The following is a 143,710-nucleotide window of genomic DNA, read 5'->3' on the forward strand; positions in this document are numbered from 1 at the left end:
TTTTTTATATTTTCCTTTAAGCCTAAATAGCTGGAGATATGTTAATAGCTGAGGAGACTCTGAGGACTCTTAAAGAGTCATATCAACCAGGATAACTTTCTAAATTTTAGCACAAATAAAATGCCACCTGCTTGACTATCTTGGCTCATTACAATGCCCAGCAGACAGTCTTTCTTTTTCAAGAAGCTTTTTCCTCTGTAGAATTTTCAGCTTTGGTGGTTCTCTTTCCACAGCTCCTGCATCAGTGTTCACATGACCTGGCTCTGTCATATCCGAATTGCCCAGGAAAATGTGCACATTATCCTTCAAGGGAGCTGCCAAGGCTAATTCTCCGTTGAAGCTTTTCCCAATATCTTCCACATCCTCAACTTGTTGCTGGAATACAGTTGAGGTACTAGGAAAATGGGAAAGTGTTTCATTGAGTGCTTCAAATTCAAAAGAACTCAAAGGTTTGACTCCTGCTGTATATCTTAAAGGCCTTGTCACAGGAGAAAAGGCTTTGGAGAAGTATAAACAGATTCAAGTAAGAGATGGGTGAGGGGCTGAAGAAGTAATTTCTATAGAAGCTGAGGGAAGTAAAACCGTAAGTGAGAGTTTGGAAAAAGATGCAGGAAGTTTGTCTCCAACAGAAAACATCCACAGTAGGAGAATGTCTGTAAATAATTTTCTTCATAAACAGCCAATTTCATTTTAGAAACATAGAGCCCTTTCAGTGTGAAAGTTGGAAGCAGCAGCAACACTCCAGATTCTTGCTGCAAAGAAAGGAATGTGATTAACAGATAAATAAACCACTACCTAGATACAGAGCAAACACCTCGCAGAGGAACTCAGATATCTAGAAATGTGGGCTTGTGAGGCACAAAAGGCACAGTTCATCTGATCAGAAACTAGATATTAAGTGTTGCTCTAAGTGTCTTAGTGCATGGCAATATGCATCTTGATTGCCTGCTCCGTTTCTGGAATCTACGTGATAGCTGTACTTTCTGTTGGTTGTGTTCAGACATCCAGATGTTAATAAACTTTCACGTTACCATGAAGCCACACCACAAAAGGAATGTTAGTATGCTGGGCCTGTTACTTTGTGCTTCTTGACAGCTTTCTTCTTATTCTGCCATCTTCATGCTTCTAACAGGAGCTTGCTCATCTGATGGAAATCCATGTAGGCTTATAAGCTGGTGAAAATATTCCTGGGGACCACAGCAAATGCACAAATAGACTGCAAGTCTCTCTCACTTCCTCAAACCTTTATGGCTCCAAAAAGACAAATATATCATGTGAAATGACTGTAGCTCTCATTTCATTGTTTACTTCTATAAAGACTGTATACAAAATTTTCACTTTGAAACTCTGCAGGGATGTGCAATGAATTTTTCTTCTTCAAAAGGATTCAGCAATGCAACACTGATGGTGCTATTTTCCCAGCTCCTGCTTACTGACCACAGGCTGACATTTTCCCTTTCCTTATATCACGTTGCTTTCCAGTCTGTGCAGAATGCATCAGTGTCTCACCACATTGTGATGAATAATGCAAATCAGTCAGTATGATTCTTCCTAAAATGTCAACATATTTGTAGAAAGACAACTATTTCCACATATTGCTGCTAAAACCAAGCCTTCAATGTGGTAAAAATTAAGATACAGTAGAGCAGATAAGTTTTCTTTAATTGATAAATCTGATCTGATCAAGAAGGTAGAAGACAAAAATGAACTCTGTAAGCTAACACTATTTAATCTAGATTTTACAGCTCAATTTTCATATTCAGTAAAGGTATTTGGGTCCCAGTTACTGCTGTTCATACCATCATGCAAATTTGTTGGTGAGGCATTAAATGCTGTTACAAACAGGGTATCTTTATGATGTCCCCTTATAGTTCCCATTTTGTTTATACATTAACTTTCAAGACTATCTGACATTACCTTTAGTTCTGAGTATCCCTGTATGCACACACACACACACATACAGCTACATTAGGTAATCCTTAGCTAAGTCTATCAAATGGTGCTTCGAGTGCTTGTGGTGTTGAGTTTTTGTCCCTACCAGTTACAGTAGTACACAGCTATGTGCATACAGCAAAGCCATAGAAAAATGATGGAATCTACTGCCCTCATGTGGAGACTGGCGTAGTAAACATGCAAAGATCACAAAACGTTCTTAAACGTGGAGACTCAATTAGGAAATCACTTTCTGGACGAGCTGGAATTCCAGCTGAAATAAACGAAAATATTCCCTGCATTTTATCTTCTTTTTTTTTTTTCTGCCTTTGCAGCATTGTCTTTCCAGTAATCACTACACTGTACAAGCAGAAGAGAAGGAAGACCTAAGAGAAACAACCTATTTGTTTTTCATACTTAGACAAATGTAGATTTGTATGTGATGTAATATTTGTGTATGTTTTACATAAACACACAAACATATATAGTGTGCATTTTTTGCATATAGTACAGACATAATGTACACATACATTTTCTGAAAACATTTTATTAGCTTGTTTGTATGTCTTTTTGAATATAAGCAATGAAGACAAAATGGGCTTCACAATCTGATAGAGTATTTATTTTTCTCTGGAGCTTATGTAAGCATTAATAAGAATGAGACAGGGGCAGCACTGAGATTAGGTGTGGAACCACAATTGCAGCACAAGCAGGCCATGTGCTTTAAGAGAGACCCAGGAATTGGAAATAGCCCACTGCCCTACAAACATACAAAGAACTAGCAGTGTTGTCAGCAAACTCTTACCCCTCTGTCGCAGTGTCTGTAGGGTTATTCAGCACTGTCCTGTCTCCTCCCCTGAGGCCATTTGTTGGCCCCAAGAGAGAAAGTAAGCTGCAGTTCAGAGAAGTTGCTCTCAGTGGCAGATGCAGGGCTGTGGCAACAGCTGGGAAACAGCACCTCTTCTGTATCGTGTAAACTGGCACATGTTGTTGTCAGGTGGAAATGAGATGGAGGGAAATACTCCTTTCATATTTCTGCCCTGTGCTGCTGCTGTGGATCTGGTAGCTCATCCTCTTGGACATCAAAGGGACACAACTTACCATTCACTGGGGTGTAGCTGTGTTCTCAGTGGGATTTTTCCAAGACTAGATTTTTCTGCCTTGCAACACTTCCCCTGTGGCAGAAGGACAGAAGTTAGTTTGAAGCACTGGCGTCTGTTTTTTAATTCTTGGAAGGAGCTTCCTTACACTATTTAAGTATGCTGGTGTTTCACCAAAGCTTGGATGATAATTTCTGTGTTAAAACGTGCTACGTTCATGTTTGATTTGGTTAATTCTACTTGTCCCATCAAATGGGCATAAAGCTGCCAGAGAGATGGGCTGATATGTCTTTGGTATGAGATATGTTGCACTCTCTCAGATGTGAAGTTTCTTCATAGGCAAGGTATAATATTATTTGATAACTACGTGGGATAAACACCATCAAATGAAGTATATATAAAAACATGTATAGGGACATTATATAATACACAGACTCTGTATTTAACTGGAAAATAATCCTTAATGACTTCCTGTGGTTTCCCTAAATTCTCCCTATGCTCTTGTTTAAGATAAGAAGGGAATTATGTGAAGCGACCATGTATGCACACTGAGCTATTCCAGGCCTTCAAAGTTTTATAGAAGAGAACAAAGTTTTTAGACTTGAGCTGAAGAAAACTTATTTGAAATTATAATTAGGTTCTTAAAATTGAGCTATGAGAGCACAGAGCTATCAATTTCGTGAAAGAGATCTAGGGTACCCATTCTGAAAGCACTCCCTCAGTCTGGAAAAACAGCTCTTGAAAGTCTTAGGATTTTCCAAAAATCCACAAGCCTAGCTGAACATGTAAACCAACCATAATAGATTGAGGATATATATGATTAGATGAGGTGGGAAAATCACTGCAACTGTACAGTTCAGAAGAAATGGCTAGATAAATATATTTGTATGTAAAAAGATAAAAAAAAATAATGCAGATAATGTTGAACAATACAATTATGTCAATTTTAAGCAGAGGAGTCCCTGGAGCTGATCACTGTTTGGTGAAACGGAATCCATCTTTAAATCACAGATGTTCTCCCTACAGTAACAATGAACAGATACCTCTTCATGAATTGTGTAGACACACTGGACTACAACAAGAATTTCAGTGCCAGAAAGAGGCTTCTTAAAAACGTACATGTGAATGAATGAATCTGAAGTTGTCTTAGAAAAGTCAAACTGTCTTGTGAAAGATGAAATATTTCATTTCCTTCATAGCTACGCTTGTAGGATTCTCTACCTTCTTTGCAATGGAAATGTAGCAAGACAAGGGGAAACAGTTTTAAGTTGAGGGAGGGAAGATTTAGGTTGGATTCAGGGGGAAGTTCTGTACAGAGAGAGTGGTGAGGTGCTGGAACAGGCTGCCCAGAGAGGTTGCGGATGCCCCATCCCTGGAGGTGTTCAAGGCCAGGTTGGATGGGGCCCTGGGCAGTCTGGTCTACTATTAAATGTGGAGGTTGGTGGTCCTGCCTGTGGCAGAGGGGTTGGAACTTCATGATCCTTGATTCTTCCAACCTGTGCCATTCTGTGATACTGTGTATTGTTCCCCACAAAATTTGATCTTGTGCTGGTATATGTGACTCAGCTGAATAATACATTCAGGTTGAAATACAAACTCTTACTGAGATATATAAAAATGCTGGCACGAGAGTTTGATTAGTATAGTGTTCTTTAGTTCTATACATGCAGCAAGTTATTGCTGTGATGGCCATAGTATAAATGCATAGGCAAAGAAGCAGAGAAATTCACAAAAAAATTGTCGAGGAAAGGTCTTTACAGTTCCGTTACTTTGCTTTTGTTCAAAATACACCAGGTATTTGAAAAAGTCAACAGTTTCATAACCAACCTTGGACAAGCTAATCTTTGACTAGCACTGTCAGCCACGGCAGAAACTTTTCTGATAACTGTTGGTGTCACCAGCTTTCACCTCGGTCACCTCACTGCAGCCTCACACTTGCTTTGCTCAGCTCTTGCAAGGCTACAATAGAGAAATTAGAAATAATTACTTATAAAATCTCTTTAAACTGTGATAGCTTACTTGATGATGTTTAGTGTGCTCAAAATGGGTTTTTTGAACTTTCCTGCACAAGTAACATACATGGGAATAAATGCAGGCATTTTAAGAGCTCCTTGCTTTTTGCCTTTTAAGCAAACTAATGCACTCCTTCTCATGTAAGGTTGCAAAAATTCCTGTATCAGTCTCCATTTTTAGACACTGTACAGACTTTCTTGGAAAGGGCTCTATGGAAATTTCTCACGTTTCCCGTTTATTTATTTATTTCAACTGTTGTCAATTTCTTTGCGCAGGTCAGAGAAGCAGTCTGTAAGTAGAATTCAGCCAGAAGAGGCAAGCCGTGGTTGTGTAACACTTGACTTCCTGGGTCTCCACAAGTAGGAGAGATCATAGGACGGCTGGGATTAGAAAGGACCTCAACTCCCACCCAGCCCCAACCCCCAGCCGTTGGCAGGGCTGCCCCCCACCCCCCATACAATCGGCTGCCCGAGCCCGCCGCGGCCTGCTGGCCGTGCCCGGCTCCGGCCCCGCCCCGCCGCTCTTATAAGGCCGCCCCGCCGCCCGCTCCTGAGGTGCGCGGAGCGGGACGTCGGGTCGTTGTTTCCGCGGCCATGGTGCTGAGCCCGGTGCTGGGGAAGCTGGTCAGTAAGCGGGTGGTGCTGGCCAGCGCCTCGCCGCGCCGTCAGGAGATCCTTACTAATGTGGTGAGTGCTGCCGAGCCGCTCTCCTTCCCTCCCCTCGGCGCGGGAGGAGGCCCGGCCCGGCTGTCGGTAGCGCGGGGCGGGCGGAGGCCGGCGCTCCTGCGGTTGCTGTATGTCTTCTGTCCCTGGGGCGAGCGCTGTGGGCGGCCGCCTGCTTATGTGTGCGGCCCCGGGAGGTGCGCTGCGGCTGCGTCGGCCTGCTCGGCGTGCTTCTACTCTCAGAGCTCTCAGCTCGTTACACGTGCGTGCGTGAGTTAACGTGACCTTCTAGGTTTCGATTCTATTCCATCTTAGCACTTCTCTAGTTCAGCGTGTTTAAGTGCTCTCAGGTGATGAACAGATTAAAGTACTCTGCTAAAAGGCAGCACTGTTACTTCTGGTTAGTTAAAGAAAAGTTTAGAAGACCTTGATGCTACCTGGAGTAATTAAAAGGGTCAATCTGTTGCCCTAAATTTGTGAGATGAGTTATTACTGTTGGGGGGGGGGGGGGTAAAGTAGTTACCCTTCTTCTTGCAAAGCAGTTCTGAAGTATAAAGGAAGCTTTAACCCTTCCAGAGCATTTGGTCTCTGGAGGCATGTGCAAGCTGGGACAGTAGGCTGGCAGTAATATGAATATTATACCTTACCAATGAGGTTGTACCTCAAGTATTGTGTTTGTTTTGGGGCCCTTTGCAACAAGAAATCCTGGATTTGGGACCCTGGAGTGTGCCCAGAGAAGGGCAGTGTATCTGTGATGGTCTGGAGCACAAGTCTTATGGGGAGTGGCTGAGGGAACTGAGATTCCCTGGAGAAGAGGAGGCTCAGGGGAGACCTTATTGCTCTCTCCATCTACCTGAAGGGACGTTTTAGTGAGGTTGGGATCGATCTCTTCTCCTGTGTAACTAGTGATAGGGTGAGATGGAATGGCCTCAAGCTGCACCAGTGGAGATTCAGGTTGGGTGTTACGAACATTCCTTTTCCAAAAGAATGGTGAGGTGCTGGAATGGGCTGCTCAGGGAGGTAGCTGAGTCACCATCTGTAGAGGTGTCTAAGAAATGTGTGGATATGTCACTGAGGGACACGATTAGTGGGCATGGTGGTGAGGGGTTGATGGTTGAACTAGGTGGTATTGGAGGTCTTTTCCAACATTTATGATTCCATGGTTACGAAATGTGTAATGTAATTACGTAGGGTTCTTCATAGTAAAAGTCAGAACTTAAATGTAAAGAAAGTATATGGAGATTAAGAGAAGCATAGAGGTTCACATGTTCCAAGTTGTTAGCAATGCACTGACAGCTGGGCATAGTAAATTTGCGTGTGTCATCTGGAGATGGGAAGTAAGTACAGTGTTTTTTATAAAACCTTCTACTTATTTTCTACTTATTACATTTTTAATAGTGTATAACTACGGGTGGTAAAGCTCACGTAAGAACATGCAGTACTGCTGTGCAACTACTGTGAGTGGATTCAGTAAAAACTCTACTTATAGGAATAGACTAGCCCCAGGGTACATAAATTTGATACTGAAAAGAGCCCTATAATATTAGAAGCATAATTTTTCCCTCTTGTAAGTGTAAAGGTAGGATGTTTTAAAGTGGGTAGAGCAGAAACTGAATTCATCACTTACCTGATGTGTCTTGGAGCAACTTTTAATGTGATTATGCTTTCCGTATTGCTTTTCTTTCTGTGTTACAGGGCCTACGCTTTGAGGTAGTTCCATCCTGGTTTAAAGAGACACTTGAAAAGTCATCTTTTGCAGCCCCTTATGAATATGCCATTGAAACAGCAAAACAGAAAGCTCTTGAAGTAGCAAACAGAATGCATGTGGTAAGTGTGGAATGCGTGTGGTAAAGGGGGGGGGGGGGTAATAAGAAAGGACAGACTCTTTAGTAGGGTCTGTTGGGATAGGACAAAGGGAAATAGTTTCAAACTAAAAGAGGGGAGATTTAGTCTGGATCTCAGTAAGAACTGAGATAAAGGTGGTAAAGCACTGGAACAGGTTGCCCAGAGAGGTGGTAGATGCCTCATCTATGGAGAGGTTCAAAGTCAGGCTGGACCAGGCTCTGAGCAGCCTGAAGTAATGTAGGTTTTCCTGTTTATTGCGGAAGAGTTGGATGGATGACCTTTGAGGATCCCTTCCTACTCAAATGATTCTGTGATTCTAAGTTGCCTATTTCAGCAATGAGATTTTTTGTCTTCAAGTTTTGTGTTACAGTAACTTAATTTGCATGTACTTCTTAGGTAGTCTGTGAGTGCATCTTCCCCATTAAAAGGAAAATGGATGTTTTGTCACTTGTGATAGATAGCATACTGAAATTTACTCACCTAAGCACAAGAAGGCCTAATACCTTCAAATAAAGGTTTTGTCAGGTGGATATGTTTTGCATCTTTTGTCAGCAGTGCACCTGTTCTGTCTTGGGATGAATAATTGGTAGTTCCTTACAGCGTCAGGTTTGTGACCAGCTCTTATCCAGACAGTTGCTCACTCCAGGAATTTGTTGACTGTGAATCCCATGGCTTTGATGTAGCTAAAAAAAAAAATAATTCAATTGAACAGTTGTGACAAGAGAACTCAGAATTCATAGGAATGAAGATGCTTGGAAAGCAGAAAAAGGAGACAATCTGCTGTGATTCTGTAGAACACTGCAGAAGAAGGCTGACATGCTCTAAAAAGAGTGAGAATCTAACAGTTTCATGTCTGTTATTCTTAAATATTATAAAATCTGTTACCAAATATGCAGTGTTGATTGGATTTCTGCCCTTGTCTGCAACTGCTGTGTTTGAGCACATCAAGCTGTTCTTTACCAGAATCTTTTCAGGAGTCTGGCTGATGAGTTCCTGTGAAGTATATTGTAATAATGTTTTATTACAACTCTGCAAGAGGAGTGTACTCGTTCAGCCTATACTGATGTCAGAAAACACTGTAAACCAACAGTGTTGCCAGATGTTACCATTATTTAAAGCAAATATTGCATGATCTTCAGTGTAAATTGTTATCCAGGTTTCTATCAACTTTTTTTCAGAGAATGATGTGAAATTAGAAGAGTGTGTATCAAACCCATGTTTGCAAACTGCCCTACGCTGGCCTTTCCTGGGGCTCCCAGTACAGGAAGGACATGGAGCTCTTGGATTGGGTCCAAAGGAAGGCCACAAAGATGATCAGAGGGCTGGAGCACCTCTCCTATGAAGAAATAAGGGAACTGGGCTTGTTTAGCTTGGAAAGGAGAAGGCTCCAGGGAGACCTCATTGTGGCTTTCCAATACTTGAAGGGAGCATATAAACAGGAGGGGGAACAGCTGTTTACCAGGTTGTGTAGTGATATGACAAGGGGGAATGGTTTTAAGTTGAGACAGAGGAGCTTTAGGTCATACATTAGGAGGAGGTTTATCTCTCAGAGGGTGGTGATGCACTGAACAGGTTGCCCAAGGAGGCTGTGGATGCCCCATCCCTGGAAGCATTCATGGCCAGGCTGGATGTGGCTCTGGGCAGCATGGTCTGGTGGTTGGCAACCCTGCACATAGCAGGGGGGTTGGAATGAGATGATCATTGTGGTCCTTTTCAGCCCAGGCCATTCTATAATTCATTTCAAAGCAGTATGCTGGTGATAGTGTTCATTCAGATTGCTAAATGCGTTTTGAAAAAGGAGGTTTTTTTATGGAGAACAATCTCCTCCCTATAAACTTTTTTGTTTAAGAGTCAGAGTGGAGGCAAATTTCCTCTCTTGTGTTAAATAGTAGCTATTTACCTCATTAACATGCAAGTATCTGTAAGGACAGGTTACGTACAGCTTGAAGCTGAGAAATTAAGGGCTGTAAGGATTCTCTGTATGCCTATACAGCACAGTTCAAGAAACTGAGAAGTATGTGTTCCCCTGAGGAAAAAGAATTGTAGCTAAAGAGAAATCATTCAGAGATCTTGACTATAAAAGCTGGTTCTAGAGGGCTTCAGGTCTACATACCTGTCCCCACTGCGTAGGGTGCTTGCTGTAAAGGAAATCTAAATGTCCTTTCAAGATCAAATTAGCCTCTGGGAGTGCAGGCAGTCTTCTCCTGGATGTATTTGTTCATCAGTAATGTATTTGGGTGAAGTTGTAACCTGAGATTAGTCTGCTCAACTCTACTGTTTTATTCACTGTTGCGGTGTTACAGATGATTACTATTTTGTAAACAGTGCAAAAAGAGAGAGAGAGTCATGTTTTTCAGTTCCCTGTAAAGCCCTGCCTGTAAGTCTACCTGGTGAACTAATATTTTCTTGCCTTTTTTTTTTTTTTTTGAAGTATTTTATCCTTTCTACTTTTTTTTTGAAACATACATTCTTTCTTTATGCCTTTTCAGAAACACCTGAGAACGCCTGATATTGTTATAGGAGCAGACACTATTGTGGTAAGAGGTCTTCCAAGCTTTAGCAATGTTTTAAACCATGACGTGTGTAGAAAACACAAGCGTATTTAGGCTTAAAGTTGGAGTTGGAAAATGATTTTTCACTAACCAGTTGCACCTGAGGTGAGATGTGTTTTGATGTTTTGTACATGTATTACAAAGTCATTTCTTCCTAACAAGTCAATTTTTGCTGTCTTGAGTGCTCAAAGCCTCAGTACTATTCTTCCAGAGACAATAGTATCTGTTTCTTGCTCTGCTCAGTAGTCTCATTTTGAAGATGTGGCTGAAAACTTATTTTAAGTCATTATTTTGAATCCTCAGTTTCAGACAACTAAGAACACAGCACAGTATCTCCATCTTTCTGTTTCAGACTGTGGATGAGCAGATCTTGGAGAAACCAGTTGATAAGCAAGATGCGTATAGGATGTTATCAAGGTTTGTAATTCTACATAAAATTCAAAATGTGTACATTTGAGTTTTTTTTAATGGGAGCTGTATAAATGTATATTGAGAAATCTCTGGCTGTTTTTTTTTTTTCTGATATTTTAAATACCATAAGCCCATTTTTGTCTCTGAAAATTGGGTGTGTTTTTCTTTTAGTCAAAGCTGCTTGTTCTTGCTCTTTCACTGCAGGGTGATGGGGGACTTAACAAACCATTTTGTTTTCTTTTTAGTTTCTGGAGTGAATTATTGCAGGACTTTCTGTATGCTTCAGTTAATACTGGAGGGGAAGACAGGGAGAGAATTATGATGGGGCAAAGAACAGAAGTAGTTTGAGGCTTGAATTTTAAAGAAGATAATTGCATGTATGAGAGAGTGATGTATGCTCATTGACACCTACTTTGAACTCCTACTACTGTGTTTCCTTTCAAGAGAAATGAACAATGTCTTCAGTTTAAGTTTACTATTGGATAAGCATTTGTCTAATTTGCTTCTCAGTAAGTAAGATCTAATACAGTCAGTAGTGAAATTGACTGGCTGAATGATAGGTTGTCAGGCTTTTAAGCTTCTGCTTTTTTTTTTTTTTTCTCCTGAAGGATATTTTTCTTTTCAAATTTAATGGTTTTTTTTCTTCATTGTTTTTAAAGAAGCACTAACTGAATAACATAAATAAAACTAATAACATTATTTTTGAAGGATGAGATGTGATGAGTCTGCTAGTCAGACAGTCTTGTGTTGTATGGGAAGGGAAAAAGAGGGTGCAGTACTTGATTCAGCAGTTTATAATGCAACTGAGGAGTCTGCTAGACAAAATACAAGGAGTTTGCCTGGGTCTGCAGTTTAGATGAAGGTCTAACCTTGAGTCTGTTGGGTTTCTTTAAGTCTGTTTTAGATTACTTTTTTGCACTGGTGAGTTAAACTGAATTTTTAATCCTTTGGGGCATGTTGCTAATTTAATAGTAGTAGGGCTTTTTGTTTTGGTTCTTTACTGCATAACAGTGGCATATGTTGCTAGTAGGAGATTCTTGGAAAAGTCTGCCCAGAGACTTCTTACTACTGTTTTTGCTTAAAATAATACCAAGTTTTTCTTATTAAAAAAAAAGTCCCATTACATACTGATGTTAATTGTGTTCTGAATGAATTGGAAAACGTTTGGGCAAGATATGTCCTCATATCTGAAGTATCAGATTAAAAATTTTTCATTCGAGGTTTCATTCTGCAATTAATCACACTGACTTCAGTGTGCAGTGTTAAGGGTGAGATGCTTCTGGTCACATCACATGGTAGCCTGGCTAATCTCTTCAAAAATCTAACTTTCATGATACTTGGGATAGTTTAATTGCTTCTGTATTCCACAAACTTGATGCCTTTACAATTATTCAGCCACAGTGTGGCACTCTGGAGCCACTAGAAGAGTGGCTACCACTTCAGGCTTTCAGTGCTAGAGGCCTGCTCAGTGACCTAACTGCTTATTGGTGGTTTTACAGTGAAGGTACCTGTAATGCTAGTGTAAATGTTGACTGGCTTTTTCTTATGCATTTGAAATAGTTGCTTCTTCTGTATGGTGAATAGTCTGGCACCGCTAATTGCTTTCTCAAATTGTGGATGTTGGTGTCAGTGGGATTTTAGAGCCTTGCCATAAATCTTAATTTTTTTTTTTTGGTTTTGTTAATATCTTTTCACCTATATTGAACTAAGAATGTATTTGCTTATGGCACTTACATCATGTTGGTGTTTTTATATGATCTGTTTCGGGGTGTGGCAATATAATCATGAAGAATGCTTTTGCTTGTGACAGGTTTTATAACTGTTGCTTAATACATGATTTTCCCTGACAGGTTGAGTGGGAAGGAGCACAGCGTTTTCACAGGAGTGGTTATTATACACTGCAGCAGTAAAGGTACCTCAGTTTAGTTTTTCTTTTCACTCAGTGTTTTTATGAGCAATTATTTGCATAAAGACTTTTGACTTTCTCTTATATAGTCTGAATTGGTGTCTAACTCAGTGTGAGAATTACCTAATGTTTAAACTAAAAACTCGTCACAAAAGCTACCCATCTTACTGCATTCAGTTGTCATTGTCCTCTATGACAAAATACAAGCCTATAAAAATGTTCTGAGATCTATGGGACAAACTAAAAGATCAGTGTAAACTGGAGGAAATACTGTAACTGAAATTCAGACACAGCAACTGTAGGGGGCCATATATCTGTATTTATCACATAACTTTTTCAGTGAATTATTGTTTTTTGAGCACTCTAATGTCAAAATTTGAGTGTTTAAAGGATTTCCTCTGATAGTTAATGTCAGTACTTCATTAGAGGAACTTGTATCAAAATCCTTTCTCTGAAATTTCAATGAATATGGTTTTATGTAGGTAAATTCATTATAGCTTTGTTTTTATTGGAGTGGTTGTTCTAAAGTCTTGTAGCAGAAATAAGGTCAGTGATCCAATAATCTTATTGATGTTTGTACAGTAGAAACAGTAACAGCTGAAAAAGAAAATGTTTTCAAGTGGCCTGTGAGCAATCTAGGAAGGATAGTGCCTTGTCTTGTTTAAGAGAAAAATCAAGTTGCATATACTGTCAGTAGCGATGCTGATGACAGCTTGTCTCATCTGGAGTTTAGAAGTTGAAGCCATGGTATATTCAGATGAATATAAACATCTGAAGTCAGCGTATTCATCAAGTGATTCAGTAGAAGAGGTGTTCAGGTTTGTTGTTTTTTTTTTAAGAATTCATTTTTGTTTTAGTTGATAATTATGTGTTGCTAAGTTTTGCATTTAAGTTCCAGACAGAATTTTCATCAACACGTAGCACAGGAGGACTGGTTACTAACATTTTTCTTTAATTTCACCTGAATCGTGATGTTCTTTCAATGCTAACACCACTCGCAATTAGTGTACTGCGGATCTTCCTTTCACCTCCTGGCGAATTTCAACTGCTGCCAGAATACAGACTAATGTGCACAGCAGTAGGAGGAGATGTGTTCGTTAGTCTTGTAGGAAAGAGTCAATGTGCTAGTGCATGCTCATTCTTAGAAGGCTGCTTTCTTTTGAATATATTTTGGTGCAGCCTTGCTCTGTAATCTTACTAGGTTCAGTGTACCCATGCATTATACTGTTGGAGCCCACACCCAGATATGCAGTGCTTCATAGCACACTTCACAGCACCTTTGTCTTGTAATTACTTTTAGAAAAAGAAGGCTGAAATATCTCTTATTTATTGAGAGAGATGAAAGATGGCACTGCTGGATGTCTGCAGTACAGATGCAGCTGCACGCTCAGGCATATATATAATATCTATAATTTTAACCATGTTGTGTTACGGGTTGTTTGTCGACACTCCTAAGTTAGAAGGATGTTTGCAACCTTTGTATTTGTTGCTGGATGTATATACTAGCAATTAGTTTTGCTAACGAGTATATTGTACACAGGGAGAGCAAGCTGTTAGCTTATGGAGGGGAACACAGTGGTAGAAGCTCTCCCAGCTTTCAGCTTTTACTGATGTGATGAGTATGTGCAAGGGGGAATAACAAAAGAGATCACTGTCCCTCAAAACTTTTATTAGCTACTTCATGATTTATATAACTTTTTCTAAGCAAAATTCATATTCATAGGAGGTGTAAATAAACTGTTGCTCTCTAAACTGTCATTTTGATGTTACAATTTCTGTTTCTAATGAGATTTCCTCTCTGTAGATAATCAGCTAGAAACAGAAATCACTGATTTCTATGAAGAGACTAAAGTAAAATTTTCAGACCTTTCAGAAGAGCTCTTATGGGAGTACATTCATAGTGGAGAGCCCATGTAAGTAAGACTCTAAGGCTATCTAACAGTACTTCAGAATAGATCTTGGGTTATATTACTAGCATGCAGCATAAAATATTTTGCCCTAGAAATTTTGTAATAAGTAAGAAGTCTTTTGGTATTTGTTTTCTGTTGTTCCACCATTGCCACCTACACAGATATTTTTAAACTATTACAATTCAAGTAATTGTTGTTTTTTTTTTTTTAATGAAGACTTTGTCTTGTGTAATTTCTTAGAATTAAATAATTGCATGAGAAACTAAGAAATTGACTAATTTTTCTGCTGTTGTGCATCCTTCTTATCAAGAAAATAAGCAGCATGTAGTATTTTAAAGTTTGGTCACTGGGGACACAGACTAATTCTAAAACTATATAGCTGAGTTAAAATATGGACAAGGAAGGAGGGAAGAGCACTGTCTCAGAGTGGACTGTGTGCCCAACATCTTTCTGATGGCTGCAGAAACATGGCTGTTCACTTTGAATTTTTTTTTTTTTTTTTTTTTTTCCCCCCCTCTCCTTTCTTCAACCAAGGATTTTTATTTTCTGACTGGAAGATATCTTCCTATTACTTCTGTAGAAATAAGGCTGGTCTACATTAATTCTAACTAGGTTGTGATCCTCTAATGAGTTGATTTGGTTTCTGTTAGACTCTTTGAGCCAGTATTTTATTCTGTATGTTCCAAAAATTTAGAACTTGCTTTCATCAAATCTGCACTAAACTGTCAGCTGTCTTGTAGCCGTGTTCTTTTGAAAGCAGTTTGTAATTCTGTACAGTCTGGAGTTAATAGATCTGAGACTGACTGACCTTTGGTTACAAAGGTTGCTTACTTAGGCTTTCAGGTTCAGATGTTAGTCAGTGTACCTCTACCTACCTTGTTCTGTAGGCATGAGCAGTGAAAATGTTGGTTTACTGCACTTTATCTGACTGCATACATAACATTACGCAATGGAATTTACATAATTAACTTAAAGGCAGATTAAATTCCCAAGGTTACTTGCTGTGAAATACATGTGTGTACTAGTGCCATGATGTTAGAGCACCTTGTTGCATACAGCTCTACTTACATTTCCAAAAACCTGCGTAGAAATTAGGTAGGACTGAGTGAGATAGCACTGGATTTTGTAATTGAATAGGACTTTGAAAAAGAGCAACTTCTTTTCCCCGATCTTCCTTTTAGATATTATTCTGACTGAGAGCTGCAAGACACATGCTATGGTTGTTTGAGACCTCCCCTTAAGTTTGAGCTCCTTTTCAAGCTGATGTATGCCTAAAGACCCTTCAGCCCCTAGTGGAATAGGGGTAGGGGTCAAAATGTGACTGGGTGAGTGGCAGTGTTGGTCTCAGGAATGCTTGCTGTTACTATCCTTGCCAGACAGGCCATGGAGGAAGCTGGGTGACCTATGGCAGTGCAGTTTGGATGCAGTCAGGTGATATACTTCCACGTAGGTGACTGTGTCACTTGGACTGGCAGAAACTTAATGATCTTAGGCTTAATCCTTATACTTAGTTATGACTTATAAACTGCAGCTTTGTGCTTAACTAGAATCCATCTCCAACTTGAGTAGACTAGTCTTTATCCCAGTCTCTGCAGTACTAGTGATTACATGTTTTGTGCAACCTTTACTGTCAAACACATTTTCAACCTTAATTGATAGGTCTCAGCTTTCATTTTCTCTCCCCCAGGGACAAGGCTGGTGGATATGGAATCCAGGCCCTTGGTGGAATGTTAGTGGAGTATGTCCATGGAGACTTCTTGAATGTGGTGGGATTTCCTCTGAATCACTTCTGCAAAAAGCTAGCAGAGTTGTACTATCCACCCCTTAAACATACCATACAGCATACAAAGCATGACTCTATCCCTTCTGTGGACACTTTTGAGAGCCTAAGTGATGGAGAAAGTGAATCCTCAAGTTTCAAGGAACATAAACGTGCTAGCAAGTTGGACAGTCCCTCAGGAGTTATTTGTAACTCTGAAATCAGCTCTGGTGTCAAAACTGGTTCTGGGGTACCTTTGGAAAATCAGAATGGAGTATCAGACAGTGCAGCAAAAGTTCCATCTAAAATTCTAGACCTGATGGATGGTTTTAGAGCTTCAAAGGTAAGGAGGGGAGAAAAGTAAAACTAATTACTTTGACTGACACAATTGCTTTGTTGGAGGTAATTTGAAATGCTTGAGATGGAATAATAGTACAAAAGAACCACTGTGCAGAGAATCTAAGATAGCTGAAACTTCTGACACAATACAGATGTATTTTTTTCGTATTAATTCTATCTACTCTATGAAACTTTAACAGCAGAGATAGTTAAAAAAAATCTTCCTTTTAATTTGAAAGTGAAGAAGTCCACAAGACTGTTTTATTTTTTCCTTTTGCCCTTGCATGTGGGGTCTTGGGTATAAATGGTTAAACTGTGCTTCTAGGATGTCTGGAAACAGTACCTATCTGCTTTCTTCCCATATGTTCCTTTTGTCATGTTGTCTAATTAAATGCAACTTATGGAAGATTGATTTATCTTTCATTAGCTACATCAATGATTCTGTCTCTGGTGCGTGTTGTAATTAGAATGCTCCAAAATAACAGTAATTTCAGAAATGTATCACACAAAAATGCATTCCATAGTGAAAGTAGAATGTTGTTGGGAAACTTCAAAAGGCTTTTAAATAAAATGTATCACTGAGGTTTTTTGTACTGAGTGCAATCAAATAGGAAAATAATCTTTTATCAACACTACTATGAAGGCTTTTTATGTGGTTTAATTACCAAGCCTATTTCAAATATGTGCATGCTTGTCATAGTTTTTTTTTTTTGGTTTTTTTTTCCCTTTTGAACTTGTAATGCTTAGTTTTAGAATTCTGGGGGAGATCTTAAATTTTATTTCCTGTTAAGGAAGTCGTTTTTTTTATACCCTTTCAATGTTCCAATTATTTATCGTATATTGCCTGGAGATTATCAGCTGGAGATGCATCTATGTAACACGGGCTACAAACTGAAGGTCACATGCTGTGAGGGGCATGTGTGGAGCAGCCAAGTGTAATGGGAAATGAATAACTGGGTGTTTTAAGTGCTACCAAGTTTTCTACTCAGAGCTCCACTGTAGTGAAGAAGGTGAAGGAGAAATTGAACACTAGTCATTCTGAATAGATTACTGGTATTGAGTTGGTGATGTTTCAGGAAGAGATGAAAAAACTGCTCAAGTGACAGTGAAATGACAAACCTAAATGCAATTAAAAATAGCAGAGGAGGATACACAAGACAGTGAACAGTGGTTCAAACAGCAGAAGGTCACAGTTAAGCCTGTGAATTGGTGGCTACTCTTATTGTAGTTCTGGGCAATGCAGTTAAGTTATGATAATTAATAAAATCAGATGTTCTTATATAGCTGGACAGTAGCAGTAGGTTGTTTCAACAGTATAGCAAAGGCTGAGGGTAGGCTTGTCAAGTAAGATGTATCCACAGAGAGCAAGTTTGAAGTACTTGAATGGATGAGATAATGCTTAGCACACCTTCAAGTGCAAGATGTGGAAAATTACCAGCATTCTGTAATGGCACATCATGTTTGCTGATTGTTCTGATCTGATGGCAAATTCAGTTCTGTGCAATGAAAGTTGATGGCCACTGTAAATAGAAGCAGGAGCTTTCATTTTCTAATAATCAGTGTAAAATCAGCACGGAATGCTGAAGTTTCGTGTTGAGCTATTGGGGATTTCTTTTCCTGAGGCCTGAAGATATTTGTATAATGCATGACTCATTGTGGATTACTTCTGTGGATTGACAAGTTTTACCACCTCTCTTTGCACTTCAAGAATATGGATAAGAGCACAAAAGCATTTAGCTTCATAAAAGCTTCCAAGATCTGTTTCATTTTGTTTCTTGAGTGTTGTTGCTTCATAAAGCAGGCTGAAATCTCCTGCAGAGGAAGGAGGCATTGCCACCTACTTTACTATGAACAGCTGCTGTTGCAGAACAGGAGATCAGGTTTGACCCTAATGCTAATCCAGTTCTCCAACATGTTCTGAAATTGTGTATTCTGATCTTTACTTGCTGTTAGGATATTTGTTTGCATTGTTTGTGAGCTTGGCATTACAGAATTGTAGAATGATTTATATTCTTAATTTTTTTGAATCTCTTCATTTCTGTAACTTCCAGGTCACATTTATTAGTTCAAAAGTTGGGCAGATCTTGAAAGTCAAATGGTTGTAGTATAGGTGCACTTGGATCGATACTGTGGAAGCTTGGATTCTAATAAATCCCAACTGTATGTTCTTATTAGAACAATAGAGGAAATGATAGAAAGGATGAAGATAATAAAACGTTTACACACTAACATACCTTTCTCTAAGTTTTTTTTATTAAATAGAATGTGTACCCTTTCTTCTTGGCTGACTGATTTTTATTTATTTTTTTTTTTTTTCAAGTATATCACAGTTGGTTGCAGTTGCAGTGAAGTGTCTCTGATTGCTGTGTGTTCTTCCACTGTGCTCTACATGAATACCATTGTTTTAGGAATTTTAACATGCTTCTGAGCACTGAAACTGCAGTGTTTTATTTTCTTTGTGTTCCATGTGTGTCTTACTAAAGTGTGCATGTGGTAGAGTTGTACTTTGAAGTCTTATTCCTTTTTTTGGCCGTAGTTTTTACTTCATGAAGACCAATCTTCCTAGAACTGAAGCTGCTACATTGCCTTAGTGGAACTTTACAGTTCCTTGCATTTTACGTTTTAAATTGATCTCTTAGGCATTGGTTCACATGTTTAAATATATTTGGCTTAATGGAACATGCATATTGCTAGGTATATGCTAAATATCTGAATAAAGAGGTGCTCTTAATACAAACTCTGTAGGCTGCATGCCAGTATATTTTGAGCTCCCTTCTCTCTCATACACCTCTGTCCCAATTAATGTTACTTAGCAAAGCTATTGGAACACTTAGAGGGGGAAAAAAACCTGTTATAACAATTCTTAGGAGTTGTTATTATGTTGCACTTAAATAACAGTAATTATGTAGACTAATACTTTTGGAATGTCTGTGGCAAAAGTGTAGGTCCTTTGTTTCTTGACTGCAGTCTTTCAAATGCAAGTTTTGTGGTCTTTTTTTTTTTTTTTTTTCCCTACATGTAGGCTCTGTTTGTAGCCTCTAAGCTGAAGGTGTTTGATTGTCTGAAAAAGAAAAGTCCTCTAAAGGCTGCAGATATTGCAGATGAGGTTGGAACTTCTGTGCATGGAACTGAAAGACTCCTTGATGCCTGTGCTGCTCTTGGGTTGCTGGAGAAAACACCACAAGGTGACTTTTTCTCATCCCTCCCATATTGTCAGTAACTTGGATTTGAGGTGGGGAGATTGTTGGTTTTTTTTTTTTTGTATTCATCATTAATAGCTGGAATTGTTCTGTTTGGGAGCAGGAATTATTTAATGAACGCACTAGGTCTCCTTTGAGGAAACCTTAGATTGATGTTGTGTTCAGAGAGCAAAAGCAATCATCTCCAAATTCTAGTAACTTTCATGGGCAGGTCCCAGGGAGCAGCATAAAAGCTCAGATATACCATCTAAATATGGACCAAGCCCATTCTCCTCTGCAGCTGTGCATAGTCACAAACTTGAGTGGAGAATTGCAGATATTACGAAGAGGGCTCTGGAATTTAAGCACCAGCTTAAATGCTAGTACACCTAACTTGCACAGTACTTGGAAGTGTATGTAGGTGGCAGTCAGCAATAGGATTAAATTTTCCAATCCGCACTATATAAATTTTCATATGTATCATTTACTTTGTAATACTTAAGAAGCTTAAATGCCAAGAAAAAGAAATAAAGGATGCTTTCAACACTGTTAAAGGACAATGTGAAGGAGAAAGCACTGAAGTGGAATGTACTGGAGAATGCTTGAATTTAAGGGAAGAAGAGGCATCATTTAAAACAGAAAAAATGCAGTCAAGAATGACAAACTTCTAATGGTCTTCCTTGAATATCAGATGCATAGTTAAAATTCTCTGGATTATAAATAAACAATGAAAATGTTCTTTGCATCCTTCAGCACCTACATTCATTTTAAAAAGAACGTCCTAAAGTGATTTTCATTCTCGAAGAATAAGGAGGCCTTTAGAAGTATTTCATAGAAATCTTTTTACAGTAAAACACCTTGTGATGCCCAAATCAGGATTTGGTGGCTCTTAAACGCATTACAAGGTAATATGCCTTCAAATGTTAGCTGATGTCTATAAAGTGGTGGAACAAAACTGGTTACAATTGTGCTCTTCCCTTAAGGTTATAGTAATACAGATTCAGCAAATACTTATCTGGCATCTGATGGTGAATACTCGCTTCATGGCTACATCATCCACTCTAATGACCATCTTTGGCCTCTCTTTACACACCTGGAGTCTGCTGTTAAAGAGGGAAGCAGGCAGAACCATCGAGCCTTTGGAAAGAAAACGGAGGATTTATTTAATGTAATGTAATTTTTTTTTTTTCTTTTTTCAAGACTCGTTAGCCCAGAACTTATCTAGAGGGAAGTAGAAACCGAGCTGTTGAAGAATGTTCACAAATCTCAAATGCTAGAAACGCAGTATAACTTGGTAGTCGTAGATTTCTGTTCCCTTCAATTTTAACAGTGTAGTCTTAAGGCTCTAGAAACTGTGGAGCAATCACAGAATAGTCTAGAAAACTTCAGTGCTGATAAAACTCAAATGGAAGTTCTGCCCATCCAGTTAACATGCCCTAGAACGACCTCTCAGTGTGTTTAATTAACTACTGTGTGGCCTTTCTATTATGCCAGGCATACATTAAATATGTATTTCTTCAATTCCACTCAATTTGGCTTGTTACTGATGTGCATCCAGTGCAACCTGTTGTGCCTGTACATTTGAAGTTGTTTTTGAAGTATCATTCTGTTAATATAGGGGATGAATGATCCAGTCTACACAGGTCACTCTGAAAGTAATGCCTCCTATTTATTTCTGTGGAAACCACAACAGATACAAAGGGCACAATAACACTGTTTGATAGAGCAAATTCTCAGCTAAAAAACACTGTTTTTAAACAGTCACCACCTTTAGCTATAAACTTTTGCTGGTGATGAACATAAGCCTGTATGCTGCACTCATAAGTCTGTGTGGCCATCTAGAATGCTGCTTGTCTTTCACATTAATTTTACCACTGCTGAAATGCACCACCCACTGCCTCACTATGCTCAAATCCACAGTTTGGTCTCCATAAACATTCAGCAAGTGTCCATGTTGCCATGGGTGTCAAGATGCCATTTTGTCAGACTGCCCATCTGCTGACATCTGTCATGTGGCAACAACTGTTAACAGAATATTGGCAGAAAAGTTCAACCTCTGCTACCATACTACTATCATCCACCTCTGATGTTATAGGCCAACCAAATAAAATAAGGGGTGTTACTTTTGGTGCAGCCTTTGTTCTATCTAAGTTTGTAGTTTTATGTATACTTCAAGCTGGCAAATGTTGCTATCAATAATTATAATCCTTGCCTTAATCTGTTTCCATCTCTGCAGCATTCCTTTCCTAATACTAGCCCAGGTGAGTCTCTTCAAGCTGGGGTATCGCTTAAGGTGATTCCTAACTCAGTAGTTCTAAACCTTGTAAAGCAGACTGGAGGCATAAAAATTTGTGCCTATTTAAGAAGAGCGTGGAGGAGATTTATATAAGGATTTCGTCTTTAAATGCAGTACTTCAGGCTACATCTTGAGGTTCTTGATTTGTATTTAACTTCTGAGTGTTGAGGAAGCCAGTTTTCTAAAGAAAAATGTCTATACTCTTCCTGTGTAGTTAATGAATGAAGTAACAGCCTTTAAAGATTCTACGAAGTCCTTTTAGCCTAACATTGTGTCTAAATTACTGATGGACAGAAGCTCCTTTAGGAATCCTTTAGAGACTGCCTTAAAGGGAGCTTGGATTCTTTAAAATAACTGCTGTAGAAGTAATTCACACAGATTTAACCTACTTTAGTGTAGGTGAACTACTTTGTGTTAATCCGAATTACTGACATGAGTTTTACTAGATGATGCTGGGCAGTAGTCACTACTAGTTCAGACCTGCACTTTCTACAGTACAGTACGTGTCCAAGCAGGATAGGCACTTTGTGGTACTATATATACCATAGCCTGTAGATATTCTACTTAATGGTAGCTTTAAAGCAGTGTATAACCAGTGAGGTTAGTATGGAAGTGAGATGTGCTTTATGCATCACTTAGAAGCCTGAGGCACAAGGTTCTAGTTCTTCATAATTTCTTAACTAATCTAAGACAAGCAGTATGATCTTTAACATTGCTGTTTTAAAATTATAGCCCAGTATTCTCATGGCATAGGAAAACAATTAAAATAAATGCCAGAATTGCATGAAATCAGTTTGAGTATATCAAGAGGAAGGATCATAGATGAAAATGGAGTCTGTTTGTCTGCTTTAAAGACATACTGCTGTGGAGCAAATTCCTTATTGTATATCTAAGGCATAGAATTGCATTAAAAACACTCCAGATTACCTCTTCTTCCTGCTATGCTACCTCAGTAGCAATCATGTAGACAGATACAATTTAATAACCCTTAGGCTAACCAAGACCAAGCTAAGTGTGTGTTCTTTGAGACATACTACAAAAGATGTCTAGATGACAGTTAAAGGGTGCAAAAATGTGTTCATCACTACACTAAAGCAATTGTAACCAGCAAAGAGCTTGGATGAGCAACCAGGCAAGGATAGTTTGATCTATTTTTAATTTCAGAATTCTCATTAATATATTAGTGCACCAACTGCCTTGATTGAATGTAACTTTAGTTACAGTAATAAAATCTGTTTACATTACTTGGTTTTTTTTTCTAAATTTCTTTTTCATTTTTAGGACTATTATCAGAGCCAGGAAGTGAAGCAGCGTTTTATGGCTGCCATGCACAGCATTGCCCACCTTACAGCAAGAGACGTGGCTACAGCATTTGATCTTTCAGAGTTTAAGACTGCTTGTGATTTAGGAGGTATGGTCTGTAGTTGAGCCTGTGTGCAAATTTAAGGGAAAAAGCTTGCTTTCAGATTGATATTTTACCACTTACGTGGGAAAATGTGTATGTTTTCAGTTGGGTAAAATTGGCTACTGTTAATTTTTTGGTATTGTAATGTCAGAATGAAAGGACTTAATGCAGTTAACTAAAAGCAAAGTTATTTAAATGGTAGTTGAGTGACTTCATGGTACTTGAACAATTTGAAGTGAATATGTGAGTTATGTAGTGATGCACAGCTCAACACAGAAAACGAAGTTTGTGGCTTTGCTGGTAGAATCTTCCAGTGCTGGTATGTCAGCCTTGAAACCACTGCTACAAAAAACATTTTGGACTCTCTTAGAATGGGCTGAGTACTCCTGTGGTTATGGTGTTTTTACCAATTAATATCTCAGATGACCACCAAAATGTTGAAGGCCAGTGATGGATGTGAAGAAACTCAGTGTTTTTTTGTTTGCTTTTGTTTTTTATTTTACCATGTGCTTAGTGTGGCAAAAATAAAATATTTAGGGAGAGTGTCTTGTGCAAGAAGAAAGCATCACTTAAGGTCTGAGGTATTGTATAGCATTTCAGAGTAATTAATAAAATACTGATGGCTACCTTTCTCACTTGTGCAGAGACTTCAAGAGCTCATCCATATTCTTCACTGTCCTGGAGACTATCTGTCAAATTTCTGCTCTTGGTGCTCTATGTATAGTAAATAATTTGTGGATAAAGAACACAAACAAGTCCATTAATGTTCCAGAAACAAACAAACAAAAAAATCCCAAGCAAGAATAAGACAGCAAAAAAAAACCAAAAAAAAAAAAACCTGAAGTAGTGCTATCAAAGGCCATACTAACAAATCTATGATAGAGTAGGGAATAATAACTATACTGGCCAAACTTTGAGGCATTGTTCTATCCATTGGAAGGTGCTCTTGATCAAATTAACTGTGGATATTAGTACTGACATATTAACTATTGGCTGCCTCTACTTCTGACTTGATGTTTATCTCCTCTTAATGTTACATACAGACTTATCCTTAAAAATTTATGCACTTGGTGGGAGAGAAGATTTTTAGTTTCTCTAAACTTCCAACAGGTTGTACTGGAGCTCTGGCTCATGAATTAATACAAATATATCCAAATATGAAGGTCACAGTGTTTGACCTTCCAGAAGTCATTGCAAACAGCTCTTGCTTCCAACCGTCAGAACGGTGCACAGCTCCAGTGACATTTGTATCAGGTAAGCGTAACATTGCCATTTATTTTGTATCTATTATCCTCCAGCAGAGGGCGGTCTCTTTTGCTGCAGAAAATGGTGTGCTGCCTTGCTCCAACCCCAAATCTGACCTGGTACAATGCAGCATTGGCTCACCCATGCTAAACAGAGGCACTGTACTTCTCAAGCCTGTAGGAACAGAACCAAACAGTAGTTGAAGAGTGGCAGTAAATGAAGTGTGAATGGAAGTAGAGGCTTCTTGTATGTCTGTGTCTTAGGCTTTTCTTATCTAGGTAAGATCAATATGGTTATTACAAAAGACTTCAATCTCTTCTTGCTTTAGGCTTTCTCTCCATTTCTACATATAACAGAATTCTTACTTTTGATCTGCTCTGCTCTTACACTGATTTCTAGCTAAGGGAAGAATAGTGTATCAGTACTCCTCTTCAGGCTTCTTACTTTACCTCTGCTGAAACTTCTAGTTTCGTCTTAATATTTTTATTTCCTGCTGTAGAACTATACTAACTAAAATGAAAAATACTAACTCTGCCTTTCAACAGGTGACTTTTTCACTGATGACCTTCCAGAAGCAGATCTTTACATACTTTCACGTGTTCTTCATGACTGGCCTGATGAAAAGATTCATGTACTGTTAAACAAAATATCAACTGTTTGCAGACCAGGTAGGTTTTTAATCTCTTATGATTACAGGTGCATATTAATGCACAGTCATAATCATAAGTTCATCTTACAAAATGCATATTCTTGTCCAATCATAGCAGCCTTTGCTTATATGCTTATGCTTGCATTATAGTAATGCCTCAAAAAAAAAATCCAAATCTACTCATAGAATGACTTGAAATAAATCCTTACTGTAGTTGCAGATTTTACAAGGAACTTCATCTCCTTTATCTCTACTACATTCAACCTTTTTTGAAAAGACTATCATCAAATTACTGAAGCATGCTCTTCTACCTGTACATACAAGCAAGCGAATTAAAGATGCTGCAAGTTAATCAAGGACAGGCAGTTGTTGCATGTCACTAGTGTCTAGAGTAGTGGAGTTCAGAACTACTATATGATGGGATTGCTTGAAAAATATGTAGTGTTGCGTTTTCAACTATGTTTTGATAGTATAAAAGATCAAAGGGGAAGCCCTTTAAACAAAAAGCGAGGGAAAAGCCTTCCTGCTTTACTCAACTGATTCCTTAATCCAAGAGGATTAACAGTAGCTATGAAGTTTGTTTCATAGGAGAGCATTCAAAACAAGATCTAGGCTTGATCTTGTTGCACAGAATCGTATGGGTAGGAAGGGACATCTGGATATCGAGTCTAGTCCCATTGCTAAAGAAGGTTCCCTACATGTAGGTCACACAGAGGTGTCCAGATGGGTTTTGAATATCTTTAGAGAGAGAGGCTCTAGAACCTCTCTGGGCAGCTTGTTTATAAACTACAAAAGAAAACTGGATGGCTGTCTTTCCTTATTTGAAGACAGGGATATGACAGGAAAGAGTTGCTTGGTTCAAGTGGTAACAAGACAGTTTAAAAATCATGTTCAGGAAGTGGTCTAAACTTCACTGAAGTAGAAACAGTACTCAAAGCTCCACCTTTCCCCTAACAACTAATAGTTTTTTCCAGGAAGAGATGATTGAAAGTAAACTTTAGTTACTGATTACCCCTGAAGCCCATTAAAACACTGTTTTGATGGGGGACCTATATGTAAATGTCTCTGAACAAAACACTAAAAATGTGAAGCTAGAAATACTACTGAAGTGCTTCTGGTTGTTCTGGAAATGCAGGAAGTGCCTTGCTAGTGGCAGAAACTGTGCTTGATGAGCAGAAGACACACCCTCCTAGAGTTGTACTGCAGTCTCTGAGTATGACTGAAGGCAAACAGAGAAGTGGCTCAGAATATAAGCAGCTGCTGGAGAAATATGGATTCACAAATACACAAATTAAGATCACAGGCAACTTACTAGATACTGTTTTGTGCTTCAAGAAGAGTCAGTCATCTCGGCATGCACAGAAATAGCATGAGATGCTAAATTGTTTTAATGTGTGCAATGTACCTATAATCACCCAACATTTTCAGTTTAGGACCATTTTGACCCTTTATATGAAACATGGATGTTGTAAGCGTTGAATAAAAGGTTGAACTCAATCCTGTACAAGCTGTAGTCTTTGGGATTGTAGTCGTTGTCTTTGCTTTTCTATGGGACTTTACTGGGAAGCACTTCAAGGATGCCATTTTATGCTTTTTAAATTTGCTCCAAAGAAAGGCAACCAAGTTCTAATTGAGTTCCTGTAGTAGTTGTAATGTCATAGGAACTTCAGTAGCTTCTAATTTCCAGGCACAGTATATACTCACACAGACTCCGCTTGAGTTGTTTCTATTGGTTCCTGTCAATTTGTTCTTTTTTGAATATTTTTTTTAGTATTGTTAAATGGCTATTTATACTTTGCCTCATTTGAGATGAATTTTTGGTTTTATACAGCTTTTCAAAGGTCTATGAGTAAAAATTTCTTTGTTCCAGCTTTTAATTAAAGAAATACGTTCTCCACCCTCTCAAGTACTTTGTCTCTAATGTCACAACTTTTAATTGTTTTCTTTCTGATACTATAGTCATATTTACTATTTCTATTTCAAATGTCCTTTGTAGTAGAAGCATTCCTAGAGATTAAAGTTGTACTTTCAAACTAGCTTTCTCTTCTATCAGTTATTACTTTCTTGCCTGTCACATTTCTGAAGCAATAATCCTGATGAGCCAACCTCAGCAAATAGTTTGAGCAAGGTCAGGAGTTGTATCTGCCTGCTAGACTCAGTCTTGTTATTTAATCAGAAGTTACTTTGCTCTTTGAACTCTTGAGTAAAGCAAATGTACTACAGTGATTCATTCAGCTCATCTAAGAGACATATAGTACAGAGTATTTCTGCTGTAGAAAACTAGGGGAATGCCAGATTTCTTCCAGACAGGGGTATGTAAATCTTAGCAGATGCTTTTTATACATTAAATTTTGCTGATTTCATCTGTATAGATGTTTGGAGTATTTTCTGTATTGATACAAAGTTTGCCATTATGCTTAAAGGGTTTATATTTTAAAAGACTTATTCCAGCAATGCATTTTTTTTTCAGTTATTCATCAAGTTTATGCTATACATCAGGCTGTTAGAAGATGTTTGAGTCAGAGCACAGCACTCTTAAAGCTGGCACATTTATTACTGTCAGACTTAAATTTGTACCTCTAAGCACTGTGTACTTAATGGCTATAAAACTTGACTAGTACATGTGGCTACCACATCATCTCAGTGTACACTCTGTTATTTAAGTGCATTTTATACAGAATGAGACTTAGTTCCTTGTGTGTGGTGACTGTGGTAATATACTAACACAGCTCTATGTTTCTTTTTTGTGAAATCAGTTTTAAGATACGAATGTGAAATAACCATTTATTTAAAAACAAAACAAAATCAAAAACAACTTGTAATAAATTACTGCAGTGCGATGTGGCTAGAGGGTTCAGGATCATTTTGCTAGCTACCCTTGTCTGCCTTACAAAGGAGGCTAATACAAGCTCTACAGGAATCTGCTTCACTGAACAGTGGGTGTCCCCAGTCTATGCTCCTGGATGATCCCAAACAGAATAGGCTGCTCTGTTTTAGAAACTGCGTTTTTCTTCCTCTCAAAGAGCAAGCTGCATTTTTACATTCCCAAGTGGCTTGCATTATTCAAACACTCAAATTTGACTGAAGTTGTGAGATTGTGGAGAGATTGACCAAAATCATGAATCTAGACAGAGAGAGAATTCAGGAGTAGCAGTTCTAAAAGTATTTAGGAGGAGGTGCCTGTGAAACTGTAATAAACTTGGGCAAGTCCAGTGGAAGCAACCAGAATGGCCCAGGTGCCACAGTATGTGGCTTGCAGCTTTGATAGAAATGTGCTTCAGTCTGGTGGTTTTAGGAGAATCCTGCCTGATTCCAGGCATTCCTTCATTCCACTGAAAAGATTTCCTGAGCAGTGGGGTTAACAGGGGAATTCGGGCATAAGAATGAAGACACAAAGAATGTAGGGATGAGTTTTAGAATGCAAGTGATTTTCTGCCAATAAACCTTATAGGTTTTTTTGCTTCTCTTTGGGAAGTGACATTCAGCTATGCCTTCTTGAGGGTGCTGTCTTATCCACATTCTGTGTTAACAAATAGTTCAGATGAAATCTGGTACACAGTAATTTTTTTTAAGTGGAGCATCATGGGGATTTAAAGAATAATAGATGAATGAGGAGAAATTCAGAATTTGCTCACTGAACAGTGAGGTGAGCAAGAATCCTTGAGGAGGATAGAAGGTGTAAGTTTGTAAAAGGAAAACAGAAAAAACTTGATTGACTGTCATAGTTCAGTCACTGTTATATTAAAATATTGACCACTTTACAGCTGTTAACCAGTATTTGTGGCTGGAAAATAAATGGGACAGTGTTGTAACTGAGCCACCCAGCATAAAATCTTTGGAAGAGGTATTGAGTGGCTGAGCCCCTTTGTGTAAGCGCTCAGTTAAATTCTGAATGTGTTAGCTGTCTACAGGATAGTGAAATTATTTCATGTGTTTAAAAAATAATTTAACAAAATTGGGGGACTGGCAATTTTTCTGCATCTTTTGGCTGGAAGTTATGTGTTTGCTAAACACTTATAATACGGATTAATGATGTTCTAATTTAGAAGAACCTATTCTGAACCATCACTTTCTATCTAGAAAATCATGCCAAATTTCCTTCATCAAAACATATTTCTTGAAATGGCTGGAAGTCAACACTGTTTCTATTCCTCGTGAAGAAATTTCAATTATGTTAGTAAATTTCCATCAATTTAGAGGTATGTTTCCCATGTGGTAATTTAGTTTACTGTGTCTAATGTTTGAAGGTGTTGTTCCCAGATTGGTTGTGCTTTCCAGGTATGTTTTTTCAGATTATCCTGACGCTGTCTGTGAAAGAAAACTGCCTTTTTTTCTTTTTTTGGCTTGTTTTGTTTGCTTTTTACAAAAGTTGTAATGGATATGTTTGATAGCTAGCTGAAATACATCTGTATTAAAGCATTCGGAAATTAGGAAGATGATATGGGTGAGAGAGAATGTAGGTTCAGGTTCACCTCAGACATACCTGGCAAATCCTTTTTCTTTGTGTAGCACTTGTTCATCACAGGATACATGGCTTGAGGCTGCATTTACTGAGGTTAATAATGATATGGTGATGAAGCAGGGTATTTATTAATAAGCTTTCAGAAGGACTTTTATGACACCTGATAGTAACGTAGAGGTCTCAGCTAGCAATATTATCCTCAAGTCTTAATCTTTTCTCTAAGAAGCTGCAGTCTTGTCGTAGAATCACTGAATATTCTGAGTTGGAAGTGAGCTATGAAGCTCTTCAAGTCCAACTTCTGGCTATGCACAGGACCACCCAACATTCAATCCCTGTGTTTGAGAGTGGTGTCCAGACACTCCCTGAGCTCCAGCACTGGGGCCGTGCCCACAGCCCTGTGGTGCAGCCCCTTTCCCTGACCCCCAGCTGCCCTCCCCTGACAGCTCCATGCCGTTCCCTCGGGCCCTGTCGCTGTCACACAGAGCAGAGCTCAGCGCTGCCCCTCAGCTCCCTATGAGGAGCTGCAGCCGCCATCAGGCCTCCCCTCAGCTCCTCTGCTCTGTGCTGAGCACAACGAGGGGCTTCAGCTGCTCCTCTGATGCCTTGCCCTCCACATCCCTTACTGTCTTTGTAGCCCTCCTTTGGATGCCTTCTGATAGTTTTATGTCCTTGTATTGTGATGCTCACTACCTGCGTGGAGGTGTGGTTATGTTTAATTGTGTTCTTCATTGTTTGCTAAGTGTCTGAGATGTACTGGTTGGAATGACAAAGGGGTTGTCTTCAGGGTCAGAACAAAACACTAATCTTGTGCAGCACTTAATAGTAAGATCGCTGCAGCCATTTTGATCCGAGTTGGTGGTCCTTACCTCTACTGTGCAAAGAGAAACTACTACCACATAAAATGCCAGTGTCAGAGACAGTGAGTAAAATAGTGCATGTTTTGTCAGCAGAGCCCTCATTCATGTCTTCCCTGTCCCATTCACGGGTCTGAAGATGGAAGAAGAGGATGTGTGTGAACAAATTATTAGAGTTCTGCCCTCAACCCTTGATCGCTCCCACCAGAAATATCATATAAAAACAAACAAACAAAAAACCTGGCTGCTTTGTGGCTTCTGTAATGCTTGCCATCCACTGTTTGTCCCCTTGGTACAATTTAGCAGAAATTGTCTGGTTGATAGTGGGTTAGTACTGCTGTATGCATTTGTTTTTGAATTAGGCTGTGGGATTTTGCTGGCTGAAATGGTATTGGATGATGAGAAGAAGAACAGGAGCACAGCTTTGCTTCAGTCTTTGAACATGCTTGTGCAGACAGAGGGAAAGGAAAGAAGTGGCTCTGAATATCGAGGCTTACTGGAACAGCATGGATTCTCTAAAGTCAAAATCAAACTGACAGGAAACCTGTTAGATGTCATTCTCTGCATTAAGTTATAGGAAAAAAACATTTAGTCATAGAATCTGGATTATATTTGATGTTTTGTAATTATACAAATATATTCTGTTTCCCACTAATGTAAACAATAAATGCTTTGTTTTTTGAAGTTGCATTTAAAAAGGGGAAGCAGTTGATTGCATTTATTTTGAACCTGAGAAGCTTTCAATGTTCAAAATAACAGTTCTTCTGGCATGATTTGATGGCACTGATATTGTAGTCACACAACACAATACAAATCAGAAATGTGCTGTTAGCAGCTCCACACACTGATATTGCTGAGAAATCAGTTTTTCCATAGTGGATGCAAATTGAGTCTAACTTTTAGATGAACGCTCATCACTTCGTCCCTTCATTTCATAAGGTTAATGCAGGTACAGTTTCAATACTCCAATCACAGCCTTTTTAATACTATTTTTATTTTACACTTTCTACTGTAAAAAAAAAAAAAAAAAAAAAGGCCATTGCCTTTTTCTACCTCGCCTATAGCTTTGCATTTTGCTTCCTTTCTTTTATATTCTTCATACACTTTGCATTTTTTTTTTTTTTCCAGTATATATCTTCTGCTATTCACTGTCTCCTATTTCACAGCCTACTGTTTGACTAAAAGGAAATGTTCCAAATAAGTCTGGAGTAGTTTCTCCCTTTTTGCTCACCTCTTTTCCTTGTTCCACAGCTGTCTCTGATACTTATACAGTTAGAAACTATCAGGGCACAGCAGGATTTCAAACAGCTGGGCTTATTGCATATATAGAGACAAAGTTTAGCTTGAGATGCTAGAGCTGCCACCCATCCCTACTGTAACTCTTCTGCCCTTTTACACATCCAGAACTATTTCCCAGACTGCCTTCTCTTGTCCTTTCTCCTTGATTACAGTGCTCCTTGACTGTAGGGCCTGTCTTCTTAGTAACTCAGTCAGAATGGTCACATTGCTGTAGTTGTTAGCTACAGGCTCATGTTTTCTCCGCTGAGCTACTTGCATCATGTTGGGAGCTATGGAAATAATTTGCCTAAGGAAAGAAATATACAGTTCTTCTGGCTACATTCATTTACAAAGATGTGTTGGAAGGGACATGATACCAAGTATTCATTAATATACAAATGTTTCATCATTCATTGTATGTGGAAATCTGTGATAGAACATAAAATTGCCTTGGTGAAACTGAATTTATCACTAGTGGGTTACCCTCTCTTCCCACTCCTAAACTTGCCTGTTGTGGCACAGTCTTCTACCTGTGAGAGCAAATCAGTAAAGCTTGCCATTAACAAAAGATCAAGGAGAACTACTTTCTAATTAAAAAACACTTTCAATCAATGAGATAACTTAAAAGACAATTCCAAAACCTGAGTGGAAAAAAAAAATAAATAAAACCTCTGCAAGAATACATCATATCTACTTGTGCTGAGGAGTATTCAGAATGACCAGAAGAATGTTTCTGCTTTAGTGCAGCCAGTCTTCCTCCGTTTTCACTTGCTTAGGTATCTCTGCTAAAGGGGACAAAGAAGCCCTCTTGCTTTCAGTGACTTCCCTTGGCTTTTTGCTTTTGGGGACCATGGATTATGTACTGATAATTTGTAGGCATAATGGACAAGGATATTTGGAATTCACTCAAAACATTTGTGCTAGGAGTTGGGATCTTGCTCTAGTCTTGTCAGTTGCTACGTAACCAAACACTCAGAAGCTTCTGCACCAGATGATTCGTGCAACGCTGTAAGTCACAGATAAGTAAAGGTGTTTGACGTTACCTGGGATGCATGTGACTGCTGCTTATCTCGCTGCTATTTTATAGAACTCATTAGGCATGCACCTTGTTAGCAGGTAAGCATTAACTATGTAACAAAGTCAGGAAACAGCACTGTCGTGATGGTGAAGTCAAGCTTGGAAGAACTAAAGCAGAAGCTTCTCAGGAGCATTAGAAAAGACTCCTCAGCATTCTGTGGGGTTTCTGGGAAAGGTGTTTACATAAAAGTTTCACCTTTTGTTTGTTTGTTTTGGGGGGGGTTCATCTAATTTGTAATTGGAGGTTGGAGGTGAGGTATGGGGGTGCTTTGTTTAGTTTAAGAACATCTTCCTTCATTTTAGCCCTACTTAATTAGTGAGCTCTTAAAAAAAGTGGATAGAATATGACATTAGATAAAGAACAGAAAAAAAAACAACAACAAAGCAGTACAGAGGCAGCGGGAAATGAATGGTGATAAAGAAAAAAATGAGATCTGCCCCAGTCAGATGCATCTGAGGTCCCAAGGTGAACAGAACAGCATAGGACAACTACTGACTGAATGGTTACGTATCAGATGCATTTTACTTTCATTTTGCAAACCAACACCACCTAAAGCACAAAGTTCTCTATTAATCAATAGAAAACTTCGTAGAGAAAAAAGTGCCAGCCTAGAGAATTACACACAAGGTATTGCGCTATGAGAGAATGAATATTTACTTATGAGGCTTTTTTTCCTTCAAAGAAGAACAGCTTTTTAAGCCACATGTGCCTGAGAACACGCACCATGGCCTTTCATTACGCATATCCAGACTGCGGTCCTGTCACACAGCTTGTGTGTGACCTTCTGACAGTCAGCAGGGGAGTCTTTTCACTACCTCCCTATCCTGGATCAGGATATAACACAGCGTACAATTATTTCATCTTTCTACATGCAATAAAATGTGCAATGACATGTGACAGTCCATGAAGTGGAAGTATGCCAAGCACGTTCTGTTCTCACAACACCTGGCCTGAGTTGCTCTTTTTGACCTCCTGCACAAAATGTGTGCATGTGAGCTGGTTTTGGACACATGCATTGCTGCTCTCTCTGGTTTAGTAATTGAGTAGTCATCTGTTTAGAAGAAAGCCTGACTTTATTTACGTTTGCAGGAAGCATCCATTAAAAGTGAAAACAATTACAAGAGACGCAAGGGAACTCATGCCCGGCAGCTAGCACAATTTCAGGCACTAGTTCGGCTATGAAATGTACAATTTCGCTTTCAGCACACGTAACACTGCCAGAAATTGCCGACGGACGGTGCGTCCGTAGGGCCGAAGCCACGCTGACAGCTGTCAGCCTGCGGAAGGGCTTCGCACATCACCGGAGGTCGAGCACTGAGCGGAGGACTTCACGTTCCCATTCTCCCTGCCAGAAGCCAAGGTTTAAGCTCTTTGACGCCGATGGCGTCCCGCAGCGCCCCTCCCGAGTACGGCACGGTGCCGCTCCCCGGGCCGGGAGGAGGCGCGGCCTCTCGCCCTTCACAAAGGCTCCGACGGCGCCTTCCGGCCGAGGCTGCCGCGCGACACGGGCGCTGCGACGCGGCGCCGTAACACTGGCGCCGGAGGGGGAACGGCAACGACCGCAACCACCGCCCCGACGCAACTCGGCCCCGCCCACCCACCGCCGAGGCCCCGCCCCCGATGCGGCGCGACCAATCAGGAGCTGGGGGGTGGGGCCGGCGGGGCCCGGCATTTAGCTGTTGCGCGGCAGTGAGCCCGCCCTTTCTGCCCGAGCAGTGGCGGCGTCTCTTCCCCGGCGGTTGCGGAGTGAACATGGCGGACCAGGCCATCTCCTTCCTCAAGGACTTCCTGGCCGGCGGCGTCGCCGCCGCCATCAGCAAGACGGCGGTAGCGCCCATCGAGCGGGTTAAGCTCCTGCTGCAGGTGAGCGGAGCGGCCGGGCCCGGGAGGAGCGAGGGCGGCCGTGACCTTCTCCGGCGGCGGCCGCCCTGAGGGCCTGAGGAGAAGCGGAGGGTACGAGTTGGGGGACAGCGGGCGGCAGCCGCGCGCGCGGAACAAAGGCCGCGCGCGCGAGGGGGCGGTTGGTGAGGTCACGTGGGCGGGGGGCGCGCGGCGCGGCGGGGAAGCCGGTTCCGCTATGCGGGGCGCGGCGGGGGCGGGGCGCGGCCGGGGGGGCGGTTCTCGGTGTCACTTCCTCGCGCGGGACGGGAGCGCGCATGCGCGCCGCCATCTTGGTGACCTTCACGTGGAGCCGGCGGTAGGGCGGGGCCTATGAGAGCGGCCCGGGCTGACCCCGCGCCCCAAGGTGACCTTCGTAACGGGCCTGGTCCTGAGCTGCGGGAGAGCTGGAGAAACGTTTTGGACTTTTCGCTGGTTCTTAGGGTTGTGCAGAGCTTCGCTAGTTCTTAGGGTTTTTTGAGCTAGATAATCTTCTGTGTGCAGTTCAATCTTATCTGGAGGCTCTGTATGCAACCCCTTTTGTCTGTGTGTAAGATAAGGTTTTAATTTCTGAGTTTGTTCAGCGTTTTGTCTATACCAAGTTACAAACAAACAACAAGTCGTAGTCTTAAGGCTCAGAGTGACCCAGAGCATTGAGTTTTTTCTATTACAGCAGGCTTACTGCTGTGATGGCCTTATCTCTGTAGGCCGTCAGGCCACCAGCTCTCTGCGTAATGCTGAGAGCAGACTCAGGCCCAGTTGCAGTGAGGGCTGGCTGAGGCATAGAGCCAAAAGCATATTGGAGAGCAGTGCTGCCCATTGCTGAGGGGTTGGAGCCAGAGGGTCTTTAGGATCATTTCCAACATGAGCCATTCTGTGATTCTATGAAATGCATGTTCTTATTCACAGGTGCAACATGCAAGTAAGCAAATTGCTGCTGATAAGCAGTACAAGGGTATCATCGATTGTGTAGTGCGCATCCCGAAGGAACAAGGAGTGCTGTCCTTCTGGCGAGGAAATTTGGCAAATGTCATCAGATACTTCCCGACCCAAGCTCTCAACTTTGCCTTCAAGGATAAGTATAAGCAGGTGTTCCTAGGAGGAGTAGACAAGCACACTCAGTTCTGGAGATATTTTGCTGGCAACCTGGCTTCTGGTGGTGCAGCTGGAGCCACTTCCCTCTGCTTTGTCTACCCCTTGGATTTTGCAAGAACCCGTTTGGCAGCTGATGTCGGCAAAGCTGGTGCAGACAGAGAATTCTCTGGTCTCGGGGACTGTTTAGTCAAAATTACCAAGTCTGATGGTCTGCGTGGCTTGTATCAAGGGTTCAATGTCTCTGTCCAGGGCATCATCATCTATAGAGCTGCCTACTTTGGAATCTATGATACAGCAAAAGGTAAAATTTCAGGAGGGTATTGATAAACTTGTTTGTAGAACTGTGTTGCCTGCTTCTGCCGGTTTTTCTGCGCTGTTTTCTGTTTTTGGCTTATATACTTATGTAAGCGTGGTGGAAAAGGGGTGACATTGCACGGAGAGCAACACTTCAAAGGCAAAGCTTTAGCATGCATTGATGGATCAGGCTGCTTTAGAATTTTCCTGTTATGCTTGCCTTTAGAACACAGCACTTTTTCCTAATGGAAGTAATGTGTTTTGGTGACAGTATGCAAGTACTCAAAGTTTGTGATTTCTTGCTGAGTATTTGTAGTTCTGTTAGAACAATTCAAATGTATTTATCAGAATTTGAACTGTTCTTCTGTAAAGCATTTGTTTGTTAAGCTTGGCTTCTGGATGTAGAGTTAATTGATCTCTGAACTATAGGTACTGGTTTATTTGATGATGTTTACTTATACAAATAAGTAGAGAATAATTAGAACACTTCCCATGCCTGTCTGAAAGGATCTTGGTACCTAAATGTTATGCATTTTGATTACTGATAAGGAAATGCTACGTGTTTCCTTATTTATTTCTCTGTTGCTTCAGTATGCTTAATGTGTTTTAAGTGTCTTGTTGCAGCTTAAAGCATTGCTTTACATTGCTTCATGGTAGTTTTTTGTGGTAAAGTAGCTGTTATGCTGTAAACCAAAGGAGCATTTGCAAGCTAAAAAGCTAATGAGCTGCTTTTTTGCAGGCATGCTGCCAGATCCCAGAAATACTCACATTGTTATCAGCTGGATGATTGCACAGACAGTGACTGCTGTGGCTGGTGTGGTTTCCTATCCTTTTGACACAGTGCGGCGTAGGATGATGATGCAGTCGGGACGCAAAGGAGGTAGGCTGTTACCATATCAATATTTAAGTGCTGCTAATGGTGATCCCTTAGTGCTTATGATTTCTTACCATGTAAATCTGATTCAACTGTTCATATGTTCTAGTAGTAGGAGGCAATTCAAGTAGTATAAGGCTTCTGACCTGTGTTTGTGAAGAATTATGATGAGGTTGTTCATTCATTTGTTTGTTCTTTAATAAATTGGGTAAATGGATTGGTTGTTTGTGTTGACAAACTAAGTGTAAGCAAGTAGTTGACAGTGTAATTGTCATAAGAGCAATTAACACTCTTATTTTACGACATAACTTTTAATAACTAGGTAAGCAACCAGAAAGATTTTTTTTCTGTTGCCTGAACTGGTAGTGCGTTAAAGCGAGATATGGGGCATACTGGGGGAAGCAGAACAGCAATTTTTAGAGTCACCTGAAATACAGAAGTTAAAAAACCCCTCTTTGCTCTTTCTCTACAGCTGATATCATGTACTCTGGAACGATTGACTGCTGGCGGAAGATTGCAAGGGATGAGGGAGGAAAGGCGTTCTTCAAGGGTGCATGGTCTAATGTTCTCAGAGGCATGGGGGGTGCTTTCGTGCTCGTGCTGTACGATGAATTCAAGAAAGTCATTTAAACAGCCTAACTAAAATTGGAAATCAAGTTGAGCAGATCATGTAGAATAACTACCATTATGGACCATTGACCTTCAAGAAATTCCTGTGAGTTTTATTTATCGGAGCCAGCTGATACTTGTAGATAGGGCTGGAAACTGACATAGAGGACTGATCCATTTCACGGTAACCTGCATGAAGACACTGAATCTGGCAGTTCAGTGTGATGATTTTTTCAGTGATGAAAAATCAGTGACAGTGGTTCTGGGTCCAAAGTGGCTGGGTCCAATTTAGGCAGAAAGAAAAGTATGCCTGTGGATCAGTCCTCAGTTTCAAGTCCTATCTTTTAGGACCATAAAATTGTATTTGAAAATACTTGCTAACAAATCATGTTCTTTTCCACTTGTACTGAAGCACTATGTACCATTTTGCACAGCTGAACATCTAGCAATTATGTTCTTAAATTGGGGCATTCTGCTGTAAAACAATAAACATACTTATTCTGTCTGTGTTGAAATTATTACATCAAAGCTTTGGGAAAGCGTCGTTTCTTTGAAAACTTGTTTCAGATAATGGTTCCTCTGATACACTTACGCTGCACTGTAACAGGATGTTTGATTTTTGTTTTAGGAAAACCTGAATGTGAGAACTTTGAGGGGAAAAAAGCATGGGTTGTACTCATAGAAACCACTCCCCTTCTTTGTGCCTAATAGTGTATGATGGGCTGCTGCAAGTGGCTTTCAGCATGATTGTTAGAAATTGATTTGCAGCTTTGCATATGATGTAAAATGAGGGTTTTTCTGTTGTAGTACTTCAATTACCCAAAGTTCCAAGCGCAATCAAAAAGTAATGAATGCTTTTTGCTCCTGGCAAAAGTCTTAAAGTGGAATCTATTTTTTTAAATCAATATAGGAAGCAACACATGATGTTCATGCAAAAAACCAGGAACCTGGTTAAATGCTTTTAACCTTTGAATGAGTATTGTTGCTGCTATTTGGAAGTGTTGATTACGCCACTTAAGCTTTTATCTCTAGAAGTGGCTAGAAGTAGCTTTGAAAAGAAGAATTTAATCTGAAATTCATTCTGAAAGGTGAAGTCGATATGGGTATGTAACAGGGAATATGCGTGGTTCTGTGTGGCTGTAAAATAAAGGTAAAAGTAAGTCAGCCTTCAATATTGACAATGTCTAATTTTAAGGGTCGCTTGAAGACTAAAAACATCTCAAAAAGCAGAAACGAGAAACTAAATCTGTGCTCTTTGTATGTACATAATCTTACTTTTGTACTTTGTAATCTGCAAAGATGTGATGGGGGACCAGTAAATGAGAACAAGGTGTTCATCTTTCAGCACATTCTTACAACTCGCCCTGTATTAGTGAAAATGTCATTGTAATGAGTCATTGAAGGCTGACTGAGCTATCAGGTTTTTTTGTGTGCCTTCTGAGGTTGCTATTCAAGATGAGATATTTAAATTTGCAACATGGCTTTGGCTGGTAATTTGTACCAATGTGATGTTCCATGGCACAAGCACTGCTTTTAGCATCTTCCTATGAATGTAAGTACATTACACAGCTACTTTGTACACAGGCTAATGGCAAATTTTATGTACCTACTGCAAGTGGTTTTTTTTTGTTTGTTTGTTTTTAACCCTGTTTGGTAATGGTAGCTCTCTCATGGTGTGGACAGGTCACTTGATGCTGAACTTTCCAATTAAGCTGCTGTTTCAGTTGTAATTCTATTGATCTGAAGGGACAGAGGAAGAATCTGCCTGTATAGATATATTTCACAGGTTTATTTTCTACATCAGTGGCTTAAAAGGTAGGTATATAACGATAGAGTCCCTCACATAACCTTACTGTGAGTGCATGGTGGCTGAACTTTGTGAGGAAGAAGCAAGCATGACAGTTAACTAGCAGCCCTTGAAAAGGGCAGATTTCTTTTTTTGTCCACCGCCCCTCCTCCAACAAAATTAGGTGTTAATCAGGAGAAGCAAGCAAATAAATCAATGCAAGCGTGGGTTGTTATTTAAGTGGAAATGCAACTTACCTCTGCTGTGCATTACAGCATGTACTGCTTGGTGTTTATTTTTCTAGTATGTTGCTTCCCTTAGTCATCCAGCAGCATTTTGCAATGTGATTATGCAGTGTGGGAACATAAGAGGCAAACAATAAATGAGACTTTTAAAAAAAGCATTTGTTTTCTGCCTTATTGAAGCACTTAACTGGTGAAATGTGGATCTTTTGGAAAATACTTTCAGCAGGAAAAGATTTTGAATTTGTTTAACAGAAAATACTGTATTTTCAATAGATCTGGAAACAAGATCTGCACACTTGGAAGGACGTAGACTGGTGTGATGAACTACTTAAAACCTAGTTTTACAGATTTGATTCCAAATCTTGTGATTGTTACGCTGGATTTATTGAAGTCTGTAGCTGTGCCACTGAAGTTCTTATTGGTATTGCAGAGATTCACATTGCTGTTGGAGATGCTGAACTCATTACACGACTGACTGGCAGCCCATCTTAGTTATTTTTAGCAAGATTTTATTTTATTTTATTTTGCCATAAGGTTCACTGAATATTTTAAGAGTTTGGTATCAGGGTTACAAGGTAGAAGGGCAACTTTTAGCTACTTTCTGCTCCAGAAAATTCTTGGGAGTATATATATAAAATGTTAAGTTGGGGAAATAGCATTTTGATTTCCTGTAGCACTACTCTTAATTCAGGAAATAATTGCTCCAGCAATGAACGGAAGAAATTATACCACATTTCTGCTATGTTGTTGATGAAAGGCTTTGTCTTAGATGGTGAAGAGAACCTCAGCAACTTTTAAGCAAATCTTCATAGCACGTGTTTTTGGAGGAGCTTGGTTGCCAGGCATTGCTTCTGAACAAAGGGAAAAGAAACATTTTTGTGGGTTTTGTTTTGTTTTGTTTTTAGTGTGGGGAAATGGTTTCATAGGTGATACTCATTTCTAGTCCATGCTGTGAAGAACACCATAAATAATTGGAAATTATTAGGAGGTTGTGTGATTTTTGTGTTGCATCCAAATCTGTTTTCTTTCTGGAAGATTAGGTCATCTCCTCAATCACAGTTATTTCCTCAGTACAACTTATTTGAGATAGAAGCGCATTCTCTGTCTAAGAAGAGGGGAGAAAGAATAGCCATTAACATATGATAAACTACAGGTTAATTGTTGGTGTTCACAGAAAGCATTAAAAAATATTACATGTACAGTTCCAAAGGCACCCTGGTCTTGCTATTTTGATACGTAAGAAATGTTTGTAAAGAAAGGGATGGGCAAGATGACCAAAAATTAAAGGAAGAACACTGAAATAAAGTGGGATGATTGTAGGAATACAAATTCTCTAATGAACTGAGTTGGTTGGTAGGATCTGACCCAAATCTGAAAAGGAAAGCAGGTGGTACATTTAACATAAGCTTTAAACAAGCAACTGTGAACTCAGTACAGTGCATTTAGGGTTATAAATCATGAGATCTTTCAGCGATCAGGAATAAGTTCTTGAGAAATGGGACAAACAGCAAATGTGAAAGGTTGTGAGAGCAAGTGGGGACAAGATGATGAAATGTAAACTTCAGAAAGCAGAATCAGCAAAGGGATGTGTATAGTTCAAAATAGTTCATGAATGTGCTGGATTTAAGTAGTAGGAAGAGATAGCCCTGTTATTCAGTGAAGAAGCTCCTTGGATAACACATTCAAACTTGATCCATTTTGAAGAATTACAGTAGTCAAGTATAAATTGTGTCTGAGAAAGCAGATAAAATTCATTTTTGAGATTAAATTAGACAAAGGAGAGTCAGACAGGTAAGAGACCTGAAAATGATCTTCACAGCCTCGGTGTTTGTGAAATTGAAGTTCTCTTGAACTCTGGCAGATGCTGCCTGCAACTGTGCCCATGCAACAGTTCAAGAACCACATCCACCTGCTTTGTGCATCATAGAATCATAGAATCACAGAATGGCCTGGGTTGAAAAGGACCACAATGATCATCTGGTTTCAACCCCCTGCTATGTGCAGGGTCGCCAACCACCAGACCAGGCTGCCCAGAGCCACATCCAGCCTGGCCTTGAATGCCTCCAGGGATGGGGCATCCACAGCCTCCTTGGGCAACCTGTTCCAGTGTGTCATTAATCTCTGTGAAAAACCTCCTCCTAATGCCTAACCTAAACCTCCCCTGTCTCAATTTAAAGGCATTTCCCCTTGTCCTATCGCTATCCACCCAAGTAGACAGTCATTCCCCCTGCTGTTCATTGTCTCCTTTCAAGTATTGGAAAGCCACAATGAGGTCTCCCCAGAGCATTCTCTTCTCTAAAAATTACCAGTCTCAATCATTTTTAACTGTAAAATATGGCTGTGAATACACAGAAGGTAAGTGCTATATTCAGCAGTCACGTAGGACACAAACTTTGCAAAGGGCCAAATCAGTTTTTAATGGACCTGATATGAGTCTCGTATTTACATAGCATTTCTTCATGCCTGCAGCTTATGGTAGGTTACAGTTAGCCAGTATGATTGAACAGATGTACATACCTGGATATCTTCCTCAGCTGGCATATCAAATTTGCCTCTTGGTTGTGGGATGGGAGGAAATATTCTTTTTGAACTGCAATACCTTTGGATAGAAAATGGGATGGTAAATAAAATGCTAGTGGCGCAACAGTAAATTTTGTGTTGAACCTTAAGAGTGCAGTTTATTGCCTAATAGATCGCTAAGTGAGAAGAAGGAAAAGGCTCTGAACGTTGACTGAGGATTAACTGTTTTTACACTGCTCCATTGGGTAACTCAGCTTACTTTGTGACTGAAGCTACAGTAAATGATTTATTAAACAAGACTTAAAATAACCCACTTGACACAAATATGCTCTACCACTAAAGAAGTTCGATCAAAGTAAGGAGGCATTCATCTGTCTCAATTCCCTGTTGTCTGGTGCTGTGTGAAGTCAGTGATCTTAAAATAATGTGAAATGCTTTGAAATAAAGACAAAAAAATGTCTTTCTTTAGGATCTGGTGGAACGATTCACTAAGTCTAACAATTTGTCCCCCCATAGTGTGCCATACTGCCATCCAAAACCATACTGCTGGTAATCCTGAATTACATTGATCAGATAGATAGATGAGATTCTTCAAGGTTGCGCAGGTAGGAGGGATGTTTCATCAGAATTCCTATGTTAAGAAGGTTGGTTTACCTCTTGCAAAGGCAGTAATGGAGCAGGGTCACTAGGATTGTTCCGAGCACTATCAGAACTAAAATCACATAAATAAAATAATCTTTCTCTTCACCTGAAACATATCAGAGAGAAACGTCAGTGGTCCGCCAGAAAGTGTTAGCTCCGATTACACCTGAACTTCTTGAGTCATCCAAAGGATTTCCACTTGGTATCTTACAGATCTTTGTTCAAAAGTTCAGGTGCATTAAATGTACCTTGGAACATTCTGAATATTTGAAATGCAGAGAAAAATAAAAAATCCCGACTGTGAGGAGAACCAGAATGAAAAGTTGGGATAGAGGTGGGACTGTTAAAGGAACATCACAGAAGCAGGGAATAGGAAGATTCAGAAGGAAGAAGAGGAATTTGAGCGTGCACTGAAGCACTGAACAGGTTGCCCAAAGGGGCTGTGGATGCCCCATCCCTGGAGGCATTCAAGACCAGGCTGGATGTGGCTCTGGGCAGCCTGGTCTGGTGGTTGGCGACCCTGCACATAGCATGAGGTTGAAACTAGATGATCATTGTGGTTCTTTTCAACTCAGACCATTCTATGATTCTATGAATTTGAAGATTTAAGGGGACTTTCAGAACTTTTGAAGGAAAACAGTTTGGGTGCACCTCAGCTGCTTTCTGTGCTCCTGCTGTCTCAGTCACAGCTGCCATCACAAGCACAGTTACTCATGGGCTTCCAGCATCTGTTGCCATAGGATTTGAGCACTTCATCTACATTAATAATTTCTATCCTGCTCTTTCCATGTCACTGAATGAGAATTAAGGTTTTATTCTTATCCATGAGTGTGAGAGAGAAGAGTTTGCAAACACATTAATAAAGAAAAAATCCCCAAACCCATCCTAGATTACAGGAATATTTCAGTCTTACCGAACTCTATAGGGTTACTCCATTCCCCCCACTTTCTGTTTACAGAACATCTTCTTTTTCCACGTGCTCTGATTTTCAGAATGCTTTTTTTTCCTGCGTTGTAACTTTTGAATTCATATTTGTTTTCAGTTACCTGCGATCAGAGTTAGAAGCTGTATTTCACTCCATCGGCAACTATTAATAAAATTTGAGTTATAATTTCCTGATACAGGTTCTGTAAATGCAACTTATTTTTATGACTTTGCAGGTAAAGGGTTAGATTATTTTTCCTCCAAATTTCAAACCCTGGTACCCATTAGTTCATCCTACCATTGACTGTTTTGGAATTTAAAGATGTTTTTTGGAATTTGTTGGTGCTTAAATTTATTCTGTTAAGGATATCTTGTTTTCTTTGTCACGCATATATCCTAAAAAATATAAAATAGGACAGAAAGCTGAAACTGGAGAAGCAAATCATGCAAAGACTTCTCCGAATAGAGTCTCTTCTTGTCAAATGGAATTGATGCCTTTGAGACAATCCAACACCAAGTATGGATTGCCAGGCCTTGTGGTGCTTAATGCAAAGCCTGGAGGCAGTTGAGGATGCTTGCAAGGCCGAGAACTGCCCCTTTGCAAGGGTTTCACTCGTTTTGAAGATCTCGAAGCTTACACATGATGCTGCCATGGGAAAATATACTCCTAATTTCTTATGTTGATGAAAAAGCTAGAGTTCCAGGGACATCTATATTCTATATTACAGTGTTTACATGATAAACAGGGCAAAAGTACAAATTTGTTGGGATAAGAATACTTACAATTACAGGAGGATCCTTTTTCTCTTCTGGGATCTTGTACTGCAAAACAAAGACAAACTCAATTTTTTTTTGTTGTTGTTTTCTTGCCAAATAATCATATATTTCTCCCTCTATTCTTCCCTGTATTTCGCTTATAATTTCAAAGTGAAATTCAAATGGAGATTCAACCCCAGTAACATCCCAAAATATAGCATTTTATTCAGAGTTTTGTCTTCCTCTGTTTCATTTTGGTGAAGATCTGGAACAGGCTGCCCAGAGAGGTTGTGGATGCCCCATCCCTGGAGGTGTTCAAGGCCAGATTGGAGGGGGCTCTGGGCAGCCTGGTCTAGTATTAAATGGGGAGGTTGGTGGCTCTGCATGTGGCAAAGGAGCTGGCTATTCATGATCCTTGAAGTCCCTTCCAACCCTGGCCATTCTGTGATTCTGTGATTTTAGGAAAGGAAAAAAATAAATGATGTCAGTGGCTGTGAGCTGTATGTGCTTCTATACAATGCACACTCCCATCCAGCCAGTGTATATCTGAATTATCTAAGAAAAAAAAAAAATCCTCTAAAGAAGCAGTTCTGGAGGTTATAACTTCGCAATTGGTTGATAACACAGAGCACAAAACTGATAGGAACCACAAATTTATTTTCCTTCCAATTGAACTCTGATGGACATAGAATATTAAGGTTGGAAAAGACCTCAGAGATCATCCACTCCAACCATCCATCTACGACCAATATTTCCCCACTAAACCATGTCCTTTAGTACAACATAGAAGGCACATGAGGGATAAGCAGGTGATCCAAGACAGCCAGCACGGCTTTACCTAGGGAAGGTGATGCCTGCCCAATCTGGTGGCCTTCTATGATGGAATGATGGCCTTGGTGGACAAAGGGAAGGTGGCCAATGTCATTTACATGAAGTTATGCAAGGCCTTTGACATGGTCCTACACCACATACTTATCTATAAATTGGAGAGATACGGATTTGAGGGGTAGACTTTTTTGTGGATATGGAATAGGATGGATGGTCACAACCAAAAGGTTGTGGTGAATGGCACTATGTCCAGGTGGAGGCGAGTGACAAATAGTGTCCCCCAGGGGTCTGTCTTGGGACTGGTGCTCTTCAACATCTTCATCAATGACATCAGTAATGAGCTTAAGTGCACCCTCCACAAGTTTGCCAATGGAACCAAGCTGAGTGGTTTGATAGACATGTTATAAGGAAGGGATATCATTCAGAGGGACCTCGACAAACTTGAAAGGTGGGTCTGTGTGAACCTAATGAGGTTCAACTTAGCGAAGTGCAAGGTTTTGCACTTGGTCAGAGTAATCCCAGACATGCACATGGACTGGGAGAAGAACTTGAGAGTAGTCCTGCAGAGAAGGACCTGGGGGTTCTGGTGGATGAAAAACTGAACATGAGCCAGCAGTGTGCTCTTGCAGCTAGGGAGGCCAGTGGTATCTGGGGCTCCATCAGAAGAGGAGTGGCCAACAGGGAGGTGATTGTCCTTCTCTATTCTGCCCTCATGAGGCCGCATCTGGAGTACTGCATCCAGGTCTGGGGCTCCTACTACAGGAAAGATGTGGAGCTGTTGGAGAGGGTCCAGAGGGCTGGAGCACCTCCCCTATGAAGACAGGCTGAGGAATCTGGGCTTGTTCAGCCTGGAGAAGAGAAGGCTATGATAAGACCTCATTGCTGCCTTCCAGTATTTAAAAGAAGCTTGTATAAAGGAGTGGAATCAACCTTTTTTTACTAGGGTAGATAGTGAAAGGACAAGGGGGAATGGTTTTAAGCTTAAGGAGGGAAGGCTTAGATTGGATGTCAGGGGGAAGTCCTTTACAGAGAGAGGATGAGGTCCTAGAACAGGCTGCCCAGAGAGGTTGTGGATGCTCTATCCACAGAGGTGTTCATGACCAGGTTGGATGGAGCCCTGAGCAACCTGGTCTAGTATTAGACATGGAAGATAGTGGCCTTGCCTATGGCAGGGGGGTTGGAAATTGATGATCTTTGGGGTCCCTTCCAACCCAAAGCCATTCTGTGATTCTATGATTTTTTTATCTAAACATTCCTTGAACACCTCCAGTGACACAACCACCTCCCTGGACAGCCTATTCCAGCAGCTGACCACTCTTTTGGAGAAGAAATTTTCCCTAATATCCAAAGTGAACGTCCCCTGGCACAACTTCATGCTATGCCCTCTTGTCCTATCGCTAGTCAACTGGGAGAAGAGTCCAGCCCCCACCTTGACATCAGTGTGATTCATATTCAAAATCACTGTGAATATTTACTTACACATTCAATGCAATCAAAATTTAATTAACAAGAAAAAAAAAAGTATTAATGTGGACTGAAGAACCCTAACATTTTGAAATATTTAATATGAAATGCATAGGTGTAAAAATTAGCAAGCACTATCACCAGCAGTGGTTGCGGTAAGGATTCCAGAAAAGATGGTATCCAGGAAACATTTACATGTAATGTCAGTGGGACAGCTGGCATTATGAAAAAGGAAAATGTTATTGGAAGGAATGTCTCATTTCAGAAAATAAACCTGTTGTGTATAATGCATTATAAAGATTAGTATTTCCCCATTATTCATTGTCAGATGAGCTTTCTCGATCTAGGACATGGATGGAAATCATCAGTCTGCTGTAGACAAGGAGGGTGTTACTGAGCTGCCTTCACTTAGCCTTGTAGTGCCCCTTACAGCTGCTGCATAGTATTTTGCCTGGCCTCAGATGGCCCCTCCAGAATGTGTCTTACCTTCTGTCACCATGTGGGTATCCCTGGTACCTCCACTCACCCAGTGCCTGATTTAGTAACTAGCAGCCCACAGAAGGGAGGTTGGAACTATGTCATTTTAGAGGTCCGTTCCAACCCAAAGCATTCTATGAATCTGTGATTCTCTTATTCTATGATATATTAGTTTGAAAAAAAGTCAGAAGCAGTGTAAGCTAGAACAGCAAGACTGGAGCAGTAGAACATGCCACAGCTTATCAGATAGAAGTCAATAAACCGAGAACAGAAATTTGCATGTTCTTTAGCTAGATATGGTGCCAAATGCAAGCCAGTACATTGTTTTTACCTTAGTTTGTATGTTTATTTCATACTCAAAACAGTCTGCGTTTTCCACATGACTTAGAAGGGGTTGTTGCCATGTAATTATGCAACCTCCTGGATTGCTAGTACAGTTGGCAGTGATGTTCAGTGGAGGAGGGAGTCTTTCTGGAATGAAATGAAATTCACGATCAATAATTAGCTACAACTCACGTGTTCCTAGCAAAATGTACATGAAGCTGAGGCAACTAGTTCAGCTGTATGCTGATGGTAGAAAGAAATGTTATCTATCTGCTAAATACAGTAGGTAAAACACAGTATGAAAACTAGAGACTAAGATGCTACAACTATTGAACATCTGACCTACATCTACAAAACTTCTAGACGTCTGAAGGTGTCTCAAATGGCAATAGAGGCAAGGTTTTAGGCAACTAGATCCTGCCCGAAATCTCTATCAGAACTTAAACTTGTGGGTACTCACTTAGTTAATACAGTCTTAATTTTCCAGTTGAATCCTCCCTCTGGTTTAAGGCACAATGTCCTTGTGGTTCTCATAGAGATGTGGAATTGCTGAGGTGGAGAAATAAGCCCACAGGAAAGCTGCCCTCAGAACATTTTTCACAATTATTTCTCACCTCTTCAGTTCTGAGGAGTTGTTTACACTGTTCCCCAAGCTGTTACTTCAGACACTCTGCCTTTGTTCATTTTAGTCAATTTCAGGAATGCTATCTTTTCAGCTAACTGAAATCAAGTTTGTACTACTGTATAGAGTCCTATAACAGCTGCACTCAGTTGTTTTATTCTCTTTCTTTTTTTTCCCTCAGAGAAAAATTCCTGGCTTTTTTTGTTTGTTTGTTTGTTTGTTTGTTTGTTTTCCTTTTGGGTCAGCAATAATAAAAGTGCCTACTTACCAATTGTGTATAGTTTTGTATAATTATCATAAAACTGGATCAGGAAGGCTTTGTGGGATCCATTTACCAGGAAATAAGTAGTTTTATCTTTAATTGTCACATTTTGGAATTTACATCCCACGTTTCGGTCATTTTCATCTTTAATGTAAAGTTCACATTCTGTCTGGTCATCATCTCTATAGGAAACATAATGGATATATAACAAGGAGTTTTAGTTAAATGTAGGCATAGTGATGTGTTGAGAATTCGGACTACCCAAAACTCAAGAAGACCTACTCACCTCGAGTTCTGCCAGTAGAGAAAATATTGAGTATCTCCTGGAGCATTCCTGCCTGCCTGCCAAGTGCAGTTCATGAGGGAAATGTCATAAATCACACAGGAGAAGTTCTCAATGGCTGACCCATTAATGCCTGCAAACACAGCAATGTCCATTATGAGGAAAAAATGTGTGGACTGCTCCGTGCTGGAGAATCATGGCAGCAGACAACTTTTCTGGGTTTCGGTAAGGCTTTTGGTACTGTCCCTCATGACATCATTCTGAACTAGTTGTCCAACCCTGAGGCAAACAAGTTCATACTAAACTGGGAGTTGTACTGGATCAACAGCAGAGTTCAAATGGTTGTAGTGAATGGACTATCTCTGGCTGACGGCCATTCATTGGCAGTGGTCCCTCAATTCTAGGGACAGTTCTGTTCAACTTTTATATCAGTGTTCTGGAAGTTGGAGTGGAAAGTCTCCTCAGCAGATTTGCTCACAATACTGAACTGTGAGGCGCTGCTGACTCCCTGGAGGACAAAAGGCCATGCAGGGGGGTCTGGACACATTGGAGTGTTGGCCAATCATCACTGGCATGAAGTTCAGTAAAGGCAAATGCTGTGTGCTGCATCTGATACAGAGCAATGCCAGACACAGGCGCAGACTGGGAGAGGAGTGGCTGGAGGGCAGCTCAGCAGGGAGGGACTTGTGGGCTCTGGTACAGCATCTCAGCATGAGCCAGCAGCATGCTCTGGCAGCCAAGAGGGCAAACTGCACTGTGAGGTACATTAAACACAGCATGGCCAGCTGGTCAAAAGAGGTGATTATCCCCCTCTATTTAGCACTGGTGTGGCCTCATCTCAAACTCTGCATGCATTTCTGGGCTCCACAACATAACATGGACTTTCAGAAACTTGGAAGTGCCCAGAGGAGGGCACCAAAGCTAAGAAGGCTAACGGCATGTCCTATGAGGAGAGGCTGAGAGTTAGACGTAAAGTAGTCAGGGAGTGGAACTTGATTTTTGTGGGTCCTTTCCAAAGTATCTTCTCCTCTCCTCTCCTCTCCTCTCCTCTCCTCTCCTCTCCTCTCCTCTCCTCTCCTCTCCTCTCCTCTCCTCTCCTCTCCTCTCCTCTCCTCTCCTCTCCTCTCCTCTCCTCTCCTCTCCTCTCCTCTCCTCTCCTCTCCTCTCCTCTCCTCTCCTCTCCTCTCCTCCCCTCTCCTCCCTTCCTTTCCCTTCCCTCAGGTGAAGGCACCTGAGAAACATGGGAGTCCCCTTGGAAAACCTGCGTGCCTGGACCTGAGATCCAGATGGGGAGGAGTATTTGAAGGGCAGTGCCCTGGGTTGTATTTTTTAGGACACTGTGAAAAAGTCTCCTTTGTGGAATCCCTAAGAAAAGATAAACTACTTAATCTTATCATTTTTTCCAAGTCTGAAATAATCCAGCTACATGCGGCTGCAGAAGCACTAGTGTCTTTGGTGTTCAAACAGCCAGAACAATTACTTGAATCACCCTGAAACCACTGTAAGTTAACAGCATTTTGGAGCCCTAGCAAGAAAAGGAATAACACAGTTATTGATACATTTTTTGTAACACCTCTATTGCAGAACTGCAGAATGGTCAGTTAGAGAACAAATGGCTTCAACGGACTTAAAAAGACAAATATTTCAAATAGAAAAATAATATTTAACTACTGTTTAAGGAACTGTTTCCTATGGTATTATTTACCTTCAAAAGATTGTAAAAGGAGAAAACCACAAGCATTACCTTCAGGGAAAAATGGACAAATTTTTGAGATGTTTGTCTTTGGTACTGTAATGGTGAAAGCTGCTCCTCTGTACAGAGGCACGCTATCTTCTACTTCAAACCTGCATGATTTGTTCTTCACCTAAAAAATAACATGTACATATTTTGCTTCTCTGATTTTCCTCTGCCATTTTAGATAGTGCTGGATCTGAAAGGACCAGTCAGCAATAACTCCAATGGCCAAAATTTAGTGTGTTTATGTAGAATCATAGAATGATCAAGTTTGGAACGACTCCTTACATCATCAAACCCAACCCCAACCCATCCCCACCATGCTCACTGACCACATCCCTCAGTGCCACATCCACACAGTTCTTCAACACCTCCAGGGACGGTGACTCCGCCACCTCCCTGGGCAGCCTGTTCCAATGCCTCAAATGCCTGTGGCTGTTTTATGCTCTTCTTTACAAATTGAGGATAATCTAGAATGAAACTGAGTAATTGAAAGCACAACTACACAAAGAGATTTCTACACCATCACATGACAATTAAGGAAGGCTAATATTAACCCAAAGACGTAAGAGAAGACGCTGAATCAACAGGAGAACCAAAATGAAATTAAATCAGAGGATCCCAGTTAAACAAAAATCTTCATCTGATCTCCACGACGTTAAGAAAGATATCTATGGCATTAAATTTAAAATCTTCAGTGACAGCATGGTGTATTATTGTAGTACATATTTCCAATTAAGCTTCTGCTTTGCTGTTCTAAATAAGCTGTCTCTCTGTCTCCTCCTCTCTGCAACAATCTCCTCAACTTTTCTGTTAGGATAGCATAAGCTTATAACAAAATGTGTCCTAGAGGCTTGTTCACCGAGAAATAGGTGAAGAACTTGAGACATTGAAAATCCATTACATCATTTGGAATATTCACTTTTCAGCTGAAGGATCTGTGTCCATCTAAATTCTCCAGGTATCTCTCTTTGTCTCACACCTGAGACATGCTTCAGCACAGCTGCAGTTCAGGCTATCACCTCCCTTTCTCTTGGGTGACTGAACCTCACTTCTGTGCTTCTTTTGGGAAGCTTCTTTCACATCAAATACACCCTAGCATCAGCAATAGCTTTTCATAGATCAAGATGTAGACTGCAAACAGTCACAGATTTTAAAGCCAACTGATGCAATTTTTTTTCAAGGTAAATGAAATCTGTAAGAGGTAAACAGAAAATGTGCAGTAAATTGTCTCAATGAACAGAATGTTTACCTTCATTTCTCTGAGTTTGAAGTTTGCAGCCATGGTACACTTGTAACTGGAGAAGTTCTTGCTGCTCTGCCAGGACAGCTCCATTCTTCTCCGATTCAATGTCAAGTTTGAGATAGGCAATTCTTGTGTCCCTGCTGAAATGGTTACAGGATAAGTTCAAATTAGAATATGGTGCTGCTACTGTTAAATAGAGAGTATAGTATATTTCAGGCCTAAATTCACTATTACCAGCTTAATTTCAAATAACTCTAATAATGAGGAATTAAACACCATTCCTCGGACTACATAAAAATGTACTTACACCCCATACACTGAAGGTCAGCATGCAAAGGACAAAATAGCATCATGCACCAACAAATCATGCATGTGAGTCCAAGAGTGCGAAACATCTTTTCTTCTCTGTAAAGATACAATGAAGCCTTCAGGGGCAAAAAGAAAATAAAAAATTTAAACAAAAGAAAATCACATCAAAGTGCATTTTTTTTGCTCCGAATCTTCATTTTCTCATGACAAGAGCAAAAAAAGCTGTTTAATTCACCCCTGGAACATATTCTTCAGAAAAACTGAGCTGTGCTTCCGGATTTCTGGTGAGCACCTATTCTTTAAAAGATCTGAGGTAAGCTCACTATTATACTATTATCTCCTGCAAGACAGCAGTTTGAGATGGAGAGGCCACTAACTCTCGTTACTATACATCCATTCGTTGACAGTGCAGGGACCATGACTTAGGATTACTGTTCTTTATATCCTTTCAGATATTTGTCCTAACCATCAAAAAGCTAAGTGTTCTTGCTTTCTGATCCTGTGAACAGCCCTGCCAATTTTACAAGAGAATCAAAGAGTCACAGAATTGTTAAGATTGAAAAAGACCTCTAAGATCATCTCAATCCATTGCCCCATTCCCACGATGCTTACTAACCACACCCCTCAGTGCCACATCTATACATTTCCTGAACATCTCCAGGATAGTATAGAATGAAGGATTAAGGTTGGAAAGACTTCTCAGATCATCAAGTCCAACCCCAATCCGCCCCCACCATGCCCAGTGATCATGTCCCTCAGTGCCACATCCACGTGGTTCTTGAACACCTACAGGTGCAGTGACTCTACTACCTCCCTTAACAGTCTGTGCCACTGCCATGTTATGTGGTGCTCCAGTTTCTGCTGCAGAATGACCATGTAGTTTGGCTTTCAATTCTTTGGTGAAGGCATCTTTTCGGAAGTGGGCAGTTTGGTTTTTGGCTCTGTCAGGCTGTGGGTGACTCACTTCTCTAGGAGTGCCCTGTTAAACCAAGCATCAGCACCAAGTTCAAAGCTTGTTTCTCTTCCTGTTAGTATCTTAGCTGTGCATGGAAAACACCATGAGCTCTGACTTGTTCATGCAAAGCAGGAGGAAAAAAATCTCAGTATCTGCAAGGTCTTAGCAGGAATTAAATACTGACCTACTTTTCTTAGCACTGGCAAGTGTACAGTTTTGCTTAAAAAGAATTTGAGGCTGACTTCAAATGTTCATATAGCAAAACATTCACAGTGTTTGAAGCAGACTTGTCCACCCCACAGCCCATGGGCCACACGCAGCCCTGGGCAGCTACTAGCGTGGTCCCACAAAATTATAAATTTTATTATTATTGTGTGATTTTTAATAACATTTTTCATGAATTCATTGAGCTTAGCTCAAGTGCCAACTGTGTAGGCAACAATGGAATGCTGTGGAGAGACGTGCAGTGCAGTGCTAGTTACACCTCATGTGCCCTCCACACACATTAAGCTGAATTGATGTCTCGTGCATTACACTGTACACGTGTTTGTGTTGCTTGGTGAGTAAGATGCAATGATTGTCAACAATATTTCAACCCACCTACACATATGTATGTCTGTGGAGATATATGGGGTTTTTTTTGTTATTAAGTGCCTATGTAAATTTTCTTATTTCTTATTAAACTTGGACTTGTGTTACTTCATAACATCACTCATTCACTGAGGAAGAAATATCCAACTTCTCAAAAAGCTCACAAAAATATAAAATAATTTTAGATAGATTCCTAATGAGTTTTGTGATATGTATTTGATTTGTGTTTCACAAAATCAAGGTCAATTATCACACTAGTTGTATTTTTTTTGTTGCCCTCCTTTTTATGTTTTAATTATATATACATATATATATATATATATATATATATGAAGTTTTGTTACACATATACATTAACTATATTATATATTGTATATGTGAACAAAGGTAAACCTAAAGGTTGACAACCATGGCTTAAAAGCATTTCCCTAAGTTACTTCTCATTCTTTTTTTAGAGGCAAAGTGATTGTTACCTTCCCTCAAAGTGTTCAAGAAATGTTTAGGTGTTGTACTAAGGGACACGGTTTAATGTAGAAAAATTGTTGTTAGGTGAACAGATGGAATGGATGATCTTCAAAAACTTTTACAACCTTAATGATTCTAAGATTCTATGACTCTGTCACTTCCAGCATTATTTACTATCACCTTTTCTTCTTTCCTTTTCTGACCACATACCAGCTTAGGAAAGTTTTCCATTCAGAAAAGTGCCCTAGATACTGGAATTCTGATGAGCCTTACCACATTCCATTTGACAATGGATAACCTTAGATACAGCTGCTTTTCTATTCTCCTGAGCATGCCAAATAGAAGCATTCATCATAAACTTTATATTTCTATCAGTTTCTGACTAACCTGAATTAAATTCATTTATTTATTTTTTTAATGTGGTTCCTCGCTTTTCACCCCTTTTGATGGAGAGCTGAGTGTAGTAAACAATCCCATTTCTTAGGTGTAGTTTCCTGCATCCCACTATTAAACATGATGCATTTTTTCCTGTGCTTTCTTTGTTCCTTATTTCTTTTGGATCCAGAACTTGTTGAACTTTACTGTGGACATAAAGCATGAGTATGTATTCTTCATAATCAAAATTTGACGCTTCCTTACAGGACCACGTCTGTAACAATTTTGAACTAACAAATAAATTGATCCACAATTGAACTTTGACTAAAAATTACACTTAAGAAGTTGGGAAAGTGCTAAATCTGCTTCACTGATACCTAATCCAAAATTAGCAGACAGATATTTGCCTGAGTTAAAGACTCACACTTTTGAGATATGACCATAACATCAAGCTTTTTGTAAGTCATATGTTTTAAGTGATTTTCCCAACTTTTGTTTCTATCTTTAACGGATATACTTACAAATTTCTCATAAATGACAGAGAAAGGTGACTCCTGATTTGAGAATGCCTTTATTTTTCAATCAGACTTGTTTATCAATGTAATTATATTCTAATTTTTGTAATAATTTCATGCAGTGTTCCTGTGTTGAATCCAGCTGCTTATTACCCCTTTGCTTATTCTCCCCTTAGGGCTATTTTTGACACTATGACTCTATGTCTTAAGGAACAATTTAATAATAAACAGTACACAGCCTTTCTGGTCCTCTGAACCTATGAATTTCGTTCCATAAGCTGTAAACATCTTCCAGAACCTTATTCAGTCTTTGTGTGGTATTCGGACTAATTTTCCCCGAAGAAACAGTATTACCTTAATGATCCTTTTCAAAGAATTCCTCAAAGGACATGAGATATCCTTTTTCTAGGGCTAATTGTAGGACTATTTGGTAAACACAGGAATGTGGGGGGGGGGAGGAGGGGGAAGGGGAAGAGGGAGGACACTTGCTAATAGTCTGTTAATTGCCTGTTTTTCTCCATTAACCGTTTTGGACATTTCAGAAGAACAGATTAAGATTGGTTCCATTTGTGGTTTAAGCAAAAATCCAGTCTGATCCAAGCAAGCTGGAGTTTTGAATGTGTTTGAAGGACTTCTCACACTTCCTGGAAATGGCTCAACATGGCCAATCTGTTAGAATCTCCAGAAGTAGAGACAGGATAGGACACTGTGCTGGTGCATCAGCAGATATAGTCTTCATGGTAGCGTGACACTTTCCTGCTTATCTCTTCAGCATCAGACTTTTCTTTCTAAGTTGTTCTGCAACAGTGAGGATGTGGCCACAGCTGCTGGGAAGTGATACTGAAGAATCTTAAATACAAGCATACAGAGGACTGGTACTGAAATGTTCTATGTGATATTGGACTCAACAGTTATTTCACTTTCCCATGTTCTCAGTAATCTCCACAGGAATGTACACAGGAGTGTCAAGACCTCCTGTTATTCTCTACTCTTTTCCTATAACCATATTTTTCTGCATTTTACGTCCTTAGTTCAGTCACTTAGTCTTTTCTTGCTCTTTTCTTCATTCTACCCTGACTTTTGGGTGTTTGTTTTCCTATTCTCTCTAAAATGTCTGCTCACCTTTCCTTTATTGTCTTTGCTTCATTCTTGTCATCTCCTTCTGTTTGCTCTCATGACTACCAGGCTTTCCATAGGTCCATATTACTAATTCTCTGTGTTTTCTAGTGGAAATGCTAATCTGGAGCACTGCCAAATGAGTCATCTACTGCTTAGAGTAGAGATTGCTGGCATTGTTGTGTCCAGGCTCTGGGCATGTCATTGGGCTTGCAGTAGGAATAGCAGGAACTGCAAGTGTTCTTCTTCAGAAAAAATGATCTTTTTCATTGACCAGAGCACTGAAGGATTTTGCTTCCCAATGCATTTATGTTTCACTTTTAAAGAAATTACACAAGAAATCACTGTTGTGTACTTTTTTTTTTTCCATTGCCCTAACTGAATGCACCAACAAATAGCTAGGTCTCCTGAATTTCCTTTGGGCTGCATTCAGAGCAAGGGATAGAGGAGCTGCAGAAAGACCTAATCCCTTTGCTTTATTCTTTCATTCCTTCTGCCTGGAAGTCAAGCCAGCATCACATCTCAAGGAGCCTTGTACCTCTAGGACCACTACCCTTTCCCAGACTGATCTTTTGCGGACGGTTAAACTCTCTGCTCTGAACAGATCTCACTAGTGAAGGTGTCAGAAGGAAGGTGTAGTTATGCCAAAACAACTAGGAGTGTTATCTGAAGGATCACACAAACAGAAACAAAAATATGCTTGTGTAAGTAGCGTTTCCTCATGTTTTTCCTTTTTCTTTTCTTTTTTTCTCTTTTCCTGGCCATCTTCGCAAGTGTCTTGGCCTCTCAGCATGTAGTTATGCTGCTACATGGAGGAGAGATACAGAGGGAACTCAAGAACACGATGCCTACACTCTCACTTTTTAGTTTAGCTCTCTCCAAGGCAGATCTGCTCTTAAGCTAATCTGTCCACCTGAGCTAAGTGGACATAAACTAGCTGGTGCTACTTGACCTTGGAGTCATGAAGAGTCCTAGCTTTCTTTTATTTAGTGGCATGCACATAGAATCTATATTTAATTTTTCACTAGGAAAATTTTGTCAAGCTTATTATCTAATGTTACCAGATGTATGACGTGTATTACTCAGCAACAGTGATCATATCCCTTGAAGACAGACAGTTTTACTGTGTGACAGTGAATGTGAGTATGTTTGATCTTTTGTAGCAAGGTGTGGGCAAACAGTAAGCTCTGGAATGACTTCTGTATTGGTGTTCCAGAAGAAAAATATGGTCACATTTAGAAATTATAGCATATCTACAGTAGTTTTTACAGAGGCATCAATTAAATACTGACTTAAACACTTTATTTTCTTATCCTCTTTTTTTGGCATGTTCTTTTCTCTCAAGCTGTGAGTGTAGGATATTACCAGTAAAAGCCACCTGTAACCAAGCTTTCTTGATTCTAACTCCTAGCTTTGCCAGTGGTTTTCTTTTCTTGAGTGGCTGTGGGAAAGTTACTGCTGCCCATGACCCCCTTCAGTAAATGAAAATGTGAATTTTACTCATAGGGTGATGTGAACATAAAATGATGTTTTTACACTGCAGTCAAACCAAAGCTTATATTTCACAGGCAAATGGAGATCACCATTAAGTGTACCAGGAGGCATATAAATAAGCATAGGAAAAATCCAGCAATGTCTAACAGGCAATTAAGTATTTAGCTCATATTGATGCCTAAATGTTGCCTTCCAAGAATCAATTCAACCTCTAGATAGTTTTTTTCATTTTTGTACATGATATAAAACTGGGAGAAATTGTTGCTGTAGCACTATACTGTTTTGCTTCAGAGGGACCTGGATGGGCTGATAAAGATCTCATGAAGTCAAAGGGAAACGTGCACCTGCTGTTCTTGTTCCTCATGGGGAGGAATAATTCCAAGCACAACTGGAATGCAGCCATGCAAAGAGAGTCCTTGGAGTCCTGGTAGAAATGAAGCTGAACATGAGTCAGCTATGTTCCCTTGCCACAAAGAAGGTTAATTGTAAACTGAGATGCATTAGGCAAAGTATTGCCAGCACACTGAGAAAGGTGATCATTCCCCTCCACTCAGCACTAGTGAGGCCACCCCTGAAGTCCTGTGTACAGCTGTGGGATTTCCGGTACAAGAGAGACACAGATACACTGAAGTGAGTCAAGCAAACAATCACAAAAACAGTTAAAGGAGTAGAATAGCTTTCATAAAAAGGAGAGGTGGAGAGAATTGGAACTGCTCAGTTAGGAGAGAGGAAGTCTCAAGGGAACCTTATTCATTTGCATAAGGTAACTTGGGGGGAATAAGGAAGATGGAGCCAGACTTTTCTCAGTGGTGCCCGGTGACCAGACAAAAGGCAATGGGCACAAACTGAAAGAAAGGACATTCCATTAAAAGATAAGAAAACATTTTTTTCTTCAAAGGTAGATACACACTGTCACTACTAAGAAAGGTTGTGGAATCTTCAGTCTTGGAGATACTCCAAACTTGACAGGACACAGCCCTGTGCAACCTGCCTGTAGCTGACAGTTCTGGACAGGGAGTGGGATTCACCAGCTTCCATAGATGCCTTCCATCTATGCATGATCTTATGATTAACTTTTTTTACAACAAATAGAAATTCGAATATCCCCAAGGATGCAGAAAATGTATATATATATTTTCAGTTATTGCAAAGTAAATGTCAGATAATGAAAGTCAAATAGAGCAACAGACATCATAGGTATTTCATAAACTTTGAATCCTGGAGAAAGTACAAGTATTTTGCCTGGACTTTCTAAAGCAGGAAGCTAATCCAGATTTCATAGATGTTCTAGTATAAGTGGATCTAGCTTAATCCTTGGCAAATGTTTATATTCTCACATTTTTTATATTGTGGCAAAAGAAAAAAGCAATAGATGACACAAAGACACATACCTCCTCCTGGAAAAACCCTCCTCCTCTATTTTGTTTGATTTTGGATCAGAGCAGCAAAGGCACTTAAGCTTGCAAGTGTTTAGATCTGTCAGGTTTTTTTTTTACAGTACACCACTACTTAATAGCAAATTCTGCAAACCAGAAAGTTACTCAGATTATCATTTCCCCTACAGCTTTTCAACTTCCTTAAATTTCCTAATTTGCAGATGCTAATGATTTCACATGAACTGATCACACAACTAACTCTTCCTTCCTGCTATACTGTATAAACTAAACAGTCACAGTATGCAGAATCATTATAAAGTAATGCATAAACACACAGTGGTCATGAACATATTCATAGAGGTACCCCTCTTACAAATAAAGGCATTTTCATAAATAATATGTTTTGGAAATGAATAATTGCAGTTATGTTACACTGATTTCAGTTTTATACAACTAATCAATGCTTGAAGCTCTTACAACATGACCATTTAATTTTATCAAGACCCAAATGGCTTTATGGAATGTTGAGTTTCTAAAAGGCTTTGCAGTCATAAAAATATGAAAAGCTAAATCATAATGTTTGCTTTAGTTGTCAGCAACTTCAGCTGTGGCTTTAGGTCACACTGAGTATTAGCCACTTCCTACTTTGTTTTACATGATATGTGATATACATAGAAGTAGCTTGCTGTTCTTCAGCAAGACTTTTTATTTCTTGTTTTCAAGTATTCACAGACAGAATGATTTGAATTACTCTTTACCTTTCACCCCTAATATAGGCACAAGAACAGAAAAGAGAATTCCCTGAGCTTCTTAGGAGTGGGGAAGGGTCCTTAGCAGTTAGTCTGTTAGAGGAAAAATTATTTCTAACCCTGCTTTACTTGAACCAAATCTCTCACTTTATTATTATTTTCTTGTGTATGTGTTGAGGTCCACCGATATTGAATTACTTCACAGATATTTCAAATTCTAAATGCCTTTGTTTTTCAATCCACACTGCTCTGTCTTGCTCAACATCAGCCAAGGATACTTCTCAAAAGGGTATATTAATATTTTCTTAAAATCTTGATTTTATGACTGAAAGAAAACTATGTAAAGATAAAGTGAGGAATACTGAGAGAAGAGTGTATGTGTTTCAGCTAAATATTCTGGTCTCTCAAGCAACATTCCTAGTGTTGACTCAGTCCTTGTCACGTTCTCAGCACCTTGGGAAGAGGATTGGCATGTTCCATTTTCCATCCTCTCTGGACTTGCTTCTCATCCTGTCTGTTTCTGGGTTTATTCTGACAGTGGGAGCTAAAATAGCTCAATGCTGTTCAATTTCTTTCTTCCCAAGATATGTTCAGGACAAGTATATCAGTACTGTTTTCTGCTGGTTGAGAACCAGCCCTGTGAGAGACTCTGGGGAGGGTTTGGGCCTGAGCATGCTCTCAATAGATGGCTTTCACCTAGGAACAGGAGAGGAGGAACAAGCACTGGAAAGGGTTGAGGAAGAGGAAGGTCTGAAGGACAGAACCTAAGAGAAGTAAGACAAGTAATTTCAGGTGAAGAAAATACGTAAATGACCAATTAAGAATTCAGAGATAATTTTAAATACTTTTAAACTTGTAAGCTTTTCTGGAAAGATAATTAATTATGTTAAAAGGATTTGCATCCTGTAGTGGTGGCATGTTTGTGAATAAACTGAGGGTTTTCTAACAGTCTCATCTGATTAGTACTTTCAGACTATTCAAAGAGTAGCTACATTAGTCTTGACTAATGTGTTTCAAATCTCCAGTCTGGATGAATTCACTGGGGCTCTGTGTGCACTATTCTTCCCTCTCCTTAGGATATGGCTGTCTGTGCTCGCTCACTGGCTGCTCTAGGATAGTTCTGGCCAGAGAGATCATGGCCTGATGGCTCCATGGCTGTCCTCAGGTTCTGTGTACCTCCCAGGAGGACACATGGCCCTCACAGTGTCCTGGTTTATCTGTGTGGACAAGACCATGACTCTGACTCCATTGATAACCAGTTTCCTTTAAGGACATCTGATCTCTTTTATGTATCCCTTCAACATGCCCCACCTTCTCCTGGGAACCATCAGATCAACTGTTTCTGAACTGACAAACTGCTTATCTTTGTGTTTATAATAAACCAGAAATGGTTTTGGTATTGTGCAATGTGCTATTCTGTGCTTTGTCAACGTGAGCAGTTGAGACTCAGGAGCACTGAGGCATGGACCATGACCTCTCCGGCTCCCCCAGGACAATCTCTTCCAGAACCAGTACTCTTGGTCCACAAGTGCTCTTCTGGACTCTTGCAGGTGGTGTTCCACAGTGTTGGTGTAGCTATTAGTAGCCAATTCATGAGTAGCTTATCATAAATCAGAGAGAGAAATTCACTCTACATGGTCTGGATGATCAATTACAATAATATCTTGGTTTAGCATTAGCATTTGCTGAGAAAAACAAACAAACAAACAAAAAACAAACACTAGGCTGATAAAAGTTTCAGAAATTTCACCAGCCTTTCATTAAAAAAAGGTTAGATCACAGTTGGATAATTCAACAAGTTGCCCAATGCTGTATGAAACTCTTTTGTAACAGACTAACAGTGACTAGTGTAATTCATAGAGTTTTAAGAAAAGCACAGGAAATTTTTTCACAACACTTATTTTGAAAAAGATAATATTACCTTAAAAAAAAAAAAAAAGAAAAAAAAAAAAGAGACCACACACACTAATTTTCCTTTTCCGGGCAACTTAAATTAAAAGTCATTAATGGATGAATTCAGGCTTTGTTTGGTTTTTCACCTGTTCTTCAGTCTGTGTGGCCTCTGTTTTGAGCAAATGAATTGGTCACCCAATCTGGTGTTATCTACAAACATGATCTCCCCAACAAAGATGTCAAACAGGATAGACTTAAGGACAGAACCTTCTGGTACCCCAATTGTCATGGGTATTTACTCTTTTAAAAACCATACTGATTACTCCCAGTAACCTCCTTATCGTGCTCAGAAATGTGCTCTAATAGGACTCCCATCATGACGTTCCAAGCTGCCAGGCCCTGGGATAATCTTAAGAACTTTTTCTAAAGATGGGAGCAATACTTGCCTTTCTCTAGTCAACAAAGACCTCCTTGGTCTCCACAACCTTTTGAAGATGATACAGAATGGACTGGCCAGGTCTTATCACCCTTAAGTTGGATTCTTGTGAGAACTGCATAGATTTGAGTTTCCACATGTAATTCCTTCTTTGGACATCCACTGTTATCTGTTCCTTTCCTCCTTGCGCCCTTTTGATTTGGGAAGCTGGTCTCCTAATATGTCTGCTTGTTTCCCTAAGTGTTACAATGTCTCACTGTTCTGCATAGAGAATGTAGTTCTAAATGACCTGCCAGCTTTTCCTGAGCTCCTTCCCTGAATAAACTAAAGTATATTATTCCTTATCAAAAGAAAACAGGAAATAAGGATTTTTTTTTTTTTTTTTTTTTTTTTTTTTTTTTTTTTTGTATCTACCAGACTGTAATGCAATCTCCTAAGAGGTACTGTCTTTATTATACTTTCCTATTCAATTCCCTACAGCGAGCCATTAATGTTTCCTAGTTCATGGTTATGCTATGGTGGATTACAGTCAAACTATGCTTCTCCCTGGCATTTTTGCCCAACAGGAATGATATCATCAAAAGCTGTATAAATTAGTGTAGCCTAGCACAATGTCGTCACTCTTTTAGCTTGTGACTGTGGGCATTTCTATTCTGGCTATTGGTGCGTATTGGGAGAAGTATGTGCAAATGCTATTTGTACATATGTTCAGCTCCTTCTCCTTGAGAAATTGGTCCTGTTCTTGTAATCTGAAGGAAAAATCTTCCCAGGTGAGTCTTTGACCCAGTGGCAATCATTAATTTTTTCAAATGCAGTAGTTCTACCAAGAGCTGTTTGCACCTATCTAGAGTAGAAGTTAGACAGTGTGGGAAACAGCTCCTGCCAGTGCTGGTGGTTGGACAACTCCTCAGCACTGGAAAGAGTCCAGAAACAACTGTTCTCAGCACTGACTTGGCCAGGACTTGCAAACAATGTCAATGTCCTGAACAAATCCTGGGCATAGTCCAGGGATTATCTCAGACTGGGGCTAGTATGTAATGGCAGTTGGCCCTGGTGCAAGAAAACTGTCCTGGGAATATTTAATCTGATAATCAAACATATAGCATTGTAAAAAAAAAATAGTCTAATAATCAAATAACTATATTTGGATGCCTGATACTGTAGTCCAAGTTTCTGTCTCAAAATAAAAAGCAGTTTTACACTAAAGCATAAGTTTGTTCTAGCCATGGTTCCTCACTTACTTATGAAGAACACTATGACATCCTTAAAACCTGAATCTCCAAGGCCAAAAGAAGCAGAAAGATATGTGAGCTGTCAAAATCAATGAGACTACCTCAGAGGATAAAGTTCTTTTTATTGTGAATGAAAGTACTCAAAGGTTAATTCTGCTAAGGGGTGAAACGCTTGACCATTTTTTGTTTGAATATTAACATCAACTTAGAAGTCATGGTGAGCTTCCAGCATAACATCCTCAGGTAGGAACAGGTGGATGGCTTACTTTCCAACCATCCAAACCAGGGAGTCAGATGACAGGACTATTCTGATATAACTCCAGCTCCAGAATGAACTTTGTATGGAATTAGGTTTTAACTGAAAGGGGGATCTTTGTGCTCTCCTGTCACCTGACCATACATAAGGACACATTGGTTATTTTTGTCTACCCTGTCCACCAGGACCAAAGCCTTGTCTACAAACCTGTCTGTCACCCACTCACTAGGATACATGGATTTAGTTTGTCCCAGGTACAGGTCTTTGCATTTGCACTTGTTGAACTTTGTAAGGTTTCCATCAACCCATTTCTTCAGCATGTCAAGGTCCCTCTAAATAGCTGGCCTGCCCTCTCAGTATGTTGGCTCTTAGTATTTTTAATATGATTAAAAACAACAACAACAACAACAACAACAAAACTATTATTTTTCTTTAACAAGTTGTAACTGAAACTTCTTGACTGAAATATTTAAATCATATTCACAGAATGGAAGATACCCAGTAAGGACAGTTACCCAGACAGCTAAAGTAAGATGAAATTAAAAGAAAAGACAAAGGCATTTCAAAAACTTACACATAAATAATCTTATCTCTTGGCTATACTACCTATGCATTTTAGTCCCTGACTTTCTGCAGAGCTGAACTGCCTGAACTAAAAAGTACACTTTCAGGTTCCTCATTTGTTTTTACTATTTTACTACTTCAGCAACTAATATAATTTGTTCAGTTTCAGAAGTTACTGACTGCATTTTGCACTCCATCGTCTGAAAGGAAAATTAAAATTTCTGTTAGTTTTATACATGTGACTAACTTATGTTTGTGTAATTCTGAGAATATTTCAACTTTTTTGCATATTTTAAGGAAATATTTCACTTTTTTTTTTTTTTTTTCCCTTATCAGATAAGCTTTCCTTAGAAAGACAAAATACTGAAATTTCAACACCTCTGTAGTGCTCAAACATGATTTTCAGCCTGGCTTGAAAATGACTAGGGGGAAAGTGTGCTTTTCTCTGACACACCATTCACAGATAATTTTAAAAGAATTAGAACAAAAGGATTAACTTTATTAAGGTACATAACCAGGTGAGTACACTTTGGCCTGAAGCTTAGTTAACTGAACAGGCCTTGAGTACAGATGTGTGCATGTCCCACTGGCAAAGTTCATCCTGCCCAGCTGGAGAGAAGCAGCCAGACTGGGCTGTTTGTGGCTCTGCTTATGGCACATTGTGTTATTTACGTTTATAATTATGTTGGTGACAGTGTGATGCTGGTAAGGCATCCATAGGTATAAGACCTACCAGTGAAAGCATTAACCCCTGTGCCCATCAAACTGGAACAGCAGAAACCCCCTGGGGGGAGAAGAGTACTGCATTTGACTTCCCTTAACAAATTCCCTGCTGATTTTCTTTCATAGTTCCTCAGTATATGGCAAAGGAAAGAGTTATTCTTTCCTTTAAGTTCCTTATCATTTAAACATTACCTTTAAACCTGCAGTATAGTCTTATTTTGCATTTCATGCATTTAATATAAAATAGAAAGAAAGCCTACCTGTGGATTTATATCAGGCTGTCCATGAAATGGATTTTTTGGCTTTGGAACTTGTGGAAATACTGCTTTCCAATAACCAGTCCTGGAATTCAAATGGGATAGAGCAAAACAGAAAAATAAAGTATCTAGCGAGTGTCAAAACCACTGCACCCTTGAACAAGCTCTTATCTTCCCCTTCCAGGGGAAGAAATCTTCCTCAGAAAAGAAATGAAAATTGTACATCATCATGGCACAGGTTGAATACATATGAGGGAGACACTAAGAATTTAGATGGTAGTAATTTTCTTTTTGGTTAGATTCAAAATATTTATTTTCTTCTTTGAAATAAGAAGGAACTTACTACTGTGATCACACTTGAGCCACTGCAACCAGTATAAAGTGAACATAAACTTTTAAACAAGTAGGAAGAACAGTCTTCTCTGAATTACTGCATATTTCTATACAAAGCACATGATAAGGTAGACGATTCTTTTTCTTTCCATTTCTCTTGCATAGTTTATTTCAGGAAGAAATGCAAATTTCTTATGCATTCTCAGATTAATTTAGCTTGCTAGGACAATTCTAATGTTAGAATGTTAGAAGATCTGTACTGATAAGTACAATCAGCCCGTGTGTTTGCAATAACTACATTTCAAGAAATCACATCTTTTGGCAGACAGTCTACATGTTGGTAAGAATGGCTTTAAAAAGCTGGTATCATGAGAGGATGTTGAAACTTAGGTTTTTTTGCAGGGAAGGCTAAGAGGTGACCTTGCTGTTCTGCGCAGCACCCTGAGGAGAGGAGGCAGAAGGAGGTACCATGCTCTGCTCCTGGGAACCGATTGTTATAGAACAGATCATCTTGAGTGAGATCACAGGACATGTACAAGACAACTAGGAGATCAGGCCCAGCCAGCATAGGCTCATGAGAGGCAGGTCCTGCTTGACCAACCTGATTTTTTTCTATGACTGAGTGACCTGCCTGGTGGATGAAGGAAAGGCTGTTGACATAGTCTACCTAGACTTCAGCAAGCCTTTGACACTGGCTTGGACAGATACAAAATTCACTGGATGAAGAACCAACTGGAGGGCTGGGCCCAGAGAGTGATGCTGGATGGAGTTGAATCCACCTGGCAGCTAGTAATTAATGGTGTTCCCTGGGTGTTGGCATTGGCGCCTGTCCTGTTTAGTATCTTTATTGATGACTTGGATGAGGAGATTAAGCATACCCTCAGTAAGTTTGCAGATGACACTAAGTTGGCAGGAAGTGTTGATGTGCTCTTCAGAGGGATCTGGACAGACTGGATAGCTGGGCTGAGGCCAAGGGATGAAGCTCAACAAGACCAAGTGCTGGGTCCTGCATGTCGGCCACAACAACCCCAAGCAATTCTGCAGGCTTGGGGCTGAGTGGCTGGAAGATGTGTGGATGAAAAAGACCTGGGGGCATTTGATGACAGTCAGCTGAACATGAGCCAACAGTGTGCCCAGGTGGCCAAGAAGGCCAATGGCATCCTGGCTGCCATCAGAAATAGTGCAGACGGCAGGAGCAGGGAAGCAATGATCCTTCTGTACTCAGCCACACCTTGAGTGCTGTGTTTAGTTTTGGGCCTCTCACTACAGGAAAGACATTGAAACCCTGAAGCATGTGCAGAGAAGAGCAACAATGCTGTTGAGGGATCTGGAGATCAAGTCTTGGCAGGAACAGCTGAGGGAGCTGGGATTGTTCAGTCTGGAGAAGAGGAAGCTCAGGGGAGACCTTACTGCTCTCTAAAACTTCCTGAAAGGAGGTTGTGGTGGGGTGGGGGGTCGACCTCTTCTGCCATGTAACCAGCAACAGGATGAGAAGAAATGGCTTCAAGTTGAGTGAGGGGATGTTGAGTTAGAATTAGGTTTCTTTTCCAAAAGAGTGTTGAGGTGCTGAAACAGGCTGCCCAGGGAGGTGGTTAAGTCACAGACCTTGGAGATGTTCAAGAAACATGTCGATGTGGTACTAAGGGACTTGGTTTAGTGGAGAAATATTGATGGTAGATGGACAGCTGGACTAGATGATCTTGGAGATCTTTTCTCAACCTTAATAATTCTATGATTCTGTGGTAAGTGATGAAACATAATTAACCTTCTTGCCATGTTAACAGTAGAGACTCTTAAAAAAATGTATGTGAGTCATCCAGAGACTTTAGGTATCACAATCATAATGTCTGCCTTGAGAACACCTTTTTAATTTGGCTTCTATTAGATTGTGAGTGAAAATGTGTTCAGAGGCACCTCTGCATAATTTATTTGTTTAAGAACTGCAGATGTTTCAAACATTCACACAAAATAAAATAGAAGTATAAATTCCATATACCTTTTGCAGAAGAAAATTGTAAAGATAGCTATTGAGAGTGTTGCAACTGCCACTACAGGTAAAATCCATACTGAAGAAGAAATTTCTTCATTTCCTGAAAGAGCAACAGTCATGAATCATTATTGTTAACAAAAAGCAATAAATGCACAGTCAAGCACGTATTCCGACTAATGAATGTCAGTCCAAAAGGTGGAACAAAATGCAACTCTTTTTTTCTTTTAGCATTTTAGCTGTACATTTTTCCAGGAGAGATTAACACCAAACCTGTTTGTTAATCCTCAGCGCTAAGCAGGCATGATGGACTACAGTTTCAAATATACAACTTTTTTATTGATTTCCAAAGTTAGAATGTTAAGAGATAAACTAATCATCCCTCTCCTTCCCAGTAATGTGCAATGAAACACAATGCTTATGTATACTTTATATTTTTCTTTGTAAGTGCACATCCATGTGTGAGGTAGTTAGGTCACAACAGGGAGAAAGATAAGTCAGGGTAAAGATTTTTTATTCTTACCAAACTCAACAGCTGCGCTCCACTCCCCCCAGTCTTTGCTCACTCTACACGTATGGCCAGCTGCTCTTATTTTCACCAGGTTCTTCTTTCTCATGTTGGGATTTTGAACTATGTGGCTTGTAATAATTTCCTAAGCAAACAGACAAAACCACATCTAGACTGAGTTTTTCGTTGCTGAATTCCTAGATGTTGACAGTGTAGAAGCTGCGTTTACCAGTGAGAGTTTTCGAGGTATGGAGGAATTGCTTGTTAGATCAGACTGCTGCTTTGGAGCAAAAAATATATGCTTGCTTTTAAAGTATGTAGCATATATGTACCTATGTGTGTATCCTTTCAAGTATAGTCTATCACTCCATAAATTTTGCTGTCTAGAACTTTCAACTTTTCAACTTCTATTCGTTAACCTGTAATTTCTTATGAAATTACATCATCAGTAATTATGATTTATTTATGATTTTCCTTGCTACATTTACAGAAGCAGAAAAGCATCTTGAATCATCTCATATTAGTGCTGCTAAAATTCTATAATGCAAAGAATAAACCATCTGCATGTAGCTCATGTTTCTGTCTTTGCAATAGAGCTCCTTAGGACAAATAAAAGTTGTAAAATATTGTCAATTATGAAGACTGCAGTACTTAGCTGTACCAGAACTTCCCAAAACATACTCTTTCTTTGGATACTTTCAGAATAGCAGTGGGAAGTGTAGGCTGCACTGAGTAGAAGAAGGTGCAGCATACCTGCAGAACTATTCCAAAGGGCTTTTTTGGTCTTTGGGTATACATAAGTTGAATTAAATTCCTAGGAGGAGTTTTCTCGATGACTTCTTTCCCTTCTGTCACTAATGTGTATTTTCAAATTCTGACCCAAACATTTGAGAGGAAGAAATATTTATGTTAAAAATAGTTATGGAACAGTAACTTTTCTGTTTTTTTTCCACATTTCTTTGATTGTATGACAAGTGACACAAATATCATGATTATTTAGCAGCTAGACATGTTTCAGAAGCCCATAAATAAGAATATCATAAAGTGTAGAACTAATGCTAGATGCAATTGTGTGCTATTTGCTTTTCACAATTGACTATGAAACGAACATACACTGCTGATAAATATAAAAAGCAAACTTACTTTTGTATAACTTTGATTGGTCCACTCTGCAGAGTTACCCTGTATATTGAGAGAAAAGTTTTATTTTTATGATTGCTTTTTTTATTTTGTTAAGATAGTCATTTTAATCAACTGTCTATCACCTTTCTCTGCATTACTGTCTAATCTACTTCACAGTTTGTTTTGATGAACAATTTACCTAATTTACCTAGTAATTTACCCAATACTTTATTTCTGATATGTGATTCAACTGCAATGCCAAGTTTATAGTAACTATTTCTTCTATGGAAAAGTATTTGTGTTCCTTACCATTAGAGCTGAGAAATAAATTGTATTTCAGATTGATGCTTGAACTGAAACACAACCAAAAAAACCAAACACCCTGGTCTGAATGCAAACAGTAACTCTATTCTTACACACATCAGAAAAAGCCTTTAAGATCACAGAATCAAAGAATGGTTCCAGTTGGAAGGGACCCTTAAGATTAACTATTTCCAAACTGCCACTATAGGCAGGGACACCTGCCACTAGGCCAAGTTGCTCAAAGCCCCATGCAGCCTGGCCTTGAATGTTTCCAAGGAGGGGGCATCCATAACCTCACTGGGCAACCCATTCCAGTGTGTCACCATTTTCACAGAAAATAATTTCTTCTTAATAACTAGTCTAAATCTACCCTCTTCCAGTTTAAAGCCATTTCCCCTATTGCTACATGCTCTTAAAAAAAGTCCCTCCCCAGCTTTCCTGCAGGTCCCCTTCTAGTACCGGAAGGCTTCTTTAAGTTTTCCTGGAATCTTCTCCATGCTGAAAAGCCCCAGCTCTCTCAGCCTCTCCCCATAAGGGCTCCAGCCCTCATCTTTGCGGCTCTCCTCTGGACCTGCTCCAACAGCTCCATGTCCTCTTTGTTTTGGGGGCCCCCGAACTGGATGCAGTCTCCAGGTGGGGTCTCAAAATAGCAGAGTAGAGGGGCAGAATCACCTCCTTGACCTGCTGGTCACACTACTCCTGATGCAACCCAGGATAAAATTGGCTTTCTGGGCTGCAAGCGCACATTGGCAGTTCATATTAAATCTTTCATAAACTGACACTGCCAAATCCTTCTCCACAAGCCTCAAGCCATTCTCCACTCAGCCTGTATCTGTGTTTGGGATTGCCCTAACTCAGTTGCAGGACTTTGCACTTCACCTTGTTGAACTTCATGAGATAAGCTTTTCTTTTTAAATCTATTATTTATATCTTATAAAAACACAAAACACTATGCTGAATTGTAAATGCCACGCAAATGATGTTTCTTTTCCCTCAGATGAAATCATTCAGAAGTGATTTGGATTCATAAATATTTCATCTACATTTCTGATAGAAAATAAAATCCCATATCTCTTCTGTGTAGGTATAATGACTAATATATAGCATATTGACCACACACAACTAACGATTGGCAGGCTAATAATCAACATCTCCACTATCCTGTGGGTTTGGGGTTTTTTGTTTGTTTTTAATTACTTTCAGTCTTGTTTTTTTTTCCTACTGTAAAACAAGAAGAAATCAGATCAAATATTTCTTCAGAAAATAATAGTGCCCATGTGGCACCTGAGCATGTGTTGCAAAGCATGCTGCTGTACAAGAGAGCAGGTCCTTGAATCCCTAAAGCAGCTACCTTGAGCAGAGGGGGAAAATGGAATCATGTAATCTCCCTTTAGGGTTTTTACTGATGTCACATACGAGAAAGAAAGATGATAACAGAATTAAAGAACCATAGGGATTAGAAGAGACCTTTGGAGTCAATCCAGTCCAACCTCTCTGCTAAGCAGGTTCCCTACATCAGGTCACACAGGCAGGCATCCAGGTGGGTTCTGACTATCTCCAGAGAAGGAGACTCCACAACTCCTGAGGGCAGCCTGTTCATGGTCATTGTGTTATCCTTTTTGTTTTCTCTCAATGCAAGTAATATCCAGTTGTAAAATAAAGTTTAAAAGTTGATTGTAGCACAAATATATTTTGGTTGCAGTATATTAGCAATGCAATATTTCTCTATAAAACGATATAAGCAAAATCTTGCTCTCACTTTTTCCTTTGCAATTGGAAAGCAATACATTTTGCAATGCAGTATTTGGTGGACTTTGATGAAATTAGTAACATGAAAACTGCTGATAATTTCTTATGGAAATACGAGGCAGTTTGGACACCATATGAATTGAATATTCTTTGTAACCTGGTATTAATCATGTTAAAAAATAAAGAATTCTGTATTGCTTTACTGTGATTTCTCTTTATGTCAAAATCACACAGAGCTCAGTATAAGAACTTAATTGCTACAAAGGCAAAGGGATTGGAAGAAGCCGTAAGGTTTTATAGCAGCAGTCATCTGGGATCATCCGTGAATTAGCAAACCGCCTCCAGACTCAGCTTGGAACAGTAACTCCAGAGAAGGACGGCGCCAGCCGCCCAGTGGCCGCGGGGCTGCAGTACAGGCAGGCTGTTCCTCCCCAGTTGCCATCAGCCACCTCTTGGTCGCTTGCCGAAGTTCTGCCAGAGCTGTAGTGCACATAGTCTCCTTCCAGCTGGACCCCTCAGTCTGTCACTCCATCCTCACTCCTTTTTGCTCCCAAAGACTTGTCAAGTCTTTCTGCTTTCCCTCTCACTTGTTTTCTTTTACTTAACATTATACATCTCCAGCTGCTATGGTGTCTGGTAAGCTAGTTACATTTTGAATTAGAAATTTCAGCCTCTTCCATACATTCATACTGCTTAACCAAATCACCATTTATTCATCCCGTACCTGCAGCCCAGATGCAGTCACCACTGGAAAGAAGTGAACCTCAGCAAAAGAAAGTACTTTTTCTAGTTTTGTCACTGCCAAATCTGTAATATGTTCAAGTTGTGATTAGCCATAAAGTGGGATAAAATGGTTCAGTACAGTTTCACAAGGTGCAAGAAAGGCACGACAATGAAAAATAACGCTGCATATGAGGAAGTCTACATGATACGAGAGGTTTTCCTTTTACCCATGCATATTAGAAAATGTAAAAATTTGCATCGATGTTTAATGTAGGTCTAGACATTCCTCTTACCTTGGATGTTATTTCAACTTCATATTTAAAACATCTGTCTTTTTTAGAGTGATTTATTTGGGGTTGTTGCCATCGAATAGTGCAAGAATGTGAGTTTTCGTCACAACTGACAGTGACATTTGATGGAGGCATGAGTTTTTCTGAAATGATAAATTCAAGAATTCAAATATTTAAAATCACTTAATAGTTTTTGATTTGATTTTAAAAAATGAAGAATTGTGAGTAACATTTCTGTGAATAAATATATTTATTTACATTTATTTTTCTTGAGCACTATGTTAGAAGACCAGAGTTCTCTATATCCTGTCTCCAGGAAAAGAAGTAGGAATGTGGTTCAGGGAGAGCAATCTGATGTTAATCCTAATGTAAGAATTCTGAAGGTTATTTCATTCTTTAAGCTTTCTCATTTAACTCTTCTGTGACATGACCATATCGTTTGCTTGGTGTTATGAACCAAGCAGCTTATTTCTCCTCCAAAAATAACCATATGGGTTTAAGAATGGCACTTCAGTTTTAAGAATTTAGAACTTCAGAGATCTCCCCTTCTTTCACAAACGCGGGCAAAAGTAAGGATACTTTTGTATTTTGATCATACCCAAGGACTTAATATCTATTGCAACAGCAAAAGACAAGCAGACACTGATGACTAAAGGAGTGATAAAACAATAATAGGGGGAATGGTTTCAGTTAGACTATCTTGCATCAGTCTTTACAGACAAGACTGGTCTGTTTGTGATGGGCTGTTTGGTCAAGAAGCAGTATTATTTAATCTCTCTGAGTAATAGTACAGCTTACTTCCTTTTCTTTATAGAATGAAACTATGCTTCTTGGTGGCACTATCTGTTGGCGCTTTAGTAGAAATGTCTTTGGCCATCACTGAAAAAGGTAGTGGTGTGAAATGCCATCTCCAAAATTCCATCGATGTTTATGTAATTCAAGTAGATTGCTGAAAAAAGCTGAGAAGGGCTACAGCTGTGAAGAATCCTAAACTGAAGCTAAATTCTGCAGCCAGACACTAAACGCAGAAATAAGATAATTAAGATAAATATAAAAAAAATAAGATAACAGCTTTAAACATAATTAAAAATAGTGTGAAAGCAATTATAAAGTCAGTGTTCACCATCTTTAGGATGATAATCAGCTAAATTTGTTGACAGACTGGGCAACACATTTCACCTTAGCTGCACAAGTGAAGATAGAACTAGAGATTTCAGTGAGAATTTAGGAACTCTGGTATTAACATCCAATGGATTTGAATGCCTGCACGGTTTTTAGATAAATGACACTCAAGCCAGAAAATCCTCACTCTCATCGTAAGAATTGTTGTTAGGATGGTCAGACTTCTCTTAACAGTTATTTCAGAATGTTACTACTTCCTCTTGTGGTCCGTTTCTGAACTGTATTTTTGCCAGCATCAATGATAAGACCAAATATTTTCAGAAAACAGGAAAAACTGTCATGTGGGGAGACAATTCTGTCTGACTGCAGGCTCTGTCTCGGGGATAAATGCTCTATTACCCTCATGCAATAGTAGAAATAAAACAAAATAAATAATTTACTCACCAATTGTATATAGGTCAATATCTGTGTCGTAGAACTGGATCAGGGAGTTTTTGCTAGACCCATTCACCAAAAAATAGGATTTCTCTATCTTCACATTTTTGAATCTACATCCCACATGTCTACCATTTTCGTCTTCAATGTAAAGCCCACATTCCATTACGTCATCATCTCTATAGATAATATAACACACACACACACATATATATATATATATCAAGGAGTTTTAGTTAAACACGGGTACTGTGATGTGTTAAGTGGGAATTCAAGACTCAAGAAGACCTACTCACCTCGAGTTCTGCCAATAGAGAAAATATTGGGTATCTCCTGGAGCATTCCTGCCTGCCTGCCAAGTGCAGTTCATGAGGGAAATGTCATAAATCACACAGGAGAAGTTCTCAATGGCTGACCCATTAATGCCTGCAAACACAGCAATGTCCATTACGAGGAAAAAATGTGTGGGCTGCTCCATGCTGGAGGATCCTGGCACATGCTTAGATACAGCAAATACCTGCAACTCTAGACAATTATTGTTTTGATTGGTAAACAACATTTTACATAGCTGCATTGGAAGTTATTTAGACTGACAGATCTTATGAAGAATCTGATGTAGCTATGTCCTCCAAAGATATGATTGAAGTTGCATATGACAGGATTAGGTTCCATGAAGACTAGGTTGCCATAATGCAGGCTGACACCTAAAGTGGCCACCTCTGTTGCTTGAATTATTCTGATTTCTGAGATTAACATCACCAGATCACAAACACTACAAATTACTCTTTAACTCCTAACCCCAACTGAGGCTAATAAGGAGAATAAACATGTATTTTTAAAAGAAAGGATGACTTAGCCTCCTTGTATAAGGAAACAATAATTTCTTTGAGCTTGGTGAGACAGGAAGTAGTGTCATTGTGTATATTCCAATTATATGTTACTTAAATCAGCAAATATTGTACCTCATTATCTTAACACTCATATCTGTTATCCGTCTCATATAAAAAAGGGCAGATTCTGTCAGACTTTTTGTTATTATAGATTGGACACTACAAAGTGACACCATGAGAATTCGAGGTATCACACAGTTCTTGAGGAAAAATTTAAAAACCACAGCCACAAACCTATTTCAACTTGATTTTGAATAATACAGGAAAATGAAGCTAATAAAACATTCAGAAGAGAATTTGCAATTAAGAAAATGTTGCCAAGCAAGACATTAACCAAGGGCAAAACATTTACTGAGTTTCCTACAAGTTGTAGGAAAACAGTTCACTTGTCCAACATACATTGTCATAAGGATATGAACAAGGAGATATCCATTTCCAGGAAATAGAATAACTAAAGAAGGAAGCACTTCATGGTTGTTGTTTTTTTTTTTTACACTCAGGCCCATTAGAAGTATGCAAATCCTTTCCCAAAGTCTAGTGCATTACCTTGAGGAATATACTTGCATGTGACTGAGTATGTACTGTTAGCGCTCTCTGCTTTAACCGAAAAATTTGCCCCGTTGTGCAGAGGATACGCTAGATTTCTTCCAAAGATGCAATTTGTATTCTTTTCCTGAAAAATTACATTCAAGTGGTTAATTTTTAACTTTTTCAACTCCTTTCTACTTTCTACTTTCCTTTCTACTCCTGTAGAAAGCCTGTGCTTTCTGTGTAACAGTGGGTCCACCGCTAGAGTGAAGTACTTGTATCTCCCTAAGACAGAGAGCTCCCTTCCTAGAAATGTTGGATAATGAGCCTTTATCAGCATAAGGTGAAGACTTTGATGCTTCCCATCAGAAAATCTCATGACAGAGTAGTGTGAAGAATAGGAACTCCTCTTCTCTATTCATCCATCAGCATAAAAAATCTTTTGAACCTCCTCAAAATGAAGCATATGTTCTTTCATAAAAATCAACAGATGGCTTTTCTGTACTTTATTCTCATTTCAAAGACAAAAGGAGATAGCCCACAAGTGACTGCTTGGGTAAGGAGATGGCTTGAGGTTAATGTCTAGTAGTATTACATTTCTTAATGTTAGCAGCCAATTTGAACAAACCATATAAGTGCCTTCTGTATTTAGTGGTAAAGGACACAGGTGTTTGCATCTAAGATGCATGGGATACATTTTCTCCAGGCAGGACCTGTATCTCACTGGTAGCTTTTATCAGAGTTTTGAAGACTAAGGTTTCCATGCTTAGACAGTTGAAATGAGGATGACATGACTATTCTAATCTGTGATCATTGATGCAGATGCTAGAACTACATGGAGTATTAAAAGATTCCCCAGAAGTTAGACTTCTGGAAACTGCTTACAGAAACAGTAAATGTGGTATATATTTTGCATACTGACAGAGCAGCATAGCATAAAATGCTTATTCTTTATTTGTGCAAAAAAGGATGTCAAAACCAATATTTCCTGATACAGTTCCCGTTCCTGAACTTTAGAGGTAATCAAGTCAGTCTGATGCACAGGAGATATTGACCAAATAGACTGTGACATTACTGCAGCTGTGGTGTCTAGAGGAAGAGAATTTGGTGAATACTGGAGTAATGTATGTATTCAGGAAAAAAATATTCCCATGAGTTCATGACTAGCTTTGAAGAACATAGCAGTCTTCAAAAGAAAACCTATTCTGGTTAATACATGTAGTAATTACAAAACAGGGAAAGGTTTAGCTTGCCATCTTCTTTGCATAAGAGCTGAAAACAGACTAAACCTGACAAAGAAATTATCTTTCCATAACGTCAGAACACTGTCCAAGTAATCCATTCTGAGTTCCATGTCTCCTGTCAGCTATCAAAATGTTGGAGCTGTATTAAAACAAAACCAAAACCAAAACCAAAAATATATATATGTCTATATATATATATATATCTTATTTTTCTTTTTTAGCTATGCATATAGGTTTCGTGCTCTCTTGGGACAAGATGCAAGATGGGCATCTGGAACATGCTGTCCTGCAGAAGTGATCTAAAGTGAATGCCTTTCAAGAATGTCTAGCTACAGAGCTGCTGGCTGCTCAGGCCCTTTTTTTTTTCTTCAGGTTTTGGTTCAGTTTGTCCATTCAAATGTGCCTACTATGTTTGAAATAACCAGCTTGGATCCCAGGAGCCACTCCAGAAAAATTGTTCCTTTACAAACTTCTATGTCACGAGTCCCAGTTCTGAGCTAAACTACAGCTCCAGTGCCACTGACCACTTATTAAAGTAAGTCAGAGCACATGTATCTAACTCAATTTCTCCTCTATATGTGAAAATTCTCATCCATACAGCGTGAGATGCCTCTCAGTGAAGTTCCTTTGAAACCAGGAAAACAGGCAGTCTTATGCTTCAGTCTCATCAAGATCCTGGTCCCACAATAGTCCTCACAGGGCAAGAATTTCATGAGAATTGTCAGAGGACAGACACATATCAGTATCAAGATGGGCCTCAATAAAAACTAAAAAGAATGGCTAAAACACAGACTATCTTTTTTCAGTTATTCAAGAATACGAAAGAAAAAGAATAAAGTGTAGTGATTTATCTCTGTTGATATTTTACATAGAAAATTTACCTGTATTTCAACCACATTATTATATACTGACATAGAACAGTTGTACTTAGTGAAATTCATGGTGCTGATCCAACTCAGTTCTGTTTTCCACCAATTCAGCATCAAATTTTGGATGGGTGAATCTGACATCTCCCCTGAAATTATCACATAATAGGGATTGGTTATATTCGGATTTTTGAGGTATAAAGGTTACTACTTACCAGATCTAAGACAAAAGGCAACTGGGGGACAAATATGTCTAAAGAGAAGCATATTACACTTCACCTAAGAAGATATCTGCAGGAAGTGTTCTACTCACAGTTTGTGCACTGCCAATCATCATACATCTGAGCAACCATCAGCATCCACTGTGTCATGAAGATGAGTCCAAGACAAGCAAGCATCTTTTCTTCCTTGGAGACAGAAAGCAGCAAAAATTGTCCAATTTGACAGATATCAAAGCAAACCACTGCCCTCTGAATTGGTCTGGTCATATCTACTCATTTTACCTGCTTCCAAACTGTCTGCCCATCTCAGTTCTTGTGCAAGAAAAGATTATATGGATGTTTCAAGCAGCCAGGGAATCTTTAAAATGGATAGTAACAAGATCAACAAAGTTGTTTTTCACTGCAGCAAAATAATTTGTGTGATGATTTTTAAAGCTGTTGATTTGGGAACCGCTCTAGAAATTCTACATACATTCACCTGATGACTGCCATCTTAAGGTCTAAAGATTATCTATCAGGATGAGTAGACCTCAAGCATGTGGGTAAACAGCTGCAAATAGAAAATATCAGAATTTGTCACAGCAAAATCGATTAGCTCTAGATACTCAGTGATCAGTATGTTAAATTTGGTGAGGGTGTTAGTTCAGCGAGTGCACTTCCAAGTGTATTTTTTAGTATACATGCATAAAAGTAGATCTAGGAGCAGCATCTAAGTTTATTACAAATTCAATGACAAAACCAGAAAGAAAATAAAAAAAATGTGGCCAAGGAACTTTCTTGGCATGCAGTAGATATCTTGCTTGCAAAAATCTTTATTCAACTCAGCTCCATGTATTTCTCTGCCAGCTTCTGAGATTATGCCTGGATCATCGGCCCTCCAGCCCATGGCTTCCTGTATCTATCTCAGAACGTTACCAAATGCTCCCATAAACAAAACAGAAAGACAAAGATAGACATACCTTGTATTTGAAAACTTCTTTGTCTCATTTATCTTTGTATCATAGTCTTGAGGCTCAGAGAAAATGGGAAGACTCGCAATTGCAATGGTTATACAGCTACAAATAGGGCTGCCTCCTTGTCTTCTACATTTTAGGGAACACTCATATTATCGGAAGTGTTGCAAGATGTGATGCTCATCACTTCCCTTCTGATTGTTACAAAATCAAGAGTCTTAGCAATTTTAAAACCCACATTTCATGCAATATGAACAAGTAGTTAGCTGTTAAATTTTCTTTTTTGTTGTATAGAATTCGGTAATACTTTGGAATCCAATAAATATGTAAAAACATTTCCTCTCAGAGATATTTATCCATGTCTGTAAATAGTTATTAGTCGTACAAAGGTGACTCAATAAAAAGCATATCCTTCCATGGGCCAAGCGTGCTGCCCCTGGTGCTTGAGGACAGGCCCTCAAGGCCAGGTCCCATCCAAGAGCACTACCAGGAGCAGGCAGCTGGGGATGAGGGGGCACTCACAATGGTGGGCCCAGCTGAGCAGGGGCCATGTCAGGGTTGGGCAGGGCTGTAGTGAGCTGGAGCTTGGCCACTATGCAGTCTCACTGTGGCAGGAGCTGGTGGCCCCAGGGTGCTATTTTAAGGAGAATGGAAAGTGATAAAATTAGAGCCATAGCAAATGCCAGAGAGAATCTAATGAAGTTTAGAAAATTGAAGGAAGACAGTTTCTGTGCATCTGCCTCTCTCTCTCCTTTCTTCTTGAGAGAGATCCTTTGTCTCCCTCTTCCAGTAGCATAGTTCCCAGATTGTTAAGCAGTCTCCCACCCCATTCCTGCAGTAGATACCTCCAAAGCAGGAGCTCTGCTCCCACTCTGGCACCTCACACTGCAGAAGAGAAGGAAAGGTGCTGAGGTGAGCCCAGAGATAGGTGGAAAGGAAGAAGGCTGGAATCAATTCCACCAAAGTTGCATTTGTTGATCCTGCACCACTTTAAGGATGGTGTTTAAGGTCAGCTGATGCTCTGAGGGGGCTGTATTTCCACACGCCTACAGACATTTCCTGGGAGAAGCAGTGGGAGCACAAGCCCATATATGGCTGTGGCTGGATGGCTATGCAGTGCCTGTATGTGACTCAGCTGCTCATCATGCTGGTGCAGATGCGGTGGGATGTGGACAATTGCATTTTCTGTGCATCTAAATTTGGTTCTGGGAAGTGCTGTTAACTTCCAGATTTTGAGTCCTCCCAACTACATATGTTAGAATGAGTGAACAAAGAGAAAAGGATCCATGCAGCGCTGGGTTCCTTTTCTCCAGTGCACCTCCACTACATGGTTACTTGAGCCTTATGTTCCCACTCTGAAGAGCTCCCAGGCTTATAGCAAATAGTAGAAGAGCAGCACTCTCTGATACTTTCTGAGATTATGCATCTAAGCAACACATTGAGGAAGTAGGGGTTTTGAGGTTTTGGGGTGCGAATACTCTTTTTTTTTTTTTTTAAACTAGAATGTATTGTAGAAGAACAAGCCAAACAACCCACAAGGACAGTACTGTTACCACCACAAAGGAGCTCTGTTACCCAGGGGATTTCTTTGCTTGTCTGTATTTAGGGCAAATCCTTCCTGAGATTTTTAAAAATATAAACAAATTAAAAAAAAAAAATCACTAAGCAAAACTGTTGCATGTTGATGATATTATCAAAGCCTTGAAGTCCAAGAATCCTGTGTGGAGTGGCCTTACTGTAACCCAGCAGGTGAAAAATAGGCTCTTTTCAGAATTACAGAGGTAATGAGAGTGTATTCAGCTTCTCAGTTTTTTGAGTTCCATGATGATCCTGCCACTGCCAGATCAGAATTAACACAACTTTCCTAGAAAATCCTAAAGCTTGAAGAATATTTTATTCATCCAACAGCAATAGGAGTGCTCACAAGAGCTGTCTAAACATTTTTTATGGCAATATATGGTTCTTGTATAGATTGCAACATTCTTCTTGGTACTTGCACTACTTCCTTTTTTTCAGAAAATGATGTTTTCCACAGAACAAAGGAATAGCAAGAGGGGACCAGAATACGAGACTTCTGTCTGCGTGAACATCTGAATCAGATAGTTAGAAGGTTACATATCCTGACTACCCTTTTCCAGTGATCATTACTTTGGGTCTTTGCCCAAGAACAGGAAAGAGATGCTGTAATCCCATCTACTCCCACCTCCTCTATCTCATGAATAGGACTTCTGTTGTTCTCATCAGGACATTAGAAGTGAATTCCAGGTTTCTGAAGGGGCTTTGCAGCCTCAACAGCTTCCATAGTGAAAGCCAAGAGAGTGTAAATAGTTCACTAATGGTCATGATTGTGAAACAGAACAGAAAGGATCCAGTAGACCTTATGTGTTTTGACTTCCATGGTAAGTTTTGGTTTCAGTTGGACATTTGTGATGCAGAAGTTCTTACTGTTAATACGTTATAATTTAAAGACTAGGCTCCTTTTCAACTTCTATTTTTAAAGTTATCCAAAAGAAATTGTCCATAAAAACTTATTTATAAACATGGAATCAAAAAAATCTGGCTTCAAAGGAAACATCTTGATCATGTGGGCTAGCAGATGTTTATCACTATCACTATCACTATCACTGAATTTTGTCTATTAAGATGGGATTTCAGCTGCCTGAAATGACTTTAACCATCCTGAAATCTGCTGGAAGGGCAACAGGGCAGGGTACGGAAAATTAGATCATCAGGAATCATATCCACAGATGCTGGACAGACCAAATGCAGAAGGTACTCGGATTTGTAACTCATCAAAGAAGAGTTGGTCAAGGATATGACAATCATTTGCAATCCTGACTGCAAGGACCGCAATGTGGTAGACTTTAAGATCCTAAGAAAAAAGGGGATGGCAAATAGCATTATATATATGTGAGATGTCATGAGAGTATTGTTTAGCTTGCCTGCCAGCAGCCTAGATTTATCTTCCATATATCCTTTGTCCTCTTCCTGTGTTTTGGATGTCATGACACAGACTACAGTTCCTCCCTTTGAGTCTCAAGTAACCTCTCTAACAGTTCTTGGCATCTGCTACCTTTGCCCTACACAAATTCTTTTATGCCAGAGCCATCCTCTCATAACTCATGGACTCAGATCTCTGTGACCTGTGGCCCCGATTGCTTCCTTCTGACACTGGGGATTTCCTATGCTGCAGAAGATGCCTTGGTGCCTGTCGGATGGACTTGGTTTACATTACGGCATGACTCCAGGCACGTTTCTCTCCAGCCAGGGTTATGCTCTGGGCAGAAGTGAAATTCTCATTGGAAGCTCCAGTTCAGTGAAAAGAAACTCATGCTTCTTCAGTTAAATGTATCCATATTGAGCATTTTTTAGAATCTGGCATATTTTTTTCTTTCCCTCATCAGCACCTCTCCTGTTTTACAAGGATGCAATTTGAACATGCAAGTAATTTGAGACATTCCAGTGTGCCAGGGTTCATGTTATGGTTGTGTTTTTGTTTGTTTGCATGCTTGCTTTTTCTTTTTTTCTTCTTCATATCAAATTCATTTCAGAAGTAGTTGTTTTAGAAATTTCAAATAAGGCATTGGAAAAGCCAGTCAGGAACAGGATTGAACAGAATTGCTTAGTAGGCATAGAAGTTCTTCAGTATTTATTCTTGAGGGAGGCTTCAGGTAACGCTGACATGAGAAAAAATAGATCACTTATAACATAAGTACACTTATACATATAACACTTATAAAATAAGTAGCTGAGCTCTTGTAACCCTGTAGCTCAGTAATACGCTATTTCCATTACTAATAACAGATCATTGAGCACGTATCTGTAGCTTTTTGGATTTACATTTACCTTTGTGTGCTATTATCAAGGTACCATTGCAGTATAAGCTTGGATGACTGCCAAAGTCTTCAGGAAGGGAGACACAGGATATGGCAATGAAGTATACAAGCATGGGGGAGATAAGAGATGGAACATAGGCATGGCACTGGGCAATCCATGGTAATACATGACATCTAACTCGTGGTTTTCCCAATCTAAATGATTCATCTATTGAAGTGCAATGTATGATTAAAATCCATATTAATGATTCTGTTTGACATCTCCTTACTAGTTAGAATATTCCACTAGTTGGAGTATATAACTCAAAATACTTACAGAAATTATATATTATTTCCAGGCAAATAACACAAAGTTTTTTTAATGACAGATTATAGAAGACTGGCCTGATCAGGCAATGCTGTTACATCTGCTTACAAGAGGGAGAATATCAAAAACCTGTAAATTAATGCCAACAAGTACATATATAATCATTTGCATGAAAAAAGAAAATTCTCTTCTTTTGCATGCCATTATGCTTCTTCAATAATTGTTATTATTTCTTCAGTTTCATGCTTTATGAATTGATTCTCTGTCTATTAAAAGAAAAAAATATTTCATTAACATTTTATGCATGAGATTGATCACTAGTTTATAATTTTGAATCTTCATTACTCAAATTGTTATTATTTATGTATTATATAGAAGATGTGGGATTTTGGCAATGAGAGGACTGGAGTAGATGAGTATATATCTTCCCTTCATGATGGGATCCCCAGAAAAAAACAAAGAAGTTTTACAAAAGCGACTCTGGATCTAACAAGGGAAAGTTCATGTGACTAAGGAAATGAAAGTAGGATTTATAGAAGCTTCCAGTATGTCCTTGTAGGCATATTCTTGCTTCCAGACCTGCTCATTGCCAGTTAAAATACTGTTTGAATTGTGGCAACAAAGCATTTTGCACAATGCTTTCCAGACTGGCAGTTCTCTCATTTTTACTTGTGGTATTTTCCTTGTTCTCATAAGTCTCTCAAGCACTCTGCACAGATCGAAACCTCTCAGCATTCTGCTGTACTTTTTTGCTTGTCATATCCTGGAAAATTCTCCTCCTTCAGCAGCATTGCCAAATACTAATGTGGTCTCAACATCTGCTATGTGAGAAGTATTTTTAACCAGAAGTAAATTTCTCTGTGTCTCTCTCTGCATAGCTACCAGCCGTCTGGATCTACATTATTATTGTGCTGAGAAGCTTAGGCTATGGAGAGCTGGGTGAAATGGTGTATTTAGCCAATACCAAATATCTTTGAATGGAAAAGGAGAACCAGGAGAATTACTTGTATACGGAGCTCATCTTTTGATACCCCAACAGAAGAAAAAGAAAGAAATACATTTTGTGCTTATATACTCTTATCTGACACTTAGTTCATATGGTTGAGACTGCAGTGGATCCTTCTTTACAAAAAAATTCAGAGAAATGGAAAGAAAACATACCTGGAAATTCACTGGAGAGATATCGTGGAATAGGTCTTTTGGCTGTAGTACAATAGCAGGTACTGTTTTTAAATAAATGGTTCTACAGGGTCAAAAAAAGGTGGAGAAGAAAAGACTCAATATACAAACTTATAATAATGTTATTCTATTATTGTAACAGTGAGGCCTTATTTTCTTTCTCTGAGACAAAAATAATGAAAAGGTATCTAAAAATTGTGAGTCAAAACCAGTGGCATCAGTTCATTGTTCAGAATTTGGATTTTTGCAGTTTATTTTATGACTAGTTAAAGAATTACAGGAAGTTGCTTTTCTTTATCCTCTGAAACAGAAATATCCTTAAACCAAGGCAGAAACTAAAGAGGAATTGATCTAAGACCTCATATCTCTGTTGGAAGGAGTTGTGCTATATCAATCAAGTAGATAAAAAAACATTGGGAATCAGAAATACAGAGCTCACTTGATACTCTATGGCCAGGAGGTCATGATACCTGCTATAATTCAGTATCACCTTTCCCCCTGTCTTCTCTACTTAAGAGATATCAGAACATTTCTGCTGGGAAAAAAAGAAGAGTTATTTTACATTAGAATCCAGAATACAAGTTTTGCACAAGAAATAAGACTTACATGATGCAGAAGAAAAGTACGAGACTTGCTGCTATTGCTGATATCAGAAGTAATGTGTATGATGAAATAGATGTCAGTTGTTCTCTTCCTGAAAGACAATAATCATCAAAGTGTTTAGTATCACAAAATAGGAAAGAATGCACCTATTGCACTATGTAAAGCATCTTCTCTGATGCATGATGGCATTTCACAACATCGTGCCATTACTTCTTCTTTGGCCTAGCTTCTCATTGCCTTGTAATATGAGAAGGAATGGGATGGCAGACAGTATGTCTTCAGCAACTTGACGCTTTACCAAACATTTTGTGAGGAACAGAGTCTACATATTATTTCAAAATCTAAGGTGAAAGAGAACAGGTGAAATGATAGGTCTGTGAAAACAGAAGGAAAACAGATGGCAGCAGAGACTTGAAAAATATGTGCTTTATCTGCTATCTTCTTGCAAGAAGTATTGACTGTCACAGCAGAACGATTGGAAGCCTCCCTCATATTGAGAGATATGCCAGTTCTTTGCTCCTTTTCATCTTAGCAAATTGAAGGGATGTGCAAATTTAAAAGTGTTTCCACCTGGGAAGTAATAAGCGAAGCAGACAAATACTAATTAAGAGAAAATTATGTCAAGAAAATGATTTTCATTCTTACCAAACTCTACTGGTGTACTCCACTCCCCCCAGTTTTCGCTCACTAAGCAGTCATTGTTAGTAGCTCTGATTTTGACTCTGTACCTTTCATTTGCATTGAAGCTGTCAAATAAATAGGAATTTCCTGTGATGATTCTTCCCTAAATATAAAACAACTAGACTGAGAGCTTTGCTTTCACTAGATGTACAGATGTAAACACAGGTATCTGCTTCATTTAATGATGTAAATAATCACAGAATAAATTTTTTTACATAATTCTGTGGACAGATGAATGATATTTTTCTTCCTCCTTTATAGTGACTTAATCTTTCAGGTGGTATTTTTCTGATTCCTTCATCCCAACCCCCATCCTGAGACCATTTATGAAGTAAAATTCTTCACAGTTATCTGAATTTTCTGCCTCCAATCATAATGTGAAATTTTGATAATATTTCTACATATGCATGAATTTGCTAGGAAGTGCAATGAGCTGTAAAATGGAGGATGCGTGACTTGCATTGACGTAACTTCCGTGTATGCAAGTATTGTTTGTGCCATGTCTTATAAACAAAAATATAAAACTGTACTGAGGAAATTTGCTAATAATAAGCTTACATACTATATTATACACTAGTATCCTGAAGCGGAAGCGATTTGATTGCAGGATGTTCTTTTACGGTTGGCTTTTCAACCCAACATAAACTTTAGATTAATGTCGTAACAGACTTACCGTTTTAGATGTGTTTTTGATTCTTTCCTCAGGATCAGCCTAGCAACAACAAAGAACTTCAATTTTTATGGTTGTTCCTTTTGTTACTATTTAATAAGATGTCCTACCTTATAAACGGTTGATTTTTTCTTTTTAAAGAGTATATTTCATATTTTAAATGCTTTTCTTTATACACTGTGAAATTAAGCTGTTCTTCCACAGAAACATTTTTCCTCATCACCTGTGCTCTGAAATAATGAACTCTTTAAATGGGAGTGCAGAACTGAGAATCAAAGAACTGAAAAGCAATAACAAAAGAAGCTTTTTTCACATGCCCTATGTGTGAAAGATGTATGTCTTACTTGTACTAAAACAAGCCTTGAAAAATACTAGCAAAAATAAAATAACAAAAAAATAATAGCAAACTGTTACAATTTTTTTTCCCCTTAAAACTGTGTATGTGTAACTTTTGCATTCATAGTCATTTAATTCAGCTACGTTATGTCTCCCTTAGGTATTTATTTATTTACTTATTTGCTGTTGGACCAAAGAACTCATGACTACTTCCACAAATATTTCAAGCAGTATTCTTGATGGATAATACACTACTGACCTTATTCATCCAAATCTTCAAAATAGTTGCAGTTAATGAAATGCAAAACAACAATCATTTCACGTTAAGATCTGGAAAACCTGGATATTCTGTTTCAGTGATATGATAGAATATTTCATTTTATTCAAAAACATAGCTGAATATTTCCAATTGAAATTAAAAAGAAAGGACAACGAACTTAAGGAAAACAAAGACAAAACCAAGCACATTTTAAAAAGGCAACAATACAAAGAATTGATGTGTGTTGCTACCACAAAGAAACGTTCGCGACATCTGCAGTGCTGTTCACAATCCTGACAGTATATAAGGTGCAGACTTACTTTAGCTAAGCCTCGGAATTGGATGAGATACAAACTTCAAGGTCAATCAAATGGTTAGTGCAATCTGGCAGAGATGTTTGTTTATACAAAAACTGCATCCGAAAGAAACACACAGCTCCAGTTAACAGCAAAACTAGAAACACAGAACAAAGAAACAAACAACAACAAAAAAAACTAGGAAGTACTTTGCACAGACAGTGCTATGAGTGTGCTAATTGATGTTGTCTGCGTTATCTGTGTAAGCCATCTACTTTTCTTTGAATCACTCACTTCCTCTGGTGCTCTGCAAATGAGTTTAACTTCATATATTTCCGGTCCTTAAACCAGCTAGCTACATTGAAATTCAACCTTCTGGCAATGTTGAGCATTCACAGCAATCCAAGAATTCCAGTTATACAATGAATTTACAACCCAAATCATGCTACTGCCCAGCTTTATTCTGAAACAGAAATACTTTCACTGTTATTCAGTCAGTCAACTTCCGTATGTAGCAAACTGAAGAAGGCTAAACTAATGTATCTTTTGGAAGAGTTGACAGTGGTGAGGGGGAAAGTTATGTTCTATGTTTGTGCTAGAATAACTGTCCTCAACCAGTTCCTTTAATGATCAGCCATATGTTGGACTAAAAGTATTCCTGCGAATGGCTGCATTTTTGTGTGAGTGGCAGCTGTTCTCAGCTCACATACAAGGATTCTACATAGAAAAACAGAGAGGTAACTCAAGAAGAGAAAAGAGAGAACAGGGCACTTGTTGTATGATAGCGCAGGTTGAAACGCAGGTGTATGAAATAAAGTTAGGAGTTATAATTCACTCTCCTTACCTTCTTTTCTATGATAATTTCATATTTGAAACAAATGTCTCTGTCCACATGACTTGTATGAGGTCGTTGCCATTGAATTTCACAACTGTGAGAAACTCCTGTACAGTTCACAGTGACATTTAATGGAGGGGTGAGCTTCTCTGAAATAATTTAATTAGAAATGCAATCATTATAGGAATACGGCAGATTAAAAATCTAGTCTCTTTGCTCTGTGTTATTAAAAAACTGCATCTTGATGAGAATTACCAGATTCACCCCATATTCAGAAGTAAGACTTCCTGATTTAGTATTTCAGTTGAGGAGTCTGGAGTATCAGACATTACTGTAGATTAAACTAAAACAAAACAGAACAAACTCATTGCTATATTTTACTGAATTCTGAAATGTAATCTGTGCATTTGTTTTGTTTTGTTATAGTTTTTGCTCACTGTTTTAAGACATTTGGTATTTTAAGGATCTTTTTTTTTCTGTTTCAACAGAATTCAGAATCATGAGATAAAGACACAAACCCAACATCTAGATATTTCCACTCAGGCATCCATAGCTGCTTAATCCCAAAAGATGACTTTGTTCTTTCATAGAATATATATGTGATGGCAATGTTCAAAATTCTCCAATCTATAATTTCAGGTTGACTCTGCATTCCATTTTTTTTTCTTATAATTTTGACTTTTCAGTCACAAAGGCTGGGAAAAAAGAATAAGAATTCTGAGGAACAATATTTCAAAAACTTATGTTTTTTTTTTTTTTTTTTTTTTTTTTCCCTAGGATTGAAGTATTGAATTCCTCATTCTTTTAGCACAATGCTGAAAATAAAATAAAATAAAAAATAATAATAGTCCTTACCAATTTCATACAGATAAATTGTCGTTCTGTAGGGCAAAATATTTTGTCCATTTCTAGACTCATTCACCAGGAAATAAGCTTTCCTATTCTCTTTTATTGTCACATTTTGGAATCTACATCCTGTGTGTCTTCCACAATTATCTGTGATGTAATTCTGGCATCTGACGAAATCTTCATTCCTTTATATGACAAATTTCTTCAGTTTAATATTGATAATGTTGCACGTCAGATGAAAATTCAAATTTTCCAAGGCAAGAAGACCTACTCACCTTGAGGTCTTCCAGTACAAGAAATACTGAGCATCTCCTGAAGCATTCCTGTCCACATGCCAAGTGCAGTTCATGAAGGAAATATTATATATCACACAGACAAAATTTTCAATGGCTGTGACATTCATGCCTGCAAACATAGGAAAAATATCTCATGTCCCCTCTGTGAAAGACTGTACAACTTCTTAAATCATGTAGAGCTTGCACGCACATTTAATGATTTTTAGACACCTGATTAGCAAACACAGTTGCATACTGTTTGGGTCTTTCAGTTGCACATTTGCATCAATATAGCAATCATTTTATCTGTGTTGAGTCTGAAGATTGTCTACCATTGTTACAGATGCAGAAGATGTGGCTGTGATTTAATCTGTTCAGGCACAATTACGTAGTGGAGGTTACTAACAAAGTCACTCACTGGTGTGACTCCCACCTCCCTTTAGATATCTATGAACATTGGATCTGATACATGTTTATAAATATCTAAAGGGAGGTGGGAGTCAAATGGATGAGGCCAGGCTCTTGGTGGTATGTAGCGACAGGACAAGGAATAATAGCATAAAACTTGAACAGAGAAAGTTCTGTACTAACACATGGAAAAATGTCTTTATGCTAAGTGTGACAGAGCACTGGAGCAGGCTGCCCAGAGAGGTTGCAGAACCTCCTTCTATGGAGATACTCAAGATCCAGCTGGATGCCTACCTGTGCAACCTATTGTAGGGTGCCTGCTTTAGCAGGGGAATTAGACTTGTTCTCTTCAGGGCCCTTCCAACCTCTGTGATTCTCTGATTCTGTGATTCTGTGATGTGTCCTTTGCTTACATCTTCAGTTTTTCAAAGGTCCAGTCTACAGTGGAATATAAATTCTGCAACTATTAGCCAGGGAAGTTTTCTATCCTGCATTCGTGTTAAGTCTCTAAACTTATGGGTATGGACTTACAAAGGATTAAGAAATTAAGATAAGTTGCCCACTACTTTTTTTTCAGTGTTAAAACTAGGTGATTACAACCCAACCGTAACTCTGTTTTCTGAAGAGATGACCTGCAGAATTGTCATGATTTTGAGGAGAGAAAAGCATATTTTGGATCTTTAATTTAGATCCATTGCTAACCTATTCAAGACTGATACAGATTGGATTCAAGGGTTTGTGGAATTCTGTTTGCACATAACTTTGATAATATCCGTTACTAACGCAGAAAAGTGTATTGTCCTTCTGAATCCTTTTCTCTCCTCAACAGTGCTGTATGAAAAAATAATTCTCTAGAATAAAAAGAGCTTAAATGCATTCTTGTACCTAATATTTATATACATATTTTGCTGGCTCCAGGCAGTTGCTCTGCTGTATGAAGGTATTTGCAACTTATTTACAGAAAGTTTATTTCATCTGAACATATTAGGGATTTAAGAACTAAATACATGTGGCCTGACTCAAAATTTCTGGAGGCAAAGGCTGATATCTAGGAGAACTAATACAACACTATATACCTTGGCTACAAATACATATAAATGAATAACTTCCCATCACTCAGAAAACCTCGGGGGAAACATCCTCTTCACACTTAGCACACTGGTAATCAGGATGCACTAGGGGAGTTGTTATTAGGGACAAGATATTTCAATGGAGACACAAGAGTAGCAACTATCTGATTTTGTAAACATCTGAAAATAAAGAGGAGTAATTCAAGAGACAAAAAAAAAATGACAAAATACTCCTGTTGCTAGAGACATGTAAGCATTCAATATAGAGCTGTTTATATCTGACTTATATATGTGTTCATATAAACATATTACAGTACACTCTTCAGAGTCCAGTAAGTAAATCATGATACTAAGATGACCAAGACCATCACTCATTTCTCTGCTATTTCACAGATTCACCTGATGACCCAGGGTCAATCAAATCTGTGCACTTCATTTCCCCATTTACACAAGGGAAATACTTCTGGATTGGAAATAGGGAAGTGTTCTTCCCATCAAAAATGTGCAACAGGCTGAAGTATGATCATAGGCACTGTGCGAGGATCTTAGAAATTTAGGCTTTATAAAGCCTTTGGTGATCCTGTAAATCAAAAGGAAAAAGGGTTATTTTGGTGTCAAATTCAAAAACAACCTGGTTCAGGAATGGCCCAACAAACAGCTAGGTTGACTGAGGACATAGTAGGGTAAAGGGAACTCCTGAGGTGGCATTGTGGCATTGTGGTCGAAGAAAAGGCAAATGAAACCAGTTCCTTGCCCTCTTCAGTTGTAACTTCAGCTTTTTATAACTAAGAGAAGCATATAGAAACACCCAAATGTTCTTTAAACTTACGAGCCTGTGTTCTGCAGCCATGATGTTACTATGCCTACAAACAGCCATGATCAGCTGCAGAATTATGTGTGAGTCACTTTGTTCGCTTTACGGATAGGAATTTCATTCCAAACTCTGGGAATTTATTTTTAATTTCCACCTTTCCACGGTGTGTAAAATTCTGACTACCTTTCCTTTAGGGAGCTGTTTATTTTTGAGTCTATCCTATTCCTTATAGTGTTACAATTTTACCTTCATTTTTAATAACAGTTAAGTTCCTTAGATATTTCTCCCACTATCTTCCATTATTTCAATGAGATATTTAAATTTTTCTCCCTCCAGTTTATACTTGAGAGCTTGACAAATTTTCTTAGTGGTTTCTTGCTCTACAATTCCTCTTTTAAAAACCCTTTATTCATCATTTCTTTATCATTATTTCCTTAAAAATAGGTAGGACCATACTGCCATGATTCTTTCCTCTGAGCTGTACTGGGAAAAAAAATGTTTTATCTGCAAAAAATATCATCGGAGATAATAAAATTTTGTTTTCTGTTCTTTGTGGTAATTGGGATTACTAACAAGGAAGGACTGGATCTCACTGCTGGGCCAAGACCAATTTCATATTTTATTCAGTAGTTCTTGAATAGAAAATGTAAAAACATCTTTCAGCTCTTGGACACAGTAGATCAGATAATTTGTAGGGGGTTGCAAATAGCATATTTTAGAATTAAAAGAACATGATTTGTTTTTGGAAATGAAAAAAATGAATTACTTTCAACATTTAACATTTAACTCTGAAGACGGCATCAGACCGTGGGGTGCAGTTTGTCTTAACAGCATACAGGTGCTGTATAAATGTGCCCTCGAGGGAGGCAGTAATTCTGTGCTGCCTTCGTAGTGGCTGGAAAGAAACAGTACTTAAGACACAGTTAATTCAAACTAGTCTAGGATGAGATAAATGAAGTCTTCATTGTGTTTTCTGCCTGAAAAGGTAAGTCAGAGTGATCAGCCCAGATGTATCTCTATTTAACAAAATTTTCTGCCTTGAATACAGGAGATTTAATTCATTCTGCCTCTTACATCATCTGGAACCTGCATGTAGTTAATGAACAGAAACATTTCCTATCTTCTTTTTCTGTGAAATCTGCAAATTTATTTTTGAAATGATCTTTTCCTCATCTTTCTTATACCTGTGGTCTCACATATTCTCTTTAGAAAAACAGTTACACTAGAAGAACAGTACTTGTTCTCCTCAGAGGTGGGAAGCGCTTTCTTTTACATCTCACACAATTGATGTGCAGATTATTGACCAAAATTTTAAAGAAATATGAAGCATTTCCATGCAAAGCTGTTTCCATTCTGCATCCATTGAGCACTGTTGTTTATAAACTTTCTGTGAAAATGGGTTACAACTAGGCTTTGTGTTGCAGAACAACCCACCCTTCATTTCTTCTCTGAAAATGCTCAGCCCTGACACATGTCAACAGGAGATGTTCATTTTAGAAATTCGGAAATATCAGCTATGTTGAAGTCCTGTTACATTATCAATTCTTCAGACTGATTAGTTCTCATTAGATTATTAGCCTAATAACATCCTGGTTATAAGCAACATCCGACCCTGTAGCTTATTTTAGCTTATCAGAACCTATATTATGTCAGATACTACAATGACTTTTATAAACCAAGGAAAGGAAGATGTTACTGGAAAAAAAAATATATATACATATATATATTTAAATATATATATACATAATTTTTATATATATATATGTAATATAATTTATATATATACTCTATTCCTTACTATGAGGCTTATTTTTGAAATATGCCTTACTTTTAGGTGTATTCAATTTATGCCTCTGTTCTTTTGTCATTTTCAGAGAACTCTGCATATATGGAATATTCTACTTCACTATTAACATTGGAACAAGAGAAGAGACACTTAAATAGTTTCATTTAACTGGTGCCTAAATGCAGTACTCCTAAAAGGAACTCACTGTTACAGTGATTTTGCTCTATGAATGCAAAAATCTGAACATTTCCAGTCAGACCGGGCTTTCTTCAAGAGCATATTTGGTAGAGCCCAGTAATACTGGAAATATGGTCACTCTTCATTTTAAAATAATTTTATATAATAAATAAACTATAGAAAAAATATACTAAAATGCCATTAAAATTTTGGCATCTGTCTTTGGAGACAAAAGCATGCATTTTGGAGATAGTATCTACCCATCCCTTGAAGAGTTATTTTAAGAACATTTAAATTAACGCAGGTGACATAAATGCAGTATTTCTTTGCCTACCTTCTCTGTGGTAAAACTGTACAACAAATAAAGTCAAAAGCAAACGTACCTTCTCCTTTCAAACCTGTTTCCCTGTGGCAGTTATAGCAGTCGGGCACAGAAAAAGCAGAAGCCGTGAGTACAACTCAGTGGCATATTTTTGTGTGCTTTGACAGTGTTATTTCATTATTGAGTTTTTCTAAACCTCATGTAAAAGGGTGTAAAAATCCCGCCTACGCCTATGTCTTACTCATTTCCCCTACACCGCACTTCCTTAAGGCAACGGGCAAAAGGAGCCACTGTATTGCTATAGGGAGGCAAAAATAAAAACGGTGTGACAGCTTCTTCACCACTTCATTCATGTAATTTTCTTCTTTTTCCTGTTACATGAGCTTCATATTGGCTTCTGTATAGAGCACAGCCTCAGTGGCAGATGCAGATGTGAGATAAATTTCTGGGTTAGATATAGGTCAGCACTGTTGTTCCAAACCACCACCACTGTTTTCTGCTTATTGCTGAGGGTCACCTCTGCAATATGCCTGATGCTGTGGACTTTGTAACAGCAGTTTCCAGCTCTGCACTATTCAACCTCAAATGCAGTTCCTATGAAAGAGTAGCAAACCAATGTTTTCACCTCCCATAACTTCTCCTTTGTCAATCTTCCACTTGACAAGGGTAGTGTCCTTCTTGTGCACATACTTTTTTTCTGGGTACATTCAATGGACAGTCAAGGTAAAGTTTATTTTGGCATTTAAAAGCCCTGAGGGTACCAAAACAACACTATGGCACCTGTGTTAGTGCACTGGTCCTCAGAGGTGTGCAGCATCACTTGCATGAACTTCAGTGTCCTCATTCTAAATGCATACAGTAATGTGAGCACACATGAGCCATCACACACTGCCCATGAGTGGAGGCAAGTAACCGCCCAGGTTAATAGGCTCTGAAGTGAGTAGCATAAGGCCTTTTGCTACCTTGACTGATTTTGAGACCAAAGAATGGGCCGGGGTCCTGGATGACACTTACCCAGCAAAGCAGCTTTCTGTGAACTGAGAAACATAGCATCTGCCTTTCCACGTATTGCACAGTACCTGAAAGGCACATTTTTGACTGCTTAGGGCACTAATGCTTTGGATTTCTTGGGAAAATGCCCTCAGAGGTACAAGAACAAATGAGAGATGGAAGGTATTTAAAAACTTTTTTATTTGGGCATAAGAGCTCTCAAACCTGTCATGCGAAAGACCAGGCAAATGAACCAGGGAATTAGGTTGCCTAAGTCAAGACCTCTTAGCCAAACTAAGGCACAAAACCAAAATGCATAGGCAGTGGAGGCAGGAATACAAATTCTAGGAATTGAGGGATGTGGTCCAGGAAATTGTGAAATTCAAGGCAAAGCTGGGCCTGAGGTGTGCTAGAGGTGAAAAAAACAACGAGAAGGACTTATTAAAATGCCTAGAACAACAAAGGAAGATAAAGAAATGGTATGGTCCCTGATGAGTGAAATGGAAAATATTCTAGTCACACTGTCCAATTCACAGAATGCAAAGGACTGGGAGAATGAAGAACTTCCCTCTGTCAGAGAGATCACATTTGAGACTATTTGAGGAATCTGAATGTGCACAAATCCATGGGACCATATTGAGATCCATCATATATGAATGTTTGTCAGCCTCTTGAATTTCCCTGTGTCTGGAAACAGGGAAACACAACCTCTGCTTTTAAAGGAAAAATATCTATATTAAAAAGAGAAAAAAAGAGGTCTGGAGAACTACAGGCCAGTTAGTCTCCATCTGTGCCTGGCTAGATCATTGAACAGATCCTCCTGGAAACTATGGTAGGACACATGGAAAACTGAGAGTGACAATCATCATGGATTCTCTAAAGGCAAATTGTGCCTGACAAATTTGGTGGAATCTTGCAATGGGGTTGCAGTGTTCATGGATAGGGGAAGAACAACTGACATAATCTACCAGGACTTGTATACTGCATTTGATGCTGTCCCCCTCAACATCTTTGTCTCAAAATTGGAGAGATCTGGATTTGATAAATGGAGCACTAATGGTGGACAAGGAATTGGCAGGATGGATGCACTGAAAATGTTGCAGTAAACTGCTCAGTATCAGGCGGATACTAACAATGGGTTGTGTCCTTCACAAGTCTGTACTGGGGCTGATGCTGTTTAACATCTTTGTCAATGATATGGACAATGGAATTGAATGCACCCTCAGCAAGTCTGAACTTCTTTTCAGTAAGGGTGATGGAGCACAGGAATGAGCTGCCCAGAGTGGCTGTTAAGTCTCCTTCTATGGAGTCTTTCTATAGAGACATTCAAGACCCATCTGGATGCCTACCTGCGTGACCTATTGCAGGGAACCTGCTTTGACAGGAGGATTGGACTCAGTGATCTCTTGAGGTCCCTTCCAACCCTTGTGATTCTGTGATTCTGTGACTTGCAGCGCTGAAAGCCAATTGTGTCCTGAGCAGCACGAAAAGTGCATGAAAAGCACAGTGGACAGCAGGATGAGGGAGATAATTCTCCTCTTTACTCCGCTCTTTTGAGACCCTACCTGGAAAAATGCGTTAAGCACTGAGGTTCCCAGCTCAAGAAAGAAAAGGATTTGTTAGAGCAGATCCAGAGGAGGGCCACAAAGTAAATAATGTAAATAGTAAACAGGGCTGGAGCACCTATCCTATGCAGAAAAGCCAAGTGTTGGAGTTGTTTAGTTTAGAAAAGAGAAGTTTCTTTCTGAGAAGATATTATAGCAGCTTTCCAGAATCTAAAGAGAGCTAAAAGGGAAGACAGAGAGAGACTCTTTATCAGGTGATATGGGACAAAGAGTAATATCTTTAAACTGAATTAGGGTAGATTTAGATTAGATATTAGAGAGAGATTGTTTACTCTGAGGGTGGTGAGGCACTGGCACAGCTGCCCAGAGAAACTGTGGTGCCCCATCCCTGGAGGTGCTCAAGGCCAGGTTGGATGGAGCCCTGGGCTGCCTCAGCTAGTGGGGGGCTCGGAATTGCATGGGCTTTAAGATCTCTTCCAACACAAACCATTATTTCATGATTTTATGACTGTATGTTTACAGATCTCTCTACCTTTCTTATCATTTAATTACTTGTACATAAAGTTATTAAACAGCACTCATGACTTACAATGTTCAGTGAATGTACCAGTTTTGCTACACATATCTGTTACATTTCTCTGAAGAGATTGGAAATAATCTCAGATTTGTCCTGACTGTTTTCTTGTATACTGAACACTTCTATCAGCCTTCTTTGTTTTTTTTTTGTTTTTTTTTTTGTTTTTTTTTTTCCTTTTTTTCTCCTGATCAGAGGAGGAATTGGGAGTTACTTGAGAAGATGTTTCATCTTCCTGAGGTTTCAATTCCCCAATTTTATTCATAGATCAGAGAGCAGACAATAGGCTGTTGCCTGCACTTCATTTCAGGAGCTGCAGAAGTAAGACCTTCTGTTCTCTTTCTCACTTTCTCTTGTACACACATTTTAAAACTTGAGTGTGTGTGGTTTCAGGATCAATTTTTATCAGCAAGCCTGAAATCTCATTTTCACTAGGGTATGTATAACCCGTCCAGAGAGCTGATAATAGTGCTGGAAAGGTTGGAAACTAAACAATTGACTTTCATACTCATCTGCAAATTCTGCAGCATGAAACAGGATTTCTGTTGAAAGGATGTAATTAATGTAATTAATGTAATTAAAAACTGTATCACAACACATGGGTACACATTCTAAAAGAAATAGGGTCGTATATACAAACGTAAATGAGGATGGATAATCTTCCTATACTTCCATGTCTTTTATTTAAATTGTGTTTTCTAAAATATTTACAGTTCTTCTATGCTGTCACATTGGGCAATTTATTTTGTGATATGGGAAACTACTGTAATTCTTTAGTTCATAAATGCATGTGTGACTTTTTAAAGGGAAGATTTATGTAACCTTTGAGATACGGACATGCTTGCTCATGCACATGATGCTTCCACATCATGTAATCATTTGGGATGACACTGGATCACTTAGATTATTTTTGTTAAGATAATGCTGAGTAATTTATTGGCATAAGTGTAAGGAGTTTACTCACCATAAATCCCCTTGCAGTGATTCAGGTATATTTTCAGGTAGATGTTAGAAAGATTCATGGCTGGACATTTGGGACTTCTGACATTTGGGATCCTATGAAAATTTCAAGGATTTGGGACTTATATGTGCAGCAAGATCTGATGAAATTACATTAGTCTCAACCACTAAAGCTGCTCATACTATGAGTGCAAATCTTTTTGAATGTGAAAGCTGCTTTTTTTCCAGGATTTACTGATTTCACACAAATGCAGAATAAAGGAGTGTCTCACCACTTTCAAAGGAAAGAATTTCTTCCCAACATCTAGTCTAAATTGGCCCTCATCCAGTTTAAAACCATTTCCCCTCATCCCGTCACTACCTGCTCTTGTAAAAAGTTGCTCACCAGCTTTCCTGTAGTCCCTCTTCAGGTACTGGAAGGCTACTATAAGGTCTCCTTGGAGCCTTCTCTTCTTCAGACTGAAGAGCCCCAGTTCTCTCAGTCTGCCCTCGCTGGGGAGGTGCTTCAGCCCTCTGACCACGTTTGTGGCTCTCATCTGGACCTGCTCCAACACTCAATGTTCTCCTTGTGTTGAGGACCCCAGAACTGGATGCAGCACTCCAAGTGGGTCTCACAATAGCAAGTAGAGTAGAGGGGCAGAATCACCTCCCTCAACCTGATGGTCATTCATCTCTTGATGCAACCCAGGATACAGTTTGCCTTCTGGGCTGCAAGTGCACATTGCTGGCTCAAGGACCACTTCTTCCAAGTTCAACATCAAGAGCTTCCCAACAGATAGGAAGCCAAGAAAGGGAGCCAGAAGGCCTGCATTGTTAAACAGGGAACTGCTGGGCAAACTCAAGTGGAAGAAGAGAGTGTATGGATCATGGAAGGAGGGACCATTTGGCTGGCCACGTGGGAGGAATATAAGACTGTTTTCGAAGGATATAAGGAGACAACTAGGCAAGAATTAAACCTTGCAAGGGAGGACAAGGACAACAGAAAGGGCTTCTTCAAATACACTGCAGATAAAACTAGCATTAGAGGAAATGTAGGCCCATTAATGAATGAGGTGGTGCCCTGGTGACAGAAAATACAGAGAAGGTGGAGTTACTAAATGCCTTCTTTTCTTCTGTCTGTACTGCTGGAGGCTGTCCTCTGGAGCCCCATACCCCTGAGGCCCCAGAGGAAGTCAGGCTAAAGGAGGAGTTTTCCTCAGTTCATGAGGCTGGGTTAAGGACCAATTAAGAAATGTGGACATCCATAAATCCATGGGTCCTGATGGGATGCAGTTGCTGAAGGAGCTGATGGAAGTCATTGCTATGCCTCTCTCCATTATCTTCGGTAAGCTGTGGGGAATGGGAGAGGTACCTGGGGGCTGGAGGAAAGCAAATGTCACCCCAGTCTTTAAAAAGGGGAAGAAGCCTCACCTCTTTAAAAAGGGGAAGAAGCCTCACTGTTCCAAAGGTGATGGAACAGCTTCTGACATGCCAGAAGGCCGTGCTGACATTCAGAGAGACCTAGACAGGCAGAAGAGTTGGGTGGGGAGAAATAGGTAGAGGACTGACCTGTTGGAGAGAAGCATAAGGGAAAGGGACCTGGGGTTCTGGTGGACAGCAAGATGACCACGAGCCAGCGCTGTGCCCTTGTGGCCAAGAATGCCAATAGCATACTGGGGTGCATTAGAAAGGATGTGGTTAGTAGGTAGAGAGAGGCTCTGCTCCCCCTCTACTCTGCCCTGGTGAGACAGCAGCTGGAATACTGTGTCCAGTTCTGGGCTCCTCAGTTCAAGAAGGACAGGGAACTGCTGGAGAGAGTCCAGCACAGAGCCTCAAAGATGATTAAAGGAATGGAGCATCTCCCTTATAAAGAAAGACTGAGGGAGCTGGGTCTCCTTAACTTGGAGGAGACTGAGGGGTGAGCCCATTAATGTTTATAAAAATATGTAAAGGGTGAGTGTCTGAAGGATGGAGCCAGGCTCTTCTCAGTGACATCCAGTGGTAGGATAAGGGACAATGGGTGCAAGCTGGAAAACGGAAGTTCCCTATAAATATGAGAAAAAACTTCTTCACGGTGAGGGTAACAGAACACTGGAATGGGCTGCCCAAAGAGGTTGTGGGGCCTCCTTCTCTGGAAACATCCAAAACCCGCCTGGATGCATTCTTGAGTGACCTGATCTAGGTGTTCCTGCTCTGGCAGGGGGATTGAGGTCCCTTTCAATCCCTGACATTCTGTGATTCTATAAGGCTATTTGCTTACCTCAGAAAAGAACCAGTTTTCCAGCTCCATCTAGATTTGCAATTATTTCCATATGCAATAGTGGAATTCTTTCCTTGGCACACTTCCAAGGAGTGAAAATATTCTAAAATATACTTTTCTTTTGTCTACTGATTGTAAATTCGCCCTTGATGGATTACTTTCACTGCAATAATGAATAGTATAAAGATGAAAATTCATTATAAAGTTGCACTGTATAGAAGCCACTTGGTTGACTAATCAGACCACAACATTTAGAATAGAAAGAGGGGTATAAGGATATAGAGTAAATTGTATAATCAGCGGCTATTGTAATGCAGTCACAGAGCAATTACATAATTGCCTTATATTTTCATACTTTTCCTTTTGTGGTTTCACAGAGAAACCAAAAGATTCTTAGAACCTAGTGTGAGCAAACTGGGCAGGTCATGGATAAGGAAGCCAAGAGTTGCCAGCAAGAACACACAGAATTTGCTTATTCTTCCCAATCTGATCATACTTAGTGCTGAAGTCTTCTCAGCAAGGGAAACATATTCCTGAAGCAGTGAGGGACAGATGCACACACATGCCAGAGCATGGGGAACAGTGAGTGGTGCTTAACTGAGAGGGACTACCTTGTGCAGATACTTACAGTTCTCATGTGAATATTTGCATCAGGAATGTCCATAGAGATATGCTAGATATAAGACTACAATTATACCAGAAGTTTGTTTTGAAAAATTTCGCTGTGGAAACATATGTAAGGTTGGGAGTTCTTGTGAATTATGGGCCAGCACGTTTATTTGGTACTACTGTTCTTATGAAAAAGGAAATGAGAGAGGAAAAAAACTAACTGTAACTGATCTGTTCAGAATTGAGTTAATCTGACTGTTGCTCTGTAGAGGAACCGAAAGACTCCTACTATAGGGTAAAGACTGTCCTGTGACTCTTGTGTCTACTCAGCTTCTGTAATTCTTGAAACCAAGCCCTGCAGACTGTCAGAAACAGGGTCAAGTTCCTGTACTGGGGAAGTTGTGATGTGATGTAGCAGTTACAGCAAATTAGGATACAAGATATTGGGCTGGTACAAAAGCCTTTATTTATTACCATGTCAACATCTTTAATTGTGAAAAAAAGTGATCATAGATTAGGAAAGTTTAAACCCTCATTAATTAGAGTTAGCATTGCTTCATCAGTGTTAGTATGGGTATTTAAAATAGATATTTGGAAAGTGTAACTTGACAGAAAGACACAGAATGCACAAAGTCAGCTCTGCAGAGTGTTTGAAACCCACTTTTGTCATTGGCAGCCTCATAGTCAGTGCTTGAGCTAGACATGTTCATATAGACATGTTCAATCACTTAACTTAAAAATGGACTTCCCCTTAGCTGCTGTGTCAGCCTGGAGAATGATTTGATTTGTTTATGGAAGGGAGGGGAGCTGCATGCCAGAATAGTGTATAAGCATATCTTATTAGTCCTGCAGGATATACCAAAGCCTCCCAGGAGTCAGTATGTATTCTAAAAATCAGAACCATTGCAGTGGCTTCACATGATTTTAATTTAAAACATAACAACTTAATTTAAAGAATTACATGTATAAGAAAGAGCATTGCTGCTATTGTCTGGAAGATGTTGATAATCAAAAGACAATCTTTCTGTGTTTTTTTTTTTTCTTTCTGAATGTATTTTAAATTTTCTACCTTAAATTACAAGTATTACTTAAAGTACAAGAAATGGAAAGAAAACAATGTTAGAATCATAGAATCATAGAATGGCCTGAGTTGAAAAGGACTACAAAAATCATCTAGTTTCAACCCCTCTGTTATGTGCAGGGTCGCCAACCACCAGACCAGGCTGCCCAGAGCCACATCCAGCCTGGCCTTGGATGCCTCCAGGGATGGGGCATCCACAGCCTCCTTGGGCAACCTGTTCCAGTGCGTCACCACCCTCTGTGTGAAAAACTTCCTCCTAGTATCTAACCTGAACCTCCCCTGTCTTAGTTTTAAACCATTCACCCTTTCCCTCTCACTGTCCACCCACGTAAACCCTCTCCTGTTCATACGCTCCCATTGAGTACCGGACGGTCACAATGAGGTCTCCCCAGAGCCTTCTCCAAGCTAAACAAGCCCAGTTTCCTCAACCTTTCTAAATAGGAGAGGTGCTCCAGTCCTCTGATCATCTTAGTGGCCCTCCTCTGGACACATTCCAAGAGATCCACATCTTTCTTCTGCTGTGGGCCCCAGACCTGGACACAGTACTCCAGATGGGGCCACACAAGAGCAGAGTAGAGGGGGACAATCACCTCCCTCTCCCTGCTGGCCACCCCTTCTTTAATGCAGCCCAGAACACAGTTGGCCTTCTGGGCTGCAGGCATACACTGCTGGCTCATGTCCACCTTCTCATCCACCAGGACCCCCAAGTCCTTTTCTGTAGGGCTGCTTTCAAGGAGATCTTCCCCTCGTCTATATAAATACCTGGGATTGCCACGGCTCAAGTGCAACACCTTTGGGTATGGTTTAGAACTTGAGCTTAATTTTTTTTTTTTATTTCTTAGTTATCATTATCACTCAGTTTCGTAAACAAATATAGATGTCTGTGCAGAAGAATTGTCCAATCCCCAGTCAGGCTTCAGGGCCACTGAAATTTGCTGCTGAGTACAAATTGGCTTCATCTTTTTACACAAACTATCTAAGCTTGAAATCTTAAAAGCTTAGAAGTTCATACCTTTTAAAAAATGTTAAATTATTGCCTGAATTCAGTTCAGATATGCAGATGCTGCTAGGTCTCTCCAGTCTGCAAAGGGGATTCTGTCAAAAAAAAATCCTCTTTTTCCTTTGTGCCATATATACAGCTAAAGCTATTCCTAAGGTGAGCAAGATACTGAGAGCGCAGCAAGGGGCTTGTTTAAACTTTTTTACTCCTGTTTTGTATTTTCAAAGAGTAAACAGCAGTTGGTTGCAGTATGGTGGTATGCTGATCTCATGTGTAAGGGAAGGACTGGGTATGAATTTGTCTGTAATAGTACAGTTATCTAGATGTAAGGCTAACCACTAGGTACACTAGAGCCCTATCGTGCAAATTACACAAGTTGGAAGCCAAAACTGAGCTTAGATGCCCATGTAGCAGCGACAGTTTCCGAAGTTTCCTCTGATTTCTGTTTAATAGAAAAAATTGTTCACCCTCCTTCCTTTCCTTATGTGACAGCAGTGGTTGATGCCTGCGTGTCTCTGATGCTAGGCTACCATCGTGTGGCCACTTTGGGAATCTTCCCGAGTAACATAAACAAAGGCTGATTACTCAGCCTGAAAAACATCTAGGCGCTGCCTGTGGGCAAGATCGAGTCTGCAGGTGGCTTTCAGAGGGCTTAGTTTTGCTTCTTGATTGCAATCCATTATTTCTTAGCCACTCTGCCTATTGGTTCGTGTATGTTTTGCTCTGCTCCAATTCTCCCCTCACCAAACATTAACAGGTTGTACCTTCATTCCAAAAGACAAAGGTGCAATTTCCCCTGTAAACAGCAGCTATGAGCCACGCTAGCCCTTAAACTCTGAAATATTAGGTTCATTTGTGTTGATTGTTTCTGCTCACGCACATCATGCTCAAAGCGTCGTCCCCATGTAAATGTGCCCGTAGGTCTGAAATCTAGCCAAAATGCTCCAAAGTTCAGCCATCTGACCTATTATTTCAGGCTGTAAATCAAAGCAAAGCAACAGAAACACCTAATGGTGCTGCTTTGCTGCTGTTATAAGAGGAACAGAGTTCTTGTGGTGCAGTGCAAGCCTATATTTTGGACCAGAACCTTGTATCAAATACAAAACCTGGTGTAGGGAACCTGCTTTGGCAGGGGGGTTGGACTCGATGATCTCTGGAGGCCCCTTCCACCCCTACAATTCTGTGATTCTGTGAAAATTAACTTATAGCCAATTAAAATACTTCTGGGTTGTAAGAAACAAAAGGTAAACATTAGAGACAAACATTAGAGGCCTTTCCTCTTCCTACTTACAAGCTCAGACGTTGGAATCTTAGATAGACAACTAATTAATGGTCAATTTCTCTGTGGAGATCTCTGCACAGTGCCACAAATGTCTCCTCATCTGACACCAGTACTGGTGGTTTCAGTGGTGTGGTTACCTGCTACAAGTATTATCTAATTCAATTTTGTTTGCACAGTGTTTTCTATATCTTCTCTAATTTATTTTATATTTTTTACTTTTTTTTTCAGATATTGTAACTTCTGTCAAAATAATGAACAGCTGCTTAAAAGGAAGAAAAATGCTTAGCCATGTACTTCTGTCGGATAAAGAAAATGGAAATAGCTGATGAATATGACTCAGCTGAAAGCAGGGAGTTGTTTAAGAGGACATCCCTGACTCATCTGGGTTTTCTTGAGTCAAGAGGGTTGGTACTGCTTGCATGATCAAGTGCAATAGAAAGAGCTGAAAAAGGAAGTAGTATCCAGTTCTGAACAGGGGTCTGATTCTTTTTTAAGAGATAACTTATCTGGTCACACAAAGAGAAGTGAATTAACTGATCTGTAGCGAGAGGGAAATTAACACTGGACTGAGTGCAGGAAAGAGTTCGGAAATAATGAAATAAATGTCCTTAGAGAGATAGGAATGGAGCAGAGCTGTAAGCTCTTAAGGATACCTTTCTGAGAGCACAAGAGATCCCATCCTCCAGCAGAAGAAATCAAGCAGTGGAGGTGGGAAACTGACTGAGCAAGGACATGCTGGTCTAACTGAGGGAAAAGAGAGACATGTACAGGCAGTGGTAGTCCTTTCCAGCCCAAGCCATTCTATGGGCCTTTGATTCTATGACAGTGGAAGCTACAGCCTTACCAAATATGTAGAAGCAAAAAATTAATCATGTCTCATTGGGAATCTCCGACATCCTAAATGGGGAATTACCAAAGCTTGTAAATAACGCTGTAGAAAGCCATACATTTTGTCTTCTCTATTAGAAGCTTGTGTGTCCTCACTCTAAGACTGAAGGAGTGAATTGTGTGTGGACTGCAACAGCTATGAAGGTCTGCCAAAGGTAAGGGCTAACATTACTTTTCAAAACTTCAGGCAAGGATCATTCTTCTCTTTCAGATTCTTCCTGGAAGCCAAAGCTCTCTTCTCCATTGAATAAGTCAGAACTGTGCTAGAGCAGCCTTCCTCCAACCTAACTTTTCCTTGTAACCTTATTAATTAATTAATTAATTAATTTTTTATTCAGAGACACCTGAGTAAAAAACTTTAATCTGAGAAATAAAGTATGCAAGTATTATCCACTGGGAAACTGCAGACATTTCTCCACCTGACTCAAAACAAATTCCTACAATGAAATAAACATCTAAACAAATCATGATTGTTTTCAAAGCAAATGTGTAGATTTTAGAAGGCTCTTCTTCCATATTCTTCAAAAATTTAGAATTTATCTGTTTTGTTGGAAGTCTAACATATTAAGTTTTTATCAGAAATATATATATATATGTATATATATAAAATTATGGCAAATCTCAGTGCCCATAGGTCATTCTTTTGATTGAGAATAGAATTGCTTCAAAGAGCACATAGAATAGTTCATCCAAACGTATGCTTGGTTGCTTCAAAGCATCTGAAGTATTATGAGTGATGAATGCAGTTTGCTGACTTTTAGAGTTCTTATATTCTCACTCAAAGGAAATTGAAAGTGCAGTCACTTTATCCTACATATAGATTGTTCCTCAAACTTGCACACTGGTCTTTGATGAACCTTTACAAGTAGGTTTTGAGTGTAATTTATGTTAACTTCTGCAGATTTAGAAAAACAGAGAAACAAAAGTATTCCAAAGTTAACTTGTATGGTCAACTGATGTCTCTTTGCTGTAGTTGACAATTTTTGGAAAGAAAAGAACAACAAAAAGCATCTCTCCAAGAAATGCCTTTCTCTTAATCTTGTTTTGCTATATATACATGTGCATCTATCCAGTTTGAAAAACACTAGCAATGTTATCCATAACAAAATAAATGTTACATTTTGAGACTGTAGATTCAGAGTAGAATGCCATGTAGACAGCTACCATCACTATTTTATGAAACAGAAATGTTAAGTTCAGCTTCAAAACAGAATTAGAAGACCCAAGTGGTGGTAGATTAGTCACTGCAGTAGAAAACTGTGATGCCAGAATTCCTTTCTGCTAACAAGAACATATGATTTCAAGTCACTCCCTTTACCTTACTGATGTCTTTTCATTTTGCCTTGCTATTCCTCTGCAGTGAGCATGGCCAATATCTTTGAAATACCGTTTTTACTGCACTGTGGAGCAGAAAATGAGATCTTCTTTTCTTCCTCTGTTAACGTAAACAGAGGTGGAATTAAAGAGCAACCAAAATGCCACCAGCACATGGTTACAAGCATTAGTTGCTCAAACTCAACACAAAACAATTCAGGGTAATGAGAGAGGGGAAAATCCATGTCACGTAGCCACATGCATGAGTCTTCACTGGAACTGTATTTTAGCACAGTGCTTAGATGACCACAAAACAAATGATTGCTAAGTTCTGAATTTTGCATAGGTCACTGGATTTCTGGAAAGTTATCAGCAGTTCCTTTTCACAGACAGATAAACTTTGGGTGAAGTAATGCTAAGTGCACTGCTTTTATGGATATTTATAATTATAAAACATGCTGTTTTCATCAACCTGAATTCACATGCAGTTGCAATGAAGACCACTTAGCTTGGTGTAAGAGTCTACTAATGATGGATGGAAAGAAATGTTGAGCTACTGTCATTCGTACTTTTCTGATAAGGTTAAAAATGTGTGTGAGTATTAAAAAAAAACGAAAATCCCCACAATGTAGTTTTCTTCCATTTCATCTTTAATTACTTGAAATTATAAGAAAACTTCAGATAACGTACTACTAGGTAATGAATGGGTTTTCTCTGAAGTCAGCAATGGCAGTATTTCATTAGTGTAGGAAGAAATGTGCTGCAATTGCTAACATGCATTCATCAATTCAGTCTACAGACAACATTTAAACCAGATAAAATAGTTTGATAGAAAGCAGAAGGCACATGAAAGTAAGTTTTTTATATATTAAAAATAAAGTACTGAGCCTGTGGCCAGGTTTGCTACTACTACCACTGGATTTCAGACCTAAAGTCACATTCTTCTCACGTAAATGGAACACACTTATAAACTTAGTTGAAGTTGTTAAGAATCACCTCCCTTTATCTAAGCCTCCCCATTATCTAAGCAAGAGAGGTAAGACTTCCTGTATACACTCACCTTTAAGCTTAAATCTGATAAACACCAAAACAAGGGAAAAGTAAGAGGTACAAATGTTCTTTTGGCCTTATGCCTTGAATAACTACATTTTCTGGTGTTAAAAATAAAATTACATGTACATTATATACATTATTTTCCAGTCTAAATACATTATTTTCCATTTTTTCCTAAATTATTTTTCCATTTTTTCCTAAATACATTATTTTCCAGTCTAAAACCAATATTGAAAAAATTATTGAATCTGTGAATCAGAGAAATACAGGTATAAAGTAGTCACATAAATCACAGCAGAAATAAACAACACTCACATTATTAAAAGACTGAGCTATATTGGACATAACCAAGGTACAAATCAGCAGTTTTGGAGGCTTCGGTAGTAAGAATTTGGAACACTTCATTGAGGTTTTGTATGAGATTTCTTCTTGTTTGTTTGTTTGCTTGTATTAATTTTATTTTAACTTCTGTATTTTTAATATGGATTATAAAGAATAAAAAACATTTCCATTGTTTCCTTTTACAACCTCTGCATGAAACGGAATTAAAGACATTTTGCAATTAAAGCAAGGAGAGGACTGGAATCCTTCCTCTGTTAGCATCTGTCTACTGTGTCTGGTTGCTAAAGATGGGGAAAACTGTAGTAGAAGAGCCAGTTTCTATGCTCTGGAGTGGAGCACAGCAGTGTGTACATAGCATACAGCAGGAAAAAGACTATTTGATTTGTTCAACTGCTTGTGGCATTGCATGTAAAATGAGGCTTTTAAGAAGATAAAGAGCTTGTCCAATTTGGAGATTTTTTAAAAAGGCATTTAATAATACATTCTTGACACATTAGACACATTTTGAGTCTTTGCACCAAAACCTGGAAAGTTTAAAATGCTCAGCAAATAACTTTCAACTGGAACAAAGAAATGTGCCAGTTCCAAACCTTATTCCCAGGAAGACAGGAGTGAATTATCCAAAATTCTCCCATCAAATTCAGCTTTAAGGGAAAACTAGAATACAAAATATCAGCTTGTATGAATAAAATGATATGTTAATAATAAATCCATGAATTAGATGTTAAGTTGGGCAAAGCTTCTGGGAGTAAAACAGCTAACCATGCCTGTTCAAAGAGTAGGAGTTTGTTCTTTTACCTTCATGAGATTTTTTAAGTCTACCAATCTGACATTGTAGTTGTTACTAAGTAATTAATTTATTTTGATTTATTCCACCTTGAAGCATGTATATTAATCACCAGAAAACCAGGAGAACAGTGGCAATGAGGGCATGATCTTTCTTGGATTTTAATTTCATGTCTATCACTTGCACAACATAGTTTAATTTATTCTGAAATATGACTTTTTCTTGAAAGATAAAAACTCATTGCAGTATGTAAAATGTTTGGAAATCTTTCTTCTCCATATGTAAATAGAAAAAATAGTAACATCATGTCCACTGGGTCAATCATTAAGTTGTGTCCCATTTCAAGGTGTTTTGAAGAATTTGACTAATGTTCCAGTTGATGTTCATGGTGTGTTTTCTTCCCACAGGAGGAAGTGACAGCAGCAGTGGGCTTTCCTGAGATGGTATCTTGAGAAAAAGGGAAGTCTCCTGAATCATTTCTGGTTATAGTCTTTGAGACATTCTCCCGCGCTTATCGCTAAACCTTCTCAGCCCAAGTGATGCTGCATGCAATTAACATGCATTAAAGAGAAGGTAAGATTTGAAAAAACAAAGGTGAATAGTCTGCGATTTTAACTGTATTTAAAATGTATTTATTTGACCTATGTTTTTTATTTCATTATTCCTTAGTCAATGCCAACATTATGTACTATCACATATGGGGACTTCAGAAAAATATGAATCTGTAGCCTTAAATTATGTGTAAGTTGTAGATATTTCTTCATGATTCAGCTAGTTCTCGTGATGCTTTTTAATTTGAATTTCAGCTTAAAAATGAAAATTTTATTGCTTAATGATTGAATTTGTCCTCTAAATTCTGTACAATATATATTTCAGGAATACCCAAGATTGCCTTTTTGGTTGATTTAACAATTTTTTTCAAAGAAAATTAAAAAAAATGTTCTTACTTAGATCTTATCTTTTGTATTGAGAAGTATTCAAATAATCAGACCCACAACTGTTTCAAAAATTTATTTCTTCAAATGCATAGCCACAGCAAACCTCTATACTTTGGGAAATTCTCCATTCTCTTGAACTTTTAAAATTAAACAGCTATTTTTCCACACATCCGTAGTAGCTAGTCTAAGTTTTGCTCAGACGGGTTTTGTTACTTTCATTTTCTTGTCCTAACTGTCTACTTTCCAGATTCACAGATTCAGGTGTGTTTTGCACATTTTCTACAGTTTCTGCAGCTGTTCTGGTGCATGACAGGCAGATTGCTATGCATTACTTCCCTGTACATAACTCTAGCAACCCACTATTGCAGAACAAAGACATTGCTTGGCAGTAACCATCTGGCATTGGTTATACCTGGAATCCAACAAAAAAAAACAAGGAGTTAAGCAAAAGACAGTAACAACAAAACGTGCTAATTGTAAGAATAGTATTTTTTTAATTATTAAGAATACTTTCATGTCCCAGGCAACAAACAGGACCTGAGGAAACAGTCGCAAGCTGCATGAGAGGAGATTTAGATTAGATATAAGAAAAACTTTTTCTCTCAGAGAGTGGTCAGGCACTGGAATGGCTGTCCAGGGAGGTGGTGGAGTCACCATCCCTGGCAGTGTTCAAGAGGTGTCTGGATGAGGAGCTGTGAGATATGGTTTAGTTTGTGGTAGCAGTGGTGATGGGAGGACGGTTGGACCAGATGATCTTGTAGGTCCTTTTCAACCTTGTGATTCTATGATTCTATGATTCTGTGATAATAAAAGAGATTTGTTGTGGGATTTTTTGACAGATAACTGTTTAGAAAACAATCTGACTTTGCTGATTTTTGGTTATTTTTTTAATATAATTTACATTATTCACATATTTTCTATCCTATTAGAACAGCTGAACTGCCTGTTATTATATTTGCCTAGAATATATTTCTCCAGAGTAGGCCTTCAAAACACAAAAAGTCAGGCTGTGAATTTTAATTTGCATCTCATGGACTGAATTTTGGCACCATATGCCAACATAAAGCTGTTTGTAATTAAAACAACACTAGGACACTGTTCTCTCTGTTCATGTTTGAGAAAAAATACTCAGTGATCCTGCTCATCTGAATGGACATTAATGAAAATCTGCTTGCTTTGACAAGTAGTGGATCTAAAAGCCTTTTATCTTTGGATGTCTTTTAATCCCCTTTTGATCACCTGTAGTGTTTTCCCTCTGCTGTATTCTGGGGACCAATTCATTGACTATTTCATGAGAATGAGTGCATATACGTCTATGGAACCATACAACATGCATCCCAAGGTCATGAAGGAACTGGCTGCCAAGCTGCTCTCCATTGTATTTGAAAAATTGTGGCTGTCAGGCAAAGTTCCTGGTGACTGGAAAAAAGGAAATATTAATCTCATATTCGAAGAAGGGAGAAAGGAAAGCCCGAGGAAGGAGCTCAGGCTTGTGAGCCTCACCTCTTTGCCTGGGAAGATTGTTAAGCCAATCTGGAAGAGATGTTAAGAGCATGTGTGAGATGTGGAGGTGATCTGAAACAGCTAATATGTCTTTACCAAGGGTATACATTGTTCCAGATCTGTCTGATGGCCTTCAATGATGGAGTGATGGTATTGGTGGACAAAGGACATTATCTACCTCTACTTGTGCACAGTCTTTGACATGATGGTGCACCTCATCCATATCTCTAAATCGAAGACATATGAATTTGAAGGCTTTACTACTAGACAAAGAATTGATTGGATGGTCACAGCTAGAAGATTGTGGTCAATGGCACTATGTCCAAGTGGGGGCTGGTCGCGAGTGGTGTCCCCCAGGGATTCGTCTTGGGACCAGTTTTTATCAATAATATCAATATTTATCAATAGCATATGCTTTATCAATAGCATAGATGGTGGGATTGAGTGCAACCTCAGCAAGTTTACTGATGACAGCAAACTGAGTGGTGCAATTGACAGAACAGAAGAGAGGAATACTGTCCAGAGGGACCTGGACATACTCATGAGGTGGGCACAAAAGAACATAAGGAGGTTTAACAAGGACAACTGCAAGGTGTTGCACTTGGGTTGAGGAAGTCCCAGATATGAATACAGACTGGGGAAAGAACTCATTGAAAGCAGCCCTGTGGAGGACTTGGGAATCCTGGTGGACAAAAAGCTGGACATGAGCCAGCATTGTGTGCTTGCAGCCTGAAAGGCCAACAATATCCTGGGCTGCATCAAAAGATCAGCCAGCAGGGAGAGGAAGGGGATTTTTCCCCTCTATTCTGCCCTTTTGAGGTCCCATCTGGAATAATGTGTCCAAATCTGGAAGCCGCAAGTACAGGAAGGATGCAGAGCTGTTGAAGGAGGTGTAGATGAGGGCCATGAAGAGATGATCAAAGGGCTGGAGCACCTCTTCTATGAAGAAAAGTTTAGGGAACTGGGCTTGTTTAGCCTGGAGAAGGCTCCCATGAGACCTCATTGTGGCCTTCCGGTACATGAAGATAGCTTACAAGCCAGGGGGACCAACTTCTTACACAGTCTGATAGTGATGGAACAAGGAAGAATGGTTTTAAACTAAAAGCGGGGAAATTCAGATTGGATGTTAGGAAGAAATTTTTTGCTTAGAGGGTGGTGAGGCACTGGAACAGGTTGTCCAGAGAGGTAGTGGATGCCTCATCTCTGGAGGCATTCAAGGCCAGATTGGTTGAGATCATATGAAACTTGATCTGCTGGTTGACAACCCTGTCAATGGCAGGGGGTCGGAGCTTGATGATCTTGAAGGTCCTCTCAAACTTATCATTCTGTGATAGTTTGATTTTGTGTAAACATAAGATATGACCTGTGGGGTTATATAATCCACAACTTTGGCCAACTCCTGCATCCACAGTTGCTGAATTAGAGATGTTACAGCATTTCTTCCTATCAAACTTTTAGTCCCTTTCCACAGACATGCTCTCCACAAGTTTACTTTGCCTTGTTCTCAGCCTGCTGATATTGTCTTCTATGACACGTCCCACGGCAGCAGATTGCCAGAGTTCACTGTGCTCTGAGCATAGGATTGCCTTCAGTGCCTTCAGTGTTGTACAAAAGGTACTCCTAGGAGCAAGTTGCCTCTGGGAAACAGCAGTGCTTTTTCCTGAAATGCCCATTTTTGACTCAAACTGATGGTTGCCTTTTAAATAATCATTCAGGCTTAGAAACCTTCCTTCTCTACCACTGTTTCCTCTATCTCTCTGAGTTCAGTCAGTTATATTGTCTCACAGATTATTTCTATTTTCATTCCTAACACTGACAACATTTCCTTCTTTAAGATTTATTTTGTTCCTTTTCCTATTTTAAGTCTTTTCACTTACATTTTCCACAAGTGTCATGGTACTCACAGCTACAAATGTTTCATATTTAAATTTTTAGTGTTTTTCACCCCATTTTTCTCTTTCTACTGACTAAAGTAAAGTACATAAATGTTCGTAGGAATACTATTGATTGCTTTAGTGTGTGTTTGGATGTAAACAAAAGTGAGAACCTGAGAACAATACAATTCATTAAATTACCTGTTGTTTACTGCATTGAACCAAAATAGCATTATAAATGTACCTATATGTGCATATGTATGTGTATATGTGTATGTATACATTTCCAGGTAACTTTGTGTAAACACGTAAACTTTTTTGGAGTGTGCTAAGGATTCACACATTTTCCTCTGCACAACCTGTGCCTCTTGTTAGTCAGTTTATCAAGAGCACTGTGATAGACAGTTGCTCCAAAAGGCCTTCTGCTGTACGTTTTTAGTACTGAAAAATGTAAAACTCAAGATAAATGAGTTAGTTGGTGAATGAAAGACCCTGATCATAGAGACCTGTTCATTCTGTAGAGAACTGTCTGCAAAGTCGTCTTACATCAAGAGATCTGCCTTTGAATAAACATTTAGCTGTCTGAGCAATTTATATATCTTTCTAAAACCAACTTTAACCAGCGCACAATCTGCTTACTGTATCCCAAAGTTAGCGAAGGTGATGCAATCTTCCCAATACTCACTTTTAAGAATGTCATAATTAATCTCTCCTCAGATAGTTGCAGTTGCTTGGAACAGGTAATATGAATTACAACCCAGTAGTGACAGTTGGCCTGCTGCTGTTAGAGGCTAGGTCACTCACACAAATAGAGCTTCTGGTTTTGTATCTATCTAAACTTATGTCAGGTGATTCCCACTCAAACTGTCTGCTGTCAGGCACTATCAATATTGTAATTTCATTGATCTTACCATACAATCAGTGCAATGACCCAATTCAAAACCAGCTCAATATGATAAATATCCTCTTTGACTATGGTAAACAGCCCAAGCGCAGGTTTAAATACAAGCATCCTGGTAACAGTAGGCAGTGACCAACAAGACTCATTAACCATGTTTCATTTCATGTTTTCTTCCTAGACTTCTGACAACACTTCAGTGGTTAAGTGACGATGTCATATTATTTCACAGATGAAAAATGAAAACATCATGTTCTAAGTGAGCCAAACTTGGAACTAAATTCTCAGTTTCTACAAATCTATGACCCTAAGCACTTAATATGGCACATGTTACATATGTTCCTGTTGTGCTGATGCTAAGCTTTTTCCAACATAAGACACTGTTTTCTACTGGTTTGGCAAGAAGACAACCAGATGTAGTGGGTAAGTAAAAAATTAAGTAATGTTTCATCCCATGCTAGCCATCTCAGTTATCTGATCAGATCTTGTCAAGTCTCTTTCTACAACCAATAGGAAAATTGTCCAAGACAGGTAAAAGTGAATTACCTAACATACTGGGAGATGTAGATGGGTAAACGTGAATCTCACTATTAAAGTCACTCATATTCTTGAATTTGACCACCTATTCTATATGAGAACAGAGCTCCCAGGGGGAGCTGATGAGTGTGCAGGACTTATTGGGAGACAAATCCTTTGTGTATGTAGTAAGGGATCACTTTTTCTCTCAGTAATGTCATTCTAATTGCAGATGAACTTCGGCTACGTAATGATCTGCAGGTTACCAAGAAAGAGTCACAAGTTATTCTGTACTGGAACAACAACCTGACAAAAGAAGAGACAGAGAAGTACAGTGTGAAGTATATTCTGAGTTACACATTCTTTGATACATTTCAGGAAAGGAAAGTAAGTTGTTCAATGGTTACATGTAGTTTAACTGAAATCACACATTACTTCATTTGGTAGATGAATTTGCATAATTTGCCTTTCAGTCATTGTTACTGTCTGTCTTAATGTAATTCCTTCTTCCTCTTTTTAGGAAAGACTACAGGAAAAGAAAAAAAGGATACGTCTTGAGCTACATACAGGTTTTAAAGCTAGAGTTAAAACACAAGTTTTTATGAAAGAAACAGAAGACCTAATTAAGGAGAGTGGCTGGACAGAATGTACATACAGATCTCCTCCAGGTCAGCTATTTCCTGCATATCATTAAGACACATAAGCATTCCTTGCAATGTTCTGTCTTACTTGGATAGTTTCTAAAAGCTAATTATTATCTTATACCATATTTTTAAAGTATTCATTTAAGAGAATGACATATAGCATCTTGGAATACTGGTAATTATTTAAGACATGTTTAGGTTCACCTCAGCTGAGTGAGATGTCAATGTTATTCCAAGTCTCCATCTTCCCTAACTCCTAACTCTGTTGAGGACTGCCTTTTGTATTATCTGGTTTCAGAAAATCTTAGAAGAGTAGAGTTCTTCAGCAAGAATCCAGATGGTTTTTTTTTCTCTTTAACTGTATTAGTAAGGCTTTTGGTTGTAGTGTCAGAAGTACTTCTCAGTTATTATTGCCCCAAAAATCCATTTGCTCTCACCCGGTACTTAACTGCCCCTCTAGAGATAAAGATACAAGACAGATCTTAAAGGCATCCATTGTGTTCCTAGAAAATCTAAGTAACAGAAATGGCACACTTTCTTTTTTTCTCCTTTCTTTGTTGCAGTATATATTCAGAATCTTTCATGCGTCATATATAATGTTTCTTTTTTCAATTGCACCTGGCATATTAAAGCAGAAGATCCTGCAGATGTCCAGTATTTTTTTTCATACAGGTAAGGATCTTGTGCAAAACTAGTAAATTAGTATGAAACTATTGTTTGTTTGTTTTAAAACACCAAATCTGTGATACCTTGTCTAAGCTCTATTATACCTTGATCTGAAAGACTCATATTTCCCTCCCACAGACACATAGAAAAATATTTTGAATGCCAGCAATATATAAAAAATGCAAGGAATAAAAATATTGGATGCCACATGAAAGATACATCTTTCCAACCACTAAGGAAAATAATTTTAAACATATCTGTAGTAGATCTGAGAAATAATTCAAGAAGACTGTCTTATTATAAAGGTTTTACACCTCAGAAAATAGGTAAGTATTATCTATTACTGCCTATTATGAAAAACTTGCTTATTGGTTATTTCATTGATCTGGAATCAAGGAAACAAAAGAGAGAAGTGTGACAAAACTAGAATATTATTTCCAACTTGCTATACATTTATATCCCTGGGAATTTTACACAAGGATTAAAAAAAAAAAAAAAGAGAGAGAGATTGTGACTCAAATGCCTTTAGTTTTATTCTTTGAAGTAATATCACTGTTTACCTATAATTGCCCTTTAGAAAATAATAGGATATTGTGAGAAAATGTTTTAAAGATTTAATTCCATGTAATTTGAAAAGCATTATATTATTCTTTCCTCCAGTTTTTCTCTTTTCTGTAATTTCTTTCTCTTATTGTCCCGAGGAAAACAAGTTAACATGGAGTCTATACACACATCCATCATTAATAACTGTATTTGAGAATATGAGTGTTATGAATCATTAAAAACATCTCTATTTATTTATGAAGCCATTTTCAGTTAAAAATATTTTGATAGTGATTTTTAACTACTGACAGCCAAATGATCAGATATATTTATTTTTCCTAACTTCTCTGTGATGCTTGAATTAATCTCATTAGTAAGAAAGTCTCCTGAGCTTTAGCACAGATTGCAGAATCAAATACATTTCAAATAATGAATGTATTGATCATATTCCAGACTTGTAAAATAGGAATCAGGATAATTCAGGTGAAAGCAAAAACTCAGTCAAATTTATCAAAATCTCTACCGAGCTAGATTTGATTTACTGTGTTTTCATACATTAGAATTATTGGCTTTACCTTAGTATTTACACTGCAGTTAAAAGCAGTTAAAAGCAGTATGTTCTGCTTTAGCAAAATAAAATATCTTCATGAAAGTCTTTTTTTCAGGAAAAAAAAAAGTCAAGGAGGGAAGAACTAATCTGCAGGAACACTGTGTTATGTTTCATAGCCAACTTGGAGGAGCTTGCTGATGGTTAAGCCAGCAGTTTCCCCTCCTGCCCCAGTGCCAAGCAGAAACCTATCTTACTTCTAAAATACATTGCAAAAGTTGCATGGCATGCAGCAAACTTACCCTCAGCTTATTAGGGCAACTTAGTCCTAGCTGTCTAAATGGCTGAATCATAGAGTGTTTAAAGTTGGAAAAGACCTCTCAGATCATCTTGTCCAAACCTCAGTGCACTCACAACAAGGTGATATCCTCTGGGAAAAATATCTCAGAGGTGAAAAATATGTCTTTTTCACTTTGGAGGTTGAACACAAAGATGATGTTGCTTACCTTCCTCACCTTTCATGGCTTGTGGTGCACCTTGACCCCTAAGGTGAGTTCTGGTCACTGCCAGTAAGGTCAGATTTGGGGGCAGGCAGAACAGAACAACTTTACAAGGCTGAGGTTGGTATAGATGCTTTTGTTGACTTTGTGGAGCACTCTCATTGCTCCAAAATGAGACTCCTGTAGATGGGAAAGGCAAAATAAAAGCCAAAAAGGGAACCTCAGCATGACATACCTTCCTGTAGAGCAAGACAGGGCCATGTAGCCACAGCTGCAGGAAAACAGAGCACCACATTGCAGCCGTGCAACTAGCGCAGTCCCACAGCTTTGTGGTGAACACATCTCTGCTGGTAGGGCTGATTAGAGAACTGCAACTGTGGTTCGTCCCTTTGTGGCAATGCAACATCAGCTGCGAGGGTTCCTGCTGCCTGAATACCCTGCACACATCTGTACCCAGATCAGTGCCTCAGTGGACTCCATGATAGAAAGTGGCTGTGGACTTGCTTATTTACAACAAATGCTAAAACCTAAAAATGCAAAAATGTCTCTTGCTTCCAAACCAGTTCACCTTCCCTCTCCAAAAAAAAAAACCACTCATGGCTACTGCACAGCTTGCACTTTGTGATGGGAACACAATGGTGGTGGTGGAATTGTTTGAGTTGGAAGGGATGCTTAAATGTCACCTAGTCCAACCATCCTGTAATGAACAGGGAAACAGCTACATCAGGGCACTCAAAGCCCTATCCAGCCTAATCTTGAATGACCCCAGGGGTGGGGCATCCACCAGCTCTCCTGGCAACCTGTGCCAGTGCCTCACCACACTTATTATATAAACTTCTTCCTTATATCTAGTACCGTTTTTTCCTCTTTTATTTTGAAACCGTTCTCCTTGTCCCATCGCAACACAGCCTGCTAAAGAGTCTGTCCCTTTTTCTTATAGCCCCCCTTTAAATACTGAAAGGCCACTCTCAGGTCTCCCCATACCCTTCTTTTCTCCAGGCTGAACAGCCCCAACTCTCTCAGCCTGTCCTCATAAGGGAAGTGTTCCATTCCTTGGTCATTACTGTGGTCCTCCTCTGGACACATTCCAAGAGGTCCATGTCCCTTTTTTATCTCCTAAGCTTGCATTGCTCCAAAGGAAAAACATTTATCTATAGCAAGTTTTCTTCTGCTCATTTGCAAGAAGAAATAGATATTATAGTCATGTGTAACAAACCTGACAGCATGAATAAGACCTGCCACTAGTTGCCAGCCCTTCAGTATCCCATCAGTGAGAGCTCTAACTCCATTATTTTCCAAATTATATCACTGGGCTCGTAGATAGACTTGGGGTATCCCATGAGACACAGTGGAAATACTGAGAAGAAAAAAATCTTTCCCTTTATTTTGAGGCAGAAATGAATGTCATTCAGTGAGTGACACTTTTAAAGAAATTGTCTCATTCACTGAGTGTTTTCTTTGCAAGTGGTAACTCCATAACAGTCAATTGTCTTTTTCAAGGGCTGATGCACATAAATATGAGAAACAACACAAAGTGCACAAACCTCTCTGTACTCATTTTCAGAGAAACTGAACCCACCGATCAACGTCTCTGTTTCCCTTGAAAACAGAAGTATTAAAATTCACTGGAAACCCCCACCTACCATTGGTTCAAGAGAAAAAAAGTGCTTTAAGTATCAAGTGAAAATAACAGACAGTAAGGTAATCATATTTTTTGGTAATACACTTATTCCACATAGCATAATTTCTATAAAAATAGGCATCCCTTGTGTTTAAAGGATTTAAAATTCAAACAAACTTTGAAGAAATCCCAAGGTCTTTCATAAATAATCCAAAATTTTTTGTCTTTCTCAACAAAAAAGAGAAACAACATATTTTACAACTTTTTCAGATTTATGCTTGCATTCAAGTGGGCTTTTTTGTTGGCTTTGCTTTTCATTAATTTTACTGTTACATTAACACCACTTAGATTTCTGACCTTTTATTATTGATAAAAGATGCTAACTTGTGAATACTGAGAAATAAAAGTAACGGTAGAAACCTTTTTTTTTTTTTTTTTTTTTTTTTTTTAGAGAGGTAATATTCAACCTGAAGAATATGTTATTAAAAGTGTTTGAGTTCATTTTTTCTGTATCATTTCTGTCCAAAGATAGGACTTTAACGTTTAATTATTTTTTTTTCCCCTTCAGGAAATAAATGGATCATTACTGTTGCACTGTAAAGATACTATGTGTTTTGCCAGAAAGATGCTGGCCAATATACACTGGGCAGATTCCAGCTTACCATGTTTGATCTGGAATTGAAGTTATCTTATTTTCTACAGAAATAATATATAGATTTATTTACGCTTTTCCTTATATAAATATGCTCAGCTATTTTCAGAGTTGTTCAGAAGGAACAACTTCTGAATTTTAAATTTTAAAGATTTTAAAATCTTATTATACCTGCAGTATTTGTTTGATGAAGGGAGCTATTCCAACTAAAGGACATATTTCTTTTGCTAAGTGTTTCCTGAGATGATTCTAGTGAAACAAAAAGTTTTAAATGGTCAACATGTACTGATTGAAACCAAAAGGCATTAAAAGTAAAAAGAGAAAAACATTTACATGAATTGAAGATGGTGATTAGGGATGGATTGGAGCACCTAACTTATGAGGTACAACACAGAGAGCTGGAACTTTTTGTCCTGGGGATGAAGAGGCTGAGGGAGGTCTCATCAGGGTATATAAATACCTGAAGGAATGGTGCAAAAAGGACACAGCCAGGCTGTTCTCTGTAATGCCCGGTGCCAGGACAAGAGCAATTGGATACAAGCTGGCACACAGGAGCTCCCTCTGAATGTTAGGAGCACTCCTGCGCTGTGCAGGTGACAGAGCAGCAGCACAGGCTGCCCAGAGGCTGTGGGGTTTCCTCCTTGGGGATCTCCAGAGCCACCTGGACGTGTTTCAGGGCACCCTGCTCTGGGTGGCCCTGGTGGAGCAGGGGCTGGGCCTGAGGGACCCACAGGGCCCTGCCTGCCTCAGCCATCCTATGACTCTTTGAAATTACACTTTTTTCTTTCTTTCTTTTTTTTTTTTTTAATTTAAAGTTGAATGTAAATATGATTCTATCGTGCACAGAACATTTTGAATCTATTTTTGTCTGAATAGCATCTCTTCCTTCTTGATGTCCCATATGAATTTTGAGATAACATGTAAAAGCAGCTTGTTAGAAAGATGCTTGTAGATATATTAAAGCATTCTCTTTTCTAGACAGAAACTTTAAAAAAGCTTGATTTGAAATGTAGCTGCATAACCCTGCATTTTAGTAGGAAATTAATAAATTGTAGAAAGACAGTATTGATTAAATCATGTGATTTTCTATCACAGAAATAGAACTATGTCAGCTCTCAATGTACTCCTCAAAACTAAAATATATTTGCTAATTTAGATTGCAATATTAATTTGTTCCTGAAATTTGCAATCAGGCTTTAGCCTTGCAAAGATTTCCTCTCATACTTAATTCATGCCTTATTCAGTGAATAATTCATGTGAAATGCATGTGAATCCTTGCAGGATTGTGGTTACAATTTACATGTCAATATTGTTCTATCTACATACAGAACTAAAATAATCATTCCGGTTATTTGCATATATTATATATATTTAATAATCTTTCATCATGTATCAGCAGCTTCTTTTAACAGTAAAAAATAGGACAGTGTTGTAGCTTAGTTTATGGAGCATGGTGCAAGTATGGTGGCAGTTCCAGCTGGCAGTTTAAAATTATAGAGTAGTAAGAGTTGAAATGTTTCCACACAGCTTCTTATTTACACTCACAAAGAGTAGGAAGCACTTAACTGAACATATGATACTGAGGAGTTCAGATGTTATTTGAATGTGAATTTTCTGAGCCTTTGGTGTTTTTGTTCAAGCTCTCTTTTAATCTGTGTTTTCCTTGAAGCACCTATATCTTTGCTAACATACCTGAATGAGGGGAGCTTTGAGGAGAATCAGCATCAAAGCTAGTAACAATTAAAAGAGTAGTTATGTAGCCAAGGGATACAAAACGAGGAGACAAAGGTAAGGAAAAAAAACACAGTGATGTTACAGGAGGAATAGGAGGGAGGAGGATGGAGCATGTTTGAGGTTCTGTGTTAATTGTTATTAGGGTTTCCACAAGCAGGGTTATAGATATTTGTTGACAGACACTCAAGAGGAAGATCAAAATATGCAGGTCTGTATTTATTATGAATACCAAAGGAAGTGACTTTGTGAATACTTATGTTAATAATACTGTAATACAAAGAGACAAAGCTTAAAAGTAGGGAGTAAAGTCTACAGATATGTGAAAGCTAGGAAGGGTTAGCAAGTAGTAGAGAAAACAAGATTTGAATTTGAAATGATGAAATCTGAAATCAGCAAGACAAAATTCAGCAATAAGGAAAATACTGTTGTTAGGAAGTATAGGTCACATATGCAAAATCCAAATGAGTAATTGATGCATAAGCAGAAATGCAGAAGAAAAAAGGTCTGTGGATTACAGTGAGCCACAAACTGAGTCAATAATTCCATGTTGTTACATAAAGGTCAAAAGCTATTAAAGTGTGTATGACAGGCATGTCATATGTAAGATGTAGATTGTGACTCATTATTCTAGATACTAAGTTTGGCTCCAGTTTTTGTAGGGTTTTGTAGATGGTCTGAACTGGTATGAACACATCTTGTGTATTTTTTATCTTTTGAAGTGGCATACTTTGATTTGTAAGCACAGTTAAAGATGTTTCAAGAGAGTCACTAAAGTAATAGACAATCTACAGCATTAGACAGCTGAAAACTGTTTTTTTCTAGCAGAAAACCAAAGGCAACATACTACCCCCCACAAAAACCTTAGAACTTATAGTTTCATTGTTATTGTATTCACCCTACACTTGGAGTAAGAAAAAAATTAAAGGGGAATCAGTGATTTCAGATATTTACCATTTGACCAAAGCTGATACATTCTTCCATCTTATCAGTTCAGCCTCTTCTTGATTTTCTATGATTTAATACATGCTATCAAAAAGACAGATTGTGCCTGAATATAAACATTTTTTCTGAAAATCTTTTTCCACTGGATTTGAGATATAAATAATAGTATTTGACATTCCTAGACTTGTATCTGTTTTAACTGCAAAATGAAATCACAGAAAAATAACCCCTGAAAACTATCTTCATAGATTGTAGATGTCAGTGAAGAGAAATATGAGTATCTACTTCTTAGACCAGCAAAAAAATGTACCGCACAAGTGAGGGCCAAGAAAGAGGTATGCATAACGAACAAGATTTGGAGTGATTGGAGTGAACCGGTGACTATTTATGATGGTAAGTTATCATATATTTACCATTTGTAACTTCTGTAACCATATATGTTAGTATCACTCAGCATATTTAATTTTTCATAGTCATGGATCTCCTCTTTACTGCATCACTGTTCTGTAGCAGTACAAAGAGGTCCATGCCATGCACCAGCTCTCACAGTTCTACATGTTGTAGGGAAACAGAGTCCTTGAATTAATGGGTCGTATTTCCTCGGTCCTTAGTTTAGCACAGGGCAGATGTCTTAAGGTGACTCGTGACAGCTTCTAGAAGGTGCATCTTCCAGCCTTTTTTGGAATGGACGTCTTTAGAAATGATTTCAGCTGGAATTTTAAGACAGGAAACTTATGAATGTCATAATGTTCATTAAATCACAGTTCTTAGGAACTAAATCTAACATTTTTATTACTGTATCAAGAGAATACAATCTGGAATGTTGTGTCCAGTTCTGGGTCTCTCAATTCAAGGATTGGGAACTGCTTGAGAGAGTCCAGCGCTCCAAAGATGATTAAAGGAGTGGAGCACCTCCCTTACGAAGAAAGACTGAGGGAGCTGAGTCTCCTTAGCTTGGAGGAGACTGAGGGGTGAGCCCATTAATGTTTATAAAGATATGTAAAGAATGAGGATGTCAGGAGGATGGAGCCAGTCTTTTCTCAGTGACATCCAGCGGTAGGATAAGGGACAATGGGTGCAAGCTGGAAAACAGGAGGTTCCCTATAAATATGAGAAAAAACTTCTTCACGATGAGGGTAACAGAACACTGGAATGGGCTGCCCAGAGAAGCTGTGGGGCCTCCTTCTCTGGAGACATTCAAAACCTGCCTGTATGCATTCTTGTGTGACTTGATCTAGGTGTTCCTGCTCTGTCAGGGGGATTGGACTAGGTGATCTTTCAAGGTTCTGTCTAATCCCTAACATTCTGTGATTCTGTGAATAATTTCTCACCTGACAGATAAGAAGTGGTTAAGCTCTAATTCAAGTATATGCGCTCTGACTCCCATCATTTGCTTTAGTATAAATTAAACAAAAGCCATGTTTTTTCCTTCACCTCCTATGATTAGATTTTAATTTGTATGCTAACAAGGGAAACTGGTACTTTCCATGGTTAAAAAAATGCCTTCATGTACAGTTGCTTCATGGTGTCAGGTTGGGTAGAAGGGAAGCAGTAGAGTGGGATGAATAACACTCAATATTTAGGTAGAAAAAGTGGTGCATAGACTTCCCTGAATGACGGCATGTAAAAATGTTCAGTGCTATCGCTAATAAAACAATACAATATAAATATTTAATGCAACAGACTATGCATTTTGGAATATGCCTTTCTGATCTGTTAAGATTCAAGTACGTGCTTATCTGAAGAGACAGGAAATGCAATGGCAGGCATTGCTATTTTCGCAATGGATTGAATGTAAATTCAGTAATAGAGTTTATAGGATATTGCCTGCCTACACCATCAGATACCTCACCACATCCCACTTTTCTGTTGGCACCTCTCAGCTAAACATCTCTGTTGGATTAAATTCACTTACTTCATTTCAGAAGACTTTACTTCCGAAATGCTTGGAGAGAGAAGCTGCATCTGCTCACTGTGATGAAAGAGAGGATGCACTTCTGTCCATCAGAGATTTGTTCATCAGAAATTCTTATTTCTTCTCACTGAATAGAAAATGAGACTTGCTCAGTAGCGTGGCCAGCAGATGTCTGCCTGGCCTTGTGTGAGGCTGGGTGCATTTGAACTGAAATGTAGACAGTGGAGGGAGGGGAAATTTGAAGGGCTTTTCCTTGTGAGGAGATGTAGATTTACCCATTCTCTGCCAGCCCCTCATCAGAAGAAGGAAATGGACCTGGGCAGTCATTCATCCTAATTCCACTCTACAAAACCTTGCTTTCAGCAGCTGCAACTGTCCTTCAACTGTTTTCAACACCACTGCTTTCCCAACTTCCTCAACAGCTGTTGCTGAGGTTAACAATCACAACTTGTTTTCTCTACTTCAGGAAAAACTGTGGTAGACAGGACTGCCATTGCTTATAATATGTCATATCTCCATGTGTTTGGTGCAGAAAGTTGATTTGCCTCTGGAGCATGTAACTCTGCACAAGTTCATGTAATACAGCAATTTCCCTTCTTCCTTCCTGTATTTGGAGAGGATCAGTGGCTTTTGTAATATGAATCTACGGAGTATATTACATTGAGGGATCACAGACTCAGGCAACTTTTTAAATAACTCCTTTGATGCTTAGAGAGGGTTTTCTGTCTGTTTTATTTTGTATTCAGCTGAAATGACTTTGGCTGTTTTTAACTGGGAAAATATATCATAAATGGATGTTATGAAGTGTACTTTAATACCGCCTAGACTTTTTTAAAAGTCTGTCATTAGTAGTGTAATTCATGGTAATTTCATAGTAGACCCATAACTAATTTTTTAGACACAGTGATTATAAAAGATTGAGACATTCTGTGTAGTAAACTAGAAGTGAAAAAAAAAAAAAACAAAAAAATTTCCATTGGGTATTTTTATTTCAGAATGTGTCAGTTTTTCTGCTGAAAGTCTTGAAGCAACATGAACTGACCTGCTTTTTTTTTTTTTTTTTTTTTTTTTATTTCACGTGACACTCCGATGTTTTATCTAAAAAATACATTTCTTTAAGAATGCATTTTTCAGAGACATTTCATTCTCCATTTTAAAAAGCTGATACATCAAAACGAAATAACATAATTCAAAACATAACTAAAATATTTGTTCTGAAATGTTCCTTTGACATGAAAAGAATTTGTTAATTTTCTCATGGGAAACATATTCATTTTCCACCAGAATTAGCATATGCCCTTGAAAAATAAGACAATTTAAACTGAACTGTTTGGTATAGAAACTTTCTGCTAAAAGAGAAATGTTTGATCAGCTTTATTCATATATAGAAACTTGAAATAGTTGGTCTGATTTTTGGAGCTTCTGAGCATTCATAGATCACTTTGATGTTAATAGCAATTCAGAGGTGTTCTGAATTCTGCAGACCAAGCCAATTGTTTTGGTTCAATTTACTGTTGTATGTGACTGAGTTTAAACATTTGCATATGAAAAAAAAGCAAACAAAAAAACCCACCCAAAACAAAACCCCAAAGCATAAAATAACTTAACTGAAAGAAGGCATGCTTTTTGTCTTCCAACTTTCTGAAACAAAGAAAGAAAGCAGGAGGACCAAACCTCTTTGTGGTTTGGCTGACACAGAGATCACTGCTTTCCCTTGTCTTGAATGTGTAGATCAGAAAGGATTACCAACAGAACAATCACCTCAAAATGAAGTATTAATGCTTCATGGTCCAGAAATTGTTCAGAACATATTTTCTGAGCACTCAACCTGAAAGACAATGGAAAAGCTTCCTTTTCGGCTTAAAGTGAATGGAGAATATCTTTGTGTTTTAGTAGAACATAAATATTTTTCTAGGCTCAGAGGTCTGAGAGCTTTTTTTCTTTTCACATTAATTTTGTGATATTTCATATTTTTTTTAAACCCCAAACAGGTTCAAACCATTTTGTTTGAATTTTATCTAGATTGGCCAAAAAATCGTTCTGACCTAGGACTACTAAAATTTCAAGAACTGTTCCTTCCTGTTTTTCTTCTTCAAAGTACTTAGTTTGAAGTCATGGTTCTAAAGCCAGGTATTAAACAAAAACACAATTTTGAAAAAATAATAAAAAAAACCCCACAACATTTTTGATTGGGTTATTCTAGAGGAAGGAATACAAAGTACAAAACAGTAATATTTTCTGAATGGTATAAATATGTCTTTCAGATTTTTTCCTTGCATTTCTTTAGGTAAGTCTAATGCAAAAAATATGTTGCTTCTTGATTCAAAGAGAATTTTTTTTTTTTTTTTTTTTTTGGCAAAAAGATTTTGCTTTCATTTTGCCTTAAACCAGTTACAGCTGTGAAGGGGTGAACAGGCAGTGGTGGGGGGCTGGTTGCGTGTGGAGATGAGAGGTGGCAACAGCAAGAATCCAGAAGCAACTTGGGCAGCAGCAGGAGTGTCAGCAACAGACAGACAGAAGAGCATGATATCCAGGCTGGATGAATGCATGCTGTGAAAGGACTGACCATGCCCAGCATAAGAGAAGCAATCCAGGGAAAGGAGCAAATGGAATCCACTGGTGCAGGGGAAGATGAGGGAAGTGTGGGATCAAGGTAGCAGCAAGGCTGAGGGCTAAAGGGAGAAGGAAAGAACTGTGCTGAAGTCAGAAGGCTCAGTTTCCCCTAAAAAGCTTGGTGAAAAGACTCTTTAAATCTGTAGCAGCCCACGAATGATGAAATATTTATGAGTCATTAATATATAATTCATCAATTTATGAACTACCCTTTCCCATATTATTAACATTATCATTTCTTCTTTTTAAGAAGAAACTGTGGACAGCATATTGCTAAGCCTCACATTGTTCAGCCTTCTGATTTTCCTTGGAAGTTTGTTGATATGTGCGTGTAGAAGGTAATACACATTTCTGACAGATAATACAATTTTTTGTTGTAAAAGAGATCTTTACAAATGAATTATTACTTACAAAAAGCAGTTAATAGTGCAGTAACAGCTATTGCTTTATCAGAGGTGTGCAGTAGTGCCCGGTTACTGAGCACCTCACAGATTCCATCACTGTCCCTGGAGCTCCAGTCTCATAAGATGCTCTCAGCTGTATCTCTGCCAGTAGCCTGACTGCTCTTCTCAGTGTGATTTTGCCCCATGGTTTTATGGATTCTGCATTCTGAGCTACCAACACTAATCACACCAAAGATGAATTGCATTTCCCATGTTGCCCAACTTCATTTCATAATTCATGGGTATTGCCTAGAGCATTCCTTTCCTCTAACTCAGACAGCTTACAAGAAATAAGTAAAAAAATGAAAGTCAGGCTGACAGAAGTAATTTGCTTTGCTGTACCATTAGTGTCCCTACACCCACCATAAATTAATGCAACCAAAAGACTCCACATCATTGGTTTTCTGCTCAGCTACTTACATTTCCTACTGGTATAGCAGAAAAGGCTTTCTTGAACTGGGAAAAGAATAAATCAGGACAAGCTGATAACTCAAGATGCCTTAGTATTTGGAAGGTGTGATACAAAATGGAAGCAGTGTTAGAAGTAAATAAATTAATTAATTGAAAACTAAATAAAGTTCCTGGTTAGGATAGAAGAAGTTACTATAAACTTTATTTTAGCAAACAAGAACTCAAGGAACTCTGGATATGAAACTGTTAAAATACAGTACGAAATGCTTCCGCTGGCACAAGGAAAGCAATTAAAACCCACCTGCATCTAAACATAAAACAGTATTCTGGTCAAATAATGAGTGCTTCTGGTCTCAAGAGATCAGTTCAGCTGGTAGATTTCTTTTGTGGTAAATTTACACAGTACTGAAAGCCAACATATAACCCTTTGTTATAGTGCAAAATGTTTTCATGGTTCTGTGCAGACCTCACTCTTGCTCAACTTGAATTGCGCTAGATTTCAGTATAGGAATTAAAACACATTTCTGACACTATGCCTGCCCCTGTTCTCTATGTTTCTTCCTTTGATTATCACATTTTATAGGTAGTATTTTTACTTATGAAAACAGGAGCATTTTTCCAGCTATAAGCATGGTTGCATGCCACAGTCTCTTGTTTTTGTTGAAATTCAAATGCAGGTGCATATCCATACTACAATCCTTTTAAAACTTTAGCAAGTTAAAACTGGTGAAGTGAAAGAAGAGCTAGGAAAAATGCTGAGCAAAATGTCTGTGATGAATCAAAAAAGGAGTAGAATATCTTTAGAAATAGATGTCTGCCTAATGCTAACATCTAATTCATGTTATTTTTTTGGCACCTACAATCTTCACTGAAGTGTAAGACACCTTTCTAGTCAGTGGAAAGAGCTCTGGAGTACCTCTGGAGGCTATTAGGCAGCTCCTGACCACCTAAATTTAGATGTGTTACATTCACACCGAATCTTTCTCTCTGACCAGAGACCGTGCTCCATTTGAGTGCATGTTTTCCTCTCAATATTTAAGTTTCTTACTCATTTAAATTGCTACCTGATGTCTGTTTCAGATGAATTTATTGCAAAGTATTATTGAATAATTTGTTTTGCAGATGTTCTAGAGTTGTGTGTCTGTATCACTCTCTTGTAGGTATAGGCTCCTGGAAGTTATAACCACGCCCTTTCCAGGTCCTACAGATAAAGTTACAACTTGGTTAGCTACAGATGAGACTCATCACCAGGTAGAGTGTCTTTCTTCTCTTGCTACAATGATGTGCGTAATATTACCTGCAATCAGAGCAGCATAACATTGCATTTGAAGCAGTGGGTCAGTTTTAAGAAGAACTGGGGAAAAGGTATGTAGAATGTTTGTATTGAAGCTGAAAGAGAACAGAGTGTTTGTAGAGATTACAGGACAACGATTTTCTCAGAAAGGATAATCTCCTCAGGAGATTACTACCTTAAGTGTGTCTCAGACAGAAAGCCTTTCAGCATTTCCACGCTCAATGGACCACTCTTTTAAGTCATGACTTCTTCCAGAATAATCAGTTCTACTGTCTTACAGGTATAAGAATGTGGGAAAGTCATGAAAGGGAAGTTCTTTGTGGAGAAGTGCAAGTCATTGGCTATTATGTAGTAAGCACACACATTTAGAGAAAATAAGAGGAAGTTCAGCAATACATGAAATGCAAGCTACCACAACAGTGCCTGTGCTGCAAGATAAAATCATTTACAGAAATTTTATTTTGAAAAATATGATACGTGACAGGAAATTCAGATTCTGACTTATCTCTTAGCAAGTTACAAAACAAATTACAAATTAGCAAGTTACAAATTGACTGGATGAAACAGAAAATACATGTTTCCAATATTTGTGTGATTTACTTAATACAGCTCCATTGCTAGCATATTCAATGCTTCTTCTTGCTGCATGTGATTGTGTGAGCTGGAAGAAAAAATGTTCTGGTTAGGATGTAGTCTATCTTATTGCATATCCAGTGAAGCTATACAATGAGCTGCTCTCCAGAAGACACAGCAAGATTTTCTTACCTAGTTCTACTACAGCATATGATGAAAAGATGAAGGTGTGCCCAAACAGTGTTTTCCAGAGAGATGTAAATAAAAAACTGTTATGAGGATTTTCTTCATCCTATGTATTTAAAACATTTTTTGAGGAGCCTTTGTTTCATACCCTTTTCTTTACCTTACTCAACACTGTTACTGTACTTACACTATAATATCTGAACTTCTTCTGCAAGTGCATTCACTATTGTGACTGCCAGTTGCCAATGAGAGCTACACCTCCACTCCCAGGGGAATAAGAGTGTGCCTTTCAATATTGTTTTATTGTTTTTTTTCTAAATGCATGTATGTAGCTGCAAACTCTGACAGCAACCATGGGCCATCAAACTTCATGAATCACATTTAGAATTTTGAGGCAAAGGGAGTGAGTTTTTTTGTTTTGTTTGCTTTTACCTTCTTACAGAGAAATTTATGGAGAAACCAGTGTGTATATGCTGCATAATGATATCACAAAATGATGAGATTGATGGCATGTGTTTTGAACTTTCACCTGGAGTTCATTTTTGGGATGGCTCCTAAGGAGTGTTCTGTTCCCCTCTTACTTTATAGTCATCTTCTCAGGAAAGAAAAATCCAATAGAGCTCCAGAATTGTACTAAAGTTATGTTCTATTTTCAAGATTTGATCATTTCTGTGACACTTCTGTCCAAAAATATCTGACTGAATTTGACCTAAGGGTGCCATATTTGGTGCCTCCTGTATGCAAAAATCCTTTGGTACCAGTTTACCAGTACCTTTTGGTACCTTTTCACCAGTAAGTAATTGATAATTACTCCTGTGGCTTTTGATTACAGACTACTAGAATGTAAAAACAAAATCATCATTAAACACATACTCTGTATCTGCCAGCAATCTACAACGGCATTCATTACTATTCAGGTGTCCATTTTTATTCCCTGTATAGATCAAAAATTGCAGCAATCAATGACCACAAAAAATATATATTTAAATGTCACTGACAGAGGAAGAAGACAGTTCTGTTCCCTATTACAAAACACTACTCACACCTCTGACAGGAAAATCTCAGCATAGCTGTAATTATTGTCTAGATGATTATTGTAAGTGACTAAGATGACTGTTGATGACACTTCTAGGAAAGAGAAATTGAATAAAACATATGGAATAGATTAGTATCTCTAATATTGCTGACACCGCAGAGATTTTGGCTTTGGACATACCATAAGAGTTAAGAAGTTTGGGAAGAATGGTGCTGCAATAAGCTGTTTTATCCAGCACATAAATATAATGTTGGAAAGCTGGATTATTACTTTGACATAAACTCTTGGTCAATATCCTGCAGGGCAATAACCAAAAAAAGATAGGGTTCATAACAATGAAGTAAATGTGCTTATGAGCACCTTTTAGAGGGAGACAGTAACTAATGTGATCTCTGTATCACAGTTATCATTATGGAAGAAGTAATCAGTACTAATCCCAGATACATCAAACAGATAGCATGCTTTTAATAAAATTCAGACAGAATATCGACTGTAGATGCACATTATGCAATTTTTTTTCCAAACAGAAACAAAATTCAGTGCAAATGGAGATGCAGTCAGAGGTCATACTGAGAATATCAGAAGATAATGGAGACGAGGACATTAAACAACATACATATTTGAAAAAATCTGAAGACCTGTAGGAGAGTTATGCGCTTTTTTTAAATTTTATTTTTTATCTTCATGTAAAAGCTAACTTCCTCAGAGTTGGCTGGATTCTTACTGATCCAAGAAAGGCTGATACTGGAGTTTGTCTGATCCAAATGGTTTGAAATGTTTTGAGTTGTGATATTCTGCAACTCTTAAAATGCACTTCAGATCAAAAAGGTAAAGTATACTGCAGTCTTTCTCTAACTACTAATCTTCAGCCCAGTAAAGTAGAGCAGGTCAGACAATATGACTGAACAATTGAATCTATTTGCGTCAAGAAGGAACTAGAGTTAGTGCTGCATTAGCTTTCAAATAATGTCCAATAGATCAATAACTTTAAGATTGGCTCTTTATACAAGTACTACAGTACCTATTCAATATCTGATTAAAGAAATAAGAAGCAATGGAAGAAGCAATCATTTCTGGAAGTTGCAGCAGAAGCTCACAATGGTTCTCTATAGCTTCAAAAAATATCATACATTGTGCAAGTAGATATTAACAAGTTGCATGTGAAAACAATGTCTTAATATGATATACCTATCCTTTTGCATTTAGCGAAGGGACAAAATGTTAAATAAGGTAAAAAAGACAGTTTTTTTTAACCTATTGTAATTGTTTAAATAAGTATAGCTCAGAGAAGTTATCGCTTTGAACTGAACAACTACTGTTACTTTATTTTTCCTATCTTAGTGAAGAAATTTTCCCCTCTCTTTCCATGGAGTAGCAAGCCATACAAGTTCATACATAAAAGTTCATTCATAGGGTAGAAAAGATGAGCCAGGGAAATACTGTCCTGTTAGCCTTATCTATGTGGTGGGGAACATCACAGAACAGATCTACTTGGAACCTATGCTAAGGCACATGGAAGAGAAGGAGGTGATATGGAGACAACCAGCATGGCTTCACCCAGGGCAAGTCGTGCCTGAATGAACTAGCTGCCTTCGATGTCAGTGTATCTGCATTGGTGGACAAGGAGAAAGCCACTGATGTAATTTATCTGGACTTCGGTAAGGCCTTGGTCACGGTCCACCATAACATCTTTTTCTCCAAACTGGAAAGATATGGATTTGATGAGTGGACTGTTTGTTGAACAAGAAACTGGTTGCAAGACTGTACTCAGAGTGAAGGTCAATGGCTCAGTGTATGGATGGAAATTGGTGATAAGTGGTGTCCCTCAGGAGTCAGTACTGGGACCAATACCTTTATCAACAACATTGATAGAGGGATCAAGTGCATCCTCAGCAAGTTTACAGATGACAGGAAGCTGTGTGGCGAAGTCTACATGCCTCAGGGATGGGATACCAGCCAGAAACCTAGACAGGTTTGAGCAGTGGGCCCAGGTGCATTTCATATGTTTCAGTAAATTCAAGTGCAAAGTCTTGTACCTGCATCATGGCAACCCCTGCTCTCAATATAAGTGAGGAGATGTAATGTTTGGAGCACAGCCCTGCTGAAAAGAACGTGAGGCTACTGGTGGATGGCAAGCTGGACACAAACCAGCAATGTGCCATCTTGTATCCTGGGCTGCGTCAAAAGAAGTGTGGCCAGCAGATCGAGGGAGGTGACCCTGCCCCTCTGCTCTTTGGTGAGGACCCACCTGGAGTACAGTATTCAAATATGGAGTCCTCCACACAGGAGAGATGTGGACCTGCTAGAGAATGTCCAGAGGAAGGCCACAGAAATAATCCAAGGGATGGAACACCTCCACTACAAGGACAAACAGAGAGCTGGGGCTGTCCAGCCTGAAGAACAGAAGGCTCTGGGGTGACCTTTCAATATCTAAAGGGGAGCTATGAGAAAAAAGGGAACAGACCCTTAAGCAAGATCTGTTGTGATAAGACAAGAAGCTTCATACTAAAGGAGGGGAGATTTAGATTGGATTCTTCCTGGAACATGCTACCCAGAAATGTGGGCATCATGTCATTGGAGATGTTCAAGATCAGGCTTGACAGGTCTCTTCACAACCTGGTCTACCTGTAGATATACCTGTTCATTGCAGGGGATTTGGACTAGATGAATTTTAATTGTCTCTTCCAATTCAAACAGTTCTAGGATTCTATTTTGATCTATGCAATCAGGGTAGACTATTTGAACTGCTAGCTGAGACAAAAGAAGGAATATAGAGCCTTGATTTTGAAAGGAAGATATATTTCAGTAGATTTCTTCTATAGCAGAGCAATACAAGTTAAAGACTGATTTAATTCTATAGAGGGTTAGGGAGAGACTTAAGAGATCCTCTTTTTCTATATCATCCCACTCAGTGTGGTTTGAGGGAAATGAATCTTTTTCTGTCTCCTGAGTTGTGTCTTCCCTAATCAGCAGAGGTCACTATCATGACAGAGTCATCCAAGACTCAGAGAAATAATACAAATAAATTTATTGAGAGCTTTCTAATAACAACTAATACTCTACTTGGAGCTAAAATCAGCTAATTTGCTAATAACAATTTGTAAGCAATATAGGTAAGAGTACTTTGGTGGAGAAGTTATCTCTATGTTAAAAGTTCTAAGACAATATTAGACAACAGCTGCTACAAAGAATGCAAAATAAAATAATATAAAGAGAAAAGGTTGAAAATGGGGAAGGAGAGACAGATGGACAGTCATACAGACATATAAGTACACAGACACAGCAAGGCAAAAATGGTTCACCACTCCTCAATCCAGTGATGTTTTGCTGCTGGGGGATGCTGATCTTCAGTAGTGGTGGGTTGTCTAAGGTGTGATGGTCAGTTGATGGCTATGATAAACACACATGCAGTCTTAATTATAGTCCAGAGCTGTTCAGAGGGCTCTTTGGAGTGACAGCCTCTGGCTTCCCAGCTCTCAGCAGGAACTCTTTTGTTCCTGTCTTCCAGGGCTTGCAAATTTAAATCAGTAAAGGCAAAAGAAAGCAAGGATATGCCAGCTTGTATCTTTCCTTCACAGGATACAGTGGTATCATCTACTAACTTCTTGTACCAAGCTGAAAATATATGCTCCCAGGCCAAGTCTTCAGCCAGAAAACATCTTTGGAACTTCCCATATAAAAGCAAATATCTTTTGGCTCTGTCCAAAGGAATGCTTTTGAATGCAAAACTGTCTACAAAATTGTTACTAGGTGTCTCATGTTGATTTGAGAAAATGTGTTCCATACCAGTGTAACGCAGTTTCCTTTCTGGTAAAATTTCTTCAAGTTCAAAATAATTTTGGTTGAATAAAATATTTCATTCCACCTGAAATATCAACTTTTGTTTTATTGCGGGAAAAACAGAAATTTTGTTTGCAATTTTTTTTTTTTTTTAACATTCAGTAAATAAGTTTTGGTTCACTTGAATATTCCTTTTTGTGGCAAGATTTTTCTCTCTTCAAGGAAGAATACTGCACTCTTTCTCCTTTCCTATTAAGAATGTTAGAATCCATGCCTTTGAACAGCATTACCTAATGGGAGGTGTCCCTGCCCATAGTAGGGAGTTTGGAATAATCTTAAAGGTCCCTTCCAACTCAAACCATTTTATGATTCTGTGATCTCAAGAGTCCAAGTTGGAATTGACTGAACAACGAAAGAACTGTTATTGACAGTGTTTGCTGTAAGACCAAGTTAGTAACTACAGGATTAAAACAATCAACTTTTCTTGGTACCATTACTTTACCTGTCTCAGTGGGGTTTGTTTTGTTTTGTTTTGTTTTGTGGGGGGTTTTTTGAGGGAAGGGGATTTTTGTTGTTGTTGTTGTTGTTGTTTTGTTTTGTTTTTGTTTTTTTGGTAAGAGAAGGGAAAGGTCACTTTACCTATGAACATTGGTGCTCTTCCCCCGATACATCTTAGACAGATAACTATGGAGATCAGCAGGGAGAAGATGAGTGGTAGATTTGAGGTACTGAACCAAATTTCAGTAACAACTACTGCTATAATGACAACTCCTCTTCCTGGAGTGCAAAAGGAAGAACATCAATCAGCATATTTCTTTCTCTATTGGACAACTGAATATCTTCTCTGTGAGTAGTCAAGGCAGTTTATCTCATCAGATTTGGTCTAGACCTTATTTCAGAAAAAAGGTGGGAAGTTCTACTACTTCAGCTAAAAGTTATTTCAGGAGTCATTTAGAAAGCAACTGACATGAACTTACAGATTCCTTTATTGATGAGGATATAGAACTGGTACAAGGAAAGAATCAGAACCTATGTTCACTGAGTGGAGTGGAGAAGTACCACGTATTTAGCAAATATATCTGGAATCCAGACTTTCTATGGTGAAATCAGGGCATAGTGAATATTGTGTTGTTCCTTAAAATGCATTTTATATACAAATATTTTATATAGTCTTAATTTGTGGTGCTCAAAACCAGCAGTCAGTGCCAGGATTTAAATTTAGATCGAGAACCTCTAGATTAAGATCATTTTACCTGAAAACAGAATAATCCTTTAAAATAAAAACTACTGTGCTTTCAGGAGACCTCAGTTTTGGTCGAAGCAGGTAATTCACTTACATACATGTGCCAAAGCATATTTGCACAATCTGGTGATGAATGCTTCAGTTCCTTCAGTACCTGAAGGGAACCTACACCCAGGAGGGGAGTAAACTCTTCAAAAGGGCTGACAACAGCAGGACTAGGGGAAATGGTTTTAAGTTGAAGGAGGGAAGATTTAGGTTGGATGTTAGGGGGAAGTTCTTTACAAGGAGAGTGGTTAGGCCCTGGAATGGGCTGCCCAGGGAGGTTGTGGATGCCCCGTCCTTGGACGTGTTCAAGGCCAGGTTGGACGGGGTCCTGGGCAACCTGATCTAAATGTGTATGTTTGGTGGCCCTGCCAGGCAGGGGGGTTGGAACTACATGATCCTTGAGGTCCCTTCCAACCCGGGTGATTCTGTGATTCTGTGATTCTGTATATACAAACTCTCATTCAGCTGGATTGCTTCTGTGAATGAATTGGTTACCTTCATAAGATTGCACATTCTGCATTTAAGTAGCACTACCTAATGAAACACCAGAAAGTGCACTGCATGTAGGGACTTTCCACTTTCTCTCCACTTTACATATGTAGAGGGATCTGGAGAAAATATTTATTTATTCATTTATCTATCTATCTGTCTATCCATTTTCACTTATAGAGCCATGTGCTATATCATGAGTGGCTATTTTTATGCTTTCCACTCCAACTATTCAGTTCAGCCAAGAGCATATAGCACACAGAGATTTGGAGCTAAACATATTACCATGCATTTATGTTTCTTTTTGAACATTGGTGACTTTGTAGATTTCTTTTTTTTTAGCTTCTGGAAGCACAACACCCTCTTCTCTTTGCTTTGGAAGAAAGATAATTACAAGAGGGAAAGATGAATAAACAAAGCAACCTTCAGATCTGAGACTTTGCATGAGGACTGGTCATGTTGTCCACTGCTGCCATCTACAGTGCACGTATCCTGCTTTTAATGAGAAATATTCCTGGTTTTCAAACCAATTTAACTCAGGGCAGGTCTGCTGATTCAACCACACTGTTATCAATGAAGTCATCCTCTCTTTATCCTGAAGACTTCATTTTCATTAGAGACAGTATCCATCTCACCTAATTTTAGCTTCCTCAAATTTAAGCATCTAAAAGCATCTAACCAACTATTAGGTCCAGGGAGCTGGGATACTCCGCCAGGGAGCACTTCATTCCAACCTTAAACAGGTGCCCAAGAGTAAGACGAATAATTGCTTTGGAAATGCCTGTCTCTTCCTTATTAGAACCCAGATGGTCAAACTCAGATTAGATGCCTATATCAGCAAAACGTGCATTTATTTTTTATTTTTTATTTTTTATTTTTATTTTTATTTTTATTTTTATTTTTATTTTTATTTTTATTTTTATTTTTATTTTTATTTTTATTTTTATTTTTATTTTTATTTTTCATTTTTTATTTTTATTTATTTATTTTTTTTTTACTTTTTTCTCTCTCTATCCACATGAAAGGAGAAGCTTTGGCCAAAGCTCATCTTGGCCAGATGGGACAGATTTACCTTTGGAAGGTTTTCCAGCACAATTAAAGAAGTCACGGTTTGTGTATAAGCATTTTTCAGGATATCATTATTATGCCATCAGCAGTAATTTTGATCAGAAACAGCTTTGATCAGTATGAAAGGCAGACATCACTGGGCTGCTAAATTTGGGCCAAATCAAAGTCTGCATTTTATTCTTCTCTCTTTCTAGTGGAAAAGTTTGAGGACAAAAGTATCTGACTTACAAATAACAGTAGCCTATTATAAGTTTCACCAAAGTACAATGTATTGATTAGATAAATTGTGCATGGAATCATAGAATCACCAAGGTTGGAAATGACCTCCAAGATCACCCAGTCCAACTACTCATCTACTGCACTAAACTATGTCCCTCAGTACAACATCTAAGGTTTTCTTGAACCCTCCAGGGATGGTGACTCCACCACTACCCTCAGCAGCCCATTCCAGCACCTGACCACTCTGAGAAGAGCATGTATTGAGTGTGTATGCGTAGTAGGCGACTTATGAAAGAAACACAGCAAAGCAAATGCTCTCTGTTTTGAAAAAGGCATCAATTTCATCTGGATCAAAAATATGGCGTGTATGGTATTCCTAGCATACTGCCTCTATTTCTCAATTCCTACTGTATACATTATCTTGCTGGCATTTGAATGGCCAGTGCTAACTAACTGAATCAATTGGATATATCAGAAGGAACCAGAGGGCATTTTCAAGATAAGTAAATCTAAAGATAAAGATGACATTGAGAAGATAAAAATGCTTTGGTGCCTGATGCAGCATTGGGCGTACTGAGTGGTATCACTGCATCTTATCAGAATTTAGTCATGCCAACATATTTCTGTTAATCTCCTCAAAATAACCCAGGTCAAAAATTCAGTTTCGAGTACAAATTGCTTATAAAACCTATATCCATGCTTCTGGATCTCCTGACTCCTGGCAGGTGATCACTAACAAACTCCAACCATTGGACAAATAATTAGATAATATGTTTTTGATATTTAGTTCAGGAGATTAATTAGTTTTATAGACACAGAGAATCAGTGGACATCTGTGATTCTACCATGACTTTATTCTTATTACCAACCTCAAGGTTTCAAAAAGCTTCTAAAAAACACAGTGATACATATCTAACTACGGTAAATTAGAAAGACCTAAGCTAAAAAGCACAGGTATAATACATAAGCAAATCAAAACTTTAACAAAGTAGGAAAGAAGAGATAGAAATAGAGAGAAAGAAGGAAAGTGTTCATATTCTATGACATGTAACTCTATTTTTTATGGGTTTGGTAGCTCACAAAGAGTAGTTTGGATCCTAGCAAACTGCCACTTTACATTCATATAGATGGAAAATAATTGCATTTTAAAGCTTATTTTGAGTTCTGGATGTCTTTTTTTTAACTGTAGGGAAAATGAGAAATACAGTCATTATGTAAATATTCTATTCTATTCTATTCTATTCTATTCTATTCTATTCTATTCTATTCTATTCTATTCTATTCCATTCCATTCCATTCCATTCCATTCCATTCTGTAAATATTCTAGACCATGCTAGCCAACTGATAGTTCTTTTATCCTTGATTTTGTTCAGGAGTCCACTGTATGGGGAAATCTTTTTCTACATTTTAAGATATGTGTCTGATTGCAACAGGATGCTGAAACTGTACATGGGTACTGGACCAGTAGATTAAAAAAATATCTTGCAAAGGCCAATTAGATACAAGGACAACTCAGTTTTGGGTCCCTCTCTACAAGAAAGGCATCAAGGCTCTGGAGCATATCCACAGAAGGGCAGCAATGCCTGTGAGAGGCCTGGAGCACAAGTCCTATGAGAAGCAGCTGAGGGAACTGGGATTGTTCAGTATGGAGAAGAGGAGGCTCAAGGGAGACCTTATTGCTCTCAATAATGACCTGAAAGGAGGTAGTGGTGCAGTAGGGGTCAGCCTCTTCTCCCACCTAACTAGAGATAGGATAAGAGAGAATATCCTCAAGTTGAGCCAGGGAAGATTTAGATTGCATGTTATGAAAAATTTCTTCTCTGAAAAAATGGTGAGGCATTTGAACGGGATACCCAGGGAGATGGTGGAGTCAACATCCCTGGAAGTGATCAAGAAAAGTTTAGATGTTGTACTGAGGAATATGGTTTAGTGGAGAACTGGTGGTAGATGGGCATTTGGTCTAGATGATCTTGGAGGTCTTTTCCAACCTTGGTGATTCTATGATTCTGTTTAATGTGGTCCTCTATTCATAAGTTGCAAGGCACAGGGACAATCTGACTTTGCTGATCACCTGTTACTGCCACTATTAGAGCCAAAGTAGGCCACTGGACTACGTCAGCCTTTGGACTGATTTGTTACAATCATTATTTATAGAGCAGCTGGAGAAACTGCTGAGGTATGTATTTACCAAGTAATGTTTTCACCATTGATGTTGAAACCGACTGTATGAACTTTGTGTTCAGAAAAACAGGAATTTGTGCTATTCAGCTAACATCTAAACCCCATAATATTCAGATAATGACAAGGAACTTTGAAAACATTTCATGAGCTCACCCAGTTAATCTTCACTGTGTTAATGTGAGGAAATTTTATCAAACCTGGGCTTCCAGTGATAGTATGAACAGGGATTTATCCACATACATAATTTCAGTAGCTTCTTGAACCAGAGGATGTTCTTTATGGAACAAAATATTTCATTTAAAATATACTGCATGGAAAAGCTTTATCCCTAATCCATCCTGGACATGTAATAAAAATAAATAGTAATGCATATACAATGGACTGTTCCAACATCTGGGAACAATAGAAAGAAGTGGATACAAGCAAGATTTTGCTCACTTTCAACAGGCTGAGGAGAATTTACAGTAACATATATTCATTATATTGTGAATGAAGTCAGCTTTGATGCATTGTAAAGCTGTCCTACTTGACTGAAGAGTCTGTGAAGTATGAGGTATTCAGAGCTATATAAAGACTGTAAATTATCCTTACATTTCTCAATTTATTTCTTTATGAAAACCAATAAAGAATAAAATAACTGAACACCTGTTCCATATGAAGAATATATATTCTGGATTCCTTTAGATAGTAAACTGTGTATGTTAAAGGGAAAGGTGCTTCTATTCTTGGTGGACAGTTGATCTTGATAATTTGGAATTAAGATGCTTTTCTTAATTTGAAATTAACCTACTTGGGGATATTACGTTGTTCATCTCCTGCTGAATACCTAGCATGCATACTCATACTAAATGTGTGAAGAATCACTTTACCAACATTGGGAACTGGGGCACTGTGCCCTACGTGTGCTCTGGGGATCTCCTGGGCATGGAAGGGCCAAAGACACCACACTAAGAGTGGTGTGTCAATTCCTTTTCAGCACTATTGCCACAGTTTAGTCTTAATGGTACAGGAAGGTCTGAGGTAGAGACAGTTCTCTTCAGAAGCTGAAGTTAGGAAAAATATGGTGATTATCATGCCTTATTTTTTGATAATGCAGTTTATCTCCTTAAATTCAGCTTTTGTAGGGCACCTTACCATTCGGGTGATATTTTGAAATTACTGAGAGCTCTTTCTTCTCACTAAAAATACCTTTTTTGTTTATTTGATTGTTTTTGTATACACTTGTTTTTTTTTTCATGTGAATATGTTTAAACACTAGATGTCAGTCAGTCACCTCACAAAAGCAAATTCTCAAGCCATAGCGTGTTTATCTGTGGCAGCAAGAACATTTGCAGGGAGTATTAACTATAATCAGACATCCAGTAATAATTGCAGAATTGCCAAATGCAGTCACAGCAATTATCCCACAGGGCTGTTTAGCAGCCACAACCACTGAGATCCCAGGCACAGGGAGCATGGAGAAAATGTTTGCACGCACAGAGCTGAGTACTCATACTGTCTTCGTGAAATCCTCACTGATCTGTCGTCTAAAACTACAGATGACAAACAAATTTCCAGAGTAAATCACCCATTCTACTTCAGCTTCTGGAGCATTTGCAAAACTTAAGGTTCAAAAGAAGGGGCACTTATCAGCTACACTGGAGAACCAAGAAGCATTCTTCTCTTCTGCATTTCCTGCTAGCTAACTTAAGACACTGGCAAGAGGTCACACAACTGCATTTCAAGAAGTTATGGGCCCCTTTTGTTCTGACCTTTGGAGGTTGCTCGCCAACAGAACTGCACTGGCATACAGAAGCTTATGTTTACAGTCAAGCTACATCAGTTATGGCTTTGGTAACTGAGGACTGCTTAAGCAAAATGCAAAGCAATGCTTGCAGTGACAGTAGAGATCTTTTGCCAGATCTCCAGAAGAGAAGCAGTGCATTTAGCTGGCAGTGACACATGTGTCGCTGGACTTTGTAAGTCACATCTCTTGGACAGTTCAGTGCTGAGGGTCTTCAGTTTCCTGGCTCTGGCTCTTAGTGCTTTGGTACTGCCAGAGATACAAAGAAACTCAATCTGTCCCCATGGAATAATGATATACAAGAGAACCTGTTGGTTTAAGCACTTCGGTATGCCTAGAGATATACCACCACTGGACCTGAACTGCTATGTTCTCTACTGATCTCTCAGAAAGAATTTGTGCAGTGGAATTCTGTTGCCTCTCTGCCAGGTGACTCAGGCACCTAGCTTTCCTTTCAGACTGTATCATGGACCTGATTCAAACGCTCACCGTTCCAGTAGATGTTGGGGCACATGCATCCTCTGAGGCATCTAATCAGTGTCTTAAGCTTGACTTTATATAACAGAGTGTTTTGTTATTCTCTGTGTCTGCCTTTTAATTCAGTAATTTCCGTAGGCCTCCAAAAATTGCTTATGCATTCTTGAAGCACATTCAGACTGCCTTTATGTCATGGAATATAATATGTACATATGATTTTGAACATTCAGCTACTCTTAAGACAGTGCCACTTGTATATGAGAATACTGAATGGAAACCTACTGCAGAGTGCACAAAAAACCCATATTCTACAGTTCTGATCTCTACACTTTTATATATATATTTCAAATTACAGCATTTCAGTTGTAGGACAGAGGAGAAATGTTACATACTGACTGCAAAGCAGCCAATTTTTTCAGCCTATCTGCGAGGTTGCAGAATCCTGGGGTTATGATTCTTTAAACTGTGCTATGCTATGTCTCCACTTGTCAGTTCATGGAAAGAAAAACCTCCTAGAACATCAGAGCTGGCAGGTAACAGCTTTCAAGCTAAATAACAGAGTTGGATTTTTCACTGCTCTGTACTTTGTGAGACAGCATACATCCATGTGCAGGCCTTCTCTGTGAGAACAATTGTATTTCCACCCATTCTGCACTCATCTTGCCTGAGCATAGTTCACTGCAGAAAGTGAGGGAACTGGAAAGTCAGTCCTTTTGATCTCCAGATGATCACTGCATTTGGGTCTTTTTAATATTATTTAGTTTGTTTGATCTCACATCAGGACTTCAGTAATTTTTTTCCTGATAATGGGAAGAAACAGCAATGAATTAGTTCCTCATCTTTGAACCTGTCTCTCTGCTGTGATCACTTGTCCATCCTCTCTTCTTCCCTTTACTTCAGGATAGTTTTGCAGCTGAACATCATCATTAAGGCTGTAATACCTCCTTAAACCAGTAAAAGCAAGGCATATTTGTATGCCAAGCCCTTTTACCAGGACATAGGCTGCACTGTGTAGGACAATACCTGAAATACCCGAAACAGTAACTGTACCTGAATTCAACCCGTTTAAGTGAGGTGTCTGCTAAAAAAAACCAGAACCCTTTTACAGCCCATGTAGAATGGCAGACATCTTGCACAGATGGCTCATTCTACCTGAGGATGTCTGTTTCCTTCTACTTTTTTCCTTTGGCTGTAGAGGGATCATCTTACCACTAAGCTCTAGTTCAGTGTTTAAAGTGAAATAAAGAAAAGACATTAATGATATCAAAGATGTAAAATGTAGTTAAAAGGAGGAAAGTAGTGTAATGGTGAATGAAAAAATGGTTCTAAGATGTAATGTTTCCTCAGACCTGTCATCAGAAGATAGCCCATCTTGGACATACACATCGGGTATTTTGAAACTTCTGTCATTTTTATAATTCTTCCTTCAAGAAGATGCAAAACTGATTCAAGATTCAACCATTATTGAAAATGTTCTCCAAACTGCTTGAAATATCCATTCCTAATTCCATCTACAGTCAGCTCAGAAAAGTGGGATTGGTTTTGGATTAATCTGCTTGAAACCTAAGATTGACCTGGTGTCATGACTATTGTCTTTGCTTTGCTTACAAACTGAGCTCAGAACATGAAGCATGTGATACTAAGTTGATTTGATCTGTAATGTATAGCCAGAAGAAAAACTATTGTTCCAAATTATCATGTAGGTCTTTTGTTGCAAACTAACTGGATGAAGTTGAATTTGGTGTTTTAAGGTTAAAGTAAAACAAATGAGCAACAAACAAAACAAAGAACTCTATGTTCTTCACCTATGAAAATTCTTTGATGGCTCTAAAATTTAAATGAGCAGATCTGACAAATTCTGCTTTCTCCCTTGATGACACCTTCCTTAATGGCTGTGAAAATAGAATACTTATGATTTTTTTTACCATTGGTCAAACTCTGAAGCTGGCTAACAGAATTAAAAGGAAAAGACAGGTGACCAACAGACATAGCTTCATATTACATGCAGAGCATGATCAGCCAAACCCTGTTTTCCTAGTAAATTGTGCTCAAAATTCTTGAAGGCACACTACTATTTTGAATAATCAAACTGTCAAATTATAAAAATACAAGAACTCATAGACTCAAAATACTGAAGTTCTTTTCTCTGCAAAATAAGATCTTCTCTTAAGTGAAACTGAGTAAAAGGGTTGTTTGAAAAACAGTTGTTCTGTAGTGCTATAGGATGAAACTGTCAATGAAACCAAGTGAGATAACAGCAAGCTCTTTGGAAATAATATGGGTTATTAAATATCTGATTTCAAAAGCGTACAACCCTTTTTTTTTTTTTTTGTGGTTACACACGTGCTAAAGATGTGTTCAGCTCTTTCAGTCATTGAAAAATAATATTTACACTTGTGGTGAATGGAAGTCAAGTTATTGTGTAAATTTCATGTAGGCACAGTAATCTTACTCCCATTGAAATTAATACCAAAATACCAAAATTCTGACTACATGGATTTTTAATTCTGTTGAAACAGTGGGAAATATGTGAAATTACTGCAGAAATTCTGACTGCTCACCACAGCAAGGCAGAGTCTGATTTCACAGTTCATCATCATTTGTAGAAAGAAGGAGAGGTAAACAACACCAGAGCATCAACTCAAGACAAAGATATATTTTCCTTGGCT

General features: G+C 38.8%; 5 protein-coding genes across 17 annotated transcripts; 3 read left to right on the forward strand and 2 right to left on the reverse strand.

The window, feature by feature from the left end:
• The first annotated feature begins 5,570 nt into the window (after nt 1–5,570).
• Nucleotides 5,571–31,210, forward strand: ASMTL (acetylserotonin O-methyltransferase like). 3 transcript variants are annotated; one of them, XM_048934454.1, is made up of 13 exons: nt 5,571–5,731; nt 7,403–7,534; nt 10,042–10,089; nt 10,457–10,521; nt 12,366–12,427; nt 14,226–14,334; nt 16,019–16,433; nt 19,452–19,614; nt 20,592–20,776; nt 23,186–23,315; nt 24,420–24,563; nt 25,100–25,222; nt 30,882–31,210. In XM_048934454.1, exons 1-13 carry the CDS (start codon nt 5,639–5,641, stop codon nt 31,094–31,096), a joined length of 1,884 nt encoding a protein of 627 aa, XP_048790411.1. In that variant the 5' UTR covers nt 5,571–5,638; the 3' UTR covers nt 31,097–31,210. The 3 variants fall into 3 exon arrangements, with proteins under 3 accessions (XP_048790411.1, XP_048790412.1, XP_048790410.1); XM_048934455.1 differs by lacking the exon at nt 30,882–31,210 and adding an exon at nt 27,674–30,875 and having other exon boundaries at nt 5,573–5,731; XM_048934453.1 differs by lacking the exon at nt 30,882–31,210 and adding an exon at nt 26,339–26,700 and having other exon boundaries at nt 5,574–5,731.
• Nucleotides 31,211–34,560: 3,350 nt separating this feature from the next.
• Nucleotides 34,561–38,130, forward strand: SLC25A6 (solute carrier family 25 member 6). Its single transcript, XM_048934483.1, has 4 exons — nt 34,561–34,738; nt 35,663–36,149; nt 36,882–37,022; nt 37,489–38,130. Exons 1-4 carry the CDS (start codon nt 34,628–34,630, stop codon nt 37,644–37,646), a joined length of 897 nt encoding a protein of 298 aa, XP_048790440.1. The 5' UTR covers nt 34,561–34,627; the 3' UTR covers nt 37,647–38,130.
• Nucleotides 38,131–39,198: 1,068 nt separating this feature from the next.
• Nucleotides 39,199–78,607, reverse strand: LOC125688399 (granulocyte-macrophage colony-stimulating factor receptor subunit alpha-like). Of its 5 annotated transcripts, XM_048934445.1 has the most exons (23): nt 78,326–78,607; nt 77,649–77,724; nt 77,459–77,552; nt 77,161–77,294; nt 75,054–75,180; nt 73,914–74,043; nt 73,627–73,796; nt 72,064–72,203; nt 69,017–69,055; nt 67,889–68,018; nt 67,375–67,468; nt 65,049–65,130; nt 52,047–52,164; nt 51,746–51,879; nt 50,503–50,623; nt 48,762–48,891; nt 48,482–48,657; nt 47,599–47,738; nt 44,526–44,564; nt 43,732–43,864; nt 42,831–42,924; nt 42,174–42,255; nt 39,199–40,761 (listed from the first exon to the last, which is right to left on the reverse strand). In XM_048934445.1, exons 3-23 carry the CDS (start codon nt 77,541–77,543, stop codon nt 40,693–40,695), a joined length of 2,367 nt encoding a protein of 788 aa, XP_048790402.1. In that variant the 5' UTR covers nt 77,544–77,552; nt 77,649–77,724; nt 78,326–78,607; the 3' UTR covers nt 39,199–40,692. The 5 variants fall into 5 exon arrangements, with proteins under 5 accessions (XP_048790402.1, XP_048790401.1, XP_048790403.1 ...); XM_048934444.1 differs by lacking the exon at nt 77,649–77,724 and having other exon boundaries at nt 78,326–78,606; XM_048934446.1 differs by lacking the exons at nt 42,831–42,924; nt 77,649–77,724 and having other exon boundaries at nt 78,326–78,605.
• A 3,338-nt stretch (nt 78,608–81,945) lies between these two features.
• Nucleotides 81,946–93,187, reverse strand: LOC125688419 (granulocyte-macrophage colony-stimulating factor receptor subunit alpha-like). Of its 5 annotated transcripts, none has more exons than XM_048934501.1 (9): nt 93,084–93,187; nt 88,446–88,575; nt 88,177–88,355; nt 87,331–87,470; nt 85,599–85,637; nt 84,973–85,028; nt 84,248–84,335; nt 83,624–83,705; nt 81,946–82,728 (listed from the first exon to the last, which is right to left on the reverse strand). In XM_048934501.1, exons 2-9 carry the CDS (start codon nt 88,571–88,573, stop codon nt 82,703–82,705), a joined length of 738 nt encoding a protein of 245 aa, XP_048790458.1. In that variant the 5' UTR covers nt 88,574–88,575; nt 93,084–93,187; the 3' UTR covers nt 81,946–82,702. The 5 variants fall into 5 exon arrangements, with proteins under 5 accessions (XP_048790458.1, XP_048790456.1, XP_048790455.1 ...); XM_048934499.1 differs by having other exon boundaries at nt 84,890–85,028; XM_048934498.1 differs by lacking the exon at nt 81,946–82,728 and adding an exon at nt 89,148–89,291 and having other exon boundaries at nt 83,325–83,705; nt 84,890–85,028; nt 93,084–93,169.
• Nucleotides 93,188–108,175: 14,988 nt separating this feature from the next.
• LOC125688409 (interleukin-5 receptor subunit alpha-like) lies at nt 108,176–133,663 on the forward strand. 3 transcript variants are annotated; one of them, XM_048934472.1, is made up of 11 exons: nt 108,176–108,279; nt 113,101–113,342; nt 113,668–113,822; nt 113,956–114,103; nt 114,643–114,751; nt 114,884–115,071; nt 117,900–118,036; nt 121,533–121,677; nt 126,063–126,150; nt 127,827–127,917; nt 130,283–133,663. In XM_048934472.1, exons 2-11 carry the CDS (start codon nt 113,240–113,242, stop codon nt 130,397–130,399), a joined length of 1,281 nt encoding a protein of 426 aa, XP_048790429.1. In that variant the 5' UTR covers nt 108,176–108,279; nt 113,101–113,239; the 3' UTR covers nt 130,400–133,663. The 3 variants fall into 3 exon arrangements, with proteins under 3 accessions (XP_048790429.1, XP_048790430.1, XP_048790431.1); XM_048934473.1 differs by having other exon boundaries at nt 114,712–114,751; XM_048934474.1 differs by having other exon boundaries at nt 114,715–114,751.
• Nucleotides 133,664–143,710: the final 10,047 nt, after the last annotated feature.

The sequence above is a fragment of the Lagopus muta genome, chromosome 1, assembly GCF_023343835.1.
Source record: "Lagopus muta isolate bLagMut1 chromosome 1, bLagMut1 primary, whole genome shotgun sequence".
NCBI classification, from domain to species: Eukaryota; Metazoa; Chordata; class Aves; order Galliformes; family Phasianidae; genus Lagopus; species Lagopus muta.

Excerpts from the sequence above, each read along its gene's own strand:
- ASMTL (XM_048934453.1), top strand. The coding sequence starts at position 5,639 with ATGGTGCTGAGCCCGGTGCTGGGGAAGCTGGTCAGTAAGCGGGTGGTG. Across the intron at positions 16,434-19,451 it reads ATGGTTTTAGAGCTTCAAAG|GCTCTGTTTGTAGCCTCTAA; the intron begins GTAAGGAGGGGA and ends CCCTACATGTAG. Across the intron at positions 19,615-20,591 it reads GCTGGAGAAAACACCACAAG|GTTATAGTAATACAGATTCA; the intron begins GTGACTTTTTCT and ends TCTTCCCTTAAG.
- SLC25A6 (XM_048934483.1), top strand. The coding sequence starts at position 34,628 with ATGGCGGACCAGGCCATCTCCTTCCTCAAGGACTTCCTGGCCGGCGGC. Across the intron at positions 34,739-35,662 it reads GGGTTAAGCTCCTGCTGCAG|GTGCAACATGCAAGTAAGCA; the intron begins GTGAGCGGAGCG and ends TCTTATTCACAG. Across the intron at positions 37,023-37,488 it reads GCAGTCGGGACGCAAAGGAG|CTGATATCATGTACTCTGGA; the intron begins GTAGGCTGTTAC and ends CTTTCTCTACAG.
- LOC125688399 (XM_048934445.1), bottom strand. The coding sequence starts at position 77,543 with ATGCTTGCTTGTCTTGGACTCATCTTCATGACACAGTGGATGCTGATG. Across the intron at positions 73,797-73,913 it reads CTCTATTGGCAGAACTCGAG|AGATGATGACGTAATGGAAT; the intron begins GTGAGTAGGTCT and ends TATTATCTATAG. Across the intron at positions 68,019-69,016 it reads CCAATCAAAGTTATACAAAA|GAAATTATTACAAGCCACAT; the intron begins GTAAGTTTGCTT and ends CTGTTTGCTTAG.
- LOC125688419 (XM_048934497.1), bottom strand. The coding sequence starts at position 88,573 with ATGAATGTCACAGCCATTGAAAATTTTGTCTGTGTGATATATAATATT. Across the intron at positions 88,356-88,445 it reads TTGTACTGGAAGACCTCAAG|GAATGAAGATTTCGTCAGAT; the intron begins GTGAGTAGGTCT and ends TGTCATATAAAG. Across the intron at positions 85,638-87,330 it reads AAATTATCATAGAAAAGAAG|GCTGATCCTGAGGAAAGAAT; the intron begins GTAAGGAGAGTG and ends TGTTGTTGCTAG.
- LOC125688409 (XM_048934472.1), top strand. The coding sequence starts at position 113,240 with ATGGCACATGTTACATATGTTCCTGTTGTGCTGATGCTAAGCTTTTTC. Across the intron at positions 114,752-114,883 it reads CAGTATTTTTTTTCATACAG|ACACATAGAAAAATATTTTG; the intron begins GTAAGGATCTTG and ends TCCCTCCCACAG. Across the intron at positions 127,918-130,282 it reads CAGATGAGACTCATCACCAG|AAACAAAATTCAGTGCAAAT; the intron begins GTAGAGTGTCTT and ends TTTTCCAAACAG.